General features: G+C 34.2%; 15 protein-coding genes, 1 long non-coding RNA gene and 1 other non-coding gene across 30 annotated transcripts; 8 read left to right on the forward strand and 9 right to left on the reverse strand.

Annotated features, from left to right (window-relative positions):
• The first annotated feature begins 18543 nt into the window (after positions 1-18543).
• Positions 18544-21805, forward strand: LOC110819691 (microtubule-associated futsch-like protein). The gene is made up of 6 exons (XM_022048975.2): positions 18544-18704; positions 18858-18954; positions 19819-20179; positions 20699-21176; positions 21255-21313; positions 21517-21805. Exons 1-6 carry the CDS (start codon positions 18662-18664, stop codon positions 21562-21564), a joined length of 1086 nt encoding a protein of 361 aa, XP_021904667.2. The 5' UTR covers positions 18544-18661; the 3' UTR covers positions 21565-21805.
• A 284-nt stretch (positions 21806-22089) lies between these two features.
• On the reverse strand, positions 22090-26130 carry UBC3 (ubiquitin-conjugating enzyme 3). 2 transcript variants are annotated; one of them, XM_022049054.2, is made up of 6 exons: positions 25841-26130; positions 24694-24827; positions 24512-24537; positions 23778-23867; positions 23606-23694; positions 22090-22474 (listed from the first exon to the last, which is right to left on the reverse strand). In XM_022049054.2, exons 2-6 carry the CDS (start codon positions 24816-24818, stop codon positions 22346-22348), a joined length of 459 nt encoding a protein of 152 aa, XP_021904746.1. In that variant the 5' UTR covers positions 24819-24827; positions 25841-26130; the 3' UTR covers positions 22090-22345. The 2 variants fall into 2 exon arrangements, with proteins under 2 accessions (XP_021904746.1, XP_021904747.1); XM_022049055.2 differs by having other exon boundaries at positions 22105-22474; positions 24694-24833; positions 25841-25982.
• Positions 26131-45706: 19576 nt separating this feature from the next.
• Positions 45707-49710, reverse strand: WRKY61 (WRKY DNA-binding protein 61). Its single transcript, XM_022049113.2, has 6 exons — positions 49553-49710; positions 48826-48909; positions 48323-48403; positions 47353-47889; positions 47121-47234; positions 45707-46766 (listed from the first exon to the last, which is right to left on the reverse strand). The coding sequence occupies exons 1-6, from the start codon at positions 49643-49645 to the stop codon at positions 45831-45833; spliced, it is 1845 nt and encodes a 614-aa protein (XP_021904805.2). The 5' UTR covers positions 49646-49710; the 3' UTR covers positions 45707-45830.
• A 5364-nt stretch (positions 49711-55074) lies between these two features.
• Positions 55075-62562, forward strand: ALDH12A1 (aldehyde dehydrogenase 12A1). Its single transcript, XM_088211397.1, has 16 exons — positions 55075-55260; positions 55882-55961; positions 56301-56404; positions 56624-56691; positions 56904-56961; positions 57059-57172; positions 57497-57580; positions 58260-58364; positions 58657-58770; positions 59371-59502; positions 59597-59686; positions 59887-59976; positions 60674-60883; positions 61642-61756; positions 62024-62099; positions 62185-62562. The coding sequence occupies exons 1-16, from the start codon at positions 55181-55183 to the stop codon at positions 62321-62323; spliced, it is 1659 nt and encodes a 552-aa protein (XP_088067523.1). The 5' UTR covers positions 55075-55180; the 3' UTR covers positions 62324-62562.
• A 792-nt stretch (positions 62563-63354) lies between these two features.
• LOC110819821 (uncharacterized) lies at positions 63355-65639 on the forward strand. The gene is made up of 2 exons (XM_022049133.2): positions 63355-63536; positions 64364-65639. The coding sequence occupies exon 2, from the start codon at positions 64395-64397 to the stop codon at positions 65574-65576; it is 1182 nt and encodes a 393-aa protein (XP_021904825.1). The 5' UTR covers positions 63355-63536; positions 64364-64394; the 3' UTR covers positions 65577-65639.
• A 1816-nt stretch (positions 65640-67455) lies between these two features.
• Positions 67456-74744, reverse strand: TRZ1 (tRNAse Z1). Of its 7 annotated transcripts, none has more exons than XR_015816289.1 (10): positions 73539-73922; positions 70827-71113; positions 70077-70239; positions 69901-69971; positions 69723-69818; positions 69488-69601; positions 68734-68802; positions 68553-68627; positions 67806-68267; positions 67456-67714 (listed from the first exon to the last, which is right to left on the reverse strand). XR_015816289.1 is itself a non-coding variant. In XM_022048964.2 (10 exons), coding segments are annotated over exons 2-10 (897 nt in total). In that variant the 5' UTR covers positions 71058-71113; positions 73539-73920; the 3' UTR covers positions 67758-68021. The 7 variants fall into 7 exon arrangements, 5 of the variants coding, with proteins under 5 accessions (XP_021904657.1, XP_021904656.1, XP_088067419.1 ...); XR_015816290.1 differs by having other exon boundaries at positions 67456-67706; positions 67806-68023; positions 73539-73913; XM_022048964.2 differs by lacking the exon at positions 67456-67714 and having other exon boundaries at positions 67758-68023; positions 68192-68267; positions 73539-73920.
• Positions 74464-75135, forward strand: LOC148240256 (uncharacterized). Its single transcript, XM_088212111.1, has one exon. The coding sequence runs from the start codon at positions 74464-74466 to the stop codon at positions 75133-75135; it is 672 nt and encodes a 223-aa protein (XP_088068237.1).
• A 6613-nt stretch (positions 75136-81748) lies between these two features.
• LOC110819737 (P-loop containing nucleoside triphosphate hydrolases superfamily protein) lies at positions 81749-85502 on the forward strand. 3 transcript variants are annotated; one of them, XM_088211717.1, is made up of 4 exons: positions 81749-81959; positions 82867-83012; positions 83193-83290; positions 83738-85502. In XM_088211717.1, exons 3-4 carry the CDS (start codon positions 83215-83217, stop codon positions 85276-85278), a joined length of 1617 nt encoding a protein of 538 aa, XP_088067843.1. In that variant the 5' UTR covers positions 81749-81959; positions 82867-83012; positions 83193-83214; the 3' UTR covers positions 85279-85502. The 3 variants fall into 3 exon arrangements, with proteins under 3 accessions (XP_088067843.1, XP_088067845.1, XP_088067844.1); XM_088211719.1 differs by lacking the exon at positions 83193-83290 and having other exon boundaries at positions 83741-85502; XM_088211718.1 differs by lacking the exon at positions 83193-83290 and having other exon boundaries at positions 81750-81959.
• Positions 85503-85601: 99 nt separating this feature from the next.
• Positions 85602-86249, forward strand: LOC148240257 (uncharacterized). The gene is made up of 2 exons (XM_088212112.1): positions 85602-85835; positions 85941-86249. Exons 1-2 carry the CDS (start codon positions 85602-85604, stop codon positions 86247-86249), a joined length of 543 nt encoding a protein of 180 aa, XP_088068238.1.
• A 5399-nt stretch (positions 86250-91648) lies between these two features.
• On the reverse strand, positions 91649-93664 carry LOC110819703 (mitochondrial outer membrane protein porin of 36 kDa-like). Of its 2 annotated transcripts, XM_022048993.2 has the most exons (5): positions 93208-93662; positions 93031-93117; positions 92830-92891; positions 92507-92733; positions 91649-92107 (listed from the first exon to the last, which is right to left on the reverse strand). In XM_022048993.2, exons 1-5 carry the CDS (start codon positions 93254-93256, stop codon positions 91804-91806), a joined length of 729 nt encoding a protein of 242 aa, XP_021904685.1. In that variant the 5' UTR covers positions 93257-93662; the 3' UTR covers positions 91649-91803. The 2 variants fall into 2 exon arrangements, with proteins under 2 accessions (XP_021904685.1, XP_088067883.1); XM_088211757.1 differs by having other exon boundaries at positions 92507-92891; positions 93208-93664.
• LOC110819705 (uncharacterized) lies at positions 92016-93255 on the forward strand. The gene is made up of 2 exons (XR_002540741.2): positions 92016-92154; positions 92484-93255. It is a non-coding gene; the product is annotated as an uncharacterized LOC110819705 (long non-coding RNA).
• A 147-nt stretch (positions 93665-93811) lies between the features above and the next one.
• On the reverse strand, positions 93812-94772 carry LOC110819801 (uncharacterized). Its single transcript, XR_015816485.1, has 2 exons — positions 94620-94772; positions 93812-94369 (listed from the first exon to the last, which is right to left on the reverse strand). It is a non-coding gene; the product is annotated as an uncharacterized LOC110819801 (transcript).
• Positions 94773-95644: 872 nt separating this feature from the next.
• Positions 95645-102324, reverse strand: QKY (C2 calcium/lipid-binding plant phosphoribosyltransferase family protein). 3 transcript variants are annotated; one of them, XR_002540721.2, is made up of 3 exons: positions 98963-102324; positions 97883-98235; positions 95645-96136 (listed from the first exon to the last, which is right to left on the reverse strand). XR_002540721.2 is itself a non-coding variant. In XM_022048920.2 (1 exon), the coding sequence occupies exon 1, from the start codon at positions 102079-102081 to the stop codon at positions 98953-98955; it is 3129 nt and encodes a 1042-aa protein (XP_021904612.1). In that variant the 5' UTR covers positions 102082-102324; the 3' UTR covers positions 98562-98952. The 3 variants fall into 3 exon arrangements, 1 of the variants encoding a protein (XP_021904612.1); XR_002540722.2 differs by lacking the exon at positions 95645-96136 and adding an exon at positions 96436-97269; XM_022048920.2 differs by lacking the exons at positions 95645-96136; positions 97883-98235 and having other exon boundaries at positions 98562-102324.
• Positions 102325-108854: 6530 nt separating this feature from the next.
• On the reverse strand, positions 108855-110504 carry LOC110819725 (uncharacterized). The gene is made up of 2 exons (XM_022049026.2): positions 110083-110504; positions 108855-109878 (listed from the first exon to the last, which is right to left on the reverse strand). Exons 1-2 carry the CDS (start codon positions 110201-110203, stop codon positions 109394-109396), a joined length of 606 nt encoding a protein of 201 aa, XP_021904718.2. The 5' UTR covers positions 110204-110504; the 3' UTR covers positions 108855-109393.
• Positions 110505-111491: 987 nt separating this feature from the next.
• On the forward strand, positions 111492-113589 carry LOC110819800 (pectate lyase-like). Its single transcript, XM_022049111.2, has 4 exons — positions 111492-111810; positions 111987-112647; positions 112765-113007; positions 113091-113589. Exons 1-4 carry the CDS (start codon positions 111623-111625, stop codon positions 113307-113309), a joined length of 1311 nt encoding a protein of 436 aa, XP_021904803.1. The 5' UTR covers positions 111492-111622; the 3' UTR covers positions 113310-113589.
• Positions 113590-113987: 398 nt separating this feature from the next.
• EDS16 (ADC synthase superfamily protein) lies at positions 113988-118881 on the reverse strand. Of its 2 annotated transcripts, none has more exons than XM_022049028.2 (15): positions 118565-118881; positions 118294-118482; positions 117763-118016; positions 117500-117617; positions 117294-117410; positions 117074-117220; positions 116917-116991; positions 116750-116818; positions 116417-116535; positions 116212-116269; positions 115807-115917; positions 115550-115634; positions 114943-115040; positions 114435-114527; positions 113988-114287 (listed from the first exon to the last, which is right to left on the reverse strand). In XM_022049028.2, exons 1-15 carry the CDS (start codon positions 118673-118675, stop codon positions 114252-114254), a joined length of 1680 nt encoding a protein of 559 aa, XP_021904720.1. In that variant the 5' UTR covers positions 118676-118881; the 3' UTR covers positions 113988-114251. The 2 variants fall into 2 exon arrangements, with proteins under 2 accessions (XP_021904720.1, XP_021904719.1); XM_022049027.2 differs by having other exon boundaries at positions 118294-118485; positions 118565-118880.
• A 5036-nt stretch (positions 118882-123917) lies between these two features.
• On the reverse strand, positions 123918-139187 carry LOC110819659 (P-loop containing nucleoside triphosphate hydrolases superfamily protein). Its single transcript, XM_022048935.1, has 13 exons — positions 137057-139187; positions 136774-136930; positions 134792-134904; positions 134472-134573; positions 131731-131800; positions 131203-131258; positions 128448-128498; positions 128101-128205; positions 127531-127575; positions 126719-126809; positions 126094-126296; positions 124627-124713; positions 123918-124371 (listed from the first exon to the last, which is right to left on the reverse strand). Exons 1-13 carry the CDS (start codon positions 138218-138220, stop codon positions 124201-124203), a joined length of 2415 nt encoding a protein of 804 aa, XP_021904627.1. The 5' UTR covers positions 138221-139187; the 3' UTR covers positions 123918-124200.
• Positions 139188-142374: the final 3187 nt, after the last annotated feature.

Here is a 142374-nt window from a genome sequence, read left to right on the forward strand (position 1 = left end):
ATAATTTTTTTTTTTTTACAGCTTAGTTCCAACATAATTAAATTCTTTATTACTTACCAACAAATTGATTCCGCAAAATAAAAACAAGTTGAGTTAAATAAGTCGTAAACTTTTAAAAACTAAGATTATTTTTTAATTTAAGAATTATATATTTTATTGATTAAGTGATATATTCTGACTTAAATTTATATATTTTTAAAAATTTATAAAAATATTAATTATTTAATTAAAAATAAATTAATAAAATAATTCAATTTCGTTATAGTACTAATAATTTTTTAGTAAGATTTACATTTTAGATTATATATTATTTTAAAAAATTAATAACTCAATTATTAAAATCAAATATATTTTTAAGAATACAACAATTCCAATATTAGGTGTCCTATTATTTTATATCTTATCAAGATATAGTAAAACCATCTAAATTGAAAAATAAAAACAAATGTGTAATTTCTGACTCATTATTCTTATTTGATTTTTCTCTTAATCTTGCTAGACATATGGCTTAATCAACCAATTGATATTTCAAGTTTTAAGTAATAATAGACAATATTTGATATAAAAAATGATTATGATACAGTCAATAATTATCAAAGATAAGAATAATTAATTTGATAGATATAAGATAAGTAAATAATCATATTTTATAACATAAATTATACATAATATATAATATTTAAATTTCAATTAACATAAATGTAACTGTAAAAGTTATGAACTCAAAGGAAATTAATTTATTATCTTTAATGCGTAAGCAAACAATAATATCAGGGTTTATATTTTTTACACAATAAATTTAAATATCCAATAGAGTTATAGGAATGTCCCTTTTACATTTGTTCATAAAAAAAACAAACGATAATTAAAAACAAATAAATAGATATCCTAGGAGTTAACCTTCACTAGCACTTGAAGGAAGTCCGGGAGGTGAACTACTCACAACCCTCTTATTGATCAGGATTTGGATATTAGCTTTCTTGATCTAAAATGGTTAATGAAAATATGAGTTACACTAATCCAATAAGAATATCACACTAATTACTGATACAGAAAATCGAATATAGGTAAAAATCACAAAACAACTAATGAAGCCCTTAATTTAAGTAAATATATTTAACTCTAAAACGATGTTTTTCATACTTACAATTACGGATTTTTCCAAAAATAACTTATGAAGACAAATAACCAAGTGACATTTTAATTTCGTGTATAAGATCAGTAATTTTTCCTTTTAACATACTTACTAGGACCTTTAGGGGTCCATAGGGATATCCCTCCACACGTGGATCCAGTATCAAGATTTGACAATTAACTCAGTCGTCCCCATACCCCGTCCAGTAATGGATGCCAAAAATACCTTCGCTTCGATACTCCATCCGGTATAATGTTGAACTATATTTTTCAAAACACTTATTATATAGGATTTCTCAGCCCCGTCTGACTGAGGTAATATCCACGATAAGGTTCACTATGTACCGTATCCGTCAACTATTTCTCAGGATGCCCAGTAAGCTTTCATTTATTTAGATCCTTATCATCCAAACAACCATCAAAGCATACCAATGTCTCATTTTATGTGCACCGATTAATTTAAATGGCATTTAAGCAAGTGATATAGTTTAAACATAACTGAATAACTAAGTAACTAGATAATCAAATAACGAGGGAGCAAATAAACCAAATAATCGAGAAGACCATAAAAACTATCAATGTAATATGCGTAATATAATAGTAAATTATTTAACCAGTACAGAAAAATAAATGAGGAATCAAGACAAATAATGAACTAACCAATTCCGGCTCTATTACTGACCCATAATTGTTTTTAGAGTTTTTTTTAATTTTTTACAAAATATACAGTCATCTATTATTAATCCTTAATTTACTGTAATATAGACTATAGTAAGAAATTCTTACCTGAATTGATATTTCGAAATGTTATATTATCTACTACGACTCTTAACCAGTTACGGGTTTCCTAATTTTTTTATGTGGGAATCAAAATACTCGTCACATACCTAAACATACCCCAAAAATTCAAAATAGTGTTGAAAAATATTTTCAACCAATTTTAGGGTTCTGGAATAGTGTTACTGCTGAGCTCTGGCGCTGGCTCTACTGCCCACGGTAGCAGTTCACCTCTGGCTAACCGGTTTTGGTCAATTTTATACGTATCTTTGTGAAAAAATACCGAACTTACCGGCGGGGGGGTCTCTAGGTGCGGCGACTTTGTCAGTTCTCCTTCACGGATGGAGTTTATTCTTTGACTAACCTGCACAGAAAATGACGATGAACGCAATGATCAAAGAATCATATGGAACGGGAAATGGTAAGAGACTCATCAGAGGAGTTTTTGGGTTTTGGCCGAGCGACTCTGCCGAGCTTTATCCGCGATTTTTGGCTCACTTGTCATACCTTTTGCTCTGATATGGCCACAAGAAAACTTAGAATCAAATTTCGAGTAGGAAGAGGAGAATTTTACCTTTTTTGGCAGTCGGCGGTGGCTCTAGTGCGACAGTAGCTGGGGATCGGCCTCCTTCTCCAGGGATTGACCTCCTTCTACGATGTCTAATTCTTATTCTTCAGCGAGGGCTAAAAGGCCTCCTATTTAGGGTAGAGCTTACAACCTCACCAGTAAGATTCTAAACCCAACCCAAGTGTGATACAAGGTACCTACACTATCTGTGATTACATTGCACATATTTTGATTGATACTGGTGTTTCACATTCATTTGTTTCACATATTTTTGCACAAAATTTGAAAGTATTACCTGAAAGACTTGATTCTGTGTTGTTTGTGTCTACTCCTGAAAGTAGGACACTACTATGGGAGGTTATATACAAAGCTTGTATCATAGATATAGAAAATAAGAAAATAAGTGAGCACTAGATAGAGATGGACATCGGGGACTTTGATATAATTTTATGAATGAACTAGTTAGCGGCGTATCATGCCACCATAAATTATATTCACAAGAACTTGTATTCAACTCTCCTAATAAAGAGTCATTTACAAGTTAATAAAAGTTTTGAATATTATTCCCTCATGGTAATTTCCTTATTACATAGTACTTTAACTCGATTGTTTTCTCTACATTAGGCAAACCTAAGAAAGAAATTTGCATTTAAAAGATCCCGATAGACCGAGACTTTCTGAATGTGTTTCTTGATGAACTACTCGGACTACCAGTAGATAGAGAATTTGAGTTCACCATAGGTCTTCAATCTGGCACCGAGCCTACTTCAGTTGCCCCTTACCGCATGAGTCGTGTTGAGATAGAAAAGCTAAGAAAAGTGGGTTCATCCGACATAGTGTGTCTCATTGCAGGGGATTGAACAGAGTCATGATCAAGAATAAGTACCTCATCCCCATAATTGATGACCTTTTTGACCAGTTTTAAGGTGTTTAGGTCTTCTCCAAAATAGATTTGCATTCGGGTTACTATCAAGTAAAGATCAAGGCGTAGGACATTCCCAAGACAGCCTTCAAAACCAGGTACGGACACTATGAGTTCCTGGTCATGTCATTTGGACAAACCAATACACCAGTCATTTTCATAGACTTGATAAATAGGGTATTCAAACAATTTTTAAATCAATTTGTCGTTGTATTTATCCATGATATCCTAATATATTCAAAGAGTATAGAGGAACATGTTCACCACCTGACTCATGTTTTGCAGGTTCTTAGAAAAAGGAAATTGTATGTAAAATTAAGCAAGTATGAGTTCTGTCTCGAGTAGACTACCTTTTTATGACACATCACATCAAGGGATAGAGTATCAGTGAATCCCAAAAAAGTTGAGGCAGTACTTGGCTGAGAGAAATTGACATCGGTTAAAGAGATTCATAGCTTCCTAGGAATGACAGGTTATTACCGCAGATTTGTGGAAGGGTTTTCTAGTCTAACTGTTTCATTAACCCGACTTACAAAGAAGAACATCAAGTTTGAGTAGAATGAGGATTGCGAAAGGAGCTTTACAGAACTCAAAAAATGGTTGACTACTGCACATGTGTTGGCTCTATCGAATGGGACAGATGGATATACAGTGTATAGTGATACCTCCTACTTATTATTGGTTTGTGTTCTGATGCAATATAGGAAGGTCATTGTCTATAGGTTCAGGCAGTTGAAGAGTCATGAAAAGAATTATCTCACCTATAACTTGGAATTGGCCGTCATTATCTAATCTTGAAGACCTGGCACTACTACTTTTATGGGGAGATTTTTGATATTTATAGAGATCATAAGAGCTTGAAGTATAAATTCACTCAAAATAATTTCAATATACGTTAGAGGCATTGGATAAAGCTTCTCAAAAACTATGATTGTAAAAATTTGTATAATCCAGACAAGGGCAATTTAGTAGCCGACCTGCTCAGTAAAAAAAATGCAGGTATGTTATCTTACTTAATAGTTTCTAAATTTAAGGTAATAGGGGCTGCACAACAAATTGGCTCAGATTATTTTTTTTATTTTTTTAAAAAATATTTTTAAAATAATTTTATTTATTTTAATTTAAATTTATTGAATTTTTTGATAAAAATGAATTAAGGACGAAATTGAAAGCAATTATGAGGGAAGTGGTAAAATTTTGAGTTCGATTGGTATTTTTGAAAGAAAAATTAGAAATAAGAAGTTAAACTGCAAAAAGAAAAAATTCGATCACGTGGTGACGTCCTAAAAAGTAACCCAAATGAACCAGAGCATGCCTCATGTCAGGTAGACTACCATTAGTTCCACCAGGGAGGCCACGCGGTCGATTCGCGTGCCTGGGCGATCTGACGGCCCATATCACATCCCTCTTATGCCAAACACCTAGATGAATTCCTTCTTTAGACGCGATCGAACATACGAGATTGATCATGATAGACGACTTAGGTTTATTCTTCGAATAGGATAAATCCAACGAATGAGAGAGTAACACGTACTCGAATGAACAGTCTAGACTGACACGGGATGGGTATTTAAATATCGCATCGCATGAGAACATAACCCTAGTCGCCCAGCCCTTGATGGAGAAGAAGTACTAGACGCTGAAAAAGCAAGCCGATCCTCGGCCACCGCACACTGGAGCCCCCGTCGACCGTCAAAAAAAGGTAAAACTTTCCACTTCCCACTTGTAATTTGATTCTAAATCTCCCTGTGGCCATGTCGAAGCAAAGGAGATGGTGTATGAGTTAAAAATCGCGGGCAAAGCCTGGCAGAGCCACGACGACCAAAACTCTAAAACCCCTCTGATGAGCCCCTTCTCATTTTTTTGTTCCACATGATTCTTTAACAATTGTATTCACCATCATTTTTTGTGCAAGTTAGCTGAAAAAGAACCCCAGCCGCAAAGAAGAACCAACCAAGTCGTTACACCTAGAGACCCATTTCCCGGTAGGTTCAATATTTTTTTATTTTCTGTCCAACTGTCCTTTTTGATTTTCTGCAGGAATACGTGTAAAATAGGCCAAAATCAGTCAGGGCGAGGTAAATCGCCGTCGTGGGCGATGGAGCCGACACTAGAGCACGGTCGGGGCTTTGCTAGAACTCTAAAATTGGGTAGAAATGTTTTTCAACACTGATTTTGGGTTTTAGGGGTATGTTTAGATACGTGACGAGTATTTTGATTCTGCAGGAAAAATTTAAAAAATTCAGAACCCGTTAGAAAGCGTAGTAGATAGTACGACATTTCAAAACATTGATACGGGTAAGGATCCCTCACCATATTTTCTGTTACGGTAAATTAAAGATTAATAATCGATATTATATGTTTTGTAAAAAATAAGAAAAATCTTAAAAATAATTACAGGTCACTAATGGAGATGGAACTAGTTAGCTTATTATTTGTCCTGATTCTCTGTTTATTTTTATGTACTACTAAATAGCTTATTATTATGTTGTGCGTATTACATTGATAGTTTTTATCGTCTTCTTGATTATTTGATTTATTTGCTCCCTCCTGCATTGTTTATTTGGTTATATGGTTACTTGGTTATTCGGTTATGTTTAAACTATATCATTTGCTTAAATACCGTTTAAATTAATCGATGAACATGAAATGAGACATTTGTATACTTTGGTGGTTGTTTGGACGATAAATATCTAAATAAATAAAAGCTTATTGAGCATCTTAGGAAAGGGTAGACGGACCTGATACATAGCGAACCTTACCGTAGACATTAGCTCAGTCGGACGGATATGAGAAATCCTATACCGGAAGGATTTTGGGAGATATGGTTCACCCTCATATCGGATGGGATATCGAAGCGATGATATTTTTAGCACCCATTATCGAACAGAGTATGAAAACGACCGAGTTAATTATCAAATCTTGATACTGGGTCCACGTGTGGAAGGATATTCCTATAAATCCCTAAGGATCCTAGTAAATATGTTAAAAAGAAGAATTATTGATCTTATTCACGAAATTAAAATATCACTTGGTTATTTATCTTCATAGCTTGTTTTCGAAAAAACTAGTAACGGTAAGTATGGAATACAACGGTAAATATATTTATTTAAATCAAGGGTTACATTAGTTGTTTTGTTATTTTTACCTACATTCAGTTTTTCGTATCAGTGATTAGTGTGATATTCTTACTGGATTAGTGTAGCTCACAATTTCATTAACTATTTCAAATCAAGAAGACCAAAATCCAGATCTCGATAAGTAAGAAGGTTATGAGTAGTTCATCTCTCGAACTTCCTTTAAGTACAAGTGAAGGTTAACCCCTATGATATCTATTTATTTATTTTTAATAATTGTTTATCTTTTTTATGAACAAATATAGAAAATGACATTCTCATAGCTTTATTAGGCATTTCAATTTACTATATAAGAAATGTAAATATTTGTAACGATTCCGAAAATTTAAAAAAGAAACGTATATAAAGAATATAAGTGCGGAAGAGAAATAAAAAGTTCTGGTTAATATCCCTTACACAATAACTTAAATGTACTAACAATACCGAAAATAAGTCCTCTAAAGGAAAATACTGGAAATGAAAGACTATAAAAGAAACTAATAAACATCTAGGTATCTACTCGCCGTCTTCTTATAGATCGGGCTCGGGAACCAAGTCCTCCTGATCTGAAATGGTTAAGTAAGGAATGAGCTACACTAGCCCAGTAAAGATATCACACTATATCACTGTCACAGAAGTAAAGGTTGGTAAAAAACCAAAGACAACCAATGGAGCACAACTTTCAAGTAAATTTATTTATCAATAATCAAACTATTTATCATCCACTTACCTCAGTGGGATTTATAAAAACGACTCATGGAAACAGTAACATCATAAATATCATGAATTCATACATAATCTGTATCATAATACATGTCATACTTCTATATTTCAATCATTAAACAACCGTTACCCCTTTTTTATCAGTCTACCAGTATCCGTGGGGATTCATAAGGGTCTCCGCTACATGTGAACCATTCCTTTAACAAACTTAATTCCAAGGTCGTCCCCATACCTCGTCCAGTATCGGCCCCAAATAATAAAATCTCAATACCCCGTCCGGTATAAGGGTGAAGCGGGCCGTCTCCATACCCCGTCTGGTATGAGCGCGAAAACATTGAAAGTCTCCATACCCCGTCCGGTATAAGACAACGTTCCCAGTAGGGTTCCCTATGGACCCGGTTCGTCCCCCATCTCTCAGAATATCTAGTGAGACTGTCAACTTATCCATTTATCAATTCACATCCATTTTTTATTTTTTTCTTAGTTTTCTGTATCCCACATAAATATGAATACTTAAACAAGTAATGAGCATCCAACAAGGCAAGTATATCATCGAATTTATAAAATCAAGCCATAATGAAGTAAACAATGATTCATGCTTTCAAAACTATAGAATAAATAAATCAAATACCATACTGCATTTAGACTGTAAAATAAATCAAACAGGAACTGACAGAGGAATATGTCCGATTCGGGCTCCATTAGCAACCGTAATAATTATATATATCTATTTAATTCATACAAATATAGTTTTATCATTTATTAGATTTTAACCCTGTGATAGGAAATAGGGTGAGGGGTCCTTACCTGATTCGAAGTCGAAAACTGGATTTTTTTCACTCTGCCTACGGGCAGTCCCTAGGTTTCCTGAATTTTCTCTCGGGAACTGAAACGCGCTTACAGTACCTACACATATCCCAAATAACTCAAAAATCATACCAGAGGCCTATTCGGCAAATTTTAAAATTCCAGCACGGCGGCTCCGCCGTGCTCCGGCAAGTGGCGGCGATCCGCCTCGGGTTGGCTATTTTCAGCCGTTTTCGGCCGGATTCGGCCAAACTTGCATTGGTTCCTGTGAGAAAATACCCCTAGGGCTCTCGGTGGGCCGAAAAAATACCAAAAACTGAAACTTACCGGCGGCGGGGCTTTCCGGTACGGCAGCTCCTCCGACTCGAGTCGCGATTTGGTGTTTTGCTCCGGTCAACCTGTAGAGGAAGGAACGATGGTCACAATGGTGTAAAAATTACATCGAACGAGAATCGATAAGGGCTTCATCGGAGGCAAACATTTAGAAAACCGCGGCGGCGCCGTTGAGCTTCGGTGGCTTTTTTCGGCCAATTGGCCGGTGTTTTGGCTCCGATTTGGCCACATGTGGGTTCATCATCGAATTCTAAGACAATGGGAGAATTTTTACCTTGTTTGGCAGCCAAAAATTACTCCGGTGCGGCAGCGGGTGGCGGCGGTCGGCTCCCCGGTGGTTGGGCTGTCTTCTCTGGTGAGTACTCTGGCGGCTAGGCTTAGGGTTTGGGTGTGGATGAAATTATTTATAATCTTTCGCTTTTAATCTGAACCGTCCATCGTGATTTAATCTGGACCGTCCGATCGTGATTAAAAAAAATGAATTTGGGTCATTCATCGCGATGCAATCTGGGCCGTCCGTGCGCGCGGGAACGGATCTCAGCCATTCAATCGCGTGCACGCGGATCGCCCATGTGGCTCCCTTCTGCGTGGCCTCCCACGTCAGCGTCTCTGCCACACGATGCGTTCTGGTTGGCCGGGGCTGCTGACCGAACAGCTGACGTAGTGCAATTTTTCTAAATTACGTTTTGACCCCTGTTTTTTAAATTTTCTTTCAAAAATACCCACAGAACCCAAATTTTCACCTATTTTTTCCAAAATTACTTTCAATTAAATTTCTAAAATAATTTTACCCCTTTTATTATTATTATTATTATTATTTCTATTTAATTAAATTAAACTAAATTAAAACCATGTAAAAAATCATATATTCATATAAAAATTACAAAAAATTAAAATAAAATAATACTAATAATAATAATAATTGGGGTGTTACAATATTGATATTATTATTCACTTCCGCATTAAAGATAGTAAATTCAGATAGTAAATTTATTTATGTTGAGTTCCGAACTTTTATAATAACATTTTTATTATTTGTTATATAATAAAGAATACACAACACATTATTCAAATCAATACATTCAGAATTTATAGTACAAAAGAAAATGATGAAATCACTAACTATCAAACCAAAAGATAGTTTTATAATACATATGCAACTTATATTTATATATTATTTTATTTTTAACTAAATTACATAAAAATTAATTTAAAACATGTGCAACATCAGCAAAGACTTAATTTATTTTGTGGTTGTTGGAATTGTGGAATCTTTTGATTATTTCTTAGAATCTTTGGAATTAATTTGATGGGCTCTTTTACCTCCTTAATTTGAAGGATCATGACAATGAACTAGCAGGGATAATTCAACTTATCAATTATTTCTTAAAATATTTCTTCATTTATGATTGTTTTTTTCTAATTAGAAGATTAAATTAAATTTTGAATATGTTATGACTATTTTAATTAAAAAAACCCATATCGCATAATGTTCTTTTCGTTAAAAAATATAATGTACACACTGAGACTTAACTTAATTACCATCATTAACTAATAAGTTAATTAATCAGTTTAATCAAATTAATTATTGTAAATTAATCACCAATAATTTATAATGCACACACCAATTATTAAGTTTTGCATTAATAAATGTGTAACGACTCGAAACTTAAAATGAGATAAAGATATGAATTAAATGCGGAAGCGGAATAATAGAGTTAGAGTTTACATTTCTTACATAATAGTTTAAAATACCCAATAGCGCTACGGAAATGTCCCTTCTTAAACGAAAATCAAAGAAATAAACAAAAAGTAAATAACTGAGCATTTTAGAACGACTTTCACTAGTTTTTGAAGGAGTCCGAGTGGTGAACTATTCACAACTTTCTTGGTGATCGAGATCTAGCTCTTGGTCCTCTTAATTTAAAATAGTTAATGAAGAGGTGAGCTACACTAACCTAGTAAGAATATCACACTACTCACCAATACAGAAAATTAAGGTTGGTAAAAATCATAAAAATAATCAATGGAGCTCTTAATTTAAATAAATTCATTTATCATAAGTAAAATTATTTATTATAGACTTACCCATGCGAGATTTTCAAAAACGATCTATAGAGATAATAGCTCAACAACATCATAATCTCATGCTCAAGTAAGCAATAATAACAATTTTTTTTATTTGCCTACTGGTATCCAATGAGGTCCATAGGGATGTCCCACTACGCGTGAATCAACATCCAATCTTATCAACTAACCGGCCGTCCCCATATCCCGTCCGGTAAAAGCGTAAAAAATATAAATTCTCAATACGACGTCCGGTATGAGGGTAAAATAGGTCGTCTTCATACTCTGTCCGGTATAAGTGCCAAAAATACTAATCCTCGATACCCCGTCCAGTATGAGGCAACGTTCACGGTAGAGTTTTCTATGTACCCAATCCGTCCACCATCTCCCAGAATATTCAGTAAGACTACCATTCATTCATTCACTTAACCAATTAATTTTCTGTTTACAAATAATTTTCAGTTTCACAATTTAACCGTAAATTAATGCAAGACAAATAATACACGCATCAAGAAAACTCAACTGAATTATTTTACCAATTTCAGTATATTATCATGTATTTAAAGTTGTAAAATAAAATAATCGGTTAAATAGGACAAACAATAATAAATAATCGATTTTGACTTTATTAATAACCTGTAATTAATTTTTAAAATTTTTTAAATTACACAAAATACCGTATTATTGATAATTAAACTTCAATTCCATAATAGAAAATAATGTGAGAGATTCTTATCCGAATCAATGTCCGAAATACCAAACTTTCAGTTGCACCTACTAGCCGTCCCTGGATTTCTTAAATATTCTTGCAGATATTAAAACACGCTTCACATGCCTAAAAATACCTTAAAAAACTCAAAATTGGTGTTGAAATTTTTTTTATTGGCCAATTTCAGAATTCTAATACAGCAGCACCACTGTGTTCTAGCGACGGTACCACCGCCTGCACAGGCAGTTTGCCTCGAACTGACCATTTTTGACAAGTTTTGGCCAATTTTGGCCGGTTTTATACTCATCCCTACGAGAAAACACGTTATGAAGTCTCAATTTGTAGAAAAAAACGAAAAATAAATTTTTCCCAGCTGCAGAATTTTTTAATGCGACAGCTCCACCCGCTCACCTTCGCGGCTGAGTGTTTCTCTTCGGCCAACCTGTAAAAAATAAAATGGTGAACACAATGGTAGAAAAATTGCATGAAACAGGAAACGAAAAAGGGCTCATCGGAGGTGATTTTTTGTTTTGTCTGCGGCAGCACCGCCGAGCTTTACTCATGGTTTTCGGCTCAGCAACCGTTTATTTTGCTCTGATTTAGCCATGGGGGTGTTCGAAATCTAATTTCAAGCGGATAAAAGAATTTTTACCTTTTTTGGTAGTCGGAGTTGTTTCCGATGCGGCAACGGACGACAGTCAGCTCTCTTTTCCAGTGACTGATTCTTTTTCTCCGGTGGGGGGCTGGCGACTAGGGTTTGGGTTCAGTGTGATACGAGACATTTGTACCCGTCTCCCTTAAAGTTGGGTCATTCATCGCATTTGATCTCATCTGTCCGATCGCATTTAAAGAGAAAATGAATCTGAACCATTCATCGTGATTTGATCTCGATCGTACAACCGCATTTAAAGAGGAAACAATTCTAGATCATTCATCATGTTTAATCACGACCGTTTGATCGCGCTTGAGGAGGGAACGAATCCAGACTGTTCATGCATGCAAAAATGCGTTTGGGCCGTCCGATTGCAAGCACGTAGATTGCCAGTGTGACCTCCCGTGTGGCACCGAGTCAACGTGCCTTGCCACGTGGCATGTTTCGTTTCGTCGGAACTGCTGACTGGGCAGTCCTACGTGACGTAATTTTTTTTAATTACGTTTTGACCCTTAATTTTTTATTTTTCTTTCAAAAATACCATCCGAACCCAAATTTTTACCTTTTTTTTTCTAAAATTATTTTTAATTTGATCATCCACCTATTTTTTTCCTAATTTTATATTAAATAAAAAATTTAAAAATTATATTTATATATATTTTTTAATTTTGAAATTAATCCCATGTCTTGAAGACTTGGCACCTGATGAAGAAACGGATCTGGACCGTCCACGGGTGTTGGAACGCATTCGGGTCGTTTGATCGGGGGCACCCGAATTGCCAGTGTGGCCTCCCACGTGGCATCGAGTTAGTGTGCCTTGCCACGCGGCACGCTCCAGTTCGTCGAAACTATTGACTAGGCGGTCTTACGTGGCACAATTTTTCTTAATTGCATTTTGACCACTAATTTTTTATTTTTCTTTCAAAAATACCCCTCGAACCCAAATGTTCACCCATTTTTTAAAAAATTATTTTCAATTTCATCATCCACCTATTTTTCTATTTTTATATTAAATAAAAATTTATAAAGTTAAAAAATTATATTTATATATTTTTTTAATTTTAAAATTAATTTCGGGCCAAATTTCAATTCCGGGTATTATAAATCTCCTCTCCTTAAAAGAAATTTGGTCCCTCAAATTTGTTTCTCTCTCACTCAATCAAACAGTTGGGGATACTGGACTCTGAAGTCTAATTTTAGCTCCCATGTGGCATCTCTCTGTGTGTGATTCTGCCATAGGACCTTAATGAATGAGATTTTCTACTTGTAAAGTACTCTGCTCTTTCAGTCCACAATACCTACCGGTACTTCCTCATATGATAGATCCTCATAGAGTGAAAGGGGCTCGTGGGCCAAAACGTGAGGGGGATCTGGGTTGTACTTATGTAGCATAGACACATGAAACACATTATGGATCCTGGATAGTTTTGGAGATAGTGCCAGTCTGTAGTCGGCGGTACCAATTCTGTCTAAGATTTTAAATGGTCTAATAAACCAGAGATTTAGTTTATCTCTCTTGCCAAACGTACTAATTTTCTTAAAAGTAGTGACCTTAAGGAATACTCGATCACATTTTTTAAATTCCAAATATTTCCTCCGGGTGTCCGCATAACTCTTCTACCTACTTTGAGGTATATGAATGTTCTTCATGATCTTAACTATTTTCTCTATAGTCTCCTCTATAAGATCTGCACCGAATAATTTTTTATCACCCACCTCTTCCTAACAGATCGATGATCTGCACGAACGGCCATATAATGCTTCATACGTAGCCACGTCGATACTTGCTTGTAGCTGTTATTGTAGACAAACCCTGTTAATGGTAAATGATCATCCCAATGGCCTTCGAAGTCAAGAACACAAGATCGGAGCATATTCTCTAGTGTGCAAATCATTCTTTCTGATTGTCCATCGGTTTGAAGGTAGAATGCGGTACTAAGAGGTAGTTTCATTCCCATGGCTTCCTAAAAAGTAGATCATAATCGAGAAGTGAACCTGGAGTCCCTGTCGGATACTACTGTCACTGACACTCTATGTAGCCTAACTTTCTTCTGGATATAAATTTTTGCTATCTTTTCAAGGGGTCGGATGATACGGTGTGAGCATATAGGAGAAGTTTTACCTTTTTTGGCAGTCAGATGTGGCTCCAGTGTGGTGATTGGCAGCAGTCGACTCTCTTCTCCAGCGACTGGTTATTTTTCTCCAGCGGGGGGCTAGCGACAAGGTTTGGGTACGGTGTGATGCGAGATATTTATGTCCATCTTCCTTAAATCTGGACCATTCATCGCGTTTGATATCGGCCATCCGATCGCATTTAAGAGGAAATGAATCTGAACCGTTTATCGTGATTTGATCTCGACCGTACAATCGCGTTTAAAGAGAAAATAAATCTGAACCATTCATCGCGTTTAATCGCGACTGTTCGATCGCGCCTGATGAGGGAACAAATCCAGACTGTCCACGCGCGCAGGAACGCATCCAGGTTGTCCAATCGTGGGTACGCAGATTGCTAGCATGGCCTCCCGCATGGCACCGAGTTAGTGTGCCTTGCCACGCGGTGCGCTCTAGTTCGTCGGGGCTGCTGACAGGACAGTCTTACGTGGCATAATTTTTTTTAAATTACGTTTTGACCCCAAATTTCTGATTTTTCTTTCAAAAATACCTCTCGAATCAAAATTTTCACCATTTTTTCTCAAAATTATTTTTAATTTCATCATCCACCTATTGTTTTCTAATTTTACATTAAATAAAAATATATAAATTTAAAAATTATATATATATATATTTAATTTTAAAATTAATCTCGATCTAAATTTCGGGTTTGTGTATTACAAAATATTTGTTTTGAATCATGGACGAGGTGTTTATTGAATCAATTAGTAAACAATCATAATATATGCAAAAATATAAAAAATAAAACCGCTTATCATTATTACTCATTTATTTTTTTCTCAATTAAGCTATGTGCTTAGATGTGCCATATTGAGGTATGTGCTTATGTATGGGTAACACATTGGTGATTGTTTTTTATGGTCAATGAAAATGGAGATAAGACCATGATGATCTTTTTGTGTTTAATAATGTAAATATGGAGTAGATTTCATGTTTGTTTATAAATTTTGTAAGTCTCGCGTAATATTACTTATAATAGGATTTAAGTTGGGTTTTTGTTAAAAATACAATTATATCTAATCTTTTAATTTGTTCAAGGATGATATAGTTTTTAGTGTGGTTGTAAAAAATTTAATATTTTATTTCTTAATGTCTCTATAATTTCTTATTTGTGTGTGTCATTGTATTATTATGAAGCTTTGTTTTTACATATATGTTGAATGCTTTAACCATGAATTTGAATAGTGGGATTTTTAGGAATATTTAAATAATTCTATATAACACCCAACATTTATTTATTTTATTTTATTTTTTATAAATATAATTATTTATTAATCAAATTGAATTTATTTTATTTTAATTTGATTTAATGAAAATAATAATAATAATAATAAAGGTGAAAAATTAGTTAAGTATTTAATTGAAAATAATTTTGAAAAAAATAGGTGAAAATTTGGGTTCTGGAGGTATTTTTGAAAGAAAAATCGAAAATCAGAGGGTTAAAATACAATTTAAAAAAGTTATGTCACATCAGATACCTAGTCAGCAGCCCCAACCAACCAAGACGCGCCAGGTGGCAGAGGCACTGACGTTATTTTCTGTTGATTCCTGTTTGATTTATTTTACAGTTTAAATGCATTATGATATCTGCTTTATCTATTTTATGGTTTTAAATACATGTATCACTGCTTACTTCACTAGTGTTTGATTTTGGGAATCTAAGATACGATTGCATTGTTGGATGCACGTTACTTGTTTATGTATTCATGTTTGATTTGGTGACGGAGACTAAGGACAAATAGGAATGTGATGTGATCTGATAAATGGATAAGATGACAGCCTCACTACATATTCTGAGAGATGGTGGACGGACTAGGTTCATAGAGAACCCTACTATGAACGTTGTTTCATACCAGACGGGGTGTGGAGACTTGGTCATTTGGCGCTCATACCGGACGGAGTATGAGGACGACCTGTTTCACCCTCATACCGGACGGGGTATTGAGGTTTAATGTCTTAGTGCTTATATCGGATGAGGTATGAGGACGGCCTTGAAATTAAGATTGTTAAGGAAAATAGTTCACGTGTAGCGGGGATACCCCTATGGGTCCCCATGGTTACTAGTAGGCTGGTGAAACGAGAAACGGTGATGATTAATTATTGTTAATGAATATGAATTTATGATACGTTCTATATTACTGATTATGCATGAAGTTATGATCTGTATGATGTTATTGTCTTTATAGGTTGTTTTAACATATTTCCTAATGGTAAGTAAAAGGGTAAATGGTTTTACTTTTAATGAATGTATTGGTTTAAATTTAGTGCTAAATTGGTTATTTTTGCTTTTCTACATACATTTACTTATGTGCCGGCAATATAGTGTGATGTTCTTACTGGGGTAGTATAGCTCACCCCTTATTTAATCTTTTAATTTGTTCCCGAGCCCGATTCGCAAGAAGGCTGTGAGTATATACTAGATACTTTATAGTTTCTTTTATTTTTTCAATTTCTCGTATTTCTTTCAGATAATTTATTTCGTGATGTTTGTTTAGTACTTTTAAGTTAGTGTAAGGGATGTTAACCTTAACTTTTATTTCGCTTCCGCACTTAAATTATTATATGCATTTTCTTTTAAATTTTCGGGAACATTACATTCTATGTGAATTATAATATATAAATAAATAAATAAATATATTTATTTATATGTAACTAAGTTCATGATAATTAATCATTAAATAAAGGAGAAATGATTCAAAATAGTTATCTTACTTTCCTCTTTTACTTTATGATTAATAATTATTAATTGGGTTTAAATTAAGAATTCAAAAAATAAATAAATATTATGTTGGATGTTAATAAGTAAATAATGTCTTCTAAGTACATATATATCAAAGAACATTATTATTAGCAATGAGAAAAGAATTTGCGATCAATTATGCTGAATTCGATGATAAATTATTAGAATTTTTAAAATATTATAAACATGTTGTAGACACTAATATAAAAAAATATATAGGATTCAAATGTAAGAGTTAAAAGAAGTAGATAAGGAAAAAAAAGATAGAGAAGGTCATAAGAATAATATATGATACAACTAAGAAAAAAAGAGAAGTTGAAACTTAAATAATACAATAGTAGATTTTTTTGATAAAAAAAAAGTGACATTTGAATGTATTAATTACGTTTTTATTTTAAACGCAATGTAAATTTTATATTGTAATCTACGTAATAGGTAACTAAATATCGAACAACATATATGATATTTAATTATATTTTAATAAAAACAAAATGAACACATAAAAAAAGTAATATATAACTAGAAGCTAAAATGAGTACGTACTTCTTAAGTGGAGCTCGAGGTGCTTAAACTCTCTTTTTATATAATATTGTATATGCATCAAATTTCGATGGAGTATTGTTTTTGCAATTGTTATTCTTTAGTTTGATTTTTAGATTTTATATGCATGTTATTGTATTGGATATTTTTTTAATTATTATTTATTTTGGATAATTTTATACATTGTGAAATATTTGAGTTGAGTAATTAAATAAAATATGTTAAATGACCTATTTATAAAATTATTACAATTTTATGTTTATAAAGTAGGAAAAAATAACAAGAAGTTGAAAATTTTATGAACCTTATTTGTAAATTTGCATTATATTTTATTAGAAAATGATAAAAATTAATATTATATAAAAACCTATGTGAAAATAAAATATGTACATTACAAATTTCATCAACCTTAACAAAATTTTAAAGACGTTATTTTAGTTCCACATGAAATATTACAAAACATCAATTACTATATATATATATATATAATATTAAATATTAAATTGTAAATGAATTTCATAAAGTTTAAAACAACATTTTCTTCCAATTGTACATGAAATTCCATATAATGTATTTTAAAAAATAATTTTTATCATTTTGTACTTAAAATAAACGTAAATTTTAAATAAATTTTCTAAATATTTATAGACATAACATTAATTATAATTTCAAATATTATGGTAATAATTAATAATAAAATCGAATCACTTTCGCTTTTTTTCTTTCTAACGCGTAAAAAAATAATTCCTTCGGCACCTTTTTTTTTTTTTTAACTCTCCGGCCCAAATCTTATAAGACAAAGGCTCAGTGGGCCCTACTTTGCAAATCAGACAAAGCTACGTGGTGGGACCATGAGCCAGATAAGCAAGCGAGAGTCCACGTTGTCAATAGACCAAACAAAAATTCAACCTTAATAACCGTAAAAAAGTTGTTACAAATCAACGGCACGGAGAATTTGAAATTCGAAATTCGAATTAATGGAGCGTTTTTAGTGCATTGGGTCCCCAGCACCGTTCGAAGATCCTCCTCCTTATCATCACATCATCGTGTCAGTCCAAACTCGACGCGCTACGCCCTGAGAAGCCGTAATCTAGGCCGTCTAATATCACACGTGTCGAAAATCTAGCGCAAGTTTAACATACACGATATGTAATTAGTTGTAAGATTTAAAATTTTCTTTTTGGTTGGTTCGGGCTGTCCCTAAATTTTCCCGCTCAAATGATGAAACGGCAAATGAACTAATAAAACGCTGCGTTTTAAGATTAATCAAAAGAAGAAGCGGAGGAGAACCACTATAAACACGCATTCTCTGATATTTTCAACTCGGTATAGAAATTCAGTTTCTCTCGTCAATCTCCAAACAGAAAAGAGCTTGAAAGAGGAAAGAAAATACCTTCAATAATGGAGGAATCCAGCAAAGAACAGTCCGCTCCTGCCGTTTCTGGTACTTCTTCTTATCAGGATTTGCCTCATTTTCTTTTTTTTTTTGTTTGTAAACATCTGTATTTGGTTTCCTCTTAATTACCTTATCTGCAACGAAATGAGATTCGGAGCTTTGTTGTATCAACTTTAATTTTTTTTTTTTTGGAATGGAAAGCTGTGAAATCAAAGCTTAGGTATCCTCTTCGATCAGCGACTAAGTCCAAGGAGGAGAAATCCTCTCTCTCTAAGTTGTCAGATTCCTCATCCAAGAGGTACTATACGCAATTTTCTTCTCTTTCTGATTTTTTTCTTATCTAATTTATAGTTAGTTGGATGCAAAAATTACTTGAGGTTTGGCGTTTGTCAGTGTCGGTAAGTGGCGACTTGTTTTTGTTTGACAAAAAGGGTCAAAGAGAAATGGGCGTCTCGAAATTTGATTGATTTGTTTGATTTTGGTTCAAATTTTCTTTTTTCTGGTGAATCGGGAGTGAATTTTAAAGGGTTTAACTGGATCATGTTTAGGAAGGAATTGGAAGATGGACTCTTGTTAAAAGGTGTCTTCATTTGAACGTTCTGTTTTCATAATAAAGCAAATTTGTACTTCTCGGTATTTTGCTTCATGGCATGCTTCTGCGGAATGTAAAAAAAGAAAAAAGGTTTACCGCGAAAAGGAAAGAGAAGAAAGTTACAGACGGCCAAATATAAATGAGATTTTTGGGAAAGCAAAAGTACACGTATTTTCTGCAGAAATCCCCGAAAGAACAGTGAGGTCTTGGTGGTGGTGGTGGTGGTGAAGTCAAGTCGTATAGTAGATTATTATGTAGATGAACTTAAGTGGCTTAAGTTTGTTTTGAACGAGGGAGGCTTGACTAAAGTAGAAAATGCCCTGTTTCTTTATTTTTAGGTTATGATGATATGAACTTTAAGGGGGAGATGTAAGTGGTAGATGTTGATTAAACTTTAGCAATAAGTTAGACACTCACAAAACCAAATTTAATTATGAAATGAATTCAAAAAGTTAAGTTGTACTTGAAATACTTGATACCAAGCACATATATGATATCTTTGTTTCAGTTCTTTTTACCATCTCTGTTTCTCAGAATAATGGATTTAACTAATTGGCTGTCCTTGTTCAGGGGGCGACCTGCATCCACTGTCAGTAAGAGCATGGGTGTTCTTGATCTCTCTGCCAAAGAAAAGTCGTCCAACAAGCCACCCAGGAGACTCTCCATTCCAGCCAAATCAACTCCTAGTCCAGCTCCTAAACTAACTACTATCACCCCAATTTCTGAGGCTAGATCCACGAGATCTGCTAATAGTCAAGGGAAAACCAATACACCTCTCTCTGGTTCAACTAGATTGACTGCAAGCCAAGGGAAGTTGGGTAATATTGTTTCACCGTCATATTGGCTAAACAATGTTAAGGTTTCTGAATCCGCTGGAAAGCACTCAATTTCACTTGCCTTTTTCAAACTTGCCTTGGACGCTGGATGCAAGGTATGGTAGATCATGTCTTCTTCCAATTCTTTTTGTGTTTTTTTCCCTAAACTGCGCTACAACTGCTTCAAAGTTGCACCTTTATGGCATGGGTTACCATCTTCATATTCGTGACATCTTTATGTCTGATGTTTCTTTCACCCTTGTGATTAGAAGTGACATGTTAAACTTTCCCTTCGGTCCTAGGCAAAAAGTTCGGAAACAAAATCCGATTTAACCTGTTCCTATCATTACAAATTGTCTTTTGAGGTTGTCATTTGGGGTGTCCAAGTTAAATAAAGCCTTTTTTGAAGAAGAAAGTTCTCTGTTCTGACCTCACATGAATTGCTAGAACAGAGGCAGTCCACAACCTAGTTTCTTTCTCAGGATATCCTTTTTCATTTTTGTAAACGTTTTGTCTATCTCAGATACATTGGTCATGATATTTTAGCTTTCACTTAGTTTATATATGCTATTCATATGGCCGCTGGTTGAGGCTCATTGAGTTCTATGCAACTAATATGGATAATCCCAAACCAGCCCTTACAGCCCGTACGTGATGAACTTAAATCCTATGTACGCCGACATAACCTTACGGAGCTTGGTGATGCAGTCAGAGAGTTATTTGAAAACTACAACATCTCGGACACTTCAGAGCAGTTGCAGGTCTCAGAAATCTGTTCCCAGGTTCCAGCAGAGGGAAGTCGGTCATCAGATGATGAGGTTCGCAGTACTTCTTCTGTAACGGGAAGCAGGAAACTGAAACCCAAGTCCTTGAATAACAATCTCGGTCAAGCTTCCCCATGCACAGAATCAGCCAAGGAGACTAGTCCAAAAAACAATCCTGTAACAAGGACCAAAAGATCCTTGAATAACAAGACGTCCGCAAATTCAAGAAGTGTTTCAGAGATGGGAGGTCGCAAGTTTCAGAAAAAAGCTGAGAAGATCACTAAGCCCGAGTCTAACAAAGAGAAAGAGAGGAACAGGAAGCATGGAAAGAAATCAGCTACCGAGGAAGGCAAGTCAACCGATATTTAATATGATAATATATGGGTTTTATTTCGATTTCTCGCCTGATGGGTTTTATGATAAACAGGTCTAGTAACTCCAGTTGGTCCAGAATCAGATATGGTTGAAGAGAACAAAGAAAATATGGTAAACAATATAACATTTTTTTTTTTTACCATCCTGGTTACTGAAGTACTTGCATCATTGATTTGCATTTGCTTTTCCGGAAGCAGCATGGTTTGGCTGAAGTGATGTAATATTTGTAGATGCCATTGAAAAATTATATTTGAGATATGAATGTATGCCCGTATCTTAATCTGACAGTTGTCACTCATCTTGTATTGTTGTAGGATGCTCCACCAGCAGAAGAAATCAGCATAATTGAAGCTCAAGTGTAAGGCAGCATCTTGGACTCTGAACCTTATCAGAATTCAGATATTCATGCTTGGTTTGTGTTGGAGGCTTTTCCATTGTATAGAAAGAATTAGGGTGAAAGTGTTCCTTTTCCTTTTTGGTTTGCTGGTTGTTTGAATTGGGATTTGTTTGTTTAGTATTTTATTATATACGGTTACTCGGTTGATACAAATTGTATGAAATTGGTTTCAAAAAATATCAGTAAAAGACATATAATATATGTAACCTCTCCTCTGTTGCTTCCTCCAATTTTTCTGTTGGAATTCCAATAAAATTGTCTGCCTTTTTTTTGGCACCTTGAAAACGAGAAATCTCTAACCAAATTCCTTGTTCAATCGGATAGTCTTTTAAAGAAAAAATTACCAGTTTTGTAAATTCTTTATTATATCTTTTTGACAGATTTGAACTGATTCATATTAATATTTTTTATATCAACTAAGATAGTTGATATAATAAAATTGAGAGATTAATCTGACACCATATTTTTACCAACATATGAGATTCAAAAGTTAAAAAGAGTGAACTAACAAAGCTTTTAAAGCATGACAATTCAAGCAAATTTACACAAGTTATTTATTTTACACACATTTGAAGATCCATAACTAAAATCCATGATATAAAAACAAGATCAAATAACCCTAACATTCATTACATGGAGGGCAGATATGCGATAAGTTCACATTGGTTTACGACGACGCATCATGAATCAAACTTGCTCCCAAATATTCTGACCTACACCACTCCACCAGCACAAGATAATGGACTCTAGTCTGCTGTCCAGCTCTGCTCCACGATTTCCCTCACCCGTCGGTTGTACTCACGCTTGTTCTCACTAAACATCCGAGCAGCTTCTGAATTTGCCGGAGAGTTTGGGTTGGGATCGCAGAGTAATGACTGAAATATGAGGAAAACAACATTTTAATATGTACAAGGTGGTTCAAACCGACATATTTGAAATGCAAAATAACAGCATGTTGCTCAGGATGTATAGTCTTTACAATTCTCCATCAAGAACAATTAAGTTAGAAGATAGTTCCTAACATTTCTTTCTTTCCGTAAGTATGACATACGGTATACCATATTTTCTATATGCAAGCCTCACTTTATAGCATTACAAGCAATTTTTCTTTTGCTCGAAGAATAGAATTGGGTGTCACACAAATCAATCTTATACATTATTGAAGGAAAACATAAGTTATTAGAAGAAAAGTAACATCTGTAATTTGTCACAGCTGAGATGAAAAACAAACTCTAGGGCAGAAGGAGCATACCACCATATCTAAGTTCCAGTTGTTCTATGGCAGCCATTTCGAACCAACTTCTAATCTGACTAAAAGTTACGTTTTGGACAAACAAAAAGCAAACAAGAACCTTGTTTTCTTAAGTCTCAATAAGCCATCTTCTCAGTTTTTCAACACGTGTATTATAATGTTTGTCTACGATTGTACGATAACATTTCCCTGTTAGAAATGGTAAGTTATCCTGTATTTAAATTACGTTGATCAAACAGAAAGTTGAGCAATTAAAGTTACCTTTCTGGAAGGCAAGAACGCCATAACATTAATAGATATTAGCTGGCATGATATGGAATAGAATGGGATAAGCTAAACATGAGGTTCACACCAACAGCCAAGAAACACTAGAAATGTTCGCATTTAAATGTCAACCAATTTTAGATTTTAGAATCTAAAAGTAACATGTACTTAATTAGTTCGGTATTACGATACACTTTCTTTTTTCACTGGACATCACAACTACACTTTCTTAACCTACTTCGATGATCGCCTATATCGGACAAAAGTTTTAGCAACAGTTATAGTGACTACAGTTTCCATCCATTCTATGATTATGCTGCATGCATGCACGTGCATATGTACATTCACATGCACCAATATCGGGTCCAAAAACACCATTGGAGTTATTTAAAAAAATAAAGATGATTGAGATTTGCAGGAACATATATAAACAAGGAAACCATGTCATAAATAGAGCAACAGAAAATCTAGAATGAACATTAACCCATACCTGGATTGATGTGAGTATAGCTGCAACATCATATATAGGACTCCATTGATTTTGTAGAATATCCAGACAAATACTTCCATCAGCATAGACTGAGCAGAATCAAAATCAAGATTACTTGTATGATATTCGGAATCAAACAGACTAACAGTTATATGATTGAACTCTAACTTACTATTTGGATGAAACATTCGGGAAACAAATCGCACAGTTGGGGGTTTGTTTGGATAATCTTCTGTGAACTGAAGAGTCAACTTGAATGTACCTGAGAAATTCCAAAATTGTCGTTACGTTGGTTCAAACAAAGCATATGCACGCTTGCATGCATATACTGAAAAAGGAAAGGATCCAAAAGACAAAACCATAAAAAAGACTTATAAACTGCAAGCAGTTTTGAGAAAACGAAAAACCCATTTCCCTAAAAGTACATCCTACAAATAAACCCATTACATGCATTCAAATGAAATATTCACTGCTGAAACTGAGTTGTTTTTTCCTATTCTAGGTCACTGGTCAAAGAAAAGCGTCCAAGAGCGACTACACATTAAGGTAACTGTGATGGCCATGAGGACAAACTATTCAATTACCCTTTACTCGTGGATATATTATTACAAGAAAAACCAGTATTCCTTGTTCTGTTGTTATGAAATATGGTCAATATTTGAAACTCAAAACCCTAGGATAATCTCCGTTTAAACAGACACAAGAGAAACCTCTCATTGGACAAAATCAAAAGCAATAATGGTACCCTATTTTGAAGCATATGTTTCCCGAGTTTAAGATTAAATGGGAAGTTCACATATTCTAAAAATCCATAAGTTGATCATATGCAAAATTGCGAAATAATTTGCAATCGTTGCCTGGGACATCGATGTCCATATTAAAAGTTTCGATGCATGTATTACTCACCTCCATCCCATGGAGTATCATCAGGCCTGCAGTCCAAATCAAACAAGAAACCACAAAAAAGTCTCATCAATTCAAACTTAGATAAATAAAAAATTTTGAAAGTTAAAGATCAAACAGTAACCAAATGATAAAAAAAAGAAGACACATCGCAAACATTTCCCCAAACTAACCCCTCAACTTACCCAAATATCACAGCATTCCAAAGCATTATATTGTTATCTTGGGGTGCTCCACTGATTCCTGCAGGTGGGTCTTGCTGCAATCTCTTGAAATCTCTCATAAGCCTTTTCCTTGCCGGAGTTGACATTGTTACTGCCTGAAACTTCATGATTTAGCAACAAGAAACAGACCCAATGAAATTTTGTTCATTAGGTTAATCTTCTTTTCAAAAAATTTGATCTATCCACCTCAAGAATATAAGAAACAATAAAAGGAATAGAAACTTAGGCTACTTTGGAATAAACTGTTTTCTGTGGAACTAGTGTGGAAATTCACCCTTAATTAAATCAGGAGAGGATGGAAATTCTACAGAAAGAGTTGAAAATTCACCTCCTCGAGATATGGAATGGAAGACATTGTTTATAGTTGGCTTGAAATTGTCTAGGAAGTCAATTTCCCTAATTCTGAATGGAATTTTCACAATCTCTTAGCTAAAGAAACGAAAAATTTCAAATGATTTTCATTTTTTGAGAGTGAAAAAATGATTTCCATTTGTTCCAAGCATAGCCCTTCGTTGAACACACGAACAATAAGCAGATGCAGGTTGTGTTAATACAATTTTCCCAACAGAAAAAATGTAAATGATAACATAATCATTTATCTTGCGCCTAAATTCTGACTAAACTCCCATTTTTCTCTCCCACTCCCTAAAGAGTTTTTATCTTTCTAGCATAATGAATTCCAGTGAGCAATAAATCTAGAAACATAAGCAAAAAATTATTATTTTTTTTTTAATAAAAGAAACGCTTATTTGCTTTTCAGTTTATCCAGCACTGAAGCAAATGAAAATAAGTTATTTAATCTCTAGTAAGCACTAATCAAGCACAAGTTGATTTAAGCTAACAGTGAGACAGCACATCTGCTTCCAACACTATAAGATTCCATCAACTGGAATAAGAACTGATCAGCTCAAACATAAACTAGACATATCCATGCATCCAAACAATCAAAAACAACAGGGCAAAAACCTGATCAAACACAAATCATGATCTTTAATTCAACCACACAGATCCGCCAAACACCCAGATCAATTCCAATCTCAAAAAGAGAGAAAACCCAGAAATTTTTAGAACTCAAACAGAAGAAATAATGAAGATTGCTTCGTCTCACCTATGCGAGATGATAAACCAAAAAATCCAGACGCAGATACAGCTGGGGTTCTCCAATTCTCTCTGATCGGATGCAATGGAGTATCGAAGTATGGTTATGAGCACCGACAAGAAGGGCAATCAAATTGAGATTTTTGAGTGGAGAAGAGCAAAAGACGGTGAGAATCCACAGAGAGAGAGAGAGAGAGATGGAGAGAATCTAATGAAAAAGAAGAAGAAATGAAGAAAAAAGAAGAAAGAAGAATAGGGATGTGGTTGGCTTGCCGCAGTCGGCCCTGTCCCCACGTCTACGTGTTATCACAATCATTACATGTATATATATATATGTATCCAATGTACTTGTAGATTGTCTTGCTGTTTTTTTTCTTCTGTACATATTCAAGCATTTAATATTTATTATTTTGTTCTCTTTTAAAGTTTTTAACCTAAATTCTTTTTATATATACAAAAGTTACGTACTTTTTTTTTTCTATTTATTAATTTTTGATATTTAAAACCTAAAAAAAATTAAAACTTGGTTTAAAGTTATTTCTATTTTTTTTTTCTCCGAAAAATCTTAATGGTTTTGTTAATTTTTCATGCCTAAAACCTAGAAAAATATTGGTTTAATGGAAACTTCAAATTAATTCTTTATATGTTATTGCCTACTTTTATTACATTATCAATTATATTCTTTCATAAATTAATTCATCAATTATAATTTATGAAGAAAAAGTTTTTGGATTTCAATTTTTTTTTTAAATGTTACACAAAACCCAATTTTTTTTTAATTAAAACCATACTAAATAAATTAAATATTCTTAATTTTCAAATAAAAATTCATTATTTCCTTAAAATATATATAAAAAAACAACCTTATTGCATAAATCAAAAGAAAAGCTAGAAAAATAATTGCAGGTCTTTCTTCTATAACTTTTGTTTATCTTTTTTGTGGCTTAAAAAATGTACCAAGTTAGATGGGTAAATTCTATTTTCAATTGGGTTTCAGGAAGGAAAATTTACATTTCAATCATTTAAAATATTACAAATGGTGAATTAAAAAGGTTTAAAGGGAGAAAGAAAATATTTTTTCTTGGTTTAATTAGATGTAGTTGATACTCATTTCTACTGACTCACTAACATAATTCAAGAACATATGAGAGAAAGATCAATGAGCAGAAAGAGAAAAACAACAGTTAGAGCTTAGTTTCTTTTGAATTATTTTTCGTTTAATGATAATAAAATTAGAGAAATAAAAATATAAATTAGTAAAATAGACTGCAATACCCCTTGTTTGTCCCTACGGACAGAAGATGTTAGGTTAGCCGAAAGATGGTTATCGGTTCAAGAACATATCCCAAGATAATGTTCGAGTACTAGATGTTATGATGCTGAAGTAACCCATGTTATACTCTTAGGAAAAGCTCGAATGACCTTCAACAAAAGGGTACTTATATCCAAAATCGATACAGATGGGCAGGTAAAGAATACTTAGGGACACGAGATAACGCTCTATAAGAAACTATGTAAAATAACTCCATAACTTTGGGAGAAGAGGTGCCTTCTCATGAAGAGGATCACAGTGATTAAGCTTGAATGACTGTTTACTAAAAATACAGGTTTCTGCAGATTCATAAGACTATGTATAGGGGCTGACACTTGCCCAGTGTTGGATAATAGAAGAAAAGTCAAAGTGAAATAGATATTATAGGTATTTCAAAAGAATTAAATTCCTAAAAATAATTATTTTAGAATTTGGACTAAACAAGTATTTTCTTTAATGTTTTAAATATTAAAATCTAATTATCACAATCTTAATTTAAAGAAAGTATCTATATCTTTAATGCAAATGTTAATAAATAATATATTTTTACGTACTCAACAAGTTATTTTTATTTTCTTATTTAAAAATATAAAAAAGAAATTTGCCCCAAATCAATTAAAAAAATTGCACTAAATGAAGCAAAACATGAAAGAATATTAGGATCAATTAGAGAAGGATAGAGGAGAGACAAATCAAGCAAAACAATATTTATTTGGTTATATTCATTAATTAAAGGGGTTAAAAAGAAAAAAAGAAAGAAAGATGAAGTTATTGCTCTATCATATACCATCGAAATTACAATTCTTATATGAAACTTTTACTCTTTAGAGTTGTGATTAGAAGAGGTTTTAGGATTTTACAAGGGAGATAAAAATCTAAATCAAGAAGAAAGAATAAGTTATTTTGGTAAAACTAAGATTTTTATAGTGAAACATCAGTTAAATATCCATTGCAATAACAAATGAGACTAATTTTATTATGATATCCATTAAACATATAACGATAATTGTTTATAGTATTTATATGAGATAATATAACTTAATATAACGTAAATTGATAATCATCTGTAACCTAATATAGTAATCATTAAATTGTAGCACATTTCCAGGTCTACGTTCAAGTAAGGATTTAACATCGTCACAAGTTAAAGAAACTTTTACATTATCATTTTATACCTTTTATGTGTAAATATGTATGTTGTTCAATTTCTTAACCATATAAGTATTTTCATTTTCCAAGTGGCCCTACATGAGCAACAATTTTGCTTATATGTTGCTTGAGATCTTCTAGGGTGCATTTTTTTTTTCCTTTTTGAAATTACAATATTATCGAATCCATAGTCATGTGATGCAACTTTGAAACTCTTCATAGTTAGAAACAAATGTCTGACCTTAAAAAAATTTTTACTATTTAATTCAGAATTAAAAACGTTTCTTTCATTTTCTTTGATCTAATCATAAGTTTCTTTTTGTCTTTACCTTTAGATGCTTATTTAATTAATCCATATTGTCATCATCAATATACTCTACAGAATCATTCATGCCTATAATGTTTAGCTCACATCATCAATATTGATTTCATCATCATCGTTATCTTCTTTAGTTTCACTTTCACTTTGAGCATAGAGATAGCTCTTATTGTCCAAACCAAGATGCTCCAAAAATATTAGTTCAACCATAATATTTTCTCCTTATAACTTCTTCATCAACAATTTACCCATGATGGATTTTTGATCAACAATCAGTCTTTAACAAATATTCTTTTAATACTTTCCCCACACCAATTTATTCTTGAAAATATTCCCTCTTAATGGATTATCCCTCAATATTTTTCTCCAAAAACTTCATCTTGAATATATTATCTCTAGTAAATTAGCTGACAACTTTATCCTAAATAAATTACCTCTAAAATTTTTTTACTTAATGATGTGGAACTCCAGATCAACCAATGTGATCAGGAACTTACACAATTTTATTCAAGCCATTAGAGGAATTTGATCCTATGAAAATCTTCCCTACTTAACCCTCTATCAAGAATGATATGAATTAAGATCATTGGAAAACAAAGAATTAAAAGAAGAATGGAACAACACCATAAAGAATTACTTTGATAAGTAGATCCATTACTTCCTCAACAAGAAGGATAAAGACGCCTTTCTTGAATAAGACTCACAATATTATTGATTTTAATCTTGAATGCTTACAATGAAAACTTGATGACAATTTATAGAGTAAACCATGTAATAAAAAAGTAATAAAAATCTCCTAATTAAAATTGCAATTATATAGGAAATTAATTAAAAATAAAATTTAAATTTCTAATTAGGTGCAATTATATATGAAATTGATTAAAATAAAATCTAAATTCCTAACTAGGTGCAATTACATAGGAAATTAATTAAAATTAAAGTCTAAATTTTTAATTATGATAGATATGGTCTTCCCTTTTTTCTTCGCTGATTGCTTCTTTTTCTTATCCATTTCCATCATGTGCTTGAAGAAAGTTAATAAGACCATTATGCCCTTGAATTAATTGGTTCAAACTTATTTTCTTGAGCTTCTTTAGTGGGTCCACACCCATCTTCCTCATTAATCTAAGCTTAGATGAAGAGTTAGAAAACTTGTTGTAATCCTTTGGTAAAACTCCTTGTTATGGGACCACTTGGAATGATGATGTCTCTTCCATGTGGCCCAAGATGATCCATGCTCATATCATCTCCCTCCTATTCAAGATGATTCGTCCTCGAATCTGGACCTGCATCGAAAAAGGAAAGATCGACAACATTAAAGGTGGTAGAAACACCATACGTATATGAGAGGTCTATCTTGTAGGGATTGTCATTGATGCGTTTCAAGATCTAGAACGGACCAGCTCCTCTAGGGTCCAGTTTTGATTTCATTTGTTTAGAAAATCTTTCCTTCATCATATGGACCCATACCCAATCTCCAGGTTGAAATGTGACTTATTTTCTCCCTTTATTGGCTTTGCGATCATATGATTCGTTTTTTTTCTTCAAGTGTTCTTGTGTCTTTTTGTGCATAGTTTTGACTAACTCTGCTCTTTGTTGTCCATCCAGATTAATAAGTTCCTATGTGACAATTCATTTGCTATAATATTGTCTTTATCTTTCTTGTACTTGATGACATAAAGAAATATTTTCATGAATTCTACCCACTTACCATGTCGGCGGTTGAGCTTACCCTGTCCCTATAGATATTTTAGTGATTCATGATCTGTGTGGATCATGAACTCATTGGGTAGGAGATAATGCTGCCATACCTCCAGTGCTCTCACTAGTGCATACAATTCTTTATCGTAGGTGGAGTAATTAAGAGGTGCACAATTGAGCTTTTCATTAAAATAGGCAATGATGCGCCCTTTCTGTAGTAGTATTGCTCCTACACTGATACCTGAAGCATCACATTCAAGCTCAAATGTCTTGTTAAAATTTGGTAATACTAGAATAGGCGTAGTATACAACTTTTCTTTAAGTAAAGTAAAAGTATTTTCCTATTTGTCTGTCTATACGAATTTTGTGTCCTTCTTAACAAGTTCATTCAAAGGTGCAACAATGGAACTGAAACCCTTACAAACCATCGGTAGAAACTGGCTAGCCCATATAAACTCATTTCTTCGCTTGTAGTCTTATGTGTAGGCCAATCTCTATTGACTTTTACTTTATTGTCATCTACTTCGATACCCTGTGCAAGATATGACCGTAAAATATGATCCATTAAATCCATGAAGGTACTAGGAGCGTTAATCAACCTCAAAGCCAGCCACTCATACAAATTGTATTTTGTTTTAAAGGCAGTCTTCCACTCATCTCTGAGATTTGTACAGATCTGATGGTAACCACTCTTCAAGTTAATCTTGGTGAAGACACTTGCGCTGCTTAACTCGTCGAGTATATCATCAGGTTAGGGAATGGGATGTCTATACCTAACCATGATTTTATTCACGACCCGATAATCCACACACATCCTTCAAGACCTATCCTTCTTCAGTACAATAGGACTGGTACTGCACAAGGACTTAAACTTTCACGAATATGTCAATTCTCTAACAACTCCTCTACCTATATTTGAAGCTCTTTTGTCTAATTGGGATTGCTTCGGTAGGTGGGGTAGTTGGGGATCGATGATTCAGGGGTGAAATCGATCCAGTGCTTGATCTTTTGTATCAGTGGTAATCCATCTGACATCTCTTATAGAAAATACGTCTTCAAATTCCTGCAAAACAGACAACAGAACACTAGGCAAAGAGGGGTTAAGGTCAGTTAAACTTAAATAAGCCTCCTTATATCGAAGTACAGCTAGACTTTGTTTATCATAATACACTCTCCTTAACTCTCTCTTCCTCATAAGTAGGCACTTTTTTTCTCTCGTTTCTTTTCTATCATTAAACCTTCTCTTTTCTGTTGGGCCTTTTGCTCTCTTAGTGGACGTTTTTTTTGGCCTCTTTATCACTCAATGAGCCTTTTATTTTCTTTTGGGCCTTTTTTTGTTCACTCATTGGGCCTTCTCTTTTTTTTGGGGAACTTTTCTTTATTTTTCTTTTCGTGCTGTTATTCCTTCCATTGGCTTTTTGGTTTTAAACTGGTATTCACATATCTCCTTAGTGTCAACAGGATGAGAGTGTGATTTCGCCTGTTAAAGCTAAAGGTGTAGTGGTTCTTAAAATCGTCATGAGTAACTCGTTGGTCATATTGCCATGGTCGCCCTAATAAGATGTGACTAGCATGCATAGGTACGACATCACAAAGAACTTGATCATGATACCTTCCTATGGTAAAAATTATCATTATCTATTTGTTTACTCGGATATCTCCACACTCATTCATCCATTATAAACGGTATGGGTTGGGGTGCTTGGTATAAGCTAATCCCAACTTCTCAACAATTGTTGTGCTGGCTACGTTGGTGCAACTACCTCCATCGATGATTATATTGCATACTTTTCTACCCACAAGACACCATGTATGGAATATGTTCTCTCTGTGATCATGCTCCTCCTTTATTTGGATGTTCAAGGCTTTCCTTATAACCAGAGACTCTCATTGAGCTGCATACTCATTGTCCTTATCCTCATCCTTTAGTGATGATATGCTATTGCTTTCATAGTTACTATCGATCTCGCTATTGTCTCTTAACAGCATCAGCCTCTGACTTAGGCATTAGAAAAGAATGTGCTAGGATCCTAAACACTTGAAACATCTAATAGTGCTATTATTTATGAGATAAGATAAATGTTTTACCTTTATAGTCAGGTGTGGTTGCCTTCTCCTTCTTTTCCTCAACTCCCTTCCTTTCCTCTTTTTTTGGCCATCTTGAGTTAAAGGTAGGAGTGGTATAGAATGTTCCCTTACCTTTACTCTTTAGTTGTCTCTCAATCTTCATGGCCATGTGGACCATGTCCTCCACCTCCACATAATGTTGTAATTCTACCATTTTGGCGATGTTTCTGTTGAGATCTCCGAAGAATCTCACCATGGTTTTTTTGAGATCTTCTTCTTTAGTGGCTCTGATCATAGCCGTCTCTATCTCTTTGTGGCAGTCCTCAACAGACATAGACCCATGCGTTAAATACTGTAACTTTTGGTGCATTTCTCTATAGTAATAAAAGGTTACAAACTTTTTTTACATGATTACTTTTATCTCTCTCCAGGAGGAAATTGGTCATTCTCCATTATGCCGTCTAGTGATGAGTAGTTGTCCCACCACAGTAAGGTGTAGTTAGTGAACTCTACCACTGCTAGTTTGATCTTTTTTTCTTCACGGTAATTATGGCAATCAAAGACTAGTTCTACCTTTATCTCCCACTCTAAGTATGCTTTAGTATCATTTGTACCATTGAAAGGTGGTATTCTCATCTTGATGGAGTTAATACTACTATATCTCATTTCTTCTCTCCTCTCCACGCTATCTTCCTCCTCATTATTATAAGACCCAGCCTTATCATCATGGTGTTGAGTCCAAGGCTGTCTAGTGTTTGGGGTGGGTCCTGTGTCTTGCTTCACTTCGGCCACCACTTAAATTATTTATTTTTTTTACTAAGTCGTGTCAATCCTACTTGCATGGCCTCTAAAAAAAGTCTGTCAATTCTGCTTGCATGGCCTCTAAAAAAAGTCTGTCAATTCTACTTGCATGGCCTTTAAAAAAAATTTTATGTCGGCAGGGCTTTGGTGTTCGCTTGACATATTTAGAAAAGAATTCCTTGCAGAAGAGGTTAGTAATCACAAATAAAGATTCTTTACTGGTTCTATTGTGTTTTACTCACTTGGCTTTTATCATATGATATTCTTACACACTCTTGCCTTTTACCTTCCTATCTCCCACCCTGAAGTTGAATATCGGATAGATTTTCTTGAATTAAAGTATTCTCAAGTATTATTTTAAGACACCGTAAGGAGTCCTATAGAACAAATACTATACTAATACTAGAAGTAAGAGTGTAATACACAGAGGAAGAAATAGTGTGTTATCAATTACGCTAAACTCTAAGATGCAATTTAGATGCTTAAATGTATTAGAGAACTAAAGCTTAGAATAATAAAAGAAACTGAGAGTAAAAAAAAATTTGACGGTTTATAGAAGATGTAGGGATTTTGTATTACCCCAAGGAGAAATATGAAAGATATTCATACCAATATATTCCCGATGTACATTACGTTTGATAAATAAAAAATTACCTTTAATGAACTGTGTAAGTGTGGATGTATGTGGTTCTAAAAAAAAAAATAGAATAAAATGAGTTTTTGCCTTATGAAGAGGTGGTTCTTGCACCGTTTCAAAGAAGGATGGTTGAGTACCAAAAAGGTAAATACTTTTCCGATGAAACTTCTTTCCTTTGTTTCCTTTCTTTTTTCTCTTTTTTTTTTCTTTTTTCTTCTTTTTTTTTTCTGCATAAGAAATAAAATTACAGAAAAAAATAGATAAAAAAATGGTACTCAACAGCGAAGTTATCAAGCCAAGAAAGCATTAATTGACATTATGTCTTGCTTGGATCCATGTATGAGATAATTTTTTTTTGAGAAGATGAACAAAAAATAAATAAATAAATGGTGCAAGAATTTAAAAGTACAAAAGTAAAAGATAATAGGTTTAGATGGAGCCAAAGCTCTCATATCAAATAATGTGGAATCCAAGATCAACCAACGTGATCAAGAACTCACATAATTTCATTCAAGACACCAAAGAAATTTAATCTTATGAAAACCCTCATTCAAGAATAATAGGATAGATAACTGAAAATTGGAGAATTAAAAAAAGAATGAAATAACGCCATAAAGAATTAATTTAATAAGTATATCTACTCCTTACTCAACAAGAATAATGAAAACAACTTTCTTGAATAAGAATCACAATATTAATGATTTTAATTTTAAATGTTTACAATGAAACTTGATGGCCTATTTATAGGGTAAACTATGTGAACAAAAAAATAATAAAAATATCCTAATTAAAATTGCAATTACATAAGAAATTAATTAAAAATAAAATCTAAATTCCTAACTAGGTGCAATTATATGGGAAATTAATTAAAAATAAAATCTAAATTCCCAACTAGGTGCAATTATATAAGAAATTAATTAAAAATAAAATATAAATTCCTAACTAGGTGCAATTACATAGGAAATTAATTACAATTGAAGTCTAAATTTCTGATTATGATAGATATGGTCTTCCTCCTTTTTCTTGGCTGATTGATTCTTTTTTTTTATCCATTTCCATCATGTTCTTGAAGAAAGTAAATAAGACGATTATGTCATTGAATTAATTAGTTTGGTAACTTATTTTTTTGGGAGGAGAGTTGTAATATCCGGGCCTGAAATTTGGCTCGGGATTAATTTTAAGATTTAAAAAATGTATAAAAATATAATTTTGAAATTAATAAATTTTTATTTAATGTGAAATTAGGAACAAAATAAGTTGATGATGAAATTGAAAATAATTTTAGAAAAAATGGGTAAAAATTTGAGGTCATAGGGTATTTTTGAAAAAAAAATCAGAAACTGGAAGTCAAAACGTAAAAATAATTACGCCATGTAGGACTGCCCAGTCAGTAGCCCCCATGAACCGGAGCACGCTGTGTAGCAAGGCACACTAACACGGGGCTATGCGGGAGGCTACACTAGCAATTCGCATGCCCGCAATCGGACAATCTGGATGCGTTTTCGCATACGTGGACAGTCTGAATCCGTTTCCTCCTCAGGCGCGATTGGACGGTCGCGATTAAACGTAATGAACGGTTCAGATTCATTTCTTTTTTAAATGATATTGGACGATCGAGATCAAAAACGATGAACGGTTTAGACTTAAGGAGATGGATATAACTATCTCACATCATACTGAACCCAAACCCTAGCCGCCAGCCTCTCGCCGGAGAAGAAGAACCACTCACTGGAGAAGGGAGCCGACCGCCGTCCACCACAGTGCCGAAGCCATCTCCACTACCAAAAAAGATAAAAATTCTTCTATCCACTTAGAATTTGATTCCAAACACCTGTATGGCCAAATCGGAGCAAAAGGAACGGCGGATGAGATAGAAATCGCGGGCAAAATCCAAAACTGCCTCCGATGAGCATCTTCCAATTTTTATTTCGTGCGATTTTTTCACCATTGTGTTCACCATTCTGCTTTCTATAGGTTGATCGAAGAAAAATGTCCAGCCGCGAAGGTGAGCCGATGGAGCCACCGCACTAAAAAATTTCGCCGCCGGTAGATTTTTATTTTTTTTACTTTTTTCAGCCAACCGAGGTCTCCTAACGTATTTTCTCACAGGGATGGGTATAAAATTGGCCGAAACCGTCCAAAACTGGCCAAAAAAGGTCAGGCTGAGGTAAATCGCCATTGTGGGCGATGGTATCATCGCCACAGGCAGCGGTACAGTCACTGGAGCATGGCGGTGCTGCCGTGCCAGAATCCTAAAATTACCCGAGAAAGGTTTTTAATACCGATTTTAGATTTTTTGGGTATTTTGGGGTACGTGAAATGTGTTTTAATCTCCGGAGAAAAATTCAAAAAACTCGAGGACCAGTAATAGGTGCAGTAGAAAGTTTAGTGTTTCAGACACTGATTCGGGTAAGAATTCATCACCTTATTCCTTTTTATAGAATTGAAGTTTAACTATCAATAATACGTTATTTTGTGTAATTTGAAAAATTTCGAGAATTAATTACAGGTTACTAATGGAGGCAGAACTGATTATTTATTATTGTTTGTCCTATTTAACTGATTGTTTGATTATATAGCTTTAAATGCATGATAATATACTGGAATTGGTAAAATTATTCAGTTGTATTTTCTTGATACATGTATTGTTTGTCTTGCGTTGATTTACGTTTAAATTGTGAAATTAAAAATTAAATATATACAGAAAATTGATTGGTTAAGTAAATGAATGAATGATAATCTTATTGGATATCCTGGGAGATGGTGGACGAAGCGAGTACATAGAGAACCCTACTGTGAACGTCGCCTCATACCGGATGAGGTATCGAGAACTGATATTTTTACCTCTTATACCAGATCGGGTATTGAAGGATGGTATTTTTAGCGCTCATACCAGCGGAGTATGGAGACGACCTGTTTCACCCTCATACTGGACGAGGTATTGAGGGATGATATTTTTAGCGCTCATACCAGACGAGGTATAGGGACGGACGGTTAGTTGACAATGTTGAATATTAGTTCATGTGTAGTGGGACATCCTTATGGGCCCCTAGGGATACTAGTAGGCAAATAAAAAAGAAAAAGTGGTTATTATTTCTTACTCGAAAATAAGATTGGAATGTTATTTGAGTTATTGTCTCTATAGGTCGATTTTAAAAATCTCGCAACGGTAAATATATGCAACAAACAATTTTCTTTATGATAAATGAATTTACTTAAACCAAGAGTTCTATTAGTTGTTTTTATAATTTTTCTGTATCAGTAAGTAGTGTGATATTTTTACTCGGGTAGTGTAGCTTACCCTTTCATTAACTATTTCAGATCAAGAGGACCAAGACCCAGATCTTGATCAATAAGAGGGTTGTGAATAAGTTCACCACCGGGACTCCCTTCAAAAGCTACTGAAGGTCGTCATAGAATACTCAGTTATTTGCTTCTTGTTCATTTCCTCGATTTCTGTTTGTTTTTTAGAATGGACATTTCTGTAGCCCTATTGGTTATTCTAAATTTTTGTATAAGCAATGTAAAACCTAAACTCTGTTATTTCGCTTCCGCATTTAATTTATGACTTTATTTTCTTTTAAGTTCTGAGTTTTTACAGTTGGTATTAGAGTCGCATTCCTTGTAACCACTCCTTATACAAAAACCTTATGAAACACCAAAAACAATGAATTACCGCTCAACTATTCCTTGTGAAATGCAAGTATAGATAGATGAGGAGAGAAAAACCCCTGCTAAACCGAACAACCCAGGAGAATTTGATGTTGACCGATGATTTGAAATGCTGGAGAGATTCATCACTGCCCAGCAGAACTAGGAGGAAAGGAGGGGGCTACCTGACCCTCGTTCGCTGCCACAGTTTGAGCCACCCCTGCAGCAGGAGGATCATGAGCCATCCTGGTACGATCCTGCTCCTCCATAGTACCTTCCGGCACCACCACAATATCGTCAGTGCTTCAACCGTATCATCCGACACCGTTACAGTATAGCCTGGAGCCTCAACTGTATCACCTGACACCACCACAGTACAATTTAGTACCTCAACCGTATCATCCAGTACCATAATAGGGCCATCTGATCTATTCCCAATACAATCCAATCCCTCTTCCTCGGGACCCAGTTCCTCCCATGACTGACCCAGACTACATTGAGAGGTATAAAAGACTAAATCCATCTACTTTTCCAAAGACATCCTCCATTAAAGAGGCTGAGTACTACTTATCTGAAACTGAGAAGGTTTTCACGAATCTTGGGGCAATTGTCGAACAGAGAGTCATACTTGCCACCTACAGGCTGGTGGGAGAGACAAGCATTTATAAATTAATAAAATTCCTTAAACATTATTCCCTCATGGTAATTTTTCTATTACTAAGTGTTTTAACTCGGTTATTTTCTCTAATTAGGCAAACCTAAGAAAGAAAATTGTATTCAGGAGATTCTGGTAGTTCGAGACTTTCTGGATGTGTTTCCGGATGAACTACTCTGACTACTAATGGATACAGAAGTTGAATTCATCGTAGATCTTTAGCTAGACGCCCAACCCATTTCGATTGCCCTTATCATATGAGTCGTGTTGAGATGGTGGAGTTGAAGAAATAGATTAATGAATTACAGGATAGTGGATTCATTCGACATAGTGTGTCCCCTTGGGGTACTGGACTCACATTTGCAAAGAATGGGGATGAGACATTAAGGTTGTGTATTAACTACAGAGGACTGAATAGGATCATAATCAAGAACAAGTACCTCCTCCCCAGGATCGATGATTTTTTTGATCAGTTGCAGGGTGCCCAGGTCTTCTCCAAAATAAACTTGCGTTCAGGTTACCATAAAGTAAAGATCAAGGATGAAGACATTCGCAAAAAAACTTTACGAATTAGGTATAGATATTATAAGTTCCTAGTCATGCCATTTGGACTAACCAACGCACCAGCCATCTTCATGGATTTGATGAACGTGGTTTTCAGACAATTCCTAATTTAGTTCATAATTGTATTTATCGATGATATCCTGATCTATTTAAAAAGCAGAGAGGAAACTGCTCACCATCTAACTCAAATTTTGCAGATTCTTAGAGAAAAAAAAATATATGCAAAGTTGAGTAAATGTGGGTTCTACCTTGAGCAGACTACCTTCTTATGACACATTATATCAAGGGATGAAGTGTCAGTGAATCCCGAAAAAGTTAAGGCAGTGCTCGATTGGAAAAAATTGACCTCAGTCAAGGAGATTTATAACTTTTTGGGGATGACAGGATATTACCGCATGTTTGTGGAAGGATTTTCTAGTCTAATTGCTCATTTGACTCGGCTCACAAAGAAGAACGTAAAGTTTGAGTGGAATGAGAACTGTGAAATGAGTTTTTCAAAACTAAAGAAGTTGTTGACTACTACACCTGTGTTGACCTTGCTGACCAGGACAAGTGGATATACAGTTCATAGTGATGCCTTATACTTCGGGTTAAGTTGTACTTTGATACAACATGAGAAGGTCATAGCCTTTGGGTTCTGGCAGTTAAAGAATCATGAGAAAAATTACCACACCCATGGCTTAGAACTTACCACTATTATCCATAACTTGAAGACTTGACACCATTACCTGTATGGGGAGACCTTTCAGATCTATACCAACCATAAGAGCTTGAAACACATATTTACTCAAAAAGATCTCAACATGCGTCAGAAACGATGGATAGAACTCCTCAAGGACTACAATTGCAATATCTTGTATCACCTAGGTAAGGACAATGTGGTAGTCGACACACTCAGTAAAAAAAATACAGGTATATTAGCTTACCTAATGGTTTCAGAACGCAGGGTAATAGAGGTTGCATAACAGGTACGACTTCAGGACCTGTAGAGAGTTACATACTTGGCCCACCTGGCTGTTGAACCTAAGTTGATCTAGAGAATAAAGGAATTCTAATCCTCCCATTCCACCCTAGTAGCTCTAAGAAAAGATGCAGAACAGGGAGTAAATTCAGAATTTTGAGTCTTTGCCAATGGGTTGCTCAGATTTCAGGATAAGGTGTGTGTTTCATATGATAATGAGCTAAAAAGGGATATCGTGATAGATACTCATAACTTAAAGTTTACCATGCATCCCGGAAATACTAAGATGTATCAAAGTATGCGACCTCGATTTTGGTAGAATAGGATGAAAAGAGAGGTAACTGACTTTGTTTCCAAGTGTCTGATATGATAACAAGTCAAGGTAGAACATCAATGCCCAGAAGAGCTATTTTAGTCATTACTGATTCTAGAGTGGAAGTGAGAACACATCACAATAAATTTTGTGACAGGATTGCCTAGGGTACGCTTGGGACATGATGTCATTTGGGTAATTGTTGATCGGCTCACCAAGTCTTCCCACTTTTTGGCCATTAAGATGACCGATCCTTTAGAAAAATAAGCAAGAATGTATATTCGGGAGATAATCAGGTTACATGGAGTGTTAATGATAGTAGTATTCGAAAGGGACCTTAAGTTCACTTCTCAGTTCTTGTCTAGTTTTCAGCAAGTCATGGGAATAAAACTCTCTTAGTACTGCATTCCACCCTCAGACTGATAGACAATCAGAAATGATGATTCACACACTGGAGGATATGCTCCGAGCTTGTGTTTTTAACTTCAGGGGCCATTAGGATGATCATTGACCTTTAATAGAATTTGCCTACAACAACAACTATCAAACAAGTATCAACATGGCTATGTACGATGCGTTATATGGCTGCCCATGCAGATCATCGCTCTGTTGGGAAGAGGTGGGTGATAGAAAATTATTCGGCCTAGATCTTGTGGAGGAGACTACAGCCAAAATAGTTAAGATCATGAAGAACATCTAGACGGCTCAGAGCAGACAGAAGAGTTATGCGGATATCCGGAGGAGGGATTTGGAATTTGAGAAAAGTAATTAAGTGTTCCTTAATGTCACTCATTTCAAGGGAACCAGTAGGTTTGGTAAGAGAGAGAAACTAAATTCTCGGTTTATTGGGTCATTTGAAATCTTAGACAGAATTACTACCGCCACCTACAGACTGATACTACCTTCAGAACTACCCATGATCCATAATGTATTTTATGTGTCTATGCTATGCAAGTACCAACTTGGACCCCTCTCATCACGGCCCACGAGCTCCTTTTTCTCTAGGAAGATCTGTCATATGAGAAGGAATCATTGGGCATTGTGGACAGAAAGAGTAGGGTACTCCACAATCAGAAAATTTCTTTCGTTAAGGTCCTATGGCAGAATCACAAACAGAGAAAAGTCACATGAGAGATAGAATCAAACTTCAAAGTCCAGTACCCCCAATTGTTTGATAGAATGAGAGGGAACAAATTTGAAAGACTAAATTTCTTTTAAGGGAGAGAAAGTTGTAATCCTTGGGCTCGAAATTTGATCCGGGATTAATTTTATGATTTAAAAAATGTATAAAAATATAATTTTGGAATTAATAAATTTTTATTTAATGTGAAATTAGGAAAAAAATAGGTTAAGAATGAAATTAAAAATAATTTTGGGAAAAAGAGGTGAAAATTTGGGTTCAGAGAGTATTTTTGAAAAAAAAATCAGAAACTGAGGGTTGAAACGTAATTAAAAAAATTATACCACGTAAGAACGCTCAGTCAGTAGCCTCGACGAATCGGAGTACACCGTGTAACAAGGCATGCTAACACGGGGCCATGCTGGCAATCCGCGTGCCCGCGATCAGACTTTCAAGATGCGTTCTTACGCACGTGGATGGTCCGGATGTGTTTCCACATCAAGTGCGATCGGACGATCGAGAATAAATGCGATGAATGATCCAAATTCATTTTTTCTTTAAATGGGATCGGACAGTCGAAATTAAATACGATGAACGGTCTAGATTTAAGAGAGACGGGTATAAATATCTGGGATCTCACCGAGCCGAAATCCTAACCACTAGCCTCCCATTGGAGAAAACGAACCAGTCGCCCGAGAAGGGAGCTGACAGTCGCTGCGTCGGAGCCAACTCTGACTGCTAAAAAAGGTAAGAAAATTTTATATGCTCGGAATTTAATTCCAGACACCCCCATGGCCAAATCAGAGCAAAAAGAACGGCGGATGAGCTGGAAACTATAGGCAAAACTCGAAATCGCCTCCGATGAGCCTCTTTCCATTTCCCGTTTCGTGTGATTTTTTCACTATTATGTTCACCATTCTATTTTCTATAGGTTGACCGAAGAAAAAAGCTCAGCCGCGAATATGAGCTAGCGGAGCCGCCGCACCGAAAAATTTCTCCGCCGGTAAGTTTTTATTTTTTTGACTTTTTTTAAGCTAACTGAGGCTCTTTAACATGTTTTCTCACATGGATGGATATAAAACCGGCCGGAACAAGTCAAAACTAGCCAAAAACGGCCAGGCCGAGACAAACCGTCGTCGCGGGCTAGGGTGCCGTCGTCGGAGCACTGCGGTGACGTCGTGCTGAAATTTTAAAATTGACTGAAAAAAATTTTTAACACCGATTTTAGATTTTTTAGAGTATTTTTAAGTACGTAAAGCGTGTTTTAATTTATACAGAAAAATTCAGAAAACTTGTGGACTACTAGTAGGTGCAATAGAAAGTTCAGTATTTTGAACACTGATTCGGTTAAAAATCCATCACCTTATTTTCTTTTATAGAATTAAAATTTAATTATCAATAATACAATATTTTGCATAATTTGAAAAATTTTAAGAATTAATTACATGTTACTAATGGAGAAAGAATCGATTATTTATTATTTGTTTGTGCTGTTTAACCAATTGTTTGATTTTACAGCTTTAAATGCATGATAATATATTAGAATTAGTAAAATGATTCAGTTATGTTTTCTTAATGCATGTATTGTTTGTCTTGCATTGATTTACGGTTAAATTATGAAATTAAAAATTAAATATAAATAGAAAATTGATTGGTTAAGTAAATGAATGAATGGTAACCTTACTGGATATTCTGGGAGATGGTGGACGGAGTAGATACATAGGGAACCCTATCGTGAACGTCGCCTCATACCGGATGAGGTATTGAGGATTGATATTTTTACATCTCATACCGGACGGGGTATGAGGACAACCCGTTTCACCCTCATACCGGACGTAGTATTGAGGGATGATATTTTTAACACTCATACTGGATGTGGTATGGGGATTGCCGATTAATTGACAATGTTGAATATTGGTTCACCCTAGGGATACCAATAGACAAATAAAAAAGAGAAAATAGTTGTTTTTCTCACTCGAAAATAAGATTAGAATGTTATTTGTGTTATTGTCTCTATAGGTCGATTTTGAAAATCTCGCAACGCTAAATATATGCAATAAATTATTTTTTTATGATAAATGAATTTACTTAAATCAAGAGCTCCATTGGTTGTTTTTATGATTTTTACCAACCTTTAGTTTCTGTATCAGTGAGTAGTGTGATATTCTTACTAGTTTAGTGTAGCTCACCATTTCATTAACTATTTCAGATCAAGAGGACTAAAACCCAGATCCTGATCAATGAGAGAGTTGTGAATAAGTTCACTACCCAGACTCTCTTCAGAAGGTAGTAAAGGTTATTCTAAAATACTCAGTTATTTGCCTCTTATTCATTTCCTTAATTTTCGTTTGTTCTTTTAGAAGAAGTATTCTCGTAGTTCTATTGGGTATTCTAAATTATTATGTAAGAAATATAAACCCTAAACTCTGTTATTTTGCTTCTACATTTAATTCACTACTTTATTTTCTTTTAAGTTCTAAGTCTTTACATATTTAGTGAGTCCAAACTCATCTTCCTCATTAATCCAAGTTTGGATGAAGAGTTGGAAAACTTGTTGTAATCCTTGGGTATGGCTCCTTTTTATGGGCCTACTTGGCATGATAATATCTCTTCCATGTGGCCCAAGATGATCCGTGCTCACATCACTTAGTGTTTCCCTCAAAATAACGTAATTCCATAAAGACTTTTCCCCAGTCTTCACTTAAGATAATTGATCTTCTTTGGCTCACAAACCAACCATAATCCTCATGCTTTGTAAAAACACTTAATAAATATGCAACTTGATTATATGGCCATTTCATGCATCTATTATTGATACAAGGGTATAGTATTTAAGATACTCGATGGATCAAAGTAGTATTATCTACCCTAATCCTTTATTATTTGTTTTATTGATTCATTTGTTTATTGTTGTAAAATCATTATTCTATACAAGTTTTTAATACTAAAAAATCAAAAATATGAGAAACAATAACACAAGATAGGATATTTGTAGAAAAGAAAAAGAAAAAAAAAATATTATTAGATCTTTATACAAGAAACAAAAATAATTGAATTGAGAAAATTGCGAATTATTAAATGTCGTAGCTAAGACAGCTTGATACTATTAATGCAATTTATATTATCTATAATCCACCAAGGTAAGTTGTATGCATGTGCAACTATAGTCTACCAAAAATAAATAACATCCATAACCATTTTATACCCAGAGCATATTTGTGAGCCTAAAGTAGCTTCATCTTCAACACTATATTGCCACAAGTTAAAGAATAAAACAAAATGTATGAACTTCATAAGTATCAAAATTTTAGTATAAATACCAAAAACCCTTAACAAAACAAACACATTGAGGAAATCCGAAGCTTAAAAAAAATCACAAAAATATAGCCATGACATATTAACAAGATGAACACTAATATTACATTTACAATGAACAATATGAAGAACTTATAACATCGACAAAATTCGTAAGAAATTCACAAATCTAAAGATTTAAATATATAATAAACTCTTGTCTTATTCACATTTTCTGCTTAAACTCCAAAAACTTTTTGTTCTAAACTAACCCTTGTAATTTCAAAACTTCTTCAAATAAATATTACTTTAATAGAGCCGTTAAATCAACTTCAAGCATTGTTGACAGGGCACTTGGAGTTGATGTAGATTTATCAATTATGAGATTATATGAATTTATTGAAACTTTTACGAGATCTCAAAGATTTTTAGTAAGTTGTCCTTATTTAAGATAAATAATTAAAAATCTTAATTATTATTAATATATTTATCAATTACTATTTCTATCTAATAAGATATTTGTATTCTTTATTTTTTTTTTTAAAAAAAAGTTAACATGTTTTATCAACTGAACCAATTTTAGATATTAAATCTTTAATAGAAATTATATTTTTTAATAAAATTTATTTAATACTTTTAATGACGAAAGTAAACTTTGTTATTAATTAATGATAAAATTATCAAGTGATGTCTTATGTCAGTAATTCTGTGCTTAAGATGACATAAATTCCTCAAAACCACGAGATTTATGATAACTTTCCATATTCATAAATTACAATGATCATTAATCTTTCCTCCATCTTACTGGCCTAGATGTGGATTTTGTTTAATCAAATTGTCCACTCTGCCAAGGAAATTTAGCAATATTATATTACCAAGGACTCTATTGTAATTGACAATGTTATTGAAAATAAGATTATCAAAAGAATTTTCCTTTACGACATTACACATCCTATAGTGCCTAGAATCCCCTCATCTTAGACTTGGACCACTTTCCTACTCGAAGAACTATCTCATCCACGATTTCAAACTATTTACCTAATCCAATATTGAATTTCAACCAAAGTCTTATTGTGCAGGAATGTAGTGTGATATCAAGTTAAACTCTATTTTAGTTACACTTTAGTCTATACATAATACGTTTGTTGTCGAGAATGGTTTAACTCTATCGTTTTTTCAAGTGACCCGTATAAATTAACCCAAAAAATGTTCCCTCCCTTGAACTGCTAAAAATAGAGATAACTCCAGCTTTCTTCTATGCTTAATTTTGCTAATCAATATTTAATTCAGTCCATACCTCATGAGTATATAAAAAAATATGATCGACCCAAATGAAACTAAAAGATTTAACTTCTTTTGCATTCTGTTGCTATACAACTATGCAACATTTCTTTACATATGGACATTATTACAAGGCACATAAATCAAACAAATATGATTAGTTCCAAAAAAATAATCAACTGCTTTGATCTTTAGTATGATCACTAGGTGATGCAGATGCACTCTTGGAAGTGGAAAATGGCAATGGCGGAGGCAGAAATATCAAACTCCCTGATTGAGTTGTTGTTGAAGATGATTTGTTCAAGTAACTGGATGCACATCCATTGGTTTTTGAAGATGTTGCTGACGAGAAACCAGAAACAAATGGAAGTTGCTCTACTCCCCACTTTAACTTATCTGCACCTAATTGATTTCCAGCACTAATACCACCGCTGCTACCATTGTTTCCAATGATTGAGGTGAGAGCTGCCCTTAAAGCTGATTGAAAACTTGGGTCTGTAGTGATTGCCTTAGTGGCAGCAGCAACAGTATCTGGTGGCATAGATTGTTGATGATTCTTTTGCAAGAATGATTGATAAATGTTGTTCTCTAATATAGACGGTCTTCCAAGATTTAGGTTCTTGATGTAGGGTTGGGGAATATTGTTATTATTGCCATGGGTAAGAAAACCATTACTCCAATATAATGTGTTGGATTGTGAGGAAGAACTGAAGTTGAGGCTTGTGGAAGGATATCTTGGAGTTTGAGAGGAGAATCTATTAAATGGAGATGAGGAAGAGGATGGTGTTGATGAGGTGAGATCAAGAGTGATGGTAGGGTATGATGTTGTGGATGAGAGTGGAGAGTTGGGTAAGAAAATCTGCTTGGATTTTGAGGTATCAGATAGGTAGAAGTTTAATCCATGGAGATTAGAGGGAGTAGTTGGTAGAGGTAATGGTGGATTATTGGAGGGTGAAGGACGAGAAGTTGATGAAGATGAACCAGAGAGAAGCATTGAAGCTGCGGCTGAAGTGGTGGAAGCCATTGCAGTAGCTGCCATAGGAAGAGGGTGGTTGTGTGTTCCTTCATAAGTGGTGATTAAGATGGACATATCATCTGCACATCTTTGCACCTGCAATAATATCCAAAATTTGAAGTATAAGTTTTAATTAGAAAGTGCAAATTTATAAATAAAAGAGGTTAATTAAACAAGAGTTATTAATACTAGTATAGAGTAACTGTCCTTAAGGTAATCATGTATGAACTATATATGATTCTGTCATGCATCCATAGACAACAGAATGATATATATACATGCATGCATAACTTGATTAATAGCAAATGATATTGTTCTGCTATATGCATGCAGACGCCATGTATGCTTTCTCGATGTTTCCACCTATATAAACGCATACATATGTAGACATATATGTAAGATGTGCTGTTATGTAATAACTATTGTATTAGGAAAATAAAGATTAATTACCTGTTTTCTTACTGGGCATGAAGGTGCAACAGTGCAGCGATAGTACGCTCGAGGGCATGGGTTTCCTTTGGCAACTTTTTGTCCATATTTTCTCCATTGGCACCCATCATTCATCTGTTGCAATTGTATATATATATATATATATCTCCTCCATATTAGTGATATGTTTTAACTGAATATATATATGTATAAATATATAGATAATATGGATTAGTAATTAATGTATACGAACCGTGGGTGTATCACATCTAGCTCTGACAGAAACCCTAGCTTTCTTGACTGCGTTTTGCTGCAAAACTTCTTGGTCTTCTGTATTTCTAACTGTTGTAGTGTTGACAGCTTTATTGGGTGGCCAAGTCTCTGTACCTTCCTCCTTTATTTCATAATCAGAGATACTGTTGGCAGGGCTTGAATTTGGCAAAGCAGTATCTAATGATTTGGACACTTCATACTTGTAGTTCAACCCAAGACTTAATCCCTCTAGTTTATCTTTCTCATCTTGTTTTTCTTTGTTCTTCTCGTAATCTTTTCTTGAATGATCATTCGAGACTCGTCCAAGGCTAAGTGAGAAAAGCTCGGATTCCTCCATTGTTTCTTGGTGACTTTGATGCGGCGATTTCTTAATTTGATCTTCTTGTTGGATTACTTCATAGTATTGCATTTGTAAGGTTTGGTAATCCTTCATTATTCGACTTAAATACATTTTTAGTCTTTGGTTCTCTTCTCGTACCTCCCCTATTTCTGCCCTCGTAGATTCAAGCTTATTATCCTACATGAATATAAAAAACGTTTATATATATAAAAAGAGTTAATAATATACACACACACACACATATATATATATGTCATCACTAATTGAACCTTTTTTTTTATTTTCTCTTTTCTTAAGATTACAAAGCAGATCTTGGATCCTCAAGAATATTTCATATACACATGATATGAAATAATTAGTTCCTACACTTTAATTTTCAGATTTACATATATGAATTGAATCAGTTTTATTTAATTCACTCCCTAGGTTTTACTTACATTGACGATTTCTTTCATTATTACCATTTAAATTTAGTATTAATGCCAGATTATTCAGTTTTCACTGTCCAAGATATATTGTACTTCCACAAGCTTTCCCAAAAGGGTGGGTCGAAGATATATATTTATACATTTTGATTATCATAATTTATAATATCATTTAGTGATCTAACCTGCTCTTTTAGGATTGAAGAAGATATCATCTTAGAGTCATGCTCCATGGTTGAGCTTTCTGTGTTTGACACAATAGGTTCCTGCAGTTTAACACATTATATTTATTAGGGTCTGTGCTTGTATGTATACGTATACATATATATATATATATATATAACATAGTGCAATGCAAATGAGAAACTAGCTGGGTGTTGTGAGCGTAAGTTGATGATGAGCAGGGAATACGACGGCATCTAAAAGTCATCAACAGTTGTGTCTCAGCATGCAGTTAATCATGGTCAAAGTCTTCGAAATCAAGAGCCGACTTTGAAGAAAATTAAGTTTAATTCAATTATTAGTAAGACTTTTGAAACATCGGATTTGCAGTTCATCAAATTGTTTGTTTTGATTGATTTTAATCCCACATATCTCCTAACGGTCGTTTTCTTTATATAATTCACATGGAGCCAATAATTAAAGATTCTTAATATGTATATACATATATATATATATATATAATTACCTGTTTATTGCAGCCTAAATCTTTTTGATTAGGTGATAATGACTTTATATCATCATGATCGGGATTCTTTCTCTTGGTTCCAACCTGAAATTAGGAATTTAATTCATATAATTAATATTATAAACCATGCAACTTGATTATTTTAATTTCATAAATAAACAAAAATATTAATATTAGTCTTCGGTAAACATAAGGATGCCCCCACCATACATACATGCACATGCAGATAAATATGCACACATCTATACATACATATATATATATATATTTATGTATCTGTATTTATGTAGTCGTAAATAAACTCTGAAAAAAAAAAAGAAAAAAAGAAAGAGCTTTCCATGAATTACTAATTAACTTGGAAGGAACACAATTACACAAGAAATCTTGGAGCTGTTCACCCACGAGTTTTGAATTTTAATTATAATATATATGTATATACACACATATATATGTATGTACCCGTGTCTTGTAGTCGATATTAAAATCTCTGCTATTGCAGGGATCATCCCTTCAAATTAAATTATCTGATATCGTAAGCAATAACTAGATGGATTAGATTAAGATATACGTTCATTAACTATCCGAGTATATGATCTTTGCAAAAAATATATATAAGCATCAGCTAATCCATCAAATATATATATATATGTATATGTATGTATATAGAGCTAATGTTTCATGGAAGAAAACTAACAAATATCATATATGTAAATATCTTCTTTCGCACCTTAGCCGCTTTTTCTTTTTTTGAATCTTCTTCTTCTTCATGATTACCAGGAGAACCCATTCTCTTCTCTTCTGTAACTCTAACTTTCTCCATGAACGAGTTGGTACTTAATATTTTTCTGATCTCTTCTAAATAATTTCAATATTGAGCCATATAATCTCATTATATAGACAGAGCCTGAACTCTTTGACTTTATAAATTTACATATTAATTCAAACTTTTATCCTTTTCCATCAAAAACCAAATTAAAAATGTCCAACGTCAACAGCCAATCCAATTGCATTAAAGAAACAGTAGTAGTGAGGCAACTATACATATTATACCATTAAAATAAGAATAATTCAACTTCAACCACATAATAATATATATAGAACGTTAGTATGTAAAATATCAAATTGACAAGCGATGAGAGAGATCTTGGTTCAAGCCGCAATGTTCGGACCCACAAAGTCTATACATATATATATATATGTATATGTATATACGTGTATAAGAATATATATGTATATGTATATACAGTGCTGGTATACGTCGTTGAAGTTTCTTATATTACAAAAAGTCGCATGGGCGTATTGTTGTAGTCAAAGACGTTAATCAAATAATTTGGTTTCTTGGAATTTTGCTGGCACCCAGGAACCGGAGGTTATCTACCATGAGTCTCAGGTTTACTTTAGTCTGTGGATGTGAGGGTTAGGGTTCTAAGGGTTTTAATTTGTGGGAAGAATAAGAATATTGATGAAGTCAAACATCGGATGATTGCCAAAAATTAATTTTAATCACTTTTTTTTTCCATACAAAGTAATTTTGACTGTTTGAATTTTGACCTAATTAATAAATACCAGAAAGTGGGAATCTTTGATTGTTGCTAGGGTTTTTCTTCCATGTATATTTGATTTATATAGCTTCAAATGAAATATAAGCAGTACCGGAGCTTGATGCTTTTTGTTGGAGGAGCTAAAATAAAATATACAAGATGATATAGTGTGTTGTGTACTTTTGCTATACATGGTTAATCAATAACAAAACTAAAATATAATCATTTTAAAATAAAAATGATAACTAATAACACAATTACCTCATATGTACGATACATATGCACACTCCATTTTTTAATTTTACATCTTCGTAAAAAGTGATAAAAATATCAATAATCTAACAGTTTTTAATCTAAAAGTTAAAGAAGATTATAAAGTGCATATATATGATTAGAATGCCGACTTTAATCAATGAATCACCTTCTAGGAGAAGCTTATGATCGAAGAAAAGCTTGAGACACAAGGACTTGTTGCCCCATTTCTTTTTAGCTTAGTGGTAGAAGGTTTAGCAAGATTAATGAAAAGACTAACGGGATATGATTTTTAATTGGGTTTAGATTTGTTGAGTTAGGATGGTGTTAAATTGGCTTCAATTTGTAACAATTTAGTTTTTTATGGTCTTGTTGAGAGCACAATGTTAATGTTAAAAAATATTTTTGAGATTTTTCGAGTTAGTTTTAGTTTTGATGGTTAATTTTCTTTAAGGTAAAATAATCGGGGTGATTTGGTGAATAGACTGACATATAAAGTGAGTTATAGAGACAAGTCTTTTCCATATACTATGATTTTCATTGCGAGCAAATTAGAGTTTTAAAGTAACTCAACAACATGTGTTGATAAGATGTAAAAGCGATTAACAGTATATAAAATGAAGTTTTATGTATAAGAACGTGAGTGACCTTAGTGAGAATAGTCTTAGAATAAGTTCTGATTTTTTCTATGTTAATTATGAAATATTATTTACGTGACAAGATAATTACGATTTTTTTTTTTTGGTGGAGAAGCATAGAGCTCTACATAATATCATGATAGTGGGTAATAGGTTAGTTGAGAATTTAAAACAAGTGTTTGGAAATCTATTTAGAGACATAAGGTTAAAATTTTTATTTGGCAAATGTTGAAATATAAAGCATCGATGTTAGAACATCTTCATAGGTCTCGTGAATTGGGTATAAATTCAATAGACTAATTTTTTTTTTCACAATATATGTAAAATTAAAGAATATGAGTTATCTATATACATTAGTGCGACAATACATAAGTAATTCCTACATCAATTGAGGTTTTCTTTGCCTTTTAGAATTCTTTGAGTACTTCATTACTCGTCTACTTAATTTTTCAATCCAATTGGGATGGTAAGTATCAAAAAGTCAAAGTAATATATATGCTAAACAAAATGGGATAGTGCAAATTGGTATTGCTTATCCTTCTTGCTCATGTTGTTTTAAAATTTTGTGAGGAACGTATTTGATACAACCATCCAAGTAATAAATAATTAATGTGCTTATATATATACATACATATTTATATATATATATATATGTGTGTGTGTGTGTGTGTACATATGTGTTGGAAAGACTATTCTTGCATATTGACTATCGACGAGAACATTGACAAAACAATTACAACAAGTTGGTAAGATAAGAAAGAATTAATATTTAACATTTCAAACGTAAGTTTTTTTATAAATTAATTGAATCTACTTTGTACATTAATTTAAATGCCCCCGAAGAGTTAATTAACATTAATATTGTTATAAAATCAGAGATATATATAATTATATATATTCATGGATGGAGCTATTAAGAAAAAAGAAGAAGAAGAAGATGCTACGTATAGAATTGACTTTTTATATATAAATCAATCAATATTATGCATAATATATTAATTATAATACATATGTTATATAAAAATAAAATATTAAATATTATCCATTCAAATTTTAAAATGTGAAAATAAAATTAATATAATAATTATACTTGTATATATATATTATATAGAGATAGAACTTAATACGATATTATACATAATAGTTATGTATTTAAGTTTTTAAAATATAAAAATAAATTTAATTTTTAATTTACTCAAAATTATACACCTTATAGTTTTTAAATTCAAAAATAATTTTAATAACATATATAATAATTGTTTATTTAAATTGTTTAATATATAATTTATAAATTATATAATATCATGTAAAATAAAAATCTAGTATATATATTTCTCAATTAATTTATACTCATAATACACAAAATAATACTTGACTTTAACTCTCAAAATTATCAAATTAGAAAGTGTTGATGAAAATTTAAACCAAACTAGATATGAAAACTGTAAGTAAATTCGTATTGAATTAAAGAGAATGAACACGAAAGTGTACCTGAATTGATAACGGAAGAAATCTTGCGTAGTACGATAGATATTTTAAATCGACATGTAGCCTTTCAGTATTTCCTTTTTTGCTGATGAGATAACAAAAATAAAATAAAATTTACGTACAATTTGATGATTATAACTACTTTTTTATATCGTAAATTTTTATCATTTATCATTTTACTCATTATAAAATGAAAAATTATAAATATACTATTTATACATATTATAAGCCTATACATAAGTCCGATACATTAAGATTCATAACTGTTTATATGTTAAGATTCATAATCATTTAACCGTAATTGATTATTTTTTAAACGGACTCAATAAATTAATTGTTTGTTACGTATATCAAGGCTCACATTAAACGTATTTGTTGATAAAAAATTCAACAATCGTGTCTTCTTACTTATGAATCAAACTCTTATAAACATTTTGACTTTGTATTTATGTATATATAGAAAAGGTAATTATATAAATATATATGTGTGTGTGTGTAAATGTATACGCAGTTTCATCAATGGCATTACAAGCCACCTAAATAGAGCATAGAAACAGACCACTGTAGAATCTAAAGTATATTTTTAAATATAAACCTAATCCCCTTAGTTAATTAATTAATATTTGCATGTACGTAATTCAGTTTTCTTATGTAAGAATTGAAATTTATTTTTTCAATAATTCAGTATTGTTGACATCCTGGATCCGACAAGAGCTACTTTTTTTTTAGCCTAATTATAGAAAAAAGTCATATGCTTAGCAGCCCTTTATGCATATAGACAGATCAGAGAGTATAAGGCCATGAGAAATGGTGAAAGAGTCAACTTGACTCCATATTTTCAATATATATATATATATATATATATACATGCATATACATATACATATATATATATATATATATGTCTGCCATATTGGAGGAGATCTTTCAATTTTCAACATTTTTTTTACTTGTTGAATGAGAACTAAATTGAGAAGTTTGACCTCATTTTGTTCTTTTTATAATGACTTCTGTATTTCATGACTTAATTTTGAATTTAAAAAAGTAATTATCTTAATTAAATTGGTTAATCTTTTGATTACAAAAGCATATATCGACATGAAATAATTGTATGTACTCAATTATATTTAAAAAAAAATGTGAAATAAACAGAAAATTTTCTACTTAATTAGGAATTAATCTAATGAAATTAAATTAACTACTGATTTTATTTATATACAGATACCTAGTCTCAATACTTCATTTATCATTGTTATTTTTGTTTCTCATTTTTTTTTATATATATTTTTGTCCTTAATCACGTTTTACTCATTTAGAAGAATTAAAAATATTTCAACACCAATCAATTTTTTACTGCAATTTTATAAGATGGTTAGAGACAGATACCATAAAAATATCGAATTTGTCGAGTAATTATCTTAAGAGAGAGAGAGAGATGACTATTAAAAAATAAATTATCTAATCGTGCAACTGATACTAATAACCCAGTTTATTTTAGGTCAATCTAATGTCGATTATACACTGTGTCTACTACTTTTATTTAATTCTTTACAAAATGGAATTCTTCGTAAGGGAGATAAGTTTAAAAGAGGATTAAGACAAGGGGACCATATGTTCTCTTATGCTTTCATTCTTTAGAGAAAAATTATATTCCAACTTCTTAACAAAGTTGAATTGAAGAAATTTATTTACAGTATCAAAATAACTCGGCGTGCACCAATTATAAATCATATTTGCTTTGTAAATGACTTAATTATTTGTTGACGAACTAATAAGAAAAATATCACAAAAATAATGAAGATAATGGTTTAAATACGAGTGAAGTGTAAATATATTCTACATATTTATTAAATTAATATACATGGATTTAGTACTAGAAATACACTAATATGGTTTAATGCACAATTATATATTAAATTAATAGTTAATACATGCATGTATACTAATAGTATAAATAGTTAATAGAAATCCGTGTATTGAATTAATTTCATAAATATTTAATATTTAAAGCAATATGATGTAATATTATTTGATGATTTAATTTAATATAATGCATTTAAAATGTAATATTAAATGATTCTATACTAAATTTTTTAATCATGCATGTATTAAACTATAGAATTAATTAATTAAGTATGTATTTATTAATTATGAAAATAATTAATATTTTTTAATGACGTGGCTCAATCTATTACCGATATACGCATATATATATACACAAAATATAGGATTATATTAAATAAAAAATATTTCAAAAAGTAATTAATTGACATGTAAAATTTTTAAATTTATTTTTATTTATAGAGGTTATAATATATTAAGTAGGGTTTTACAAACATTTCCTGTACTCTGCTCCAGCTTCTTCCCCTTTTCATCTAAAACCCCTGTGCTTACTCTTCAAAGTGAGATATCGGAGAAGCTACTTTATCAGAGGCAATGCAGAGGGTATTCGCATGCAGAACCAGGCCTTCAAGAAATATCTTAAAGTCTTTCACCTCTGCTCTCAACTTGTCAAGGTCTGCTAGTTTATTTTGGTCGATCACTTTTTATCTGGATTTAGTTTGATTGGGTTGATTATTTTTAATCTGGATTTCTGATGGTTTTCGAGAATTATGCGCTTTCTGGTTTTTCAGATTCTTTGTTGATCATCTGGATTATGCAAAGAATTGTACTGAATTTCACAGACAAAAGTGTCATCTTTTACTGATCACAATTCGGATAGAAGGGTTTTCTAGCGGACACAAATTGTTTGATTATCCTATTTGGTTGAGTGATTCTCATTGAGGTTCATCTTTAACGTTGCACATTCTATTGTTTGCTACAGTAAAGCTGGTGTTGCTTTAAGACAATTAATTGACCTTGTTCTGTGCTCCTCCTCCAAGATACTTGATTTTTCCGGGAATTTTGTTTTCAATTTTGTTAAAAAATGTGTTAAAAGTAGTTATTGCAGTATTTTGATCAATGAATTATTGCGGCTTTGTTTGTGCTATGAACATTTGATATTCGGGTTCAGTCCTGGGATGATTGGTTAACAAATATTTATTGGTTTCAAAACCTTCTTTTCCTGTATATAGTAATCTTTCTCTAAAGGTTCTTTTTTTAAAAAAACATTTTCTAATATCTTTTATTTGTAGCAGATCTAGTCATTCTTTACCTTTTGCAACAGTCGACGTTGAGGAGATATCACAGTCTCAACCTGCTAAAGTACTGAACCTAGGTAGGTATTCTTTATAGCAGTAAATTGGTTATAGGAACCCTGAGTTTCGAGCAGAACTAAAATTGAAGTTATGAACCAAGTTTATGTTCAGGATAAATGAGTATTGTAATTTTCTTTGTAAATTCATCTCTCCAAAATTTAAATTTTATTTTCTGAACTAATGATTTTGAATGCTACAATTTTTGGATAGCTCTTTTTAATAAAATCAAAAGTTGATTTAATTAAGTTACTAGCTTGAATAAATTTGTGCATACTTGTATTTTCTAGCTCATGTTTAGCTCTTGTTACCCCTAGAGTCTAAATTAACCAACTAATTTGAACACAAGAAGTCTAATTTAGTGCAGGGTAAATGGACGGGATCTTCAAACTGGAATACGATTTTGGATCCTTTGAATGGTGAATCATTTATTAAGATCGCAGAAGTAGATGAAACTGAAATTAAGGTACAGCATTTGAATACCATGATAAAATTGTATGCCTTTCAGTTTTAATTGTTCCCCATCTCTTCACTGTTGAAGCAGACGTGTATGCCTAGGCTGTTGTCTTCATCCTGAATCTGTTCTAATGCGGTCCCTTATCACTTCTGTCCATGTACAATTTTCAATGCTCTGATGTCTTATGTTGCTGAGTTCTTCTAATCAATCTTATTGTTTGACTTGAAGCCATTTGTGGAGAGCTTGTCTAAATGCTCAAAACATGGTTTACACAATCCCTTCAAATCACCAGAAAGGTCAGTATTGATTATCCTTCCTAATTATCCCTCTGTTCTTCTGACAACTTTTATATTATTTCTGATCTGCATTTCTTTTTGTCTATCAGTTACTTAATTGGGATGGTATGTAATGATTTTTTCATCAACAATTTCTCATACAAAAGATTTTCTCCTTTAACATTTTATTCGGTTCGCAATTAAAATACAAATAATTGGCCTTTTTTATGCAGGTATCTTTTATATGGAGATATAACTGCAAAGGCAGCCCGAATGCTTTCTTTGCCAAAGGTAGCATATAATTGAACTTAGACATGCATAAGCACTTAGTTATTGGCTATTTAGATTTTTGATATGAAAGTAAATAGTGTAACTCACATGATTTCAGGTGTCTGATTTCTTCTCAAGATTAATACAGAGGGTAGCCCCAAAAAGTTACCAGCAGGCTTTTGGTGAAGTTTATGTAACACAAAAATTTCTTGAGAATTTTTCCGGTGACCAGGTACATCAAGATTAAGCGCTATTTGGACATTTTTGGGTTTGCCAGTCAAGACTTTAGGAATAAAATAGAAAGGAAAAAAGGGAGTCTGTAATTTTCTGATTGTTGATGTTCTGATTTGGATGAATGTAATATTGATTGAGTCCCTTCATGAAATATTGTTTTGCATTAATAGGAAGTTTTTCCAATATTTTAAGAAAGCATTCTATACCTAAAGAGTTGAAATTTAATTTCTGCATCAGATGGACATTATTCAGGAATGAACTGTCTAATAATTTTGCTAAATCAAGTTCTGTCTTCTAATAAACTCTTTTCTGAATCCATCAGGTCCGTTTCTTGGCACGCTCATTTTCTGTACCTGGAAATCATCTCGGACAACAAAGTCATGGTTACCGTTGGCCCTATGGTCCTGTAAGACATTTTTTTAAACATTTTTGATACTACGGGAAGTCAGAACCTCTCATGTAACAGAATAGGTTTTCTGATTTGTTACCTGATAAGATTGGTATCTAGTAACATGGAAAAATTAATCTGTGGAGTCCTTGACAAAGAATGTCTGATTACTTAAGCCTCTAATGACCATCTGAGAAAACTGAAAAGAAAAAGAAAAAAATTGCCGCTAGAAAATGGCAGGAGAACATACTGTTAAAAAGTGGCAGCATTTTCCTGAGGCATGTGGCTAACAAATAATGCTTTTGAAAGCCCACCAGTCCTTTAGAAAGAATGTTTGATTACTTAGGCTTCTAATGATCATCTGAGGAAACTGAAAAGAAAAAAGAAAAAATTGCTGTTAGAAAATGGCAGGAGTACATACTGTTAAAAAGTGACAGCATTGTCCTGAGGCATGTGGCTAAAAAATAATGCTTTAGAAAGCCCACCAGTTCTTTCCCTTGGATTGGTTGATCAACAAAATGATTTATGAGTAGTAGTTTTAAATACTAATACATAGTGTTGTATCATTCAGATCTAATTAATACAAGTCAAATCCTATGTTTTTTTTGGGGAAGTAGCATCTATTTACATAGGTAAGTACAGACCTGACACTTCTATGTTATTTCTAGTGTTCTTATTTACAATAATTGTTGCACAGGTTGCAATTGTTACTCCCTTTAATTTCCCACTGGAGATTCCTGTCCTTCAGTTGATGGGTGCACTTTATATGGGCAACAAGCCTCTTCTCAAAGTTGACAGTAAGGTATGTTAACAGAAAAACCTTTTTCTGAAATAAGCGTTTAGAAGCTTTGGCTCTCTAAACATGTTGATTACTACATAATATTGGTTCTACCGGAGTAACTAGAGAAGTTCTCTCGGAGAAGAATAATATAATTTGTTTCAAAATAGTATTTTTAAAATGCAATTGATAGAGAAATGTATGTATGTTAGTTTGGTCAACGTGTTGGCAACTTAAATCTGGTTCTCTTTATTTTTTCAGGTGTCTATTTTATCCTCTTCCACGCAGACTAACTGATGTCCAAAATGATTTGTAGGTGAGCATTGTTATGGAGCAAATGATGAGATTGCTTCATTATTGTGGCTTACCCATGGAAGATGTTGATTACATAAATTCTGATGGGAAGACAATGAACAAACTACTATTGGAGGTCGGTCATTTGGGATGTAAATGTTTCATACCTTTCACTTTTCTCATAATTAAATAGCATAAATTGTTCTAATAATGTGAATGTTGATTTGGAAGCTATTTTAACTTTTCTGATAGGAAGCAATTTTAACTGCTAATATTCCCTTGTGGTGTCACTTGAAAGTGTCATAGAGGATGCACTTGAAGTGTCTCTATTATTTGACTACCTCATCTAAATTTCAGTGTGTGACTGAAAAATTATATGGTAGTTGAATGGTGGTGATAGTATTGTTGGCACCATGAAGCTTTTAGCCTCTTGGTTGAGGCCATGGCAAGATTAAGAAAAAAGGAAAACGAGAATTTCTTGTTGGTGATAATGGCTATTGAAATTGTCCTAGTTTTCTATTTACAGCAGCACTGATTCTATGTAGTGTAGGTCCCGTGGAGTTTAACACTCACTAAATAACTGGGCATATCTTCAGATTGACAACTTCAATACTATTGGAGTTAAATATCGAACTCTTTTGTGATACTTGTGATCGATTAATTGTTCTGTATGTAAGCATATGCAGATTTAGGAATGCAACTCACATTGAAATTTATTGTTGTCCTCATTATACAGGCAAATCCACAGATGACCCTTTTCACTGGTAGCTCAAGGGTTGCAGAAAAATTGGCTGTTGACCTAAAGGGTCGCATTAAACTAGAAGATGCCGGATTTGATTGGAAAATCCTTGGTCCTGATGTTCAGGAGGTTTATAATCATCTAACTTCAGATTTAGCTTATTTTGTTCTCTCTACTTAGCTCCAAAGGAATTTTTTACTTATTGGTTTCGATCTCTTGGCAGGTGGATTATGTTGCATGGGTATGTGATCAGGACGCATATGCATGCAGTGGTCAGAAATGTTCTGCCCAATCAATATTATTCATGCATGAGGTTAGCAGCTTTGTTTTTGTTTTCCACTATTTCGTCTACCATCAGCGTTCTATATTAAAATTTGCCGAGGACTAAAGTCAACACTCCTTAATATGCTTTGCATCTTAAGTCTAATCTGCATTTGTTATCTGATTTTAACCTGGTTTTCTACTGGTTTCTTCTTATTCTTCCTTTAATAACGGATCTTTATCTTTATGCAGAATTGGTCAAAAACTACCCTTTTACCAAAATTGAAGGATCTTGCAGAAAGAAGAAAATTGGAAGATTTAACAATTGGTCCTGTTCTTACCGTAAGTTTGCGAATTTGGTGATATCTTGAATTTAGCCTTCTATACCAACGAACATATTGTCATTTCCAATATATTTCGGCATTAAAAAATAGCAGTTGGAAATGTACTAGTTTTGAACATTCTTTCATACCAGTTGGCAAACATGAGGGTAGTTGCCTGCAAAGGTCAGACCCAACTACTGGTTCTGTAGTACTTGAATGAATTCAAGTGTTCATGAAATTTTTTATCAACTAGTATCAATGTAATGGCTAGTATTTTTATGTGACAAATTGATTGGGGAATAACGCTTTAGACAGACTTAATTGGTTCAACTGAAACTAGAATAACTTAATTAACCTCCTTTAGTTGGAGGCTGAATAAGGAAAGCAATATGAGAAGTAACTAGACTACCTTGATGTTGTTGGAAGTTTCAGGCTTACCTGTCCTTATAAAGAAATTGTATCTCAATTAGCTATGTTGATCGATTAGACAATGCGGTTAATCTTGTTTGTTTCTTTTGTTTTTTTTTTAAGAAAGACAAAAACTTATCATTGATGCTGAATGGGTAAGCTCTAGATTACATAAATGAATTAGAAATTATAATTTTATTAAAGATAAAGGTAAAATATTATAGGAGTCTATTGTCAAAATTTAGTAACTTCAAAATTTTATTCTTATTAATATTTTAATTTTTCTATTTGTATTTTACTTTTTGCAGTTTACTACTGGAGCAATGTTGGAACACGCAGAAAAATTACTTGACATACCGGGTTCAAAGCTACTATTTGGAGGCAAGCCTTTGGAGAACCATTCTATTCCTTCTATCTACGGTGCTATTAAACCTACAGCTGTTTACATTCCTCTTGAAGAAATTTTGAAGGTTAACAACTATGAGCTTGTTATGAAAGAAATTTTTGGACCATTCCAGGTAAAAAAGAAACCTTAGTAAAACATTTTTTTTTAATGAAGTATTATAGTGATAATTATCAAACTTCTTATCGGGTGTGAGGGAGGAAAAGGGAAGAGGAGGTTTGGAAATAAACGTTTATAAGAATCCTAGACCATTGTTATCCTTAGCCATCTAGAAGTTCCATTTATTAAATTAATGTATTTTATGCCTCCTTGGACTTGAAGGGACCCTGAAATGAAGAATTCTTAGAAGTAATTTGGCAAGGAGCTGAAGACATTGGCGATAGGATAATTTTTCAGATTCCTGTTCTTGTTTTGTTGAGGAGGAATAAGATTCCTGTTATTTGTGGAAGATTTGAGGAGGATATAACTTATGCTATAGAGACCTTGGTTTTTCTTTTTTTGGTATCTTGCCCTTTTCTGGTTATCCCAGTGTTATAAAAACAGTTAACAATACATTGATGGTTTTTTACAATAATGGTCTATCTGGATAGCCAACATGCAAAATGGTGCTCTAGCTACTGATATTTTGTAGGGTTAGCATCTGCCATGTGTTTGCTTCTTGAATTTTAAAACCAACGAGGGTACCTAAATTAGATGCTTAACCAGTTGACCATTTTAATATACTCGAGAAAATTAGAATTTAGCTCTGCTCATCTGTGGGCTTAAGATTATTTAAAATGTACTTTCTGTTGTTAAATCCAGGGAAAGAAGGAACTTATCTTCCATGACTTATCCTAAAGTTGGTACTGACAACCATTATTTATCTGCTTCTAGATTATAACCGAGTATAAAGATGATCAACTCCCAATGGTGTTGGATGCCTTAGAAAGGATGCATGCGCATTTAACTGCTGCTGTGGTGTCAAATGATCCCATCTTTTTGCAGGCAAGTGTCAGTTGTCTACAAGGCTTAAGTTTTGAATTGCTGCCTTTTGTGTTTATTGTGATTGTAATAACATTTCATATATCACTAAATTTAGTTTTTCCCCCTACTTGCAACAGTCAAATATTCTGGTAGCTGTAGCCCTTGCTCCAGATCCTTCATTTTGAGATTTTCTCGAACTACATACAGCTTGTGGTTGAATGCCAATGATGCCTCTGGCTCTGAAACTAATACATTATATCTTATCTTTGCCTCAAAATCTATTTGCAGGAAGTTATAGGGAAATCGGTGAATGGCACAACTTATGCTGGACTGAGAGCAAGAACGACTGGAGCTCCACAAAATCACTGGTTAGTGGAGAAGCTTGTCTCTTTTCTGATTCATTTGGTGATCAGAGTTGCTAACTTTTATATTGATTATAATGGAACTCGACAGGTTTGGACCAGCTGGTGACCCTAGAGGTGCTGGAATAGGAACCCCGGAGGCAATAAAGGTTGTATGGTCTTGCCATAGAGAAATCATATATGATTATGGTCCTCTGCCAAGAAACTGGGAGATTCCACCTTCTACATGAAGAGAGAAAGATTAAGCAGAAAAGTTATCCGAGACAGAGAAGTAGCTGGTAGGAGATGTACTTTAGGGTATACTCTAGATAGCAGCTTCTTGTCCTTCGGTTCTCCATTGCCAAGAATAAAATGGAGTTGTTTTTAAGTTAGCAAATTATAGGGGTTCAGATCTTTGTTTTTAGATTCTTTTGAATAAATAGGGATTTTTAAATTAAATGTGGAATGGAAACCATACAATTTGATGGTATGTGCATACAATTGATTTACAATTAGGCTAGCTGATATTTCTAACTACAATTCATCCTCATATATATATATATATATATATATTTATATACTAATTGTAATATAATTTTTTAAAGAAAACATATAAAAATATCAGGAAGTGATGGAGGAGCTATATAAGGGAATAGTTGATTTTTAAGACAAATGCAAGTTCTAAGAAGGAAGACTAAAAAATCAGAAAAATAACACTACATATGGCTGAATTCGGATCTCAAATATAGATTTAAATTACTCTTCCTTCCTGCAGTATTGTTATATAATATGAACATATATGTAACTATATATATATGTAACAACTTCAATTTATATACACAGCTATTATATTATATATATATATTAACTGTTTCCTTTTCTTTTTTTTTTTTTTGGAAGAACAAAAGTCAGTCTTTTACATAAACAATTATATATATACATGAGTATTTTAGAAGATATAAACAAGAATAAGGCTTATATGATTAATTTAGATGTCCAAAATAAAATATTTATGTAAAATAAAAATTGTATTTAAAAAATTATTATGATAAAAATAATTCAGTTGAATTCCATTAAATATAATAATTTATTCTGAACATATATCCATAAAAAAAATTATATAATTTCAGTTGAAAGCAAATTTCTGCTTCCTTCTTCATTTGTTTCAAACTAAAGCTTACTGTGAAGCCCAATATCAAGGCTCAGGCCCAGTTCTTAGGGGGAAACGAAAGTGCTTCTCCTCCCCAAAAAAAAAAACCTAGACTCTCGGCTCTCGTACTCCCGCTCTTTCTTTTATCGTCCCACACTCTCGTCTCACCTTTCTTCGCGACTGACACGCATGATCTGGCGGTATCTTCAGCCTCCCGTCTCCTTCGCCATTACCGCAGCGTGAATCTGTCCCGGCGACGAGCACAGTAGCAACCTTCACTACATATTCTCTTATGCTCTTCTCTCTCATCTTCGGTAATCCCTCTCGACTCAGCTATGGTTTCTCGTTCTTGTGCTTTCTTTTATATGATAACTGCCTGTTGAAGTTTATGGAAACTGGAGTCTTCTGTTGAAAAGAATTTGTAGTCTAGAACGGAGGCTGAAGTTAGTTTTTTTTAAATTTTAGTTATATACTCGGGGGTTTTGGGTAGAGAAAATCGGGAATTTACATTATGCGTTGGTTTTTATTAGCTGTATATATATATTACCTATGTCTTCTATTTTTTGTTTTTTTGTTCTTAAAAAAATTAAGTAATATAGAATATGGCATTGAGTATGTATGAGGAAATTACTAACATGGAAGTAGTAGCAATTAGTTGCGCTGCTATGTAGGTTATAGATACACAGATGATGAATTTGGTTTAGAGAAGTAGAAGAACCTTAAACTTTTGTCCTCTTTTTCGGTTAAATCGGCCATTGACAGAGTTAACTGGTCAGTTTAGTCAGTCAGTATTATACATAATAGGTTGATTCAGTTCAAAACCAATAGGCGGTTGGATAACTCAGTTTTTGTCTTTTTTATTTTGACTGATTTAGAACCAACTAAGTAATTAATCTCCTAAAAGTGGTGACTTCACTAGTACCATATTCGGTTGAGGGTGCCAGATTCTACTTTTATTTTATATTTCTTCCTGGCTTAAATTTTTTGTTGTAAAAAATTAACTTTAACCAATATTACATGCCATAAATATTATATTCATTTTTGTTTCATTTTTTGTTCTTGAACTATGGAGATGAATGTTGTAAATTTAACCAAAAAGGGATTGCCTCTATTATGTTGATTTTTTTTAATGTTTGTACAGATTTGTAGATTTTGTTTTCATAGCCATCGCCATGAGTTTGCTTGAAGTGATCACAAATGCTTCGGTGAATCGAGAGTCACTCAATTCTCAGTCAGACTACCCAATTATTCTCAACCCAGATGATATTTTCGTCAACTTGAAGCCAAAGCTTGAAAACCCAAATCCCAGTTTTATTGTTAACCCTGTTACTGGATGGGAGGTCTCAAAAACTGATGCTGAACTCATTGATTCCAGCAAAAGATTCTTTACTAAGCTAAAGAAAAAGCTTAAGGACACCAACAGCTTCAATAAGGATGAGTTTATTAGTATTTTCAACCCCTTTCTTGAGAAAATTGGGAAGAAAGTTGGGATTTCAATTGGGATTGATCCGTCAGATGGTGGATACACTCGTGTTCTTGTTGAGAAGATTGGATTTTTGATAAGTAGGGATGTTGCTGGTTTGGTTTTGCAAGCTTGTGTTAATTTGGAGATTTTGGAACTGTTGGAGATATTGATCGTTAATGGACTTGTTGAGCATTCATGCTATCCGAATTTGGTTAAATCTCTTGTGAATAAGAGGAGATCCGATTTGCTTTGCCATTGCATCAAGCATGCTTCTGATCTTGGGTCATCCGAGTTACTTAGCATATTGAAGTATTTTCTTTGCCCACCAGCAGATGCTTTTAGCTCAATGGTTAAGGTGAGGGAAGAGTGGGGTAGTCAGGCATTGTTAGCCATTGAGAAGGCAAGTGACAAGAGTTTGCCATGGAAGAAGTCCTCAATGGCGAAGGAGGCTGCAATATTGCTAATGATTGCCCATGATAAATTTTCAACTTCTGAGCTTTGCCTGCATTATCTATTATCATCTGTGAATGCTGATGAAGTAGTGTTATCTTCTGCCATCAGTAAGTTGAATGGCAAGGAGATGATGAATCTGATTCGGTATTTGGGTAAATGGTTGAAGAAATACGAGAAATTTCCTCAAGCTGGTCCTTGTCCTAAGGCTGCGTCAATGTTTGGCTTGAGGATTTGTGATTGGGTGCCGAAACTCGAAGATGTTGTCAAATGTCTAGGAATTGTCATAGATGAGAACTTTTCTTCATTGATGTTGCAGCAAGAATTCCTTGAAGAGTTTAAGATCATAGCCGGAGTGGTTAGTTCTTTAGTATCGGAAGCAAAATTTTGTTGTGTTATGGCAAATGTAGCTGAGAGGTTGAGAATTGGAAGTATGTAGGATTTGAAATCGTCCAAAGTTTCTCTATTGGCACTTATTAATGTCATTTTACGAATTTGAGTATGATCCTTATCTGAATATCTTTTTATACCTATAGATATAATTAATTTATATACTGTAACTAATTTGACCATAGGAGAAAAATGATTGTGTAATTAGTATGGTAATCTTTTTCTTTGTTGGCTTCCCGTTATTAACAGCTAAATTATATCAAATTTTGCTCTCAAGAGTAAAACTTTTTACTTGTTTATTCACTTTATTTATTTGTTTTTCTTCAAATTTTTTTTAAAATTTATGTAAATATTCAAATAAATTGTTACTATTTAAGTAAATAGTTTCAAATATTGATTAAAATAACATATAGTTTAAAACAATATTTAAGTATAATCTTTCAATAATAAATATAAAGTAAGATTATAAATATATAACATAAAACATTTTATGTGATTTAGGTCAAGTAGAATCAAATATAATTCCAACTTCAAGTTCCTATTGAGGTTGCTTAGCTTCAAGCCTTAGGGATGGAGTTAACTATTGCTTAGTGGTGGTAAATGCAATTATATGAAGAGGACTCCATGATTGTACATCATCATTTTGTTAATATTGTGTCACCAAATTTACTTTGTCGTTAGATGAGTTTTTACTACTGAGACAATTTTATTACTTGTATTAACAACTAGATCCTTGAGTGTGTAATCAGTTTGTTCTAAGAGAAGTATTATACCTACCTAAATGTAGCTCTATTGTTCATGTGCTACTACTGCTCCCGATCGCCTGAGATGAAAGAAAAAGATAGGCTAAATTATCTCCTCATTAAAAAATTATTCTTGTTGTTGGTCACAAAAGAAGTGAAATCACGTTTTTTATTCTTTATTCAGACCTCGCTACTAATAAAGATGTTCGCTTTTTAAAATATCCCATATATGTAGGCGGGCGAAAATAGAGACAAAGGTCAAGCTTAACCGAGATTAATATCTTTTCTTTTCCACTTTGGGTATTCAGTAGGTGTAAGGATTTGAGTTATCTTTTCTTGAAAAAAAAAATAAAAACTTGAATAAAAAATAAAATTATTTAATATTTTATTAATTATATATATAGCAGAGTGAAACTAGACAGAACAGATGCTGAGACATGTATATTATTATTAAATTCATACATGCTATATTCCTATTTCAAATTTATAACTTTCTGTTTACATCAGCCCCGTACTCGTCTCTTCTTCCATCCATTTCTCCCTGATTCCCTTAATCCAAACATAATCTTGATGACAGAGCGTATCGCTTTCTAAAAGAACAGAATTCTCCATAAAAAGAACTTTCTAAAAGAACAGAGTTAACTATTGCTTAGTGGTGGTAAATGCAATTATATGAAGAGGACTCCAAGATTGTACATCACCATTTTGTTAATATTGTGTCACCAAATTTACTTTGTCGTTAGATGAGTTTTTACTACTGAGACAATTTTATTACTTGTATTAACAACTAGATCCTTGAGTGTGTAATCAGTTTGTTCTAAAGGAAGTATTATACCTACCTAAATCTAGCTCTATTGTTCATGTGCTACTACTGCCCCCCGATCGCATTTCGCCTGAGATGAACGAAAAAGATAGGCTAAATTATTTCCTCATTAAAAAATTATTCTTGTTCTTGGTCACATATGAAGCGAAATCACATTTTTTATTCTTTATCCAGATCTCGCTACTAATAAAGATATTCGCTTCTTAAAATATCCCATATATATAGGCAGGCGAAAACAGAGACAAAAGTCGGGCTTAACCGAGATTAGTATCTTTTCTTTTCCACTTTGGGTATTCAGTAGGTGTAAGGATTTGAGTTATCTTTTCTTGAAAAGAAAATAAAAACTTGAATAAAAAATAAAATTATTTAATATTTTATTAATTATATATATAGCAGAGTGAAACTAGACAGAACAGATGCTGAGACATGTATATTATTATTAAATTCATACATGCTATGTTCCTATTTCAAATTTATAACTTTCTGTTTACACCAGTCCCGTACTCGTCTCTTCTTCCATCCGTTTCTCCTTGATTCCCTTAATCCAAACATAATCTTGATGACAGAGCGTATCGCTTTCGAAACGAACAGAATTCTCCATAAAAAGAACTTACTAAATGTCTCAGAAAAGAAAAAAAAAAAGCATTAATTAGACTGTTTCCAATTTGAGAACATGTTTGCTTAAATTAATGTGCATGGGCGAAATAAATACCCAACAATCTCTACACAGAATATGTACGCGTGTATGTGTGTATATATGAACTGCCAAAACCAAAGAAGCAGCGAGTAAAGTGACTCTTGACATTAGAATACAAAAGCACGCTTATATCAAATGTTCTTTTCTCCGCTCCATCCATCGAAACCCTCTGTAAGTGCAAAAACTCTGCCAGCCAGTGGAGGAGATAATGCAGATACAGCTTTTTGAATTTCCTGATAGACCACAACTGCAGATCATATCATTTGTGACAGGAGAAAGGAAAATAATAACTTGATGTGGTATTGGAAGGCCAGAAGAGAAAGATAGTCAGATTAAGCTTGTCCTTTTTTTTTTTTTGATAGTAAAAGAAGAATTAGTAATGAGAAAGGTAGAGTAGTTACAGCGATGGAGAATAAGGTAGCCTCCTAGAAACCATACTCCCGTCACTTGATGACGACAACCCCCTAGAAGATGGGCCTAGAGTACAAGAAACATGAATATACACACACACTTTCTTTCTTTCTGTTTTTTTTTTGGGGAGTCGAAGAGGAAATAATGATAATTTTTTAATGCTTAGGAACACAGCTTATATATAGGCTGCCTGAGGTTAACCGTTAACTACTTTCAAGAACATTGTAGAAAGAAAAATCAACAATCATGACACGCAAGTCATGCCAGTAGCACATCACAGTTATTTTCAGAACACAGATAAAGGTATCATCACCTATGTGTAAAGTAGACAGAAAATTATCCAAAAAATACCTCCAACATATATCGCGCTGAAAAGTGAATAAGAAGAATTGCTTTGTTTTTAAACCTGTCTGCATAGTTGACTACCTGGAAGTCAAAAATTGAAACAAAATGTAAGAGAAAGGACACAGTTGGGATTCCAGAATGATGTGGTTATTAACATAAACATGCAAAGGCAGTAGGGAGCTTTTACCTCAGACAGATGCATATGTCCATAATCTCTTGCATGCACCACCTCCACTGACTCATCAACAAAGGTGCTCTGCAAAGAAACAAAAGATCAAATAACTCAGAGAAATAGTTATCTGTTTCATGCCATTGCTGTCTGAAGAGTCTGAATTGTGTGAGATTGCAACCGTGCACACACTGGCATACTCGTGCAAGCCCTAAAATTTCCTCTCAGAAAGTGCCATACTAAATATAAAACAATGATGAAAAGATTTACAAATAAAAGAATGTGTTCCTAACTAGTCACTTGACAGTTGCCAAATGATTGTTGGGAGAAAATACACACAATGAAGATAGAAGTAAACCCTTGCCTGACAAATTGAAGGGGAAAACGGTGAGCTGAACTCCATTACATCAAAATTTTGATTTGAAACCTTATCCTCCAATAGAATTGCTAGAAAAAAGAAATCTCCCTATTATAGCCTACACAAAACCTAAGAGTTATCTTCTTCTTTCTCTTCAACCAGTAGAATGTGCTTCCAAGCTTGATGTTCCTGCCTCTAAATATTTTCCATGGACCTACTGGTATTTATTCATTTTCAGGAAAAAAAAAAGGACAAAATTTGCAAAAATCAGATGAAAGAAACAAAAAAGAAACAGGAAATGTGGAAAGCGGCATGCAGGGAAGAGAGCACTCAATAAACCATACGCCTCAAATGAGATATGAAGGAATAACCAGTATGCTCAAGTTGGAAAGTAATAACAATTAAGATATACACCTCCATGACAAGAATCTTGGCGCTAAGAACATCAGCATTAGCTTCATCAACTATAAAATCAGATGTTGTATCTCCAGTAAATGCAACTTCAGGTGCTGTCACGGTATTTGTAATCTGTCATAATCAATCTTTGAGTAGATAAATAAAAAGACAGTTATATATAAGACGATGGAAATAGCAAAGCAAACAAATATATAATTTTAAACGGCCTCAAGTTAGGACTGTCGAGGTGGACCTCTTCACCGGATGACTTCAAGTTCTTAAGTTCATTTGCAGAAAGGCCAAGGTATTCATGCTTGAGTTTCTGTTTTATGGAGTAAACTACATAGCCCTGCAATAGATCATTAAAGCACCAGTAAACAGATTGATGTATTGATATTCCAAAGAGAAATGATATAAGTAATTAGGCTTACTTGGCTTTGTATGACATGGTAAGTCCTGAAAGCTCTTACTTTCAGGTCCCTTCTTAAATAAAATTCTTCTCCTACAAAAAGTAGCAGGAAATCCAAAAGGAAATATAACCAATAAGAAGTACATAAAGAAGCTCAGATTTTCATTAAATGCATAAAAAAATAAATGTTTGAATTACCCACGTCCAGGCCAACAAGATTATGCTTCAGCTCTGAATGATCCATTTTCCTATGCACCTCAAAAAGTTGTTCTACATTCTTTTTAATAGCAGTTGGCACAATTATTGTTGGGGGCTTCATCCCATATAAGCCTCGAGTTGCAACATACATGGGCAATCCACCCTGATAAAACCATGATAGCATAAGATAACAGCAAAAAGATATTGACACTGGTAAACAATTGTGAAAAGGATAGCATGCTAAGATACTAAAAAGTAGTAATTATAAAAGTTAGTACGTCTTGTGTGCATTAGGCATTTTAAGAGAATATTTTGACTCCAAGACAGATAGCATGCTAAGACAGAGTAAATAGTATAAATGGTAAAAGTTTCTACGTCTTTATGGAAAGCCATTTAAAGAGAACAATTTGAACAAAAGACAATCATAAACAAATGAAAAGGATAGCAAGCTAAGACAGCTATTAATAGTAGAAATGGTAAAATCTGTATGTTTTTGTGGAAAGCCAATTGAAGAGAAGATTTGATTTCAAGAGAAATAGAAGAAAGAACAACTTCTTTTTTTTTCTTAAACAGGAAAATTTGTTGCAATGAAAAACCATGGACTACTTCCATTTTGCTGCATTAGAAATTTGTTGATTTCTGCCTAACATAGCCATGGTGTTTCTCTTAAAATGAATTAATATATTGCTTTAAAATAAAAGTAAGTTAACCAGGAAAAAAATAAAAAAAATAAAGGAGAAGAGAACAGACAATATGATCCATGTGGCCATGGGAAATTAAAAGGAAATCCTGAGAAATTGCACGTTGTGGACATTTGCCAATATCAAAAGCTAATTTGAGAGTAGGAAAAATGATGCAGGTCTCATGTCCTGCTATGGACAATCCCTCCACTGGGTACCCTTGTATTTCTATTCTCTTCTTGTTGTTTTTGGGGCTTTTAGATTCTAGACCTTGTTGTTTTTCCTTGCCTGAATTCGACATGTCGAAACCTATGAACTTCTCCTTCTTCTGTCTTTTGGGGCTTTATGGCCTTCCAACTGCAAGTTGAAGTTTGCAGACAGAAACAAAAAAAAAATGGTATTATTTGTCATGCTCAGTCATGGCCAAAGTAAATTCTTCTATGATAATTAGATTAAAAAAATGCACATCCAAAATTCATGGGCTTATAATACATTGATAACAACATTAGCAGGTATTGACATGACCTCCGTCATAATGAAAGCAAGTTCTTTTACACTAATTAGAGAGAGAGGATTGAGAAAATGAATGCTACTGCATCCATGCGAAAGAGAAGTGGCAGAGAGTGAATGTAAGTGATGCAGAATAAAGAGAAGAATAAATACTTGGGGATACCTTTCAAACTAAATATAAAAATGTGACAATTTGGAATCCTGTGATGAAGAGCTTTGAGAGGAAACTGATGGGACGGAATAGAAACCCCATGAAGAAGGAGACTCCAACTAACAAAAAGAATGATGACCAATATCTACCATTTATTACATGTTTCTTTCGACAATCCCTATGAGTATAGCCAAAGAACTACAATCAAATCAATATAGATTCTTATGGGGCGACTCAGCAGATGGAAAAAGGTATCACCTGGTGGCATGGAATGAGCTTAAAAGGCCTATGTGCCATGGAAGTTTGGGTTTGAGATCTTTGGTGGAGGTGAATTGAGCCTTATAGGGGAAGTAGCTATGGAGATTCATAAATGAAAATAGTAGTCTTTGGTAAAGGGTGATTGATGCGAAGTTTGGGGCCATGGAAAGAGGATGGTATATCAAACAATCAACTGGATCCTAGGGAAAGGGGATATGAAAAAAAAAATACATGAGCAGGAATAAATTCCAGAATTGCGTTGACTAAGAGGGTTGGCATTAGGGACAAAATTAGTTCTGACATGATGGTTGATTAAGAGGGAGGCCACTCAAAGAACAGTTTTCCCGTATCTATGCTATTGCGTTGAACAAGAATATTTCAATCATCGAGTCAAATAAAACCACTAGGCGGGAGGAGGGAATGAATTTAGAAGTTGTGAGAAACCTCAGTGATTAGGAAGTAAATAACTATGAGACTTTCCTCTAAACATTCTGTATCACTACAATTAATGGGATCAAACAATCCTAATCTAGAGATTCAATGTCAAAGGGCCTTTCTCGATCAGGTCTTTCTGAAATTATCTAATTAAAAATGATACTATAGACATCAATTTTCCTTTTTAGCAAATTCCGAAGGTTAATACTCTACTTAGAGTTGCTTTCTTCACATGAGAAGTAGGTCAAGGGTGTATCCTTACTATTAACAAACTGATCACAGGAGGAAAAATATTGGTGAATGGATGTTTTTTTATGTAAAAGGGAGGTGGAATCGTGTAATTACATCCTTCTTTTGTTTTCAGCTTGTGTATAAATTGTAGACTTGGCTTATAGGTTACTAAGGATCAGTTGGCTGATAGTTGATTTGGTGAGGGAAGAGATTTGATCATGGAAGAGTAATAGCAGAGGCAAGAAACATGTTAATCTCATTCCCCTTGCTATTTTTTGGGTGATGCAAAAAAAATGACAGAACATGAGAGTTTTTGAGTGGTGGAAGATATGGTTGGAGATTGATGGTTAAAGAGTCTGCATTTTTTTTGTTAGTGGAACATCTCTTTATTCAATCAAGGATTTTGGAAATTTTATTGATATTTTAATTGATATGTAAATACTTTTATACATGTGTTGACATTCTCTTAGTGCTTGTGAATGAATCATCTCATAATTTTTACTTCAAAAAATATATTAAAAAAAAAAAAACAATCGAATGACATTCTTCACTACTTATTAGCAGGGTGGAGGAAGAAGGAAATGCTGGAAGGTAAAAACCATGATAATTATTTTCTTCATGTTGATTGAAGCTTATACGGAAACGGGAGGATCTATGATTAATATTTTTAAGAGAAGAATTATGCACTTCAAAACATATTAATTCTGTCATCTAATAGCTCCAATCCATTACCTTTTCAAAGCCTACAACTTTCCAAAAGCTTTAGAAACACACACTATTCTTCTACTCTAGGCGATGATATTTCATTTAAGAAAAGAAGAATTTTTATACGTTAAATCAAAAGGCGAAGATAAAACTTTTCCGAGTCATTATGTGAGCTACAAATCCAAAATGAGATAAAACAGTAGGTATCGAAAAACCTAATGTTACCTATAGAATTAATGCAACTGTACAAGAAGATTTCAAATTCAGCAAGCCAAAGTTACAATTGAATCAATTCAACAAGGGAACTCATTGAGATATTTTATCAAACACGTAAAGAGCAATTACCCAAAATGATTTCACAGACCATTAAACTCAACTTAAATCCCAATCCAAATAGATCGCACAAACGTTAACCATTTCCCTTTCTAAGAGCAATCAGACAGAAACAATCCTAACTAAAACCTATCCCAGAAACAAATTCAAAGACATTACCCGAGAGAGGCTGTGGGAGAACGCAGAGGGTGGGAGATAATTGTCCGTGAGGTTTGGGGGAATACAGGGTGGTTGAGAGTAGCTGTTTATGAAAGTACATATTCAATATACAGAGTGAAGAAAATATAGCAATAGAATAATTTTAATTTCTAATAAGTTTATTCAATATTAACATATTTCAAATTATAAGTCTCACACTTTTTAATAGTTACACCAATATTATATTCCCCTCCAAAACTATATAATACATTTATCTATCTACTAAGACTTAGAATCAAATTTGACCTCCATGATATATAGTATTTGTGTTAGATTGTATAATTTAATTTCAAAAATAAAAATTTGAATAAGTAAATAAATTAATTTAAATAATAAGCTTTTAAATGCTTTTAATTATATAAACAAATTAATTTAAAAAAGATGTGTTTAAATTTCTTTTAAATTCTATTTTTTAATTTAATTAATTATATATGAATTTTGGGAAAAGTTATTTATTTATTTATTTTTTGTATATGTTATAACAGACTTCTAGACTTTATTATTAATTAACTAATAGTAATGACATAATTTAATATTTAAAACTTGGAATTTTTGCCGCACATACATACAGATACATACATACAAATATCAGATGATATTAGAGACGATTAATGATTATCTATCTTCTGGGTAATCTGACTTACAAAATTCTTTTGGATTTTGAAATTTTCAAATATTAATAATATATTTTGTTCTTGAATATAACTATATATTTTAAGGGTTAGTACTACTATCCGAATAGGAAAGTAAAAACCGTTCTCTCCAAATCGGTGTTGGTTTCCGGATTGGAGTAGGAGTAGGAGTTCAGACATGGAATTCAGTATAAGTAGAGTCCATCTCCTGTGTTGGTTTCACTCCAATCTTTCGCTCTTGTCGATTTTACAACATGTCGCTGGAAGTCGATTATAAGATTCGAATAGACTCTTCACGATCCAGGAATCCTCCTTCAAAATCCTCATCGACCATCAGGTTTCAAGTTTTCCATGTGCATCGCGAATGTGTCGAGGTTGAAGATGATGAAGCGTACCTGATATCTGATGATCACTGGCAACTCAAGGGGAGCCCTTCTGTTGAAGTTAATGCCGACTCCTTTGGAATCCGTCAAGTTATAGGGATCACCGGCCTGCTCGGTGATTTCGACATTCCCTCTCGCATCGGGAGAAAAATTGTACAGAAAATTCGTTCACATTTGACCTCGAACGTTCCCCTTCTCGTCGAAGTCATGAAGTTCATGACCGTTGTACATAAGTATGGCGAAGACCCTGAAATTACCAGAATCGTAGACGAATTCAGGGCGAATCTCAGCTTGTCGGAACCTAAAACCACCCCTGCCGCCGAGTCCGCCATTGAAGCTCTGCGTAAATTCGTCTATGATGAAGATGATGATGATGATGAAAGGAAACAACAATGCACCATATGCATCGAAGATTTCGTTCGAGGATCTGAGCTGAGTGAGATGCCTTGCTCGCATCTTTTCCACTCGGATTGCATCGTTGAATGGTTGCAAGTCAATCACACTTGCCCTCTCTGCCGCCATCCCCTTCCCTGCGAATCTTGATTTCGTATCTTTAAAGTTTTCTACACTTGTCAGGAACATTCCAGAAGTTTCTCTCTCTCTCTCTCTCTCTCTTTCTCTCTCTCTCTGGCTTGTATGATATAAACCTGTGGTCTTATAATATAACAACTAAGTAATTGTTGAGCTTGTATGTTTTCGTTTATATTAAAGATTTTAATTGCTAGTCTCACTTATTACAAAGATATATATATATATTATGTAATATCTACAAAATTGACAAGAGAAATAAAAAGTATCGGTGATGAGATTAGCATAGACAATTGACAAGAGAAAATAAATTGTTTAAAATTACTTTTCGTAATTTGTAAATAATATAAAATATAAAATATTAGTTGATATAAGGTACATATATTTTTTTATTTTTATAAATAATTAGTAGTTTAGTTTGAATCAGAACCAAATCGATAATTATGAATTTTAAATTTTAATATTAAAAATTTAATCAACATAATTTTTCAGTAAAAAAAAATTATCAACATTCGTAATCTTTACGGAGAGGCAAGAAAATAAATATTAAGGATTAAGTCATGCATTTTATACACATATAAATAAGGTGGCTTCTAAAACTTAAGGATAGCAATTAGATAGATCCAGAGTGTGTGAACAGGGTGGCTTTTGAAACTTAACGACGACCAATATCTCTCATTTATTACATGTTCCTTTTGACAATTCTTATGAGTGTAGCCAAAAGACTACAATCAATTTAATATAAATTCTTATGAGGCGACTCGACAGATTGGAATATAAATCAATTCAATATAAATTCTTATATGGTAGCATGAAAAGAGGTTAAGAGGCCTATGTGCCATTTTGAGATCTTTGGTGGAGGTGAATTGAGCCTTACAAGAGAAGTGACTTTGGAGATTCATAAATAAAAATGGTAGTCTCTAGTAGAGGATAATTGATATGAAGTTTGGGACCATGGATAGAGGAGAGTATATCAAACTCTTGGCTAGATCCCAAGGGAAGGGGATGTGAAAAAAAGAATATGCATGGGTAGGAATAAATTCTAAGATAGTATCAATTAGACGTTTGACATTGGAGACAAGATTAATTTATGATATGATAGTTAGTTAATAGGCAGGTCACTCAAAGAACAGTTTTTCCATATATATATGCTATTGCGTTGAACAAGAATATTTTGATCCATAAGTCATATAGAACCACTAGACGGAAAGAGAGAATGAATGTAGAAGTAGTGAGAAACTCCAGGGATTGTGAAGTAAATAACTATGAGACTCTCCTCCAAACATTTTCTATCACTATAATTAATGGGAGCAAACGATCCTAATTTACAGATTCAATGTTAGAGTGTCTTTCTGTAATTATCTAATTAAAATGATGCAATAGAAACTAATTTTCTTTTTTAGCAAATTTGGAAGGTTAACACTCCACTTAGAGTTACTTTCTTCACTTGGAAAATAGGTCAAAGGTGTGTCCTTATTATTAACAAGCTGATCAGAAAAGAAAAATTATTGGTGAATCAATGTTTTTTCTGTAAAAGGGAGGTAAAGTCGTGTAATTACATCTTTTTTTGGTATTCCACTCATGTATAAATTATAAACTTGACTAGGCATCAGTTGGGTGATAGTTGATTTAGAGAGGGAAGAGATTTGGTCCTGGAAGAGTATTACCGGAGGGAATAAACATGTTAATCTCATTCCCCTTGCTATTTTTTGGGTGATGCAAAAAATGAGAAACATGAGAGTTTTTGAGTGTGTGGAAAATACGGTTAGAGATAAATGGTTATAAAATCTGATTTTTTTTTTTGTTAATGGAACATCTCTTCATTTAATAAAGGATTTTGGGATCTTGTTGATATTTTAATTGATATGTAAATACTTTTATACATGTGTTGACATTCCCTTGGTGCTTGTGAATGAATTATCTCATAGTTCAAAAAATATTTTAAAAAAAGAATAATTACATGACATTTTTCACTACTTATTAGCAGGGTGGATGTTTTCACTACTTATTAGCAGAGTGGACGAAGAGGAAATGCTGGAAGGTAAAAATCATGATGATTATTTTTTTCATGTTGATTGAAGATTCTATGGAAATGACAGAATCTATGATTAATATTTTTTAAGAGAAGAAATATGCACTTCACATCATGTTAATCTTGCCATCTAATAGCTTCATTACATTTTCCAAAGCTTATAACTTTTCAAAAGTTTTTTTTTTAACAAGGAGAGTTAAAAGCAAAAAAAAAAAAAAAAAAAAAATTAAGAGGTCGTCATATACATTTTGATCTAAGAGACACCCATGATATCGTCAGTGAGGAACTGTTGGAGATCATTCGACACTTAAAAATGAGAATGAAGGCCTACCGATAAAGAGAAGCTAGCATTTGCTAATCAGTCAACACATTTATTCCATTCGCGATAGACATGTTAGATCCAAAGCTGCCAATCATGCAATAGCAAGTGCTTGATCGCACGAACGAATGCAACATACGCATTAGTATCGTAATTCTCTTTAATGAATAACTGCACCGCTAAAGCGCTGTCTATTTTTAAAATGATAGTACGAAACTCGACATTCCAAACAAGTTGAAGACCATCGAATGCATCCTAAAGCGCGGCTTGAAAAAGAGAGCACATACCAATTTCTACATAAATATTATATGTAGTGTTTTGAATTGCACGTGTTAATCTTGAATTTTGCATTATTGTCTCCAAATAAAGCACAAGATAATTGGGCACAAGACATGTTGAGACCATAGCTATAGATAAACCATTGGTGAAAAGTTGAGTCTAAATATAACTCATAATATTTTGACTTTCAAAAATTCATATTTAAAAAAATTTAAATAGTATATTCTAAATTTTATTTATTCTAATAAAATTCAAAACAATTTGAAATTAATTACTTTTAGAAATCAAAATTGAAAAAAAGGATTAATCCGCTTATTGATAAACAAGAAATATAGATAAAAAAAACCTTATATATATATATATATATATATATCTTCTCTTAATTATATCAAATTAAATGTCACAAAAACAAGCATCTATTCATCCTCTACCTACAAATTAAATCCAAAAATAAAAAAAAAACATGATTATTAATCATTCTATTTTTTAAAGAATAAATGTCAGAGACTGAATTGAGGATTGTACTGAAGGCTGTAATGAAAAGACAACGATGAGATTGAACGTTTTTTTAAGAGAGCCACCCTCTAGTCGAGGTTGCCCTCAAACAGAGATTGCATACCTTTTCCAACTCCTGGCATTAGGGCTGATGACTTTCTTGTTCTGTACATCACGAGCAACACCTGGAAAGTCGAACTCAAAACCTTCGAAGCAAAAGTAAACGAAAAACACATCGTACCAACTTGGACATTTCACATATGCGTCTCCTTGACAAGCACCTGATACAATCAATCTTGCCAACTCCCCCATGTATCTGCCGCCTATCAATTACGTCTAAAATAGTAAAACAAATTGCACACTATTACGTAAAAATCATAAAAAAATATATTTCTTCAACTTACAATTAGCTTTACTTGGCTTACTTATTTTACCCAATGATCAAAAGTGAATCTTTCTCGAACTTCTATTATCAACCAATTCTTTACAATTAACTTTACTTGGTAGACATATTTATTCATTTGTCACCAAATTTTGATCTTATCTCACATATGGCATTACTTGGCTTGTTTTACCACACATATATCCAAATACTGTTTGGACCTCCTAATTTTTTGTCCCACTTGTTGTACAGAATGTGTTTCATCTTTTTTTTTTTTTTTTTTTGAATGAATTTTCAATTATCTTCCTCAAAGAAAAAAATCTATTAAAACATGAATTTTGAATAAAAATAATTAAATATAATATATTGATATATTATTTTTTTTCTTCGAAATGAAATAAAAATAATAATAATCAATATACATATTTTAGTTCAACTCAACTCTTTCATAAATCTGCACACCCACAACTTACAAGCGATTCAACTGAGACTGTAAACATTCATGACTTTGCTCCAACCCTATTGTTGGTAATATGACTACTACAATATCTAAATTAAGACCAGTAAGATGAATCGTGTTGAACAGGGAAGCGACATATAGGACGTGTGATTCAAGTTCAACCATTTGGAAATACAGTTTGGGTGATAAAGGTGCGAGCAAGGCATCCGACTGACTTCCGACTCACCCAAAAATTCGTCCATACATATTCCACATTCACCACTACCACTCTCCCATTTCACCTTCTCCAGCGCTTCAATGGCGGACTCGGAAGCAGGAATACTTCTTTTGATCCTCCTCAATGAATCAGCAAAACTTCTACCATCTCTATAGATTTCTGACCTAAACACGCCTACACCCACCGCCATTGAGATCCTCCTGCGACCAGCTGACTTCAAATTGGAGATGATTTCATCTATGATTTCTGAAACAACGTCTCCTGTGATGCCAAAACTGAAGAGTAATCTTTTAATCTCAGATTCTTCGCGAAGCCCCAAATCCTCAACTTTAACATGAAGAGTGGGAGCGTCTAATACCACCGGAGACTCAGAGTATGACATCATAGGTCTGATCTGGCCTCTTGAATTGTCTTCATCAGCAACCCTCAAGTGTCGATACATACATACAATTTTAAATTTAATTTTGGCTTTTCTTGATGCTATCGATGGCAAGTCATGGTCGCTTACTCGAGTCTTCGATGTGAAATAATAATCTACTAGTTGGGTCATCATATATGTATAGTTCTTCAGAAAGAGACAAGGAGAGAAAAGAAACAACAGCTAGATTAAAGAAGATGAGAGACGTTGGGAAAGAAATAGATGTATATAAATATATAGCAAGCAGTTTTCTTCTTGTTTTCCGATTACGAAAAGAAAAAGGAGAGAGTTATTCTCTAGAAGGAAACTAATTTCTTGTTTCTTTCTGATTAGGAATAGAAGACATGGAAGAAGATTTCTGATTGCCTCCTGGGTAATCTCGAATAGGAAATCTTTCTGGAACCATGAAATTTTCTAATTATTATAATTTGTTTCTGGAATATAAAAAATAAATTACATACATGTTAAAATTTAGCGATATCGAATTAGGAAAGTAAAAAAAGAGCTGGAGCTGGTTACCTGGTTGGAGCGGGAGTTGTACATACAGAGATCTCGTATAAGTAGAGATTCCTCTACCAGAGAGTTGCTTTTGCTGCAATCAAGTAGAATTAGAAACATGACGCTGGAAGTGCAGTATCATCTCGAAGTAAAGCCTACACCATTCGTAGATTCTCCTCCATTCTCATCAACCATCATGTTTCGAATCGTCCATGTGCATCGCCGATACATCGAGGTTGAAGATGATGAGATGTACGTGCTCTCCCCCGAAGATAGGAAACTCGTGGGTAATCCTTCCATTGAAATTAATATTGACCCCTTCGGACGCCGTGAAATTGCAAAAATCACCGGTCTGCTCTATGATTTCGGCATTCCCCTGCTTATCGGCTACAAAATTGTGCGGAGAATTCGTAGGTATGTGATGACGACGATTCCCCTTCTCGTGGAAGTCGAAAAGATTACGACCTATGTACATAGGTATGGTGAGAACCCAAACATTACCAGAATTATAGATGATATAAGGGCGATCCGCAGCTTGTCGGAACCTAAAACCACCCCTGCCGCCAAGTCCGCCATTGAAGCTCTGCAGAAATTCGTCTACGATGAACAAGATGATGATTGTAAAAGTAAACAACAATGCACCATATGCATCGAAGATTTCGTTCGAGGATCTGAGCTCAATAAGATGCCTTGCTCGCATCTTTTCCACTCGAACTGCATCGTCGAATGGTTGCAAGTCAATCACACTTGCCCTCTCTGCCGCTATCCCCTTCCCTGCGAATCTTGATCTCGTATCTTTAGATTTTTCTACACTTGTCAGGAACATTCCAGAAGTTCCTCTCTCTCAAAGTTGTTAGCCTAGTTGGCTCCCAGTACTCGATGATAAAAACCTTTTGTCTTATAATATAACAAATATATATATTTTTTTATCAATTAATTATTACCACTCAATTGTTCAACTTTAATTTATTCGATGAAAAGAAAATAGTTCAAGTAAAAATAAGTTTGCAAAAATATACAAATTTATGGTAATTTATGTTTTTCGAGTAATAAATTTTTTTTATTTTTTTTTACGTCTATTCAAATTTATGATAATTAATATATGATATGTTTAATTATAAAGTGTTCAACAATTATTACAATAAAACATTTTGATTAATATTAATATTTTAATTATGTAACATAATATGTTTTTTAATTATTGCTATAGTAAATTATTTTAATTGATAACACGTTAATTATTGTAATTAATAATATTTTAATTTACATATTATTTTATATTACATATAACTTGAGTTTATGATTATCATTAAATACTTTATATTTATTTATTATTTATTATAATTAATGATTGGTAATTATATTTTAATTTATATAGGATAAGAACTTTGGACAAGTTAATTACAAAACATAAATATCATTGACTAACCTATGTTATTCATATTGAGAAATAAAAAATAAATATATTATAGTATAATTATATTAATTACAATATATTTAACCGCCTGTTAAATATATTATATTACATATAATTTGAGTTCGTGCCATCGGCTCCCATCTGCCTGACCGATCCACTTTCTCTCTTGAGCGGAAACGAAAACCTCGGATTTCTCTTCGCACGCAGCCCTTTTCTTCACCTTGTCTCCTCCTTCATCTATACACAAGGTAATAAGCCTCCGACGAGAACGTCGAGATCTTCCCCCGTCACTGTTCAAGCGCGGACTCCGTAACACATCGAGGTAAATTTTTTGTTTGTTCCGACTTAAACTAATGCTTTTTTGCTACAATTTCCGGTTTGATTTCTTATACATTCTCCAAGCTTTACTGGTTACAGCTTTTATTTTTGCTTTCTGCTTGCTTTCGTTGTCCTCTGCTGCTCTTTACTTGGTTAGATGATTCGTGGAGTCTGGTAAAATTCGGATGTTTCTAACATGTTTGTTTTCTTGTTTCCTGTCACTCGTTGTTTGTTAATTTTGGATTTTATATGAAAATTTCTAGATATTTAGGTTGTGTAATCCATCTCGTGTGGGGATCATCTCTTGTCTGATATTCGTTACTCCTAATTGTCTTTACATTTGTTTTCATAATATTTTGGTGTTGTAGGCTGGTTTCCACATTTTCTTTTTACGAGTCTAGTAATTTCTTGTTTTGCTTTCCCAGAGGTTCACTCAATTTATGTTCTGGAACTTTTATGCAAGTTCATTGATAGTCAATAGGTATGTGTGTTAGGTTTGGTTTGGTAATTATTTCCTTTTTATGAATCTAGTATTTCTTGTTTAGCTTTCCCAGAGTTTTATTCAATGTATGCTTTGGAGCTTCTATTCAAGTTCATTGATAATCAGTAAGTATGTGTTAGGTTTGGTTTGATAATTATTACTACTCTTTTCATGGTCGTTCATCCTTTGTTAGCTTGAACCTTGAATATTTTTTGTGTGTCTTGATGGAAGAGTCTTGATATTGCAGCTTTGGTTAAAATCACTAAAACCATAATAATAGACTCCAAAATTATGATAATGGATTCCTAAATAATATAACCGTTCTTTAATTTAAAAGGATTACAACTTCAATTTACTCAAGTTAACCTATTTTGCATCAGTATAGATTGAATTTCTAACCTATTTAGTTTTCTATTTGCTGTGAGTCCAGTCTCCACTAATAAATTCCAAATGATGCTAAGGGAAGACAGAACACTGCTTCTTTGAATTCAATTCATTCTGATCCGGTCTGCCCAGTACATTGCTGTTGAAGGCCAAGCCCTATCCTTAGGTTACAATTGCAAATGGCAGCAGAAGGTAACCGTGCCCTTGTTTATTAAATTGTTTATCAATTCCTTCATAGTAAAAATGATTTCATATATGTTATTGTGAGAGGGGGCTGTCTTTAGAAATGTAGGAATTCTTGTGACCACATCATTTTGTCATGATACGAAATGAGTATTTGATGATGTTAATTATATGCTCACATTTCCCTAGGATTTACTTGCTCACATGCCTTATGAAAATGGAGGGCGAGAATAAAAGCATCCAATGCAGAAGCTCACCACTAGTAACAGATGGTGACCAACTCATTGGTAAAATACAGAATTCCTATTGTGGCTGAGTTTGTTTTCCTTATTTCCTTCCATTTACAGATAGAATCCTGCTGTCTCCGTCAATTTATGCATCTTCTTATTTTCTTCGTGCAATTTGCTTTCCTTTGCTTTGTGGATTTTTCTTCTCTTGTTGACCTCTGGCGAACTTTAGTTTTGCAGTTTGCTTCTCTGTTCTACTCTGAATTTTTAATTCTGGAGTGTTTCTTCTGTCATCCTCATGTGCGTTTTCATTTAGTAAAACTATCTCATGGAGTACAATTGTTTCTATAATCCAGCGGTTGATTGATCATGAATCCTTCGAGAACAAAGTTCCCTTTTTTGCTCTTTTGAGTTCTGATGCTTTTGCGTTTGCACCTTTAGTGCTATAAGCAATCTTCTCTTCTGTTTCCCGCTCATGTCTCTGTGTTTTTATATTTTTTTATGCAGTAGATGATGTGAAACAGAAGTCCAGAGACCAAAGAGAAGCTTTTCCTGGGGAGCCTAGATGTGTTTTATGTGGTCGTTATGGTGAATATATATGTGATGAGACGGATGATGATATTTGCAGCTTGGAATGTAAACAAACTCTGCTACAAAGGGTTGCCACCAAGGGAGTGTCCGTTGATCCCTTGCCTCCTGTAAGATTACCTGTCACAGATGAGTGCTTTTACATCAGGGATTCTGATGACAGGTCAGGACCTCCATCTTTGACTGTTGACCAAACTGAATTGCTTAGAAGGAGACTTGATATCCATGTGAAAGGAGATGCAGTTCCGGCCCCTGTATTGTCATTCTCTTCTTGCAACCTTCCTCAGAAGCTGCTCCAAAATATAGAAACTGCCGGATTTGAGATGCCTACCCCTATTCAGATGCAAGCAATTCCAGCGGCATTGGTTAGTAAACATTTGCTTGTTTTGGCAGACACGGGCTCAGGAAAAAGTGCTTCCTTTTTGGTTCCTATCGTTTCTCGTTGTGCAAGTTTTCGCCTTGAGCACTTCTCTGACCAGAAGAAGCCATTAGCAGTGGTACTGGCGCCAACTAGAGAACTCTGCATCCAAGTTGAGGAACAGGCTAAGATACTTGGAAAAGGATTGCCTTTTAAAACCGCACTTGTGGTTGGTGGTGATGCGATGCCCAGACAACTTTACCGGATCCAACAAGGGGTGGAGCTGGTAGTTGGAACCCCAGGCAGGCTTGTTGATCTTTTATCAAAGCATGATATTGAACTAGATAGTGTATCGATGTTTGTCTTGGATGAGGTAGACTGCATGCTTCAAAGGGGATTCAAAGATCAGGTGATGCAGATTTTTAGGGCTTTACCACAACCTCAGATCTTGATGTACTCAGCAACAATCTCACAAGAGGTAGAGAAGGTGGCGAGGTCTATGGCCAAAGACATTATCAGTATCTCTATTGGCAGGCCTAATAGGCCTAGCAAGGCTGTGAAGCAGCTGGCTATCTGGGTTGAGTCAAAGCAAAAGAAGCAAAAGCTTTTTGATATATTGACGAGTAGGCAGCATTTTAAGCCACCCACTGTGGTTTATGTGGGTTCAAAGGTTGGGGCAGATCTCCTATCTGATTCAATCACTGTCACCACCGGGGTGAAAGCTCTATCAATACATGGAGACAAGCCCATGAAGGAGAGGAGAGAAATCATGAGGTCATTTTTAGTAGGAGAGATTTCTGTTATTGTGTCGACTGCAGTTTTAGGACGGGGAGTTGACCTCTCGGGTGTGAGACAGGTTATAGTGTTTGACATGCCAAACTCCATAAAGGAGTACATACATCAGATTGGCAGGGCGTCCAGAATGGGAGAGGAGGGTACAGCAATTGTTTTTGTGAATATGGAGAATAAGACTTTGTTTCCAGATTTGGTTGAAGCTTTGAAATATTCTGGGGCATCCATCCCCCGAGAACTCACTAATTCAAGTTGTACTGCGGGTTCTGCATCTGAAAAGTTTCACAGAAAGAGGAAATATGGTTGCTGAGTTAGTAGGAGGTGCATAATTTTAGTATGGCGGCTTACATTTGATGTAAGGATTATTAAGATTAATTAGAAGATATTAAGATTAATTAGTAATAAGATGAAATTAGTGTGTTAATTGTAACCGTTTTTGTTTTTTTCTCTCTGCCATTGTACAACAAAAGCTGTATATATTTTCTTTGGCTGTCGATGAATAATATCAGAAAATTAGAGTAATTTTCCTCCTTATCATGCTGCTCTCTCTTATTCTTTCTAACATGGTATCAGAGCAGATTAATTAATCAAACATTTTTAGCTCAGTGATTAAGTTTTAAAATTTAATCTTCAATGGCTAGAGAGCAATTAGATGATTCCCAAAACCCGTTCTTCTTTTACAGTGCCGACCATCCCGGTTTGGTCTTGGTATCCAACCTTCTCAATGGCAACAATTACAACATATGGGAGAGAACAATCAGAATAGCACTCAACGCCAAAAATAAATTGGGTTTCATAGACGGAACTTACGATAAACCGAGCAACACCGATTCCACTGCCGCAACTTGGTCACGTTGTAATAGCATGGTATCTTCTTGGTTGTTGAATGCTGTAACAAAGGAGATAGCTGATAGTTTGTTATACCATGAAAATGCACAATCTATCTGAACTGATTTGTGGCTTCGTTATCAGCAAAGCAATGTACCACGTATCTACCAACTGAAACAGAGCATGAATAACCTTGCTCGAGGGTTACTCAGCATCAATACCTATTATACGCGGATGAAAACAATCTGGGACGAACTCAAAACTTACCGGCCAGCTCCAACTTGTCATTGTGGAAACATGAAGGCATGGAATGATTATCAGGAGCAGGAGTTTGTCATGACTTTTTTGATGGGTTTGAATCCTTCCTACGCTGCTGTTAGGACTCAAATCTTGATGATAGAATGTTCTCCATCCATTTTGAAGGCTTTCTCGCTTGTGGTGCAAGAAGAATGACACCATGCAATCGACTTCGACGTGTGTGCAGAGACGGCTCAAGGGTCTGGTTCTTCCGTTGCCCTAACTCCAGGTCGAAGACGACCCACCTGTTCACACTGTGGACTCGTGGGCCACACTGTGGACAGATGTTACCGCCTGCATGGGTACCCACCAGGCCTCAAGCCCAAGCCCAAAATGTACTCACCTGTTTTTAATGATGGACACGTCCAAGCCCAAGCCTAAGCTCGCAATGCTTCAACTCAGTCTCGGCCCACTCCTGGAACCAGATCATTTAATTCAACTGACCTTCAGTCCAGGTCTGATTTTTCTTCTGCCCACCAAGCCTTGGCCCACGAAGAGGCTTTTCCAGAACATAGGTCTTCTTCTTCCTCGAGCACGCACCCGACTGTGCGACAGGTGCAGAACTTCACCTCCACCGTTGCCTGCTTACCGACACTTGATTCCGCTGCCTTGGTCGATGCTCTAAGCACATCGCAAATTCAAAATATTATTGCCCACTTAAGCGCACGGTTCCACCAACTGCACTCCACCATCTCGCCGGACAGCTTCTCTCACCCCACCAATCACGCCACTTCTGATCTTCACGCGGCAGGTATATCATTCAAACCATTCTACCTTTCCAGTTTCACACACACACTTACCTCTAAATGCTGGATTATTGACTATGGAGCCACACATCATATATGTTGCACACCCACCCTTTTCACAACTTTTAAGCATGTTGAACCCATCCCAATCACTTTACCAAATGGTAGTTCAATGCTAGTCACTCAACTTAGAAATGTACTCCTCACCGACACCCTAACTCTACATGATGTTCTATTTGTCCTTTATTTTTCCTTTAACCTTGTCAGTGTAAGCATGTTGACCATCACCCACAACTGTACGGTTAATTTTTCTCTTCATTCTTGTGTCATCCATGACCACACTCGGGACTTGTTGATTGGGAAGGGTAGACGCATTGGCAACCTCTACTACTTAATTACTAAATATTTTCATTTTTCCGCTATTAATTCTGTTTTCGCTAACTCTAAAAGTAATCTCTGACACTTTAGAATGTGTCATCCTTCCTATGTAAAACTTCAGTACATTAATGAAAATTTACAGACTTCGAATATTTCTCATTGCAAAATTTGTCATTTGGCTAAACAATGTAAATTGCCTTTTGTTTCTAACAATAAATTATCTGATCGTCCATTTGATTTAATCCACATTGATATTTGGGGTTCTTTTTCTACACCCACTATCGAGGGATACAAATACTTTCTTACAATTGTTGATGATTGCACTCGCACTACTTGAGTGTATCTTCTTCGTCAAAAGTCGAATGTTCTTACCATTTTTTCTGACTTTTATACTCTCATCCTTATACAATATAAAACTCTCATTAAATCTGTGAGATCTGACATGCTCATGAGTTGAATTTTTATTCATTTTTCATATCAAAAGACATTGTTTCTTATCATTCATGTGTTGAGACTTTCCAACAAAACTCTGTTGTCGAACGCAAACATCAACACATTTTAAATGTGACACGTGCCTTATTGTTTCAATTCCATGTCCCCATTGTCTATTGGGGCGATTACGTCTTGACTGCTGTTTACCTGATCAACCGTACACCTTCCCCATTGTTATCTAATAAAACTCTTTTTGAATTATTAACTCACAAAAAATCATCCTATGATCATTTGCGTACCTTTGGTTGTCTATGTTACTGCTCCACTTTCGATAGTCATCGTCATAAATTTTCACCTCGTTCTAGGACTTGTCTTCCTCGGTTACCCTTTGGGTTACAAAAGATATAAATTTCTCAACATCGAGAGCAATCAAATCATCATCTCTTGAAACATCATTTTTCATGAATATATCTTTCCATTTCTTTCATCTCACTCACCTAGTCCCATTGACAATGACCTTTTTCATGACCATGTTTTACCTCTTCCTCTCCATGCACCTACACAATCACCAAGTTCTCTTGATACACCTACCCATTCACAACATGACTCTTTCCAAACACTACCATCTCGCCATCTACGTGTAACACGACCACCTTCTTATTTATCTGACTATCACTGCTACGATACAAATACACATACACTTTACCCCTTTCCTCCTTCCTTACTTATACAAAGCTTACACCTCAATATCACAACTTTATCTGACTATCACTGCTACGATACAGATACACATACACTTTACCCCATTTCCTCCTTCCTTACTTATATAAAGCTTACACCTCAATATCACAATTTTATTTATGTCATTTCCTCCCACACTGAGCCTACCACCTTTTATGAGGCTATCCAGTCCGATGTTTGGATGACCGCTATAAATGTGGAGCTACGTGCTTTAGAGAACGATAATACTTGGTCTATTATTTTCCTTCTACCTGGGAAGAAAATTGTTGATTGTAAGTGGGTTTATAAAGTTAAATATCAAGCCGATGGGACTGTAAAGAGACACAAAGCCCGTCTGGTTGTTAAGGGCTACACACAACAACTTGGTATTGATTTCATTGACACTTTCTCTCCTGTTGCAAAATTGTTTACTGTAAAAATTTTGCTTTCACTAGCTGCTATTCATGGTTGGAGTCTGACTCAGTTAGACGTTACCAATGTTTTCCTTCATGGTGACCTTCATGAAGAAGTTTATATAAATATTCCTCCAGGCTATTCTCCTCGAGAGGGGGAGACTCTTCCACATCAACCCGTTTGCCGACTACACAAGTCAATCTATGGGTTGAGACAGGCTTTCCGACAGTGGTTTCACAAGTTCTCACAAGTATTACTTTAAGAAGGTTTCCATCAGTCACAATGTGACCACTCCTTATTTGTCAAGCATCAGGGTAATGTTTTCCTAGTATTGTTGGTGTATGTTGGTGATATTATTATTGCTGGTAATGATGATCATGCTGTCGAAGAACTCAAAGTTGCACTCAAACAAAAATTTAAAATGGAAGATTTGGGAAGTCTCTGATATTTTTTTGGACTTGAAATTGCAAGAAATGACACAAGAATCACCTTATGCCAAAGAAAATATGATTTGGATCTGTTAACTGAAATTGGATACCTTGGTTGTAAACCCTCATCTACTCCCATAGAACCCAATATTAAGATGTCTAAAGATGATGGAGAACTTCTGTGTGATATCACAAGTTATCGGCGACTGATTGGAAAATTGTTGTACTTAACCATCACTCACCCTGATATATGCTATTCTGTCAATAGACTGAGTCAGTTCATTGCTGCTCCTAGGTCCAGTCACCTTCGGGCTGCTTTGCGGATTCTTCAATATATCAAGAGAACACCTGGACAGGGTCTCTTCTTTCCTTCATCATCTGCCATTCAGATTAAGACTTTTTCTGATGCTGATTAGGGCACATGTTTTGACACTAGAAGACCTCTAACTGGTTATTGTATTTTTCTTGGGTTTTCATTAGTCTCGTGGAAATAAAAAAATTAGCAAGTTGTATCTCGGTCATCTGCAGAAGCCGAGTATTGTTCCATGGCCAATACTACATATGAAATAGTGTGGATTCTGAAATTGTTGCGAGATTTAAAGGTGCAATATCAAGGTCCTACATTATTTTATTATGATAATCAGACAGCTTTACACATTGCTTCAAATCCAGTATATCATGATAGAACAAAATATATTGAACTTGACTGCCATTTTGTCTGTGAAAGAATTCAAGATGGTACTTTGAAGACGATGCATATATCCACTCGGAATCAACTAGCAGATTTAATGACAAAAACACTTCATCCTACGCAGTTCGACAATTTATTGAATAAGATGGGTACAATAAATTTGTATTCTCCTTCTTGAGGGAGAGTATTAAGATTACTTAGTGATAAAATAAAATTAATATGTTAATTGTAACCGTTTTTGTTTTTTCCTCTCTGCCATTGTACAACAAAAGCTGTATATATTTTCTTTGGCTGTCGATGAACAAGATCAGAAAATCAGAGTAATTTTCCTCTTCATCATGTTGCTCTCTCTTCTCCTTTCTAACAAGGATATGGAAAAGGGTAAAAATTACATAGCTGGACTAGGAAAACCAAACCATAGTCTAGTTTGAACTCTGTTTGGGGGGTGCACCAGTTGAGATCACTTACTCGGTGCTGAGAAAATATCATGGCTTTCATTAAGGGGATGTTTCTGAAATGGCAAGCTTTTCTTTACCTGTGGGTATGTCTCCATCTTGATCTGAATGAATATAGCAACATGTTCCAGTATGAGAAGGGAGGTTTCTGAAATGGCAAGCTTTTCTTTACCTGTGGGTATGTCTCTATCTTGATCTGAATGAATATAGCAACATGTTCTAGTATGAGAAGGGAGGTTTCTGAAATGGCAAGATTTTGTACCTGTCACTATATCTCCATCTTTATCTGAAGAAATGTGGCGACATGTTTCAGTATCTGCGTCCAATTGCGGTCAAATCAAACATGTGGAGGATAGAAAACTAAAAATCAAGAGAGATTGGCCTTAAGCATGGCAAGGATATTGGTGTTTCTAGAAGCCCTTTGTGATTTCTGAAGCAGGAGAAGGTAAATTAGGATTAGAATATAATTTGAAATATAGAAATTATTACTATTTTAGATTTGAATAATTAGTGAAGTAGCATAACAGTCCTTAAATCGAATAAGGGACAATGGCATTAATCCCGATCCGTTATGAAATATCAAAAGATGAAGGTTTGTTGGAGATAGCAGATGTATTTGATAAAATTGAAATATGGAGACATTTCAAGGCGGAATATATACATTAGTGTTTGATAAATTACATGCTCAAAATTATTCTAAAATAAAATTTATCATTATTTGAAAATTTAAATGTATTTTTACATATTTTTATGGAAAAAAAAATTATTTTCATACATATATTAATTAATTACTATATATAAAAATATGTTGCATATATTAATTATTATAGTCTTAAATACACATTCACTTACAAAATAATTAAACATATACTATAAATTATTATGATTATTACTAAACATCATATAATTTAATATATTGTACATAGTGTACATATTAAGAGGGACAAATTTTCATAGAGGTGATACTATATAAATTAAAATACTATTAATTGCATTATATATAATATATATTAAAAATTTAAGTAGGTAAGTTTTTCTATAAAATAAATAAAAATATTATATAAATATAATATTATTAGTTAAACTAATTTATTTTAATTATTATTAAAAATTTTATAATTAAAATATGATATATAATATATCTATCAATAATAATAATAAGTTTCACTAAATTTCTCCTATATAAATAAATAAAAATATTGCATAAATTAAAGAAAATATCACATTGATAATATATTATATATATGACGTATTTCACCATGGAAATACCAAAAACTGTTAAACACCAACGTGGAATTATATGTGTATATATATATTTGGCATGTGAAATTGGATCTTCAAGTAAAATCTTTCGCTTTGCATTTGCCTCCTCAACAAACACTATATATATGTATATATGGCCTCAAATTACAATATTATGGTTTGCAGAACGGGAAAAAGGTCTAGCTATGGCGAGAGAGCCATAGAAAATCCAAGCTTCGGCGTCTTGGATTTTACAGTTTTGATATCTACCTCTCCGGAGATGGCAATATAGAGCTTTTCGCACACATGTTGCCGAACAAGCGCGCCAACTCTGCCATCGGTGTTGGCACGAGCCTTCACCAATGTAAATGGAAACACCGCGTGCTGTGCCCCAATTGTCACCGTCGTCCACTCTTCCGAAACGTTGTGCTTCACCTCTGCTGCAATTGTTGTCCTGTGGTTGAACGTATAGTGCATCGCAGCTTCTAGACTGTCAAATTTGTCATTGCTGCAACGTTTTCAAGATCAAATCGTCTGTTATAATCACTGATTAAGGTTTGTGTTAAGGATCGATAATTCTATGTCAACCAATTAACAGGAATTCTACTTGTTTATAGATCTATTAGGTAATGTTTGCAAACTTCCTATGATTTGGATAATAACCTAATATGATATTAGAACTAATTCCGCTTCATAACTTAGCATTGCCTAATATTTTATCTTTGACTGCACTCTGACTGTTGGATTAATATTTTATCAATTTCTCTTGTGAAAATAGGTGTAGCTGGCGAACTTATGTATAGTTTCATGTCATTTATTTTTCTTGCTTGCTAACTGTTCGATTAATTTCTTCGCTCACATAACTGTTTTTTTTTTCTTGTTAGTAAAAGAAAAAAATATTGCTTACAGGCTGAGGGATGTAAGCAAAGAGTCAGTGTTGAAAGTGAAGCCGATGTTGAATTTGTTGAGAGCTCTTGTTGACATATCAAAACCAAGGGCTGTGCCCATGGAGAAAAGGGTGGTTCCTACAACTCCTGAGAAGTATACAATTGGGTCAAATTCTTTAGAAGTATTTGCTTTTAATCCAAGCCCTGCATTAATTCCAATGTAGTCGTGCACGTACCGCAATTCTGCCTGTGAGTACATTACATTCATGATTCTTGAATTCAGAGGTTTAATCTTGGTAAAATCAGAAAAAGGAAAAAAAAAAAAAGGGGCAGGTGACTTTACCCTGGTAGAATCAGGAATTATCAATCTGATAGCTGCCTTAAGTCCTGGTATAATCTCTCCAACTACAGGAATCATTTAGGTCAACAAATCAGTATTTGACCATTATCCACTTGATCCAAAATAAGATATATATATATATATGTGTGTGTGTGCATATATAGAGTCTACTTTGTGAAATGTTGGAAGATGAAGAGAAGATACATTGACAGGAGAAATCAAGATTCCAGTCAATGCACTGGTCGTGATAGTGGTTTGGTGGTTGATGAGCATAATTCCTGTGGAGAAGATCTAGTGAAAACAAATGTGTAAGTAAAGTTAAAAGCAGAGATATAATAAAAAAAAATGCGATCACCAGAAGATGATATGTATATATATAACCTCTGGCCTTTTTGCCAATATCATCATAAAGACCAGGACGCTTTCTCATTTTCTTGTTCAAACTGGAAAGACAGTATGGTTTAAGCTTCGTTTTTAACCTGTTCAGGTTGGTTAGCAGCAAAATTTATGGGCAGTGAAAACAAGAAACCAAAAAGGAAGTTTCCTCATGTGCTAACAAATTAGAATAGGAAACTTGTATTAAAGCGAAGTTTCCAAGAACTCTTCAAGGTTCATTTGATAGCTCATTAAAGCTTGGATTACTGACTTGGGAAAACAATTAACTACTTTTGTGAAGTTATTTCTCTTCAAAATATGCCCTAATGGTTTTGTGAACTGTCGTGACTTATTTCAAAATTTCACTAATTTTAATTAAATCTAAAATTAACTGGAATTGAATACCATGCTTTTATGTTTAAACTAAGTATTCATTTCTTTTCAACGTATCCTAGGCAAAAGTTTCATTCATAAAGTAAAAGGGTAGATTCTATAAATCAAGAAACTAATACTTGTTATTGTATATATTTTCAATGAATTATCCCACTTAAAGGTATTGAATTAACAAGCTACTAGTTTCGGTGTCTATAATTCTCTGGTATGCAGCAGATGAATGAAATGTTACTTTCTCTTTGAATTACTTGAGCTTATAAGCTCTTTTCTGTTTTATAAACAGTAATTACTGTTGCATAGGCTAAACCGTTGCTATACAATAACCAAGTACTTAATTAAGATACACTGTTATTCTCACAGTTATAATATATATACATATGCATGTATATTTGAAGCATTGTGCATTTGACAGGGCCTGAGTGAATCAAACACTTGTTTTTGCTTCATTGGATTCAACTTCCTGAAGCAATTTCAGAATATCTTGTTTCTCTTTATTCAGTTCCTGAATCTTTGTATCGATTTTTTCAAGCTTGGCCCTCAATTTTGCAGGATTCTTTTTGTCTTCAGGGTTCTTTTTCTTTTTCTCTTTTCCAACATCTTCTTGATTCTCCTTATCTTTACCATCCTTGTCTTTCTTCTTTTTTTCCTTCACTTTGTCGTCTCCCTTTTTTTCTGTGTTATCTGCCTCTTCATGTTTCTCTTTCTTCTCAGGTTTGTCCTTGTTCTCAACTTTTTCTTCATGTTTATCTGAATTAGTTGTCTCTCCCATCGTTTCCTGTATGACAACGGTAAATTAGGGCTTCATGTCAAATATATAAACCAGCATAATTGCAACCAAAAGGTAATTAACAATGTAGAAATGGAAATATAATAGTCTTTAAGATGATAATTTGTTAGTATAAAATTTGTTTACGTTGTCATGAGGATTGAAATAAAGCAAAATGATTGCAATGAAATATAGTTACAATGAATCACGGTAGCAATAAATAAATACATAAATGAATTAAGAACTGAGCAAAAAATACCTTAAATGTAAATTTATGGTAACAATGATAACAGTAACAATAGTGATAATGATAATATAAAGACAACTTTAAATTGTATTTGTTTATGTGAATCCTAACCCTTTTATCTCCAAATTGTTGAATCTAATTTGGGAATTTGAATGATGACATTCATTTAACCAATGGCTTAGGCTCTGCCTCATCTTGCGAGATTCATGAATATCTATATACCTCAGCTTCACAAAGATTTTAGCCTATACTTTCTTTGCTTGTGGTTTAAATTGATGGGATTATTGCTCCATACATTTTAGAAATGGATAATTTTTTCTAAAGTACATTTTTTGTTGGTAAACTAATTTATGTATTAAATAATCTATGGTATACATAAAAGTAATATTGGTAGTTATCATATGTCATAATATTACTTATTGAAATAATTTTTAAACACGAAAATTTTCTAGTAAATATTTAGATAATAAAAAATAAACATTAGATTGAATTTGATTTTTTAAAATAGTACATAGCACGGTTAATAATAATTAAATCAAACCAACTATTTGATTAACTAGTAAGGTAAAACTTTTTTTTTTTTTTGCTAAAAGATTATTTTGTAATATTGAAAGGTTATCATGCTAAATTTGAATTTTCTAATCAATAAGTTGGATGAATCCGGCTCTTATGACTTTTAGGATATTAGAACTTATGATGATTGATATAAATGATTTAAACACATTAAAAGTACGATGTTTTATTGGTTAAGTATTTAAAATTTATGATGATAGAATGTTTATCTCATTACAACATGGTCGTATAAGTATTATAGAATAATAGTAATTAATTTATAATATTTAATTTAAAAAATTTAAGAATTACTTTGTTAATATATTGATAGGATTATAATAATTGCTATGAATTTATAATTGATCTAACTTTTTCACTTCAAAAAAAAAAAAGTAATTTAAAAACAATGAATTAAGGTCATAAGAGACATTTCTTTTTTTATAAAACTAAAAAACAATAAAATTTGTTCTTAAAATAGCGAAAAATTGAACTCATAAATTTTCTAATGAAATAAATATAAATTTATCAACAAATTCTATACAAGTTTTATGTTTATTCCAAGTTATCCTTCGTCAATACCTCTTTTTTACCAGTGTAAGATGCAGGACTGGTTCAATTCTCAGTTCATGCAATTTCTCCCATAAAATTTCTTAGAGCAAAAGAGAGAGAGAGAGAGAGAGAGAGAAAGGGGGGGGGGGGGGGGGGGATTTTATCGCCTTCCTTTTGTTCGTTAAAAGAGAAAAGAGAGATGATAGCCGTATCCCCCTACATAGTGCCATTGCATGCAGAAAAGCAGATAAAATGGCTCCCAGCTTTCATATCAAGTTTTGGAAGTAACGCCTGAAAACTTGCAAGTGCCAACCAACAAATCTTTGACTTTTGTTGCTGCACAGATTCCATGCCAGCTCTAAATGATGACTTATGTATTCCTCTTTAACCATTGTTTCTACTGCTTCACACGTGCACACCTATACCCCCTGATACATGCATTCATACAGATGTGATGATTTGAAATTTTAATCTTGAGGGTGAAAAGAGGAATTGGGGAAAAAGATTATACCACAAGTAAGAAAATATATATCCAAAAGAGAGAGAGAGAGAGAGAGAGAGAGAGAGATCAATTATTCACCCACATTATTAAGTAAAAGTTTGAAAGAGTAAAAAATTTGACAATTATAAGAAGATGAGTTAAATCACATATACTGAGAGGTGACAATGGCAATTTGCTGCTCCATTTGAAACTGATAAATAAACAAACAAAGAGGAATTCACACTATTGTCAGACAGTCATTTTTCTCCATCTTTATTATGGAAAGTTGGTTCTTAAGAGTCTCGGTTCCCTTCTGCATACTACAATGCAGATTTCTTCTAAATATACAAGGGCCATCCACATTTTCATAGACCAACCAACTACTCCAGGTTAATCCAATTGGAAAGGAAAAAAAAATACAATTGGTCACAGATGAATCGTAATAAATAAATACACACTTCAATAAACGAGTTTTCTCTCCGTTCATTTCTCGCTACTTTGGAATGTTAATCCACCTACATAAGGTACTAGAGTCTTTAAATTCAAATTCAGACAACATTAGTCGCAAGCATACTCCAATAGTTAAAGCTTGGAAATTAAAAAGCGCAAACATGCATCCACTCCGAGCTCCAATAGTTTGCTAAAATCAAATAGATGAATTTCGTAAAATATTCAAAGCATGCAAAAGTGAACAGCCTAACAAGAGAACCCATGATTTAAAATGTAATGAAACTGAAGGAGAATAAAGACAAGGGAAAATATCATAACTTATTATCTCAGAAAAGCAAAATCAAACCCTTGCGTAAATAGACTGAAAGCACCAAAAATGCCTTAAGGAGCCAAAAGCACACTGCAAAAGCAGGGGAACCAACAGCTCTTGGTGACAGAAATTTTTGTGCACGAAACCTTGTTTACATGGCACTAACAGAGGACACATATACAGACAAAGAGGCCTGTTTTTGTTGATTGTAGTGTTAAAAGATTGTGTTTAGACGGAAGTTATCTGTGAGAAACCCCTTAAACTGAGGAACAGTTCAGATCCCAGGAATAATACCAAAGCTTCAAACAGTCCAATTCCAACTGCAAATAAAGATATAGATACGAAAGTTAATTGTTTCCTCTAAACTATCCCACCAGAAGCTTTATTATCCGGACTCGGATTTGGACTAACCCCTCCTGTAGAGCAGCAATTCAATTAACTAAATTTGAAATCATCAGTTGACTATTTCTATCCCCAATTATGGTACAAAGACATGCTTGCGAAGAACATAATGGAGTTACACTCTCAGGCTGTCAGCTAGATTTCACCTGATGTCAAGTCTTCAATGACTTTCTTTGACAGATGATCAGCCACAAAAACGTAGCGACAAGGACAAGAATATTAAACAGCTAACTAAAGCCTAAAGGTTCTCGCCTTGGGAAACCTTTGATCAAAGTCCACTGCTTTTCTGTCATATGTCCTAATCAACCAAAACAGAAGCCTAAAAACTTAAGTTAACTAAGCCTTCAACCTGAAATAGATGGGTTACATTTGCATAACACTAGTCTTGACTAAATACAAAAAAGACATTTAAGTATCAATAATGATCAACAGAAAACAGCATCCATAAAGGCCTACAAATAAATCAAATTTCCAAATCTAAACAAAAGGATACTAGCAAAGTAGCAATGGATAACCACTGAAGCAACTTACACCTAATTGTATAAGATGTCTCCATCAGCAGCTCCAGAGGGTCAGCGGCCTGGTCCAGCAAGTAGAAAAGCATTGCTTGCTCTCTTTTGACATCCAAAAATTTTTATTCATCTACAGATATTTCCTTCTCGCTACAATCAAAAACATTAGGTGTTGCAAGTATGCCCAAATATCATGAAGCTCAACATATAGACACAATAATAAGGTGAATTAAAGGCCTTAAGAAAGTTCTGCAATTAAACTTGAATAATTTGATCAAATTCAAGATTCCTGCTGGAGATTCAGCCTCCTTTTCTCCCTTGAGATCCCACTCAACAAAAGCTAAGCTCTCCTGATTTCTTCCTTTCTGCACTCTGCAGATAACAGCAATTGGACAAGTGGTTATAACATACCTTAAGCTTTAAATTCTAGGCTCAAAATTTATAGAAATTTGGTTCTCATTTTCAGATGGGCGTGAAAAATGAGCAGTGCTAAGAAAACTGCACATGGCATCTAAATACAAAATTGTATATCAATTTTCCCAAGTTCATTACATCTGCAAGAGGTATAGCGCGAGTGTGAACTGAAATTTAATTTACCATGCTTAAAGCTAGATATCTGCTACCTTTCTCATAGCATCATTGACAGTTCAATCTATCAGTTTAAAATGCAACATCATCATCATAGTACTACAGTAAAGTAAATCAAACAAAACTGACGACTTCACATTTCCATAACAACAGATCAACACACAGTTACAGCACAAGAAATATGACTGTCATGTTAAATGAGCAATCTTTCTACTATACTTTCAATGACTTTACAACTAACAGCAACAACCGCTCGCAAGGATTAAAAGCTCTCTTCTTTTAATCTTTCCATTCTTTCTTCTCTTATTTCAAGTGTTCAAATATCAGTCAATGAACTCCAATAGCCCCCCACAAAAAGAAAAAGCATGAATTCCCATGTCAACTTTATCAAGTGACAACCCTTTTCTGAATACAAACGTTCATTCTTTTTTTCCTTGCCAACTAGCCTACCACAACCACAATTGGTTTTCCCCTAAAAAAATAACTAATGCATTTACTACTCTACATTAACCTGTCTGATAAGCTCGGAAGCCGCCTGAAGAAGTTTAAGCTAGTCGGCGGCATGGGATCCCTAAACATTGGATGCCTCAAGTAGTAAAATCCCAGTGCCACAGCCACCATTTTTGCTGGCACCACGTATAGTATCACTGTAATGACTAAGCACACCCCAATGAATAATTTCGTCGCTCGTGGGTCTCTCCAGCTCACCAGGGCTTGAACTCTCTCTCCTTGGGTTGCAAAATCACCCAGCACTGTTTGCACTCTTCCCGCCAATATTCTCAGCCTGTCATACCGGGCTCTGATTATCTCCGGCGGTTTTGAACTGGGTATGGTGTCAAATTCCTCGTCTAGCTCATCTGGGTCAACCGTTTCTGCTTGTGATAACCGGATATCCATACCAGCTGGTATCTTAGACCTAAACCTGTAGTACCATACTCCAATCAGGACCACGTATAAAAACCCGGTTGGCACAATCAAATCAGGGTACCAAACCAGCACTAAGTATAACACATGGACTAGTACTGTAGTCACCGGGTTCCTCCACCGCCGGATATCATCCAACCATTTAGCCAACCCTACCGCCCATGCAAGCACTGCAACGATCCTGAACCAATAAGCCTTGCTTTTCCTCATGCTCCACGAGTGAGAATCCGCATCCAGCATGTAACGAACCACCTCCGGCCCCAGCGGTGGCTCCGAACGTGCCAGCCATGCTGCTACCATCTTTATCGCCGCCCCGCGCAGCGCCTCCTGCTGAGCCACCCCAAGAGGACGTAGGTAATGCATTCTTGGAAGCAATGGTCGACCATAAACAGAGCAGGTGTCGGGCAACAGCGAAGGACAGGCAAACCGAACCGCCAACTCAATCTCGCCCATTTTCTTCACCCCCGTTCTCTGCAACACCAGTAGAGGATACGAATTGGTGTACACCTTGTTGCTCTCCAGCGTAGATACTCGTATTCTTACTTTCCCTATACGGTAGTCAGGCTTGTCCTCTGAGATATCAGCAAACATTCTCCAGTTGTCGAAGACGCCGACGGTGAGAACAGTGCAAGGATCATAAACCTGCCATGTGTACTGCTCGTTCCAACGTGGATCAAAGCTATCAGTGATGGTCCTGGTGCGAACCCACTTTTTTCCGTACTTAGCCACGCAGTAAGCGTCAGTGGAGCCTTTGCCTCCGCCTTGGCTTTTCATGGGTAACAAGCCGCGAGCCCCGAGGATTCCAAGCTCGAGTATTCCAACGGCGGGTTTCCAGAGCTGCTTGGCCGTCGGCCGGAAGTCGCTGCAGACATGCGCCGCTTCGTCCAGCACATGGTATCCACCCTCCAGGCAGAGCCGCATATGAATTCGGCTATTGTACGCCACAGGCCCATCTGGGCCACATGCGGCCACACCCCCTTCTAATGCAAACCATTTGGACGCCACGTGGCGTTCGTCTATTCGTTGTTCGATCGAGCTCACCGGAATTACGATGTGACCGAGGACGACGGGTTCCTTACTGGTACGGTCCTCCACTAGCATGATCAGCGAATCCTCCAGTGGCTCACCGGCGACGAATATCAGATCCTCGTTCCAGTGAAACGACGTCGTGTGGTTGGTCATGGAACCTCTCCTGGTTCGCGCGGACTGGAACCCCAGCTGTGCTCTCACGCGAATCTCCGGAGCAGTCAAGGGAGGGAGGTTCGGGGCAATGTGGAGATCTTGAGCTTCCAGCACTTTAACTCTCAGGTACCAGAGCTTCGGCGATTGATAAACCTTCGAGCGGGTGTGCGCCACGTAAGGAGCATCAGAACACCATGCCTCGGGAAACGCGTCGTCTGCTTGAGTGCCGATCCAGACGGAGAGTTGTATATCACCGGAGACCTTCCCTGCGCTCTGATCAGCTGCGCCACCCTCCAGCCGGTACCATTGCGGGGCTAGAGGACTATCTGGAGGATCCCTCACGGGAACGTCCGACAGGTCGAAGCAGACTCCTCCTAGGAAATGCTCAGACGCTGAGTCCCAGACAGAGATCTCGAGAGTTGCGGTAGACGCGTCAGGTCTGTTGTGACCAAGTGCGAACACCTGATGCCACTCCGGAGAATCGGTCGGTTCGCCGGGTCTGTAACTCGCTGCCTTGGATCGCACGAAATGGTTCGACGTCCTGATCTTGACATATGGGCTAGCATTGAGCGCTAAAGCCCGCGCCTTCACGATCTTGATGAATAAGTACTGCATCGGTTCAACCAGATCGTAAGGATAGATCCTCTCCGTTTCTCGACCGAGTTTGCCGTTAATAACTTTCGGGGAATAGTCTCCGTTTGGTCTTCTCCAAACTCTTACTCTCTCTCCGCCAATAGGTCTCCCTGGAGTCTGCATTTTCCTCACTTCCGAAGGGTACTGAAAATCCGTGGCCTGATTCGGCGGCGGTTCAGCGTGCACATGGACAACTGGCGGCGGGGATTCCTCGATAACAACGACTGGGGGCGTCTGAAAAGGCTCTGGATGGCCGTGACAAATCTCAGCGTGAGCCGGGACTTCGAAAACCCTGCCTTCCTCAACGACAACAAGCGTTGGAGAGTTCTGCAGAGTCTCCGGCAGTGGCTGAGCCTGAGCTTGAGCCTGAGGCTGAGACCCGGCAGCATCTTCAGGAGGCGGTTGTTGCTGCGAATCTTCCTCCACCAACTCGTCGTAATAGTAAATCTTGAGCCCAATCTCCCCCCTAATCCAGCTAAAGACACTCTTCTTTTCCAACTGGAAGTAGACAAGGCCTTCTTCCCCTCTCCTGGCGAATTGGCTGCCGTACACCTTTACCCTTCCGAGGAAATGATTTTTACGGCCACTGCCATTGCCGAAGCGCTTGTCGTTGAAGACCTCGATTTCTACCTCCTCAACTTCCATGCTGTTGGGGTCGGATACTGTGAACTCCAGTGCTTCGTTCCATACTGGGTTGAGGTCCCTGTACTTGGTGGAAGTTCGTTTCTTTTGGCCATCAAAATCTACCACGACGTAAGCACTGGAGCTTCCCTGACCATCTTTGGGAAGCAGGTCACGTGCTTCCAGGACCTCGACGATTAGCTTGCGCACTATTCTTGGCTGCGGTGGCGGTGGCTGAGACGGCGTCGTCATGGTATCATCTTTTTGCATTAAAAAAAGAAAGAACACTAAAAGAAGATTGCAGCTTTTAGGTTCTTCCTTGGCTAGTACAGAAAATTGGAGAATTATATGGGTTCTTTGAACACGCTCAGAAAAGAGAGAAGAAGAGCGTCGCGTTGATAGCGGAGATATGCTTTTGAGGTAAGCTTTTTTGAATTAATTTAGCCTTGGCATATAGTAACAGTAGGTAAATTCCTCTTTTTTCCATTTTTTTTAAATGTTTTTGGTTGTTGTTATCTTACCTGAGCTTATCTGATTTCATGTTTAACCTTAATCTTGCTTTAGTGGTGATTTCAGATCATGTAGGAGAGAGAAAGAAAGAAGAGAATGTTTTTGTGATGGGTGGAGTGTTCATGGTTGCTGAGATAGTGGGAGATTTGATTCCATTCTCTCTCGCCAAGGTTTCATCTCCACTTTTTGGCTTCCGTCCTTTACAGGCCCATTATGCCCTCTCATTCTCCCTTCATTGTTTAATTATATTACTTACTATTTTATTATTCTTTCCTTATTTCTACTGGTAACTTATTATTCTTTGTTTTACTTTGTTAGTATTATTATTCTTTCATGTTAGTCTCATTTTGTTCCAATCAAATCTGCCATTTGTCTTGTTGAGCTTCTCCATCAGAAAGTTTGACTTGAGAGTCCATGATTTAGTTTTTAGCTTCTTTTTTTCTCCTTTGGCATGAGATGTTAGTTAAAATTCCCTCCCTGCCCCAATAGTTTAATGGGACAAGGTTTCTTTCATGTAATTCTGATTTGCCCTTTTATTTCATAAAAAAAAAAACCCCTTCAATCATTATAGTTTTGTTGGGTTCTAGTAAGTTTTAATGTTCTGATGTGTATGATAATTCCAGAAGAACTTGGTTCCATCTCCAGAGTCAAGTGAGTGGAAGATATGGTTAAATTTTCTTTTAGGGAAGATGAGATAGTCAATTAATCACAAAAAATGGTATGAAAAATTTTTCCTAGCAAGTGCGGAAGTGGTACCAAAAATTTTTTGTCTTGGGTGCTGTAGCTGGAGTAAAATGGAATTATGGAGGAGCCACATAGTCAGAGAACATAGGTGAGATGCCACTGCAGGGCACATGATTCCACCTCCAAAACATGGCCCTCTCCTTTTTGTCAAAAGCGCATACATTTTGAATAAAGTTCCAACCACAAAGCATCGCCTTTATTTCCTCTTGGGCCTCTTGTTCTTTCTCTTGACCCTTATGTCAACAGAGCAAAGATTAAATGCTTACCTTTTTTCTACTATGCACTTGGCGGGAAACAATTGTATTCATGAAGCTGCTGTTTCCTCTCTCCCTCCCTCCTCTATCTGTTGTTTTTTTTCTCTCTATATTTTACTTTCTTCCCTGGTTTTCTTTTCCTTTTTTTATCAATGGCGTAGATTCACTCATTTAGTTTATTTTTGGGTATAATGCCTACACTTCAAGATAATGTAGTAGAACCACTAAACCAGATGAAAGGAAATATTACATGGAAATTGGGAGAGAACCAAATACCCAACACAAATAATGTAGTAGTGGTTTACCATATCCATGTGAAGTGGAACCACTGAACCACACGTACATCTTTTTTTTGTGGTGCCTTTATCTATTTGCCTTTTGGCCAAAAGTGATTGCAACTATCCTATGCAAACATAACATGTTAAAGTCGCGTGAAGCTGACTTCATCTACGTTAGGTATGACTCAGGAAACAGAGTTGAAGCTCACATTAACGGATACAACTCTGATTATCCCAAAAACTTGCTCAAAAACATCAACCTCCAACCCGTACTAAACATTCTCATCTGGGACCACAGGTCAGAACTTTGGGCACACATGCCAAAGAAGCTTCTCCCTCCACTGTTTGGCGCCTTTTCAGTTGGTATATTGCTTATGGAATCTGATCCTATGGGGCAAATAATTTTTAATAGATATTATTCTGCTGTCAGCATATTTCTGTTGATGGTTAGTGGAAGAGATCAATGCAAAAGCTCACCATATGCTTAAGAATATTAACCAAAAAAGGAATAGCCAATGCATGAAGCCTATTATTTTGATTCATTACTTTGTAACCTAATGAATCCTATCTTACCCTTGAGTTTAATAATTTCCTTCTAATTTTGTTTAGGAAGCTAGTTTTCATGGTTCCTTTTAGATAGGAAAATTGAAATCTCTTAAGCTACCCTTAAGTCCCATCTCCAAACATCCTACCTGGACTTGAACTTAGAATCAATAGTGTGCCTGTGCTTGTAAGAGCACAGGAGCTGCTAAAGTTGCAGGCGGGAAGGTGCTGGTCGTTTGCATATGATTATAACCATGTTCATTAACTGCAGATTCAACATCATTTGATAACAAAATTTGCTTAGCAGTTGTAGTCATATGTAACATAGGGAAGTAATCCTTTTATTTTGTAGCTATCATGTATGTCAAACTCTTTTAATATCCTTCCTCAGAAAAAAAATCATAAATAGCAAGATTTTTATGATTTAAAGGGATAAACAATACTATATTTATCCCTTTAATATGTACAAGATTTATCTACTGACCAAGATGCCTCAAAATGGATTTTCACGCCCATCTAAAAAAGTCAAGTGGAGATCTTCCTTACAAATCATATACCAGAAATCTGAAATCTGTATTTTGTGTTTAAACTTGACAGTTGAATTATTAAACCCACATGAACAATGTCTTAAGGGAACTGCTAATTATTGCATCAAGTTTGAAAGGAGTCCTGAAGTGAGATTTCTTCAGTTCAAACAATGGTTGAGCTTAGTCTGTGGATGATTTCAAGAGCATTTCAGTTTATGTTTTAACCTGATCAGGTCTGTTCAGGTGGAAATCAAGGAAGAAGTAAACTGTTGCACAATCAATGGTGGGAGCCGACTTTATGGCTATTGCAGCTATTGTGAACCAAGCCATTTGGCTTAGAAAATTGCTAGCGGATTTAGATCAGTCGCAAGTCATGCCAAACAATATTCAGTATTTGCCAAGAATCTGATGTTCCATTAAGAAATAAGCATATTATGATAGAGTTTCACTCTGTGAAAGAAGCAGAAAGGAAGAAGAAGTTTACCAGATGTCAGGTCTGGAAAAAAATTGGCAGATGTCTTTACCAAGAATTGACAAAATCCAGGTTTGGAAATTCGGAAAGGGTTGATGGAGTTCTTCAACAAAAGCACTGAGGAAAGTTAAAGGTTGACATTTTACTGTTAAATCTCTTTTACACCTTTTATCTGTAGTTCAAGTATTAGTCCAGTAGTTATGGTGTGTAAAGCTAGTGTTAGCGAACAAGCCGCTTATGGAAAGATTATGTATTGTCAACTTTACTTAGGCTAGTAGGCAAGGGAGTTTTCTGTTTTCCGTCAAATATTGCTTACGTGGCATGTCAGTATTTGCTGAAATAAGAGTGAGCGTTTAGGACGCAGTTTACTAATCAGTGCTTAATTTCACCCAATGTCCCAGATCGTCCCCACCTAATCTTTCAAGTTTGAGTAGCAGGTTTTACCTTTCATCTCGATTCAAACCTCCTTGTAAACTTCTTTTCTGGCTTTTCTATATATGTGAATCCAAGCTTTTATGCTTAAAGGCAATGTTAATGGAGAAGCAGTTACATTTTTTTGCCTCAATTCTCTTCTTCTATTCATTATCAAACAATCAATACTTGTTCTAGGGTTTAAAGGCTTGTTCCCTTTAAGAATTTATAATTTTTTATTATAGTTGTTGAAACTGGGGAGAAGTTGTTGCCAAGGTTTCGCAATTGTTTTTGTTGGGAATTCTAGAGAACAAAGAAACTGCAGTAGGCTTAAGAAAGCACAGAAAAAAAATTGCAACAGTAGGAAACAGAGGAAAAATGCAGAGAACTTTTAAGTTTTTCTGCTGCATTATTGAAGAAATGAAACGGCCTATTTATAGGCTTTCAAATAACTGAAAAAGCTGAAAATTCCCTCTTAAGTCCAGATTTTTGCCATTATCTACTACTTACTAGATCTAGAAAATCAAGGAGCAACAAACTGAAGGTAATCTAAATTCCCACTAAGTCCAGATTTTTGCCATTATCTACTACTTACTAGATCTAGAAAATCAAGGAGCAACAAACTGAAGGTAATCTAATCCTGAAAATTAAGGAGTAACTAACTGAATTTAATCTAATCTTCAATGACCAAATCTAACTAAACTAGGCATATGCCAATTTGAATCAACTTTCAACACTCCTTCAAAATTGCACACTCCAAACTCATTTCTGAAATAAGAGAGTGATTTTGTAAGAATATCAGCTATCTGCTCATTTGTGTTGTAGTACTGCAGATTGATCAGTGCTTTTGCCACAAGCTATTGAATGAAGTGAACTCAAATATCCATATGCTTCATTCTTCCGTGGTAGGCTGGATTCTTAGCCATGATAATTATCGCTTTGCTATCATAATAGATTCCAGTTCCTTCATCTTGTTTTTGATCAAGGTTTGCAAGTAACCATCATAACCATACATCTTGACATGCCGATGAAGTTGCTGCTGCATATTCAGCCTCAGATAATGATAAAGCTGTTGTTCCTTGCTTCTTCTGTTTACATGAGATGGCTCCTGATTCCAAATTGAATATATAACTGGAAATACTCCTATCTTCCAAATAGCCAGCCCAATCACTGTCAGTGAATCTGCACAATTTGAAATTTGAAACATGATAATATCACAACCCAAAATCTATTGTTCCGGCAATATAATGCAAGATCCTTTTTGCAGCTACTAGATGATGCTGTGAAGGGTAACGCATGAACCTTGAAATAACTCCAGTTGTGAATGCTATCAGGTTTTGTATGAGTTAAGAGACAGCAAGCCACCAACCAAGCTTCTGAAGTAACTTGGGTTTGCTTGTTAAGTTTCATCTTCTTGCTGCAACTTCTCATTCAAATTCAAAGGTATGGCTGCAACTTCACAATTCAGCATGCTGAATCTTTTAAGAAGATCAGTTACATATTTCCTTTGTAAAACAAAAACTCCATCTTCTACTTGATTCACTTCTAGACCAAGAAATTAACGCAAAAGACCAGATCTAACATTTTTTTTCTTCATAGAAACTTTAAATTCATCAACAAGAGAGGAAGAAGAACCCATATAAAATATGTCATCAACTTATTTCAAAAAATAAAATAAAATATGTCATCAACACAGGGACAAACAATAAGAATACTTTTACTATGTCTCTTCACATAAAGTGTGGGATTATTCTCGCTTCTTTCAGAATCATTTTGACGAAAAAATGAATCTATCTTGCTATACCATCCTCGTGGAGATTGTTTTAGTCCATATAAGGCTTTCATTAATTTATAGAAATGTTGTAGCTTGCATTTCTGGACTTTCAGTGAGATCCTTCAATATGAATTTATTAACTGAAGCTTCAACTTCTGCTTTTTTCTCAATTCTAGTGAGCATTCTCCTCAACTTTGAAATTTCTTGCAACAATCACCTTCTTTATTTGAATGCTGAAGACTCTATAACCTTTGACATTGCTGCTCAAGCCAAACAATATGCCAATTTGAGCCTTTTCGTCCAGTTTGTCTCTTTTCACTTGGAACATGGATATACCAATGAGTTCCAAACACTTTCAAGTGCTGCTGTTAGTTTTGAGCCAATCAAGCTTCATATGGTGTTTAATCCTTCAAGGATATCTTTGCTTCAAACCTTTCTGGAAGACTCACAAGGACATTTTCCACCTCTCTTATTGGCCAACTCCTCTCCCAACATGCTCCCTTGATTCACAACTTTCATGACACTATCTATGAAGTTTTTTTTTAAAAAAAGACATTTTCCAGTTACCCATCCTAAGAACCTCAAATTCTCTTTTTAGGTTGTGCACTTGTATTTGCTTTGTTTTTTTACTCCCTTGGAATTCCTTCTAGTTCCATCTCGAGCTTCTTTTCCAGCTTCACGACACATAATCCTTACAAAGATGGTATCAGAAACTGCTGAATATATGAAAGAGAGAGCCTTAGAACTTTTTGCTCTCTCTTCTGCATAACGGTTCTGTAGAATTATGAATTATTTTTCTGTATTTTTTTTTTTCTGTCTTTTACAACCTGGTAATATAACAAAATGGTTACTGTCAAATTGTGCTGTTTTTTCCTTTCCATTAGAGAAGTTTGTTAGTTTTTGTCTTTTTCTTCCTTCCTTAGCCTATAAAATGTTGTTGATTATCGATGAAAGAAATGTGAGTGAGAAGAAAAGAGAAGTTATTTCTTTTCTCAAGTTCTTCAGGTTCATTTGAGCTTTGCTCTCAACGGAATAGGATTTTCTCCAAACTCCACAGCTTTCCAAAGGTCCATTCTTTTCAAAAAGACCTTCATTCTAATAACTCATGGGTAGTAGTTTTGGCCCTTGAAGATGGGAGGTGAGGAAGAGCTTGAACTGCCGGAGGCTATTTCTGTTTTTGAGTGGTGGCTCTGAGTTTTTTGCAGCTGGTTTGGGATCTTTCTTAGCAAACTTGTATCCTCAGGAAATTAAAAGACACTGGAAACTTAACTAGAGATTACTGCAGAGACGTCAGCAGATACGAAGAAGAATGGATATTAGAGTTTAGCAGCAGAAATTAAGAGAAAGAAGAGAATAGACAACAAAGAGAGTCAAGGACTGCTTCGTTCTGAGTATTAGTGGACAATCTGTGATAATCCCATCAGTTTCAAATAATTTCTATTCATACCTAGATTCCCATTTCCACAAATTTGAAGACAAGTTACAGCTCTATATGCATGCATAAGAAAAATTCCTAAAAAATTGCCAGAAGATCTAACAACCATGACAGATAACAATTACAATTTAAGCATGTAAAATCATTACTTTAAACATGTAGCCAGCCGTTTACACCCGCTCTCAATCTTTTTCTTCCCACGCTTGTATTGAACTTGTGGAGCTGACAGTTTTGGGCTTGAGTTGAAGAAAATCATGGGACAGTTGCCCAATGGCAGACCAATTTTGGCAGCCAGTGAGGGAGATGTTATGTTTCAGAAGACTCCTTAGAATGTTAGAAGAAACTATCTCTTGAATCAAAGATAGACCAAGAGCAACAACCTGTTGCTAAAATTATTTTCTCAATCATAACTTATTTCTTTTTTCAATTGAACCATCATTTGATATGATAAAATTAATAATGGTGAATTATGAATTTTTGCAGCATTTCTAAAGCTAAATATAGAAACCAGTGCCAAGTAAACATAAAATATGTATAGAATTCACTTCCTCATATTCTTTACAAAACCATAATTAAATCATTGTATATTTTGTGCACAATTTTTATGTCTGGAATTTCAGTAGGGTTCGTCGGATTAGAACCTCCAAGCCACTAGGACTCCAAGTGAAAATGCCAATACAGCCGCGGCAACAATGGCGTTATTCTTGATCAACTCCAATGTTGTCTCCATTCCAGAACCAGCTTCCTCTTCCCATTTCTTTAAAAGCTCCTCTCTGAAACTATCTACATAGTTCCTTTTGTTATTCTCATTCCTTTTGTTCTTCTCACTTGCATCATACTGTTCTTCGTCACTGGAATATTCATGGCTGCTGTGTTCTAGTTGATTTATACCATTTTCATCTTCATCACTAACTAGTTGGTTTTGTGCTTGTTTAGGAACAGTCACATATAGAATTTCGTTTTGAAATTCTGCTGTAATGTTATCCATGTCTGAATTCTCTGGCAGTTCAAAACTTTGATCGAAGTATATTGTCTTATCACTATGAACTTGCCTCTCGCCACTGATGTTTATGTGGCCAGTGTTATCAAACACAATCCTCACGTTCTCGAGTTTGAAAGCTGTTAGTATAAGAATGAGAGAAGTGAATGAACTTGATTTATTTTTACTATCACTGTCATACTTTGAAATCATTTTCATTTTTACTCAATAGATACATACCTCTATCCATGTTTTCATAAATAACCACATATAAACATATGCATGATAGATTTTTCCATAATGGTAAAACTGATAATGATTAAGGTTGTTGATGTGCACAATACCAGGAAGCTTAACCAGAAGATTGTGAGCATTTGAATTATTTGACCAAGCTGAAGTAGGTACAAACTCTTCCATAATACTGCCGTGCTCGCAGGATATCTGGTTGGCCCTTGGCGATGCCATTGATAAGCTGTATAAAAACTCAAAACTGTATACAATGGAACAATTTGTGTTTGAGAAAGGATGCTTTTAGTTTGATTATGTTTTCGTGTGTAGAAATAAATTTACAAGTTAATAGGTTTTCCTTCATTTATTTATTCTAATCCCAAACTTGAAGTTTGCAACTTCCAACTATGGTAGGAGTTCTGAAGCAATTCATTTGGAGGAAAGGCACCTTCTTTGCTTTCATCTATCATAAAACCAAATACAAGATAGAATTATGGGTGCCGAAATAACTTGATGGAGAGAGCAAATGCATAACCAAAATCACCAAAGGGCTTAATTAACAAGTTAATGCTGGATTATACCTTAGTCAGTCGCTTTGCCATTCAAAAACGCATATATATATATATATATATATATGTAAATATTCACTTGCTTTGATGATTGAGTTACACCATTGGCACTTTATTCTTTATTTTTTAGGTAGATTTCAAACTTTTTCATCAAGACAACAATAAAATTTAAAATTTACGACAACCCATAAAATTTCAGGGTAAAATTTGAGATGATAATATTCAAGGTGAAGTTTGATATGCTAATTTAATTATATATATAGTTCTACATATCAACAAAGTTCAGGATCATAGCTCAAGGGCAAGTCCTCAAATGATCCCAGCTGAGAGTTCAATATGTTTCTTCAGTTTGTACATTCAATTTGTGATTTGTAGGCTAATCACAGAGTTTGATACATTAATTTTGTGGATTTGTAGGTTTTGGTACAAAATCTGGAGTAAAATTTACAAAGATTTTTCTCGTGAATCTTCTAATATGATCATGGATGTGGAGTAAGTCGACGATGAAGTATAGAAAAAATTTAGTTTCAATGTACCAAAACTGATTCAAAAATACTTAAATTGTTAAATAAGTGTATATATATATATATATATAATCTTAAACTCACATTATCTACTAAATTATAGTTTACTTTTTATAATTGAATTATTTTCATTTATATTTTAAAGCTCTATTTTGGTATATGAGATTCTTTCTAGTTTCTTTGGTATACTTTTATATATATATATATAAATTCAGACCTGCAAAATTGTCAAACCCATAAAAGAAGTCAAACTCTGAGTTAACATATGATCAACTGGCACCTCATGTTATAATTATCAAATCAAATTTAGATCAAGACTCTAAATTGACCATGACAGAGAAGTGGTTCTCCTCCATTTCCTCCAGGCGTCTCATTTCTTTCTCATCCCTTATTTTACTTTTTCCCATCAACCTATTTAAACCCAATCCCACCAACTTCACTTTTTAACTTCTCATTTATCAAATTTTCCTTTTCTTTCTAGTATATACATATATGTATGTATATATCTTCTCCTTAGGCTAATAATATAACAGTGAACAGTGAGAAAGAAAAGGAATTAATTAATGGCTGGAAATGGATTTTTATTTTTATTTACAATAATATTTGGTGTAATCCCAAGCCTCAAGGGTCATATTGGTGAGTATGATGATGTATGGCAGAAACGTGCTGAAGAAGCAAAGAAAGCTTCCATGGATGCTTACCATCCCAATCCTGAGGAAATCACCTTCAAATTAAACGAACAAGTTCACTTGTAACCTCCCTTACTCTCTACATATTAATCACATCTACATATATAAACTCACACCCATAATTATAATGGGTTATAGATTTGAGTTGAACTGTATTCCTGTGTGTTTTTTTCTTTTTGTTTAAAATTTTGTTTTTTAATTTTATTATAATCGGTGTTTATATATCACTATACTATAGGTCACTTGAAGGAACAAATAGCACGAGAAGGAGCTTGAAGGGGAAGAAGAAAAGAGGAGGAAGATGCGAAGCCACGAACCCAATTGACCGATGTTGGAGGTGCAACAGAAACTGGGCCAGGAACCGCAAGAAGCTAGCGGATTGTGCATTAGGATTCGGCCGAAGAACCATCGGAGGCCGAGACGGACCATTCTACGAGGTGACCGATCCATCTGACTCCGACATGCTGAACCCTAAGCCTGGAACCCTACGTCACGCCGTGACTCGCGACGGACCCCTATGGATCACCTTCGCTCATGACATGATCATCAAGCTAAGCCAAGAACTGCTAGTTACCAGCCACAAAACAATTGATGCTCGCGGTGCTAATATCCGTATTGCTTATGGCGCTGGAATCACCGTCCAGTTTGTCCAGAATGTTATCATACATAACCTGCATATTCATGATGTTCAAGGGGCGAGTGGAGGAATGATCAGAGATTCAGTAGGTCATTTTGGGCTTCGTACGAGAAGTGATGGTGATGGGATCTCCGTTTATGGTTCTTCCCATGTCTGGATTGATCATATTTCCATGTCCAACTGCTTTGATGGATTGATTGATGTTATCATGGGGTCTACTGCCATTACCATCTCCAACAGCCATTTCACTCGCCATAACGATGTAAGTTCTAATTATTTCTTCACCACCCATTACCAATATACGGAAGTTATTTGTGTCTATATATATATACATATTTATATATATATATATATGATGGGTATGTACGGATGGATGCAGGTGATGCTGTTTGGAGCAAGTGATAGTTACCCAGAAGATAAAGTGATGCAAGTAACAGTCGCGTTCAACCATTTTGGACAAGGATTGATTCAAAGAATGCCCAGGTGTAGATGGGGGTTTGTTCATGTTGTTAATAATGATTATACTCATTGGCTCATGTACGCCATTGGTGGAAGCAGTAATCCCACCATTCTCAGCCAGGGTAATCGCTTCATAGCTCCTCCTAACCAAGCCTGTAAAGAGGTACATCTCTCCCTGTATAAGTATATGCTACAGTTTTGTCTGTCCTGTTTCATCTATTAATGAATGTTTGAATGAATGGTCAGGTGACGAAAAGAGATTATGCACCGGAGAGTGAGTGGAAGAATTGGTCGTGGAGATCGGAAGGAGATCTGATGATGAACGGTGCGTTCTTCGTTCAATCTGGGAGGCCAATTATAAAGAAGAAGTCGAGGAATGTGATATCTGCAAAGCCTGGAACTTACGTTAGAAGGCTTACTCGTCACTCAGGTTCTCTTGATTGCTTCTATGGAAAACCTTGCTAACTCATCTTCTTCAACACATCACAACTGTTTTCTCTACGGCTCTTCCATTTTCTTGTCTTCCCCATTACAAGCAAACACACAGTAGAAGTTGATAGCCTGCACTTTCTTTTTTCCTTTATATTTTCTTCTTCTTTCTTTTTTTTTTTAATTTTATTTTTTATTTAATTTTTTTAAGTTTTGGCATTGTGAATTTATTTTATGAAAAATCAAATAAATGATTAAAAGGGTTCAACTTCATCTGTAAATCACTACTATGGAATTCATAGATCAGATTTTTTAATTATTATGGGTATTAATTTTATTTAACTTTAATTTCAACTAATTAATTCTGTGAATTATTATTATGTAGAATCCAAGTAGAATTAAATAATTACAAAATATATTGAATTCAAAATAAACTTATTTTAAATAGGGTAATTTAATTAAATTATATTATATAAAACATTAATATAATATACTCAGAAGAATATAAAAATTAATTTATTATTTATCTACTTCAAACCATGCAACTCTTGATTTCCTTTCTATATATATATATATATATATATGATTAATATAATATATACTAAAAATAAAATTAAGAATGGGAAAGTTGAATTAATAAAGTACCATAAATTGAGCAATTTAAAAGGAAAAAAAAAAAAATCACTAAAATTTATTTAAGAAAACACATGGAAATTATTTACACTTAAAATAGTCTCATTAGACAACTTTGATCACACTCATCAACCATTAATTCCATAGCAGCAAAGCTTGTTTGAGGGTTTATGACAAAGCATCAATTGAATTTTACTCACCCAAAAGAATTATAAAACTAAGAACAAGGAAAAACAAATTGAATTCAACTTTGTGGCTAAGTCTACAAAATGAATTTGTTTGAATTCCCAAATCAGAGCAGCTAACTTGTTCTGCAGCACAAAGATCAGCTGTTCCACCTTCTGGCTATGAAGGCACCTCAAGTCTAAGCAGCTTGGTGAACTGCACCATTGATGGAAGCTCATTAATATAAATCACACAAATCTGATACATGATTCTAAATCCAACCATTTTCCCTTCCCATTTCTGAATAACTATGAGATTCATGATTCACACCAAAGTTTCTCTCTTTATCTTACAACCACATACCTGAGATGTCTTGAGCTCCAGTTCTTCCCATTCTGAACACGAATTGCTACCTTCTACTATACCGGTTCCAGCGTAGATTAGTGCCCCAACATCCTATGATTAAAGCATGTCCACATCAAAATAAGACAAATGTTTCCTTCTGCTTTAAATTTCGACCCTATTCCAAACCAACTAGTTAAATTTCAACCAGTGGAAGTATAAGTCCATCAATGTACGATTGAAGGTGGGAATGATATTAGTTTAATTATGTATTAGATATCCTACAATTATGTTCAACTATAGACCACTTTTTTCAAATTTTAACCATTGGAAGTATAAATCTATGATTCTAGGATTAAAGATATTAGTTTAATTATGTATCAGATATCTAAATTATAAAAAAGTTCTACATATTATAATAACTAAAATGAAAGTGATTTTTTGTACGCTGCTTTCCTTTTCCCTCCATTTTTTCTGTCAAATTATACTGAAAAGAGAAAAGGTAAAGCCCAGTAGCAAAGTGTTTTACCTTTTCCACTAAGGCTGACCTGATGCCAACAGCAAATTCACTCTCTCCTCCGCCAAACCAACCAACAGGCCCGGCATACATTCCTCTGTCAAATAATTCTGGAAAAAAACATATACAGCCAGCATTATCCATCAAGATCTAAAACATCTTGTACGCCTGAAAAGTATACAGAGTCTATCTTTGCCATTCCCAGGAACTATCCCCCAAGTGGCTCCTCTTCGTTTTCGGTAATTGCTTGTTATAAGTGTATACATAACTTCCAGTTGCCTACAGCCTATTCAATCACCCTTTCAGCAACCAACAGCTAAAATAAATGCTACCAGCTAGATTACCAACCAAGAATAAAGTTGCACTTGCTTAATCAGATGGTAAGATGTGTACTTGGGACAGTGAATATAAAACTATGTTCTTTTAACTTCAACGTATCAACATAATGGACTCAAGAAAGAATTCCAAGGCTCTTTGTGGTCAATTTAGTTATGAAAACAGATTGTTTTCTCCAGAACACAATGCTAGTATAGTAACCAAAGAATATCAAGAATTCAAAAAGAAAAATAAAAACTCCAAATAGTTGAAACCAAAAATATAAAGTGGAATGTATAGATACCAGTTTCGGTAATTAAAAGCCGTGCTTCTTCTGTTGGAAATCCACAAACTGCAGGACTAGGGTGAAGAGAGTCCAAGATATTAAACTGAGAGAGAACAAAAAATTGAAAAAGTCAACTAAAAATCAAGAGAAAACAAACATAAAATCCTTCCATAAACTAATAAGGAAACCTACTTAAGATATCTTTTAGAAGATTTGATCAGACATTGAATAAGGGTTTATCATAGAAGAATAGATTGTAACTACATCATCTATACCTCATCATCTTCACTTCTTAATGTACCATCTAATCGGGCATATAAATGTTGAACTCGAGGGAGTTTTCTTATTGCTTTTTCTGGGTCAACCACTACCATATCACATACGGCCTGCAAAAGCAGAACGCAAGAGAAATGATCATGAAACCATATTGACACTGCTGCTTTCTTGAACATAGCTCTAAAATGAGAAGGAAACTTTCCAGCAAAATCTAGTATATTGTAATTAGTCAACTAGCCTGGAGCCCAAAGCATCGCATGCGTCTTTACATGTTTTAAGACTAATATCAAAAGCCTTGATGATAACGGAGTATCACTATAACAGACATAAATACTCTTCCTTTTCTCAGTTCTAGGCCTCCATAAGGCACAACTTAAGTAACAATGTCACCCAAATATACTTGCCTCTAACTTTCTTCTTATGCTCTCTCGCACAATAGTAAACTCAAGGTGATCTTTTGGACTGCAAATTGCACAAATTAAAGAGATAGATTAGATTCAATATCTCTGCCATTAGTTTCAAACAAGCTGTTAGAATTATTTGCAGTATGAATATAGTCAAATATCCAAAGGAATGAAAATTTTCTAACTAGCTTAAAGTAACAATAACCTGGAAAGTAAGTCAAGTTCTACTTGAAGATCTACAGATTTTGAGCCACCTCTGGCACGAGTTCCAGCCAAAGCCTCACTTTTAATGCTAAGCTGTTTTCTGTGAAAAAGTTGCTCTGGCTATTCACAATGTTCAAGTAAGAAAAAGAAAAAAGCCATTTGACCTCAGCATCTGTAATAAAAACTATACCTTAAAAGAAAGAGAGAGGACTTAAATCCAACTTTAATATCACCAATCACCCATTCAACAACAAAATCATGGATTAAAGATACCCTAAAGGCTGGATAGAAATCGATTTAATATTTTGTAACAAATCTGTAAGGTGATAGTTACCGTGTTTCCAATAAAAGCCGGTGCATTAGGTGGCTGGAGATAAAACTGATAAGCATTTTCCCCTTCAACCTGCAAAAGCATAGGTCAAGCACAAACAATATTGACTTTTTATAATATGATATACAACAAGAGCGAGCAACTAAACCACAAGGACAAATTACAGGTACCTGTAAGCATGCTAACCATGTTATGGGGTCAATATTGGTAGCAGTTAGAACCCTGCTGCTACGAGCAAGCACAACCTAATTTCTCCAAATCAATTTCAACTCATCCGAGAAAATTAAACATGGAAAAGAAGTTTGACATGTGTAAATCATTGAATACCTTAAGGAGTGGTGAGCTACTTTTGTTTATAATCTCCAAAGCTCTCTTAACAGCAAGATGCCAGTGTGTCTTACTGGGAATATGATTATTGCTTAAAATGAAAGTTTTTGAAGCTTCTTTCCTTAGCTTGACTACAATGGAAGAAACCTGCATTATAGATCATAGGTAAGGAAGAGAACTGAATTCAAATAAAATTAATGTCATACCCAATTAAGGGGACCTGTTGTAGAGTAGATTGAAGTGCGTTAATGGCGTTTTCCCAGGTCCATGAAAGAGCATTGTCCCATGCAACAGTTGCGGCAAGCATTGAACCCCTTTCAAGCTCATCAAACTCAACCTGTTATTCATCATCTAGCACCAAGTCTTATAAACACAAACTATAGAAATTGCAAAAACTTGTTAATATGAGAAAACCCATTTCTGTACCTGAGGAATCGTGAAGTAGAAAGAACCAAAAGCTTCCCATTCTGGTGATACACTCGCACTGGCATCGAAGCGGATGGCACCATAAGCACGAATCAACGGACATGTTGAAGACAAGAACCTTCAAGTAAAAACTAGTAATTAAATATTTTTACTTCTCTTTGCGGAAAAGAGATTTTCAGAGGAGTGCCCTGTGTCTATACAAAGGATATGTATGTGTGTGTGTGTGTGTGTGTGTGTATATATATATATATATATATATTAACCTTTTGATGGATCTCCAGTCAGGGTAAGAGAAGGGGTGGAGATGGCGGAAGAAGACGGCTGAGCCGACTCCAGCGACACTGATCAGATTATCCGAAAGTGAGACTGAGTTGTGGCCGTTTTGGGTTCCGTTAGTGAAGTCCAAGAAACGATCAGAGTTACCGGCCCGGCTTCGACCGGAGAAGAAGCAGTGGGGAAGAAGTCCGTACTGGGCGTGGAGCCAATCAATTGCATCTATTCTGCATTGAATTGGCACCTTCAACTCCCAAATTGAAAAAGCATCAGATTCTTATCCAACTCTTTTTTATCTTCATAAAAAATTGGGACTGGCAAATGAGGATTAACATCCCAATAGAACAAAAAATAAAAAAAGTAAATAAATAAATAAAAGAATTTTCATATTAGTGGTCAGTGCAGAGCGAATGAAAAACCAACCAACCACGTGGCAGACACCCAGTAGAGATAAGAAGCTACAATATTATTATCTCCAAGAAATATTAACAAGGCGTGTGAAGAAGAAGATGAAGAAGGACCTGAAGGCGTATGATTCCAGAGGTAAAAGGACGTGGGTTTGACTTCAAGTGACGAATGGCTGAAGTGAGCGTGTCCATGGCTAATGCTGGAGATAGAACTGAAGAGAAAGTACGAGTTTCAATGGTTCCAATGGGGACTCTGGGGTCTCCTTGGCAGCCATTCATGGACAACCAACAGGACTGGTATCTCTGCTGCAAGTAACAAAAGAAGTCTGTCAAGAACATTAATTCATTTTTACAGAGATGAAGAAGGAGGTAGCGGGTGGCTCACGTGGATTAATTGTCTGACTGGTAATTGTTGGCAAGAAGAGAAGTTACATTTCGGTGGTTCCGAGTCTATAAAACGAGCAAGACAATGCCCTGATGTTGCAGCGGTTGCCATGATTAAACGGGAGAGGAGAGAAGAAAGATAGCAACTCTTTGCACTGCTATCTGCTGAAGATTACTTCGTACTTGTGTACATACATATATATATGTATATAAATATATAAATATGTAAATATATATATATATATGTATATCTTCTTCCTTCAATGACTTTCCTGATGACAACTTATGTTCGAGCTTTTATAGAGCCCGTTGCGATTAAGGACAAAAAAAGTAAGAACAGTAAAGAGTTGTTGATTCGTGGTCTCAAATTACTTGTATTAAATAGAGATAATACCACCCATTCCTTGGTATTTCAATTCTTTTTTACAAGGGTATGGATTGCTTCTAATTGTTCGCTCTGAATGTGTTCTTTTTATAAGGTTAATCATTATGGTTTTATATATCTAAAATATGTAATCTTTTGAGTTCTATAAAAATATAAATCACAAGCAACTAATAATTTAAATTTAAATTTTAAAAAACTAGTGGTTTTGATCAAGAAAATTATTGGGTCAATGAAGTTTACGCTCAGATACATTTTGGATAGTAATAAGGTACGTACTAATTTAGTTATGAACTTAAATCTTATTAGTTTTCGAATTATAATTTTTTATTATGTGATGTGTGATATTGATGAGTATATCAAAAATTTATATTGGAGATTTTGATACTCAGTTCTACATCGAAAATATATCTGATTATTGAGTTTCGTATAAGAGTTTAACTCACGCATTATCAATAATTATAATTTAAACTTTTAATTGTATGTTTAGATATATAAGGTTATTAGAGTAGTAATGTTTGAGTCTAGTATCATTAATGACAAATGATATTAAATTATACAATAGTTTAGTGATTCTAGCTAGTACCATATTCAATTTTGTGAATTTTGAGATTGTGATTTGTGAGGATGTGATGTATGACTCGAATTAGTACACTAAAAACTTACGAGTGGAGACTATAGTACATTAGTCTTACATCAAAAAGATATGCGATTATTAAACTCTATATAAAAGCTCTAACTCATATACTATCAACAATTTGAGTTTAAATTTTTAACTATAGGCAGTTTAGATCTAAAAAATTATTAGACTAGTAGTTCTTAGATTAGGGCATTATAAATGATATCAAATCATTCACCTATTTCGTGACTCTGACTAATACGATTTTAGATTTTGTGAATTTTTTGAATTGTGATTTCTGATTGTGTAATGTGTTGGTGTAATAAATAGATTAAGAATTTAAGTGTTGAAAACTGTGATATCTCAGTCTCATATTGAAATTAAAAAGATATATGATTATTGAATTTCATATAAGAACTCAAATTGCATACTACTAATAATTTAAACTTTAATTTTTTTAGCCAAAGATTTGAGTTTAAAAGTTATTAAGGCAATGGTACTTAGGTGTATGGATGTTTCAATTTATTATTTAAAAAAATTAATTATATTATTGTTGATATATATGTATATATAAATTAGTTATTAAATATACAAATTTCTAATAAGATATAAATAGAGATTATATTTGTTGCTATGAAAATAAAGATATCAAATGAAGCAAAATACAAAAAAAATTATTAAAGTTAATAGAAAATTGTTATTTAACTCAAATAAGGCAAGACATAGCATGTTGGCAACTCCTACACTATTTCTTAACTTAAAAATACACTAATTGTAATTTTTCAGTAACTATACAAATTGGAAATTTGATAAAATAAATTTTATGCTTCTAATCTTTTTATTGAAAAAACACAAATTTTATGCTTCTAACTATACAAATTGGACATTGTTTTTTTATAAAAATAAAATTAAATGATAAATAAGAAGTTAGTTGTGCGGTCGAAGATATATTATTGGAATAAAAAACATTATAATAACGAAATATTATGATCAATTGAATTTGGATAACAATGTCGTAGTAATCAAATAGAATTGACATTCTTCATATTGCATATGAGAATTATTTTCAAATAAAAAAATCATTAGATAGGAGAATAAGCTATTTCAAACAAAACAATAATTAATGACTTGAAAATAGATGGTTTCCACATGCAATTATCTTGAAAAAATGAGATCACTAAAAAATGTAAAGACTGTACCGATTCAACTATTTTATTAGTTTGATATAAATATATATATAATATAGGGAATAAATGACTAAAAATTAGTCTAGTAAATTTTTTTAAACATAATCTATTTATATGAACTGACTGTTAAAAAAAACATATGAATTGTTAAAACTGTGTCTTAATACCCTTCTTCAAGCTGTCACGTGATATCAAGAATGCCCAACTTCTTCAATAAAATAAAATAAAATTGATCACAACCTATAATTTTGGTGAAAATTTCTCCTAATTGAAGAGTGATCGAAATACGAGAAGTAATAATATCTTTAGATTGTGATCAATATGGAACAAAATAAAAATCTATTTTAATATGCTTGGTGTGCTCATTATAGACAAGATTGACACTACTATATAAGGCAATTTGGTTGTTGTAATAAAGTTGCATAAGTCGAGGATGGGAAACACCAAGTGCATGAAGAAAATTGTGAAACCAAAGAAGCTCACTAGTTGTAGTTATCATGGATCGGTACCCAGCTTTGGCTGAGGAACGAGAGAAAGAAATTTGTTTCTCAATTTTCTATGATATTGGGGAAGTTGAAAAAAAAAATAAAATAAAACCAGTAACAGAGTGTCGAGTCATAAGATAACTGTCGCAACCAAATTACAATAAACTCAAAGAAAGAAATCACTTGAGGAAGACAAAAGAATACGTTGACCTAGAGTTTACTTAAGATAGCAGAAAATGCAAAAAATTGCTTATAAAAATAAGGTTGTCTAAGATCTTGCATAAATCTGACTGAATATGTGAACAACATATGTGATGTTAGGTTGAGTTATGGTAAAATAAAGTAAACAGCCAATAAAACATAGATACTAGTCAAGATCATAAATAAGTAGGCATAAAATAATTAATAAATAATATTGTTGTTATATTTAAAAAAAAAAAAAAACTAGTCAAGTTCCAAGCATGCCATATTCTTGAATAATATAAAGAGTGTACTTTCATTTACATAAGGAAATATCAAAAGGTGACTATGCAACTTACATACTTCAGAAATATTTCAAATGACAAAAATTTCGAATTTGAAGCAAGTGTATAAATATTACTTGAATTTTTCGCAGCTAAGAGAATTGTTGCAAGCAAGAATAAGATCATCTATATAAACTAAAATAGCAAGAAAGATGTTACCTTGATGAAAAATGAAAGAGAGTGATACACCTTAGATTACTTCAAATCATAATATAGAAGAACACTAGAAAACTTGGAAGATCAATTAAGTAATGTTTGTTTAAGACCATATAGTGACTTATATAATCAACATACTCTTGAACTACTCAGATCATCATTCAGGGGTTTTATCCATATAAACTTACTCAGTCAGGTCACCATATAAAAAAGCATTAGTTACATTTAGTTGATATAACTCCCAATTACATGCTGCAACAACAATAAGGAAGCATCAAACACTGACCAATTTAGCCGTAAGAGCATAGGTGTCATGAAAATCAAGATTCTCAACTTGTATGTAGCCTTTTGCAACCACGCATGCTTTAGAGTATTCAATGGTACCATTTGCATTATATTTGATATTATAAACCCACTTACATCTAATAATGGAATATTAATTAAGTGAGGTTTGTTTAAAACCATATAGTGACTTATATAATCAACGTATTCTTAGATCCTTCGGATCATTACATCTAGAGAATTTATTCATATAAACTTCTTTAGTTAAAGTCGAATATTAAGAGTTATTTTTATTGTCAATGTTGGAAATTTTAATAATAGAATTTTCGGCTAAAATTTCCTTTAGCCGTGTTAGCTAAGTAATGGCACGAACAAAAAATAATTAAGATTGATATTCTAATATCATGTAAAGATTTTGTACTAGTAATATGAATATATATACATGATAAAGAAAAAAAAATTGGTTAAAAATTAGTTTAACAAATCTCCTAAAATCTTTCATATTTCCATGAAGGGATAGCTAAAATCATACCTTTAGAAAGAAAGATAAAAGATTTTCAAGCAAAATTATATCTTTTTTATTTGCTAAAATTTGTTATATTTATAGCAATTGTCTCCCTTTTTTGACAAAGACTAAAAAATATTATTGTTTTAAAATTTTCAAACATTTCCCTCTAATTTTCTGCGACATTAATAACATATTTTATTAATGTTCAAAATATTATTAACTCTTCTAAAATTTATGATCAAGAAAAGTTGGAACATTATTTTTTTTTTCTTAGTTGTATGAATGTTGTATCATATTTTATATTATGTAACTTTACAATGTTAAACATATTTTATATTATGTGACAAACTATATAATCAATTGAAAAATATAATATTTTTTTGTTCGTCTTTAAAAAGTAAGAAACAAAGCGAAGAAAAAATCCATTGAAGATTAAAATAAAATACACATAAAAAATCATCCATTAATTTACTATTTGCAAACTTTTCAGTAAAAAAATTTGGTATAATAATCTGAATTTTAAAAAAAATTATATTTCTGATTCAATATTATTTTAATAAATTTTTTATTCCATGACTAAATTCTTTGATCTCAAATAAAATCTATCTTTTATGAGTTTTTTTTCTCATATTTTTTTGTTAGATACATAACATTAAATTAGTATATATAATGAAAAAAATTTGGGTTCTGCTGAGCTAAATAATTCAAATATATAGATCTTAAATTGATAACAAAAAATCATAATTGATGATGATAAATTATACTGTATAATATTTTTTTTATTAAATTGTTATTTAAATTGTAAATTATAAGTTATAAATTTTGAATATTATTTAAATTTTATTTTAATATTTTAAAAAAATTAAATATATTGTTTTTTTTCAACTAATAAAAAAAAACAAACTCAACTCTCATCAATTATATAATTATTGAAATTATATATTATTGTTCAAATTATAATTTTGAGTATTGCTTTGTTCTAGTTTTATAATTTAAAAATTATATAATTTAATCAAATTTTATTTTCTATTTAAAGATAAATAAGGCTACGAAATGTGTTAATAATGGTCATTACTTATTTTTATAAGTACACACACACACACATACATACATGTATATGTATAATTTTCATTTGAGAAAACTTTTAAATCATCCTAAAACTACCAACCTGAACCAAACTAAAACCATATTAAAACTACATATAAACAGACTGGAGAGGGTTGCAAGCTGTTGCTAAGGTGATTATTACAAAACACTCTTTTTTAAGTACAAGAAAATCTAGAGATATGTTCATCCCAAATCTAAAGACTGACATGAACCTCAACAGAAATTGAGATTTGGTCTTGCATTCCTCAAAATCTGCAAAAGATTGTCCAGACTACAAAATCGAAGAAGGCCACTTTTTCTTCTCTACACAATTACAACAACAGCTTATTGAAAGCTGGAAAGAACGATACAAAAGATATCCAAAACTGCTAATTATAAGACTAAAAATTACTCATCGTCCAGATCAAGCCCACCAATTCTCTGTTTTCTCCTATCAAAAACAACCTTGAAGGATTCTCGCTCTGCTCGCAGTTGCTCCTGGAAGATACTTCGCTTGTTGGACTTCCCAATGCTATTAGTTGATGTTGAGCTCTCCTCTTCATGCAATGGGTTAGACTTCTGCAAGTGTTAAAAACATCTTACAAGATTATTATTGTCGGATGATAGCATCAATCTGGCTACCCAGGAAAGCAATACAAATTACCAATCCATAAAAAGCATAACACCTACTGGTTGGACTACACATGCTTGAAAACTCAACTATTCTGTTTGGATAACGAAGCTATTTGGCATTAAAAGATATCATGATAAAATACTTTTTGTTTCTTTGGCCATCTATATATGTAAAATTGAAACGACATCTATCTTACTTACCGAGTTGTAACCGGCACCAGGTCCAATTACTAAAGAGAACACATTTGCCTTCTTGGCAGCGCCAATAAAAAATCCAGTATTAGCACCCTGAAGGAAATGGAGGCAAACTCAATTGGTCAGCAGGATAGTAAAAATCACTTAATTGAAATTGAAGAACTAATCAAGTGAAAACATTTCAAATCATAAAAGGAAAACTGAAAACTCCAATATTTTGGTTGTCACATTGACATGACATGGCATGGCATGCTTGTCGCTTAATAGTGATGATGCCTATAATTTGGTAATTCAATCTGTCAACATCCCTTGACAACTGCATTTCTGTCGACATTGCACCCAACAGAATAGTCATACAGAACTTTTTTTTTGAAATAAGAATAGTCATACAGAAATTATATATGACATCCCACTTGCATTGGCTCCAGCCATCATGCAATCATAAAGAGCAGATAACTCTATTATGAAGGCCAAACTTGTAACCACATGTGATCATTAGCACACATCTAGAATGTCCAGGAGACAATATAAATCATTCATCAAACATAAGATACTGCTCTGCTTAGTTCAAATTCCATCAAAGTAACTACATTGTTTTTCTGTCGGCAAAAGGACCTCCTGTTTTTTTCCAGCTTACTCCATCATATTTTCCTCCCAAACAATTCCATGGAATATGTCTCACTTTTTAAGTAAAATAATAAGGTGTTCAGTTCACCTTTTTTACAGGAACTTATAACAGTACATCATGAATTGTAAGCAACAAAAATTAAAATATTATAAATAACTAAGGGATAGCTAAGTATTTTACTTCATTAACAATAGCATTTTTTAGAGTAAGCTCTCTAAAAAAAAAAGTTGGGAGCCAAAAGTTTTCAAAACACTATTGATGAACTTATACTTTTTATCTCAAAAAAAAAAAAAAACTATTGATGAACTTATAAGTTGCATGATTTATAAGCTTTTGGTTGTTTACCAAATGTGTAGAAAAGATTTAGAAACTGTTGAAAGGCTTATAGACTCTTATTGAACAAAAAATAAGGTCAGTCATATTGTCTAAAGCATACACAGCATGTCCCATCGGAAGACTCTAGATTGCAGTTTTTTTATAAGTTAAAATGAGAGGGATATTAGACCAGGTCGGCAAGAGGGTGTATGTGACTTTAAAACAACGCAACTGCAGTAACTAAAAAAATATTGATTTTTCCACCAGGCTAAATTAACATGCACAAAAATGAATTGAAATCACCAATAACTTCTGAAAACAGATGTTACCTACAGATCCATTCAAATGAGTTGTTAAATAGGCAATAAAATGTTCAATGATTATCTTTCATCCTCTTGAAGCAAAAAGCTAACAAGTTCACAGAAAAACTGAACAGTCAAGACGTGAGCAAGCTTCAAAGTATGAAACAGATGCAATATTGCACATCAGCAAAAAATTACTAAGTATTATTATTCCAAAACAATAAATACCTGATCACCCCACCGAACAGATTTTCCTCCCTTCCCATACGCTTTGATCAACCCAGAGAGGGCATTTAGATTACCCCTTACACCATCAGAAAATTCTCTGTCATCTTCCTCTAGATCATTTGACCATTTGCTCCTGCTTAACTCTTTCACTTCTGTTGGACGGCTCCCTTCTGCATCCCATCTCTTTCCATCATTTGAAGAATCTAAAATGTGGAATTGCAGAAAATTAAAATCCAATTTACATGTTTATCACTTGTTAAAAATGAAAATTTTGATGGATCTAAGAAAGAGGTGAGAGAAGCCTCCCCGGAAATGAGTTCTGAAAGCTTGTCCTCTCTCTCACAAAGAAATAGATTTTATATCTTGGTAAAAACATCCAGAAAACTGACTTAACCCTCTGCAACTTACTAGACCAACTGCTCAAAAATTACATTGAGACCTCCAATTACCTGAAAACTTGAAACTACCAAACCTGACTCAATCCAGTTTACCATCTCTGCTGCAGTGCACATATATCCCAAAAGAACAAAAAGGTTGCGTGGCAAAGATGTACCCATAAAGATAAAGTAATTCAGAGAGTTAAATATTCCTATTTAAGTATTAGAAGCAAGGAATTAATGTATACCTTCGGGTCCATTGTTCAAAGCAGGATGTACTATGCTCCTCTCGGGCTTTTGCTCTGGCAGTCCAGAATCATCTTCCATATCCATGTCTACCTGGCAGATTGGATAAAAAAATTTAAGATCAGTGAAGGTAGGAGAATATAGACTGAAGAAACAAGAGAGCAACTAGTGTCCTATGGTTCAAACTTCAAAGTCTACATTCATTAATGATTATCATGAATTATTAAAATCACTAATTGGCATTCTTTATTCATAACAAGGAACACTACAACATGCTATCGAGGATACATTTCTTTTATTTAAATTTTCAACCAATTTAAGTTCAGTTAGAAGAAATTAACAGTAAGACAGGGGGGGGGGGCAAATGAGATTAACAGGACTACTAGTATTTTTTAGCCCAAAATCAGTAAACATTTTGCATGGACCTGGATATACACAGATATAACCAAAGTACTAGAATGAATCTTCCCATGCTCCTAAAGTACTTATGTTTGGCAAGTTCCACCTCATCCCAGTTCTATATGAATTCAATTATCATCAGGAAAAAGCCCATCATATTATAGATAAGATAAAAAAAAATACCGTGATTTAATATTTATTCACTTCTAAAACATGGAAAAAAATCATCGGCTAATCAAATTATCAATTGAGTCTTGAAAAAGATTCAACAAAAAACAGCAACAAATCCACTATCTGTTTTACATCAAACAATACGTGGAGTAACTCCTAATATAGCAGTAGAAGCAAGACGTGTAGACAGATCAACTCATCAAGTTCCCATTAAAATAGGATCCATTTAAGGAAAAGCACTTACCTCTTGAATTCCACTTTCCTTCAGGTCATCCCCATGAAACAATGACTGTCAGAGCCAAAAAAAAAACATAGCATCAGATATAATACAAGTGACAAAATTAACAAGAAAGGTCCTCAATTTTATTAAAATATCATAGGCTAATAAGAGCAAATTACAGGGCAAAATACCATGTGGTTTGGTTTATCTTTTTTCATTTTAAACAAGACTGTCACTTTTTTAATATATTGGATTTTTTCCTAATTTTGATTTGCTTATCTTGAACATCAATGTCCTTAAAACCTAATCGTATTATGTAAAATGAGAAACTATGAAACAACAGGCACTAAATTCCAGCAAAAAAATCAAAAGTACGAAAATTGAAAAAATTTAAACCACAAGGTTTTAAAGTGTACTTTATCTGCTAATAAATCCCCAGTTGATAGTATAACTTTTTATTTCTTCCTTTTAAATCGACAATTTTTAGTCAAATACTTTTTCTGACAATTTTTTTTCTTTATAGAACTTCCCAACATCCACACCAAATTCTTCTTATTAAAAAAATAAAAACAAACTGAAACAATGACAGGAGACCTTGATTTCTAGTTGCATATATAATGATGGAGCTTCCTCCCACTGTCCCGCCATCTTTTGTATTTCATCTAGTGTAAAACCATGCACATTCCTAGCTGCACAACCCTGAAAATCCATCTAGCTATCAGCATAATGGAAGAATTGAGGGAGAGGAACTCCAATCTTGCCTGTCAACACTTCCTTTTCAAATAAAAGAAACTAAAAAAAAATTACAGGGAAAAAACCAAAAAAAAATTACATATATGGGAATCATAAGAAATTGTGCCAATGACAGAAGTTTCAGAAGAAAATTATAAACTTAAATCACTGATATAACTCAAAAAGAATGTAAAACTTAAGAAACTGACCACTGGATCCCTATATGTAGCCTCTAATATGTAAACTTCATAGCCTGATCGCTGCAAGAATATAATGCTCAGTTAGCAGAGAAATTTAACAGAAAATGAAAGCAAAAATCAACTGTACTGTCATTTAGCCTCATCAGTATCGTCATCGTTAAAGACAATATAGTAATTATGCTAATCATCAAGAAATGCATTGGTTTCCCCATATAAAGATCTATAAACAAATCCCCTAAATATGGATTTCAAATGGACCACCTTTCATACAGTGCACACCCAACCTCAAAATCAAAGGATCCCATAAAACCATACTTCGTAAGCATCATATAGTGAAAACCAAATAATGGAAGTGCTTCATTAAAAAAATCCAGCAGTTTAGAAACAATGCTCAGGTGAATTATGCTAATCATCAAGAAATGCATGGTTTCCCCATATAAAGCATCATATAGCGAAAACCAAATAATGGAAGTGCTTCATTAAAAAAATCCAGCAGTTTAGAAACAATGCTCAGGTGAATTATGCTAATCATCAAGAAATGCATGGTTTCCCCATATAAAGGTCTATAAACAAATCCCCTAAATATGGATTTCAAATGGACCACCTTTCATACAGTGCACACCCAACCTCAAAATCAAAGGATCCCATAAAACCATACTACCTAAGCATCATATAGCGAAAACCAAATAATGGAAGTGCTTCATTAAAAAAATCCAGCAGTTTAGAAACAATGCTCAGGTAAATTATGCTAATCATCAAGAAATGCATTGGTTTCCCCATATAAAGGTCTATCAAAAAATCCCCTAAATATGGATTTCAAATGGACCACCTTTCATACAGTGCACAACCAACCTCAAAATCAAAGGATCCCATAAAACCATACTACCTAAGCATCATATAGCAAAAACCAAATAATGGAAGTGCTTCATTAAAAAAATCCAGCAGTTTAGAAACAATGCTCAGGTGAATTATGCTAATCATCAAGAAATGCATTGGTTTCCCCATATAAAGGTCTATCAACAAATCCCCTAAATATGGATTTCAAATGGACCACCTTTCATACAGTGCACACCCAACCTCAAAATCAAAGGATCCCATAAAACCATACTACCTAAGCATCATATAGCGAAAACCAAATAATGGAAGTGCTTCATTAAAAAAATCCAGCAGGTTAGAAACAACGCTCAGTGAATTATGCTAATCATCAAGAAATGCATTGGTTTCCCCATATAAAGGTCCATCAACAAATCCCCTAAATATGGATTTCAAATGGACCACCTTTCATACAGTGCACACCCAACCTCAAAATCAAAGGATCCCAAAAAACCATACTACTTAAGCATCATATAGCGAAAACCAAATAATGGAAGTGCTTCATTAAAAAATCCAGCAGTTTAGAAACAATGCTCAGGTGAATTAGAGATCAAGCTGGGTGCCTCAATTCAACAGCAGCAAATGATCTTAAGAAGTATTGCTGATTGTTGTGAAGTTATTTGAGTTTTCCAAGTTCCTTCATTCTTGAAAAAATTTGAACCTTTTGTAACATCTTCTTTCAAAATTTTCATTTAAAGGTGAACCAAAATTTTTCATAAAATTATCATAAACATAATGAAATTGGTAACTAGACACCAAAAAATTATAAAATAAACCACAATCTGCATAACAACTAAAGGCGCAATAAATGCATATTCAAGCAAAGGCAAACAACCATAGATGATAAAATTCAAACAACTGCCCAAGGCCCTATACTGAAATACAACTACTTAGTAATTAAAAATTGCTCCAACTGTAACAGAACAATCCATTGTTAAAATGGCCAAGGAAATACAATAAGATGTGTTGAAATTATGGCAGCCTAGAAAAAACAACACCACATCCCAATCAACCAATAAGTAAGCTCTCAGGTGAAAAAGCATGAAACAAGTCAAGAAGCATTTTGGAACAAAAACTAAACTTGGGTGCACCAACAAACAAATTGGACTCTCAAGCACTCAAGGAAATCTAATAAAGTAGATGGACAATATGCCATTTCCAATATTGCAAATAGCTAATTACGATATTCTTCTAGCCAAGTTTAATAGCAAAAGGAGCGGACTAAAATGTCAAACAAGATCAAGAGACAAAGCAAGTTCACAGTCAGAAGAAAACCCAAAAAAAAAAAAAACTTATTGCACATCACATCTTCCTCATTGTTCAGTGTTTTCCATTTATGAATAATCTTCCCAATAATGTAATAGAAGATTATTATTTCATCCCAAGAGGTAATAATAGAGTTCATATATTGACAACACAAAAACTTGCAATTGCTAGAAATGGTGGGGTAAGGGGGTAAGATGATAGAAGAGGAGGTGGAAATCTGAAATAAGGCACCAGAGCAGAAGATTTAGAAAATATTTGTCTTGTAAGACAAGAACTGGGTGATGAACTTGCATAAAATAACTATGTCTCTTGCAGATACAGAGAGAGAAAAAGATAAGGATCCATAATCTAAGGGTTGTCAAAATATCTAAAAAGCCCCAGAATGCTCGAAAAGCTGAAGGACAACAAGGATGAAAAAATAAGCACTAACCCACAAGTATTAACTAACAGGTCAGTGTAACTAAGAGAAAAACAGCATACAAACGAAGCAAATTGAGATCATATGCTTAAACCTCAACAAGAATTAAGTAACAACAGGATGGCCTGCAGACCTTTAAAGTGTTTCCAGCTAACAGGAAAATGCATACTTGCAGTGGTTGCAAGGAAGAAAGAATTAAGAGTATACCTTTGCGGTTGCCCAAAACTGAGCAAAATCAGCTACCCGCAGATTGCGGTCATCCACTAAGACGAGGCACACATACCAGCAACAAAAGGGTCAATTGCCGAAACAAAACTGCATCTGTAGTTAGTGAAAGAAGCAGTGCACAGGCACTGGACCACTTAATTTACAACCAAACTAGATTGTTGAATCGCTGATCTCTGTAATAAGCCAGCATAACTGGAAGAACCTTGAAGTATTTCATCTTAGTTTAAATGCCTAATGAGTGAAATTTTTTTGGTAGAAAACAGTAAAAGCATCTTAATCTCCCTAAACTAAATACAATTCAGCGAGGTTTTGCATGAACCTGCCTTCTGGAATGGAAAACCCAAAAAGCCATTTCCTCATCATCATTAAACCAAAAGAAACCAAGACACCATATTAGTACCCACTTCTCAACACAGGACACCAGTTAACAGTAGAAAAGAAAAAAATATCTAAAAATTGCCAGTATCCTTAAACATGGTGATAAGATAAAGAAAAGGCAACTCATACCGATTACGAAAGTGAAAATCCCCTCCTCAAGAGTCCTCTTAAAAGCTTTCAGCATGCTTGTTCGATAAGCCTGAAGCCCATACACATTGGTACCAGTATTTCAAAAGACAACGAAATTGCAAACATCATGCACAAGAAAGATAGAAATTTATCAAAACTTGTTGCATATTTGGGGTATTTATTTAATTTAAAATGGCAATACAAAAGGGGCCATGACCCACATAAGACAACCAAAGCATAGATTTAGTCATCAGCTTAATCAAAAGAAATATAGTAAAACGAAAACAGTATGTGGAATGTCCACTTATCAACAACCACCTGTTACGATGGGATAACCAAAACTGAGAGGTTCCATAAGCCAATTTATCCAACAAAGGAATTCAAGCAAAGCCTCGTCTGCATTCAACTAAATGCCACACAACAATGTCCCAAACCAAAGTACTTGTTTAATATCAGTTTATGGAGAAGTGATTTGGCAGCAAATATTTTTTGCCTTCTCTTTTTTTCCTTTAACTTACAGATAATGAGTACTCTAATGGTTGGAGGTTGCCCTTCAACAAGCCAGAGTTAATTCCATCAAGGAACAAGAAAATCAACAACTTGTAAAATATCTGTTATGAGCCAATCAGTAATAATACAGACGAATACAAGAAAATGTAAAAGTCCTTAAGAGTTCCTTTGCAGCTAGTCTTGGCCTCTTTGTTTTTTTTTTTTTTAATTTTTTTTTTTGTTAGGTTAGGAAGAAGTTATTCCAGATAGTTTGGACGTTAGCCAGGCAGTTTTAAGTTTACTTATTATTTAAGAGCTAGGTTAAGGATCTTGGCTTGTCTCTAATGATGGATATAAAGCTGCAGTTCCTCTAAATAAAGCAGCATGCAGAATTTGTCTTTAAGTAAAGTAGAGCTTCTTTCTACCCTCGAGCAATCAAAGGGTTCTCTCCTAGTAAGCCCTCAACTCTATATCTCTTCTTAATGAGCCCTTATCCTTGAAAGATCAATGAGTTCTCTCTTAATGAACTCTTATCACTCTATTAAATATTGGAAATAAAGAAAGAAATTCCGGCAAACTCTCTAAAAGTTTACTGGAAATTACAGTCAGCATATCCCATAACCAGATCCTAGTTTAAACAATTGGTGTCAAATCCAAAAGTTATGGATGACTGTTTGAAGTAGTTGTCCCTCTTGTTGGGTGTCACAATCACAAGATCTAATGAGCCTTATGTTTTTCCATCAACAGTTCCTTTCCTTCTAGAAATTATCAGGACTGGACATGCTCATGACCAAGTATGAAGAGAGCAAGCTTTATCTCCTTGGCTATCTTATGGGTTATTTAGAAGGAAAGAAATAGAACCGTTGAGAGCATAGAATCTACTTTTTGTAGATGTCCCTCTTGTTGGGTGTCACAATCACAAGATCTAATGAGCCTTATGTTTTTCCATCAACAGTTCCTTTCCTTCTAGAAATTATCAGGACTGGACATGCTCATGACCAAGTATGAAGAGAGCAAGCTTTATCTCCTTGGCTATCTTATGGGTTATTTAGAAGGAAAGAAATAGAACCGTTGAGAGCATAGAATCTACTTTTTGTAGAAATAAAGACTCTTGCTTCAAGACCCTGGCTTTTTGATTAAGAGTAATCCTCTTTATTCATATGAGGATTTTGGAGACATTATTGATATCTTCATAGACATGTAAATAACCTGTACACAGGCTGCATTCTCTTGGTGCCTATTAATACTAATAATTTATTACTTTCAAAAAAAAAAAAACAAGAACAGAGCAAGGCAATTGAAGAGAAAACATGACAGGGTTGCCTTTGAGTCTACAGGCTGTTAACTACAAGGTAGTAGATACCCTTCCAAGATGCTTGAAGACAAGCTCGCTTTCGGGGGACGGAGCAGTGTTTCGGGCTAACAAGCAATTTACACACAAAGACCAAACAAAAACTTCAATTAAATTTTCTGCAGTTGGAGGTTTGTGTGAAACTGTTCGTATCTTTTTAGCTTTATTAGATGTAGGAAAAAATTATTAGAGATAGATTTGGGATTTATCCAGGGAATTTGGAAATCACCTATTCTTTTAGGAGATTGTTGTAAGATCATTATCTTTTCTATTATGTCGTATATAAATCTGCAGTTCCTATCAACAAAGCAGCCAGTAAAATTTGCCTTTTAAGAAAATAGGAGTTTCTTCTAAACAAACAGATCAAAGTTCTCTCTGTTAATGAGCCTTGCCTCCATATCCAAGAGACTGAAAGGTTCTCTCTCCACAAGACCCTAGCGTCAAGAGATAGAAGGTCCACTCTTAATGAGCCCTTTCCAATCTATTAGACATTGGAAATTAAGGAAGAAATTCCAGCAAACTTTCTAAAAGTTTAATGGAATTCGCGGTCACTACACCTTAACCAAGATCCTATTTTAGGGACCACAGCAATATCTAAGCTTGTCACTGTTGCAAATCTTATAAAGAGATATTTTGTTCCTAACAAGAAACTAACAACCTTTTTGGAGAAAGAAACTAACACCTTTAAACATAATCCCTTAAAATTTAACAGCAATTTTGATTCCAATTTGTTATTTATTAAAAATATTTGAATAAAATGTTTTATATGATTCTCTTCCAAAAAAGAAAAATATCTTATATGATTTACAATCTAAGCAAGGCAAAGGTCTTTCATGTGAAGAAGAATATACACATATATAACACCATATTATGACATTCTACATAATCTAACAGGTATTACCTCCTCCATTTCAGGTTCATAACAATATTCCATCACCTTCTTTATCACAGGTTTCGTGCTCCAAACTGAACTTGATAATTTTGATGCATCATTCTCCTCAATCTTCAAAATGTAAGAGAAAATAATGATTCATATGTTTAGTAATGTTCAAATGCTAGGGATAATATAAAACATGTTTCAATGATTGGGTCTCCATTACCCATTTGGTACACATATTCAAGTGTGTACCATGTGATGTGTATGATGTCTAAAACCAGACATGAAAAGACCAATAAGGGTTCTATGTGAACACCAAAAAAAGAATTCTGGAAGCAATAAACCTTTTCAACTTCAGTCATGAAATAATCATCCATAGAATGAATTCGCGGAGTATCACCCCCGTTTTCAACCTCAATGTCGCGCAACATCTTTGCTAAATAGCTCTTCCCACTACCTGTAAACATGACAAATGCATAAATAAGATAGAAAAGACAAAAGAACATGCTCAAGAATATTAAATATGCTTTACCAAATCCATTATTTTTTTAGGAGTTCACCATAGAGCATCTGGAAAGAAAAGTGAAACACTTTTATAGATTATAGTGCCAGTATGAAGTAAGATAAAACAAGCTAGAGCACATATAAAATGATTTTTTATAATATAGAACAGCATCAAATTTATGTTCAGGATCAATGAAAGTTTTGTCCTATTATGCAAGTCCAGGAAATCAACTTGCTGCAATATTTTAAGTGGGGTAGAGCTTTTCAATTACCATCCATCATTTAAGTTTAATCACCTTTTTTTACATTAGCAACATCCAGATCAGCAATTTCAGAATTCTACCATGAATTATTACACCATTTAATAATTTACAGTTTTAACTGCATCTTTAATTGCATTATCCCAAGATAACTTTTTGTTTTCTCTTTTAACCAATAAAAACTGTCTTCTATACAAAGGGAAAACAGAAAAAAAGGAGTAAGAAGCCACAATAAACAAACTGAGAGGCGAAGGCTTCGTTTAGTTGTGCTTTCTGAGTTGCTTTTTTTTTCCAAGATGATAGTGTTTTTAGAAAATTAGTGCCCGGTGATGTATTTCTTAGTTTTTCTTATTTTAATAAATTTCAATTAGAAAGAGCAAATTTGGCTCCTTTTAGAAAGCAAACACATGGTTACTTTCTCAAAACAATAAAATTTGCTTTCAAGAGAAGAAAATAAAAAATAATTAGTAAATTCTAATTACTCACTAAATATTTCCATAGTCTTTCCAGAAGTTTAAGATGAAATTTCTTCAACTTCTAAACAAATAAAAGTTTTGTTTAAAAAATAGCATAATTATATTACAACACTTGTATTCCGATAATGTCTTTAGATACATTATCACCAAATACAAGTATTTCCTATAGCACATCAATAATATTTTGTCAAAGATAATTTATTAAGTACTATAGTATTCCTGATTAGTGTACCCTTTTAATAACAGCAACTAAAACCATACTTTTTAGAAAAGAAATTTTTTTCTCAAACCCTACCAAAATAAAGCTAAAGCTGCCAGGTGCAACAAAGATCATAGAAAACCTAAAGAGTGTTTGGAATTGCTTAAAGCAGTATGTTACTTAGAGGAGTAAGATACTTGAAACAAACAAATTTTGATTTAAAAAATAAGCAGTTACGTGCTTGGATGAAGTGTTAATTACAAAAAATAATTCTTTAAAAAAAATTAATAAAAGTTATATATTTATAACAAATAATTTATAGTTTACATAATTTCACATATATTATTAGCTTTAAGTGAATATAAAGATGAGTAGTTAAAAAAATCTGCTATACTAAAAGAAGCTAAGTAAATTTATTATATTAAAAAATAAGCACCTAAAAAGTAAAAAATAAGGTCTACTATCTTCTTAAAATCACTTTTAAAAACCTAAAAGCATCATTTTCCTGCCTTTGCAAGTGCAAATTAATGGAGCAGGCACATAAACCATAAGCAATTACAATCATCCTCCTATATTCCAAACTCATAAAAAGAGGAGAAATGTCAAGAAAAATTTGTACTTAAACCACCAATGCGAGTTAACACTATATATATATATATATATATTCAAGTTATGATCAACTGAATTTTCTCCCACTTAGTGAAATTTTGATTCACATCAAATATAAAGAACCAACATTTTAAAGGATGAAAAAGGGCTTGAATCCACAAATGTAGGTTTTGCGATCTTATATTGTGATATTTTGTAAGCTCATCTGGTATCTTCAGATTTTTTTGTTTAAATAAAAAGTATAAATATTCATAAGACATACAACTCAAGAGACCAACCTGGTAAGCCTCGTAATATTATCACAAAATGATCAGGACGGGAGGCCCGATGAGGTGGCTTGAACAATTGAGAAGCATCAATTACTTTAGGCATATCTGAAGATATCTGTTTCATCTGGAAAGCTTTACCATCAACTCCATATTGCATAGACGATGCCTGGAAAATGGCATGAGAACCATTGGGTTCATCAGAGAAGGAACTTTTAACAGATACAAAATCCAAATGCACCCAAATTACCAAAGAAGATATAAATGAAGCTCATAACAATCAGCTTAGGTATACCTCCGTATTAAACGCAGTAGATGAATGCGGAAGTGGTGTGTGATGATAATAAGGCTGTGACGAGGAATGAGCTTCAGCAACTGTTGGATAAGATGAATTACCCATAGCAGAGGAGTTCACAGGAACAGGAAACAAAGTAAAGGTCTTGTTTGGCGGCGATGAGCGAGCCGTAAACTGCTGGATTGGCGGATCCAAAGGAATCGGCGGCGGTGGAGAAGCAGGAAGCGGAGGCTGACCGCTGGCCATCGTTAAGTACCCCCCTCGTGCATTCGTATTCACCGTCCGAAAAGCGGCTCCAGGAACAGTAACTTCCTCTGGGGATGCATAATTAGAATTTTCTATTGTATATGGTTGCGGTGGTCTAATCTGATTATTCCCCATCGCAACGCTAAAACTCATCTCCTTATCATAAGAGGCTTGCCAATTATTCCCGGGCATTGAATCGTTTGGCTGAATCTGCTGTGAATTATGAGTATAGTAACTATCAGTAGTAGAATAAGCCAAACGCTGAGTTAGATTTCCCTGTTGATCCACCTTATTATTGTTTGCATTATGGAATCCATTTCCGTCATTATTCAGTACATAGTTTTGTCCTTGTTCTGAAAACGGCCTTTTCCTGTTAACAGAGGCAACGCTCGCGGCGTCTTCAAAGTTGTACATCTCCGGATTCCTAGGCGGCACTGCTACTCCTTCTAAACCAGCACCACCGTGATCACGGATCAGCTTCAGTCTCCGCTCATCCTCCAACGAGATCGTCACAGGTTGTTGATAACCCTCGTCAGCAAAGGAGCCTGAAGCAGAATGAGAACCGATCTCATCAACCCTAGGCCTTTTATAACTCCTATCCACCTCGCCTTTATAACCATCAGCACTACCGTATGAATCGTTCACGGACTGCTGCCATGGTCTCGGATAATAGAAGCCAGCATCAGTAGAGTTAGCTGCACCCGCATAGGGGCGGTGGAAGTGGTGCGCTCTCGGCGGTGCCGGATAGGGGGAGAACCCGGGTCGAGGGTAATGGGCCTGAGGTGGGAAATTAGGGTTCTCCTGATTGTAGGGCGCTTGCGGAGAGCAAAACGGGAAGTGCAACATAGTGCAAACAGGGCATATGTTCGGTTGGGCTTCTCTAGGTCGCCATTGATGATACTGATAATAATGATCCATGATTAGAGCTTGACAAGAACCCTAGGTACGGCAGAGATGGTCAGAAGAACAATTAACGACGTTCTCTAAATCAGGGTTTCGATGAGAGTGACCGAGCGATGGAACGAAGAGAAGGCTGCTTGACAGGCGCCTTATAAATGTTCCCAGAACCAGGATAATTTTTTTTTTTTTTTTCAAGGGAAAAATATAGACTAGAAATATAAAAGCGATCTAATGACGTGGCAAAACCTAACTCGTCCGATTCCTTTGCGATTGAGATTCTGGTCTTCCCCGGTCGGGGTACCTTTTCCCAACCGGGATCTTTATAAATTGACTCTCCCCTGTCTGATTCACAGTCACCCTTCGCTCTTTGGTTTCTCGGTAATGCGCTGATGAAGATGAAGATGGACGACTTAGACTTCGAGTTCAATTTAGTGACCGCTGAAACGTCCGGTCACCATCCGCGACCATATCACTGCCATCATCGGTCATTTCTTTCCAAAATTTTATAGTGTGCAGCGCCAGTTCTGCATCGATCTCGGAGAAGAAGATGATCCGACAGGCATGGATACCGGTCTTCTCTAAATACGCTCTCTGAAGATAGAAATCTCCTGAGGAGCGACTCCAATTCGACTTAATAAAGAGTCCTTAGGATTCTGCGATCCCTTGGGAGATCAAGCTACTACTGCGTTCTGACTGTTGTCTTCCGCGGCCACCATTCAAGAATCATAGACCATATTCGTTCCTATTCCTACTCAAGACAGTGTCGCACCGGTAAACTTATCGTTAACGTGGCTGCGGTTACGTGGAGGACAAACAGGAGAAAGTTAACGACGACGTTTCCCCGGCCGTTCCCGCCGCCAAGTCCGCCATTGAAGCGCTGAAGAATTTGAGGAGTGGAATTATTCCGAGAGTAGTCAAGAGTTTGAGATATTCACGAAATACTTCTCGCATGGATCACAAATATCTTGGCGTGCTCGAATATTTTCACATTAGTGTAACATTTTTGGCAGCTCTAATTTATGAAACTAATTATTGATTTTTAAATGGATTTTTATATTATTTTTTATTTGTTCAAAATATAGACAAATCAATTTTTTATTTATGTAAAAGAATCTAATATTTTAATAATTAAAAATATTTTGTTCTCGAATTATATTTTTATAATAAAATAAAATTAAATAATACTAATGAACTCATAAGATTATGATTATAAATATTTTTAAGAGAAGGAATTAAAAATAATCTATATTATGCTTGTTTTAAATTTGTTATATTCTATTTAATTCTTAAATTTTTGAATTATTTTGTACATAAAATTTAATTATAGTTTATATATTTCATATGTAACACCCAAATATTTTTTTTATATATCATTTTTATTATTTTTATTTATTTTTCTTTTTTTGTATTTGAATTTTTTTAGATTTTTATTTTATTTAGTTTAATTTAATTTAATTTAATGAAAATAATAATAATAATAATGATAAAATTGGGTAAAAATATTATTTGAATTTAATTGAAATTGATTTTGGAAAAAATATATGAAAATTTGGATTCTGTGAGTGTTTTTGAAAAGAAAATCGGAAACTGGGGGTTAAAACGCAATTTAGAAAAGTTGTGCCACGTCAGCAGCCTGGTCAGCAGCCCCGGCCAACCAAGACACGCCGCGTGGCAAGGAAATGCTGACACGGGACCGGCCACGTGGGCGATCCGCATGCGCGCGATCGGACAGCCCAGATCCGTTCTCGCGCGCACAGACGACCCAGATTCACGCGTACGAACGGTCCAAATTCAATCAGGCACGGACGGCCCAGATTTAATCCCAATTAAATCGCGATCGGACGGTCCAGATTTAATCTTGATGGATGGTTGAGATTAAAAGGCAAAAGGAATAAATAACCCCACCCACACCTGACCACAAAACCCTAGCCGCCAGTGCCTCGCCAGAGAAGAAGAACCAGATGCCGGAGGAGCCGGCCGCCGCCACCTGCCGCCGCACCGGAGAAGTTTTTGACCGCCAATCGAGGTAAATTTTCTCCCCCTATCTCGTTTTTTGATGCTGAATCCGCCTATGGCCAAATCGGAGCCAAACCACCGGCCAAATAGCCGAAAAACCCTGCCGAAGTCCGGTGCTGCCGCCGCAACTCCCCTCTATTTTTGCCTCCGATGAGGCCCTCCCCGGCCTCCGTTCGATGCAAATTTTATACTACTGTGATCACCGTTCTTTTCTCTACAGGTTGATCGGAGCCAAACATCAAAACGTGACTCACGCCGGAGGAGCCGCCGCACCCGAGAACACCGCCGCCGGTAAGTCTCGATTTTTCGTAATTTTTTAGCCCACCGAGGGCCCTAGGGTTGTTTTATCACAGGGACCGATGCAAGTTTGGCCGAAAACGGCCAACCCGTGGCGGATCGCCGCCACTTGTCGCCGGAGAACGGCGGAGCCGCAGTGCCAGAATTCCAATATTAGCCAAAAGGGGCCCTAGGTTTGATTTGGGACTTTTTGAGACACGTGCAGGTACCGATAGTGCGTTTCAGTTTTCCGAAAAAAATTTAGAAAAATTAGGGACAGCCCGTATGCGCGCTGTAAAGTCGATTTCAGACCCCGAAATAAGTAAGGACCTCTCACCCTGTTTCCTATCACGGTATTAAAGCTAAATAAATAATTAAACTGTACTTTGTGACTTTATAGATGTATAATTGATTAAATTGGAGCCCGAGTTTGATACATTGTTGGTTAGTTGTTGTTTGATCTAATTTTCAGTATAAAATGCAGTATGCTATTTGATGTAATTATGTTATGGTCTCGTATGCATAAATCATGGTTTCTTTTATTATGGTTTGTATTATGGTGAACTCGATACTGTGTTGTCTTGTTGGGTGTCAATTACTGGTTTACATATTGTGTATGATTGGATGATTGAGATCAAGGAAAAAGGCAAAAAGGTTATGTGAATTGATAAATGGATAATGTGGACAGCCTGACTAGATATCTTGGGAGACGGTGAACGGACCGGGTCCGTAGGGAACCCTACCGGGAACGTGGTCTCTCATGCCGGACGGGGTATAGAGACCTTATGTGTTTTGGCGCCCATACCGGACGGGGTATGGAGGTTTAGGGTTTTAGCGCCCATACCAGACGGGGTATGAGGACGGCCTTGGAATCAAGTTATTAATGTTAATGGTTCACGTGTAGCGGGAACCCCCTATGGATCCCCATGGATATTAGTAGGCTAGTAAAAGAGGAAAATATGTGGTTTAACGATTGAAATGCAAAGGCATGGTAAGTATTATGTTATAAAGTCTATATGATTTCATGATAATGATAATGTTATTACTTTCATATGTTGTTTTCATGGATCTCACCAAGGTAAGTGGACAGTAAAGGTTTTTATGTTAATAAACGAGTTTGTTATAAATTATGCTCCATTGGTCATTTTTATTTTCTACCCACCTTTACTTCCGTGGCGGTGAGATAGTGTGATGTCTTTACTGAGCTGGTGTAGCTCATTCCTTATTTAACCATTTCAGATCAGGAAGACGTTGTTCCTGAGCCCGTTCCGCAGGAAGACGGCGAAGGGGACGCCTAAAGACTTCATAGTTATATTTATAGTTCTTATTTCGAGTATCTCTTTTATTTAGTTTGTTCCTTCATGTTTTGAGTACGTTTTGGTTATTGTGTAAAGGATGTTAATCAAAATTTTTATTACGCTTCCGCATTTGAGATTTTTAATACATACATTTCATTTAAATTTTCAGGGCCATTACATCATATGTAATTATGTTAATTATACGTATATCTCTAATTCTATTGTAAATAAGTATAAGAATATAATAATCTACTAATTTCATAGCAATATATTTAGTAGTAATTCTCTATTAATTTATATCTGAAATACTATTGAATTAATAAAAAAAAAATAGTTTTAAAAATACCAACTTCTAAAAATTCAAGTCTATATTACTAGAGCTAAGTAACAATAAGCATTGAAGTACCAAAGTTAAGGTCCTAATCCAAGAAGGTGACCATATATCACCTCCTAAAAGGATCTATTGATCATCTTTAATTCTCCGTAATAATTTTATTCCAACAACTCTCTCTCACCTAGGATACTAGTCATGTGTAATTCAATTTTATGTTGTTACAAACCTCGTTTATAATTCTGAATAGA

This window comes from Carica papaya, chromosome 9 (genome assembly GCF_054855325.1).
Source record: "Carica papaya isolate Zhongbai chromosome 9, ASM5485532v1, whole genome shotgun sequence".
Classification (NCBI taxonomy): domain Eukaryota; kingdom Viridiplantae; phylum Streptophyta; class Magnoliopsida; order Brassicales; family Caricaceae; genus Carica; species Carica papaya.

Coding starts and splice junctions, on each gene's coding strand:
- LOC110819703 (XM_088211757.1), bottom strand. CDS start 93,256: ATGAGAAAGCGTCCTGGTCTTTATGATGATATTGGCAAAAAGGCCAGA. Junction 93,118..93,207: donor TATTGGCAAAAAGGCCAGAG/GTTATATATATA, acceptor TGTTTTCACTAG/ATCTTCTCCACAGGAATTAT. Junction 92,108..92,506: donor TTGCTTACATCCCTCAGCCT/GTAAGCAATATT, acceptor AAAACGTTGCAG/CAATGACAAATTTGACAGTC.
- LOC148240257 (XM_088212112.1), top strand. CDS start 85,602: ATGGCTAGAGAGCAATTAGATGATTCCCAAAACCCGTTCTTCTTTTAC. Junction 85,836..85,940: donor GGTCACGTTGTAATAGCATG/GTATCTTCTTGG, acceptor CTTCGTTATCAG/CAAAGCAATGTACCACGTAT.
- LOC110819659 (XM_022048935.1), bottom strand. CDS start 138,220: ATGGATCATTATTATCAGTATCATCAATGGCGACCTAGAGAAGCCCAA. Junction 136,931..137,056: donor CTACTGCGTTTAATACGGAG/GTATACCTAAGC, acceptor GCCATTTTCCAG/GCATCGTCTATGCAATATGG. Junction 124,714..126,093: donor CTGTTCGGTGGGGTGATCAG/GTATTTATTGTT, acceptor CATTTCCTTCAG/GGTGCTAATACTGGATTTTT.
- EDS16 (XM_022049027.2), bottom strand. CDS start 118,675: ATGGCAACCGCTGCAACATCAGGGCATTGTCTTGCTCGTTTTATAGAC. Junction 117,411..117,499: donor TCTACTTCACGATTCCTCAG/GTACAGAAATGG, acceptor GATGAATAACAG/GTTGAGTTTGATGAGCTTGA. Junction 114,288..114,434: donor TGGAGCTCAAGACATCTCAG/GTATGTGGTTGT, acceptor TCAATGGTGCAG/TTCACCAAGCTGCTTAGACT.
- LOC110819725 (XM_022049026.2), bottom strand. CDS start 110,203: ATGGCATCGCCAAGGGCCAACCAGATATCCTGCGAGCACGGCAGTATT. Junction 109,879..110,082: donor TCTTCTGGTTAAGCTTCCTG/GTATTGTGCACA, acceptor TTATACTAACAG/CTTTCAAACTCGAGAACGTG.
- LOC148240256 (XM_088212111.1), top strand. CDS start 74,464: ATGTCGCTGGAAGTCGATTATAAGATTCGAATAGACTCTTCACGATCC.
- ALDH12A1 (XM_088211397.1), top strand. CDS start 55,181: ATGCAGAGGGTATTCGCATGCAGAACCAGGCCTTCAAGAAATATCTTA. Junction 56,405..56,623: donor TAGATGAAACTGAAATTAAG/GTACAGCATTTG, acceptor TTTGACTTGAAG/CCATTTGTGGAGAGCTTGTC. Junction 57,581..58,259: donor ACCGTTGGCCCTATGGTCCT/GTAAGACATTTT, acceptor ATTGTTGCACAG/GTTGCAATTGTTACTCCCTT.
- WRKY61 (XM_022049113.2), bottom strand. CDS start 49,645: ATGGAGAAAGTTAGAGTTACAGAAGAGAAGAGAATGGGTTCTCCTGGT. Junction 47,890..48,322: donor CTTCAATCCTAAAAGAGCAG/GTTAGATCACTA, acceptor ATATTCATGTAG/GATAATAAGCTTGAATCTAC. Junction 47,235..47,352: donor CTAGATGTGATACACCCACG/GTTCGTATACAT, acceptor CAATTGCAACAG/ATGAATGATGGGTGCCAATG.
- QKY (XM_022048920.2), bottom strand. CDS start 102,081: ATGCAAAAAGATGATACCATGACGACGCCGTCTCAGCCACCGCCACCG.
- LOC110819800 (XM_022049111.2), top strand. CDS start 111,623: ATGGCTGGAAATGGATTTTTATTTTTATTTACAATAATATTTGGTGTA. Junction 112,648..112,764: donor ATTTCACTCGCCATAACGAT/GTAAGTTCTAAT, acceptor GGATGGATGCAG/GTGATGCTGTTTGGAGCAAG. Junction 113,008..113,090: donor CTAACCAAGCCTGTAAAGAG/GTACATCTCTCC, acceptor ATGAATGGTCAG/GTGACGAAAAGAGATTATGC.
- TRZ1 (XM_088211293.1), bottom strand. CDS start 71,057: ATGTCGAATTCAGGCAAGGAAAAACAACAAGGTCTAGAATCTAAAAGC. Junction 69,602..69,722: donor TGAAGTCATCCGGTGAAGAG/GTCCACCTCGAC, acceptor TGATTATGACAG/ATTACAAATACCGTGACAGC. Junction 68,268..68,552: donor CAGCGCGATATATGTTGGAG/GTATTTTTTGGA, acceptor CTTGTACTCTAG/GCCCATCTTCTAGGGGGTTG.
- LOC110819737 (XM_088211717.1), top strand. CDS start 83,215: ATGAAAATGGAGGGCGAGAATAAAAGCATCCAATGCAGAAGCTCACCA. Junction 83,291..83,737: donor AGATGGTGACCAACTCATTG/GTAAAATACAGA, acceptor TTTTTTATGCAG/TAGATGATGTGAAACAGAAG.
- LOC110819821 (XM_022049133.2), top strand. CDS start 64,395: ATGAGTTTGCTTGAAGTGATCACAAATGCTTCGGTGAATCGAGAGTCA.
- UBC3 (XM_022049054.2), bottom strand. CDS start 24,818: ATGTCAACTCCGGCAAGGAAAAGGCTTATGAGAGATTTCAAGAGATTG. Junction 23,868..24,511: donor TGATACTCCATGGGATGGAG/GTGAGTAATACA, acceptor GGAATTTCTCAG/GTACATTCAAGTTGACTCTT. Junction 23,695..23,777: donor CCGAATGTTTCATCCAAATA/GTAAGTTAGAGT, acceptor GATTCTGCTCAG/TCTATGCTGATGGAAGTATT.
- LOC110819691 (XM_022048975.2), top strand. CDS start 18,662: ATGGAGGAATCCAGCAAAGAACAGTCCGCTCCTGCCGTTTCTG. Junction 18,955..19,818: donor TCAGATTCCTCATCCAAGAG/GTACTATACGCA, acceptor GTCCTTGTTCAG/GGGGCGACCTGCATCCACTG. Junction 21,314..21,516: donor AAGAGAACAAAGAAAATATG/GTAAACAATATA, acceptor GTATTGTTGTAG/GATGCTCCACCAGCAGAAGA.